At 49.8% G+C, this 134,330-nt stretch overlaps 2 protein-coding genes across 4 annotated transcripts; both read left to right on the top strand.

The window, feature by feature from the left end:
* The first annotated feature begins 21,551 nt into the window (after window positions 1-21,551).
* Window positions 21,552-102,546, top strand: SPSB4 (splA/ryanodine receptor domain and SOCS box containing 4). 3 transcript variants are annotated; one of them, XM_055320862.1, is made up of 4 exons: window positions 22,296-22,649; window positions 29,870-29,970; window positions 37,690-38,509; window positions 101,156-102,546. In XM_055320862.1, exons 3-4 carry the CDS (start codon window positions 37,816-37,818, stop codon window positions 101,281-101,283), a joined length of 822 nt encoding a protein of 273 aa, XP_055176837.1. In that variant the 5' UTR covers window positions 22,296-22,649; window positions 29,870-29,970; window positions 37,690-37,815; the 3' UTR covers window positions 101,284-102,546. The 3 variants fall into 3 exon arrangements, with proteins under 3 accessions (XP_055176838.1, XP_055176837.1, XP_055176836.1); XM_055320863.1 differs by lacking the exons at window positions 22,296-22,649; window positions 29,870-29,970 and adding an exon at window positions 21,552-21,571; XM_055320861.1 differs by lacking the exon at window positions 29,870-29,970.
* Window positions 102,547-117,518: 14,972 nt separating this feature from the next.
* On the top strand, window positions 117,519-118,579 carry LOC129507039 (glyceraldehyde-3-phosphate dehydrogenase-like). Its single transcript, XM_055321188.1, has one exon. The coding sequence runs from the start codon at window positions 117,563-117,565 to the stop codon at window positions 118,562-118,564; it is 1,002 nt and encodes a 333-aa protein (XP_055177163.1). The 5' UTR covers window positions 117,519-117,562; the 3' UTR covers window positions 118,565-118,579.
* Window positions 118,580-134,330: the final 15,751 nt, after the last annotated feature.

The following is a 134,330-nucleotide window of genomic DNA, read 5'->3' on the forward strand; positions in this document are numbered from 1 at the left end:
CCAGCAGAGCATCCTTACATTATAATCTCGTATCATCCAAGGACTAATTAATCAACCCAAGTTTAAGTGGCAAGTGCCTTAGAAGAAAAATGTGCAGTATTGGCTAAGTGTTTGTTCATAAAACAGGAAGAGTTGTCTCTGTGGGGACGCCTGGGTGGCTCAGTGGTTGAGAGTCTGCCTTTGGCTCAGGTCGTGATCCCAGGGTTCTGGGATCGAGTCCCACATGAGGTTCCCTGCAGGGAGCCTGCTTCCCCTCTGCCTATGTCTCTGTGTGTCTCTCATGAATAAATAAATTTTAAAAATCTTTTTTAAAAAAAGAAAGAGCTGTATCAATAATTGTATTTCCTTATTCTTAGATCTCTTAGCAATTTGGAATTTAGGTCATTGGGGGGCTCAAGGCGCAACACTTTTAGTGCCAGTAATTTCTTCACGTCTTCTGCTTACTCATCTGACGAATGGGGACAATGATACATGCTCCAGAGTCGCCCCTGGGATCCAAAAGGAGCATGAAGTAGAAGGCACCACTGTCATTGTGGTGACTTTGCCCTCCTTCTGGAGCTGCAGAGTAGATGCCTGCCTTTCAGGGAGCTGCATCCCGCCAGCAGTTTCCAGCCAGGACAGTCCGGCTCACTAGGGGTGCGGAGGAAGCCTGAGCCATGCTCAGCGCTCGGGTTGACTGGAGAGGAGTGATGGGGGGATGTGGCTCCAGGTGCATCGTCCCCTTGGGTGGGACAGCCCCACCTACAACAGAGCTGTCTACACCCCACACAAATTCTCAGTGTCCTACCAGAAATTGATGTAGAGGAAAACACTGTTTGTAATTAGCTCACCCAAGAACTCCTGTTTTATTTATAAAGTACTTTTGTGTGGTTTTAATATTGTGTTTTCTGGAAATGCATCTAACTATGTAAATCAGGGTAAGATTAGGCTTTGTTTCATTATTATTGAAACCTTACCTAGAAATGTTTGCCATTTTAGAAAGTCTCAACAGCAATGACAACTCCATTCCTGTATTTGAGTCACAAAGAAAACACTCAGGTTAACCCACATTGGAAGCCACCGCACCCGTGATTTTACATCAGGTACTGGCACCTGACTACCTCATTGTGTCTGCTGGTGTAAGTGCGCCCACACGTTTATATATGGAAATACATGTTTTTACAAATTCCTTTTTATTTCTCCTTTATATTAGAATTGGAACATTATATTGTTTGGATATATTGCATGTAATTTTTATTTCAAAATGATAAAGGGGACTTTGCAAAATATTTGTCATGGAAAGGGGAAGTTTTATCCAGAGGCTTGGAGCCTCCAATCTGAAAATCCAGATGGTGCACTGCTTCTGCTTTCAATGTTGTTGTTTGCGCTAGGTGGATGAGGCTTATCTGCCTTGAACAAAATGCCCAAATAAATGGCTTCAACAAGACAGAACTCTATGTCTCTGTCCCCTAAATGAATTCCAAAGATAAGTGTCAAAGAAAAAAATTACAGTTTTTTTTAAAGATTTTATTTATGTATTCATGAGAGACACAGAGAGAGGCAGAGACACAGAAGAGAAGCAGGCTCCATGCAGGGAGCCCGACGTGGGACTTGATCCCGGGACTCCAGGGTCACACCCTGGGCTGAAGGCAGGCGCTAAACCACTGAGCCACTCAGGGATCCCCCAAAATTACTTTTGATGCCCTAGTTAAAGATGGTAAGGAGGACTTTATTGAAGGAGGGGTGGCAGGGAGAGGGGGATTACTGCAATGGGATCTTGTTGTGGGGGAGAGAGACCAGGCCCAGCTCTGAATGCAATGAGGACAAGTGGGCCTTTCCAGCCAAGGAGCAAGGTGGCGGTCAGTGGATGGGAAACTGCTACGAGCACACATCGGGGGTGAGGAGGACTCTGCTTACACTGGCCTAACAGGATTCTGGCTGAAGGCAGGCCAGGGTGACCACATGGGGCCCGGGGGCGGGGGGGGGGGGGGGATGAGGAAGCTGATCAGATATTGAGGATGGGGGGATGGGGGTTGGGTTTGGCCAAACTGACTTAGCAGGATCCTTGCTAAAATTGGAGGATGCTGAGATGAACACGGGAGCTTGAAAGTCAGGGCCTGGTTGGAAAGAGCACAGGGCTTAGCGATTAGTGTCAGAGCCAGGAGAGAATTGTGGTTGCAGGCAGGCAGGCTGGCAATTTCGCAGCCCTGAGGGACCCAGTCTCCTGTCCTTCTGTTCCTTTATCGTTGGTGCCAGCCTTCCATTTTCAGACCTGTTCTATGATCCGAGATGACACCGGAGCTCCAGTCATCTTGGCCACAGCGTAGGCAGGGAGGTAGGAATGAGACCAGGGCAGTGGGGTACCCCGAAGAAGCCTGTTCCCTGACAAGGAGCACCCAGAAGGACCATCAGACAACTTCTGCTTCCATCTCATGGGCTGCCCCCAGCTGTGGGGCCCTGGGGAGCTGGGAAATGGAGTCTTCCAGCTGTGTGTGCATCATTCTCCTGAATAAAACTGAGAATTCTGATAGAAAAGGAGAATGGACCTCGGCGTGGCATTTAGCAACTTCCTTTGCTGCTGCTGCTGCTGCTGCTAGTAATTTTGACTGTAGGAGGTACCTCCCTCCCCAGGCTTAGAGAGCTTCACTACTGTAAAGTCCAAGACACTTGGTTTTGGGCCGTGTGTCCACTTACTGTGCGGTGACCTTAGCCGAGTGACTTAACCTCTACAGGCCTCATTTTCCTCATCTGTACAATGGGGACACAAATGGTACTTAGCTCCTTGGGTAGTCATGAGGCTTAAATTGTTTGTGAAAACCTTACCAAAAGCCCATAGGACCAACCAACTCTCTTCCTCCTCCTCCCCACACGTGCCCAGCCACACACCAAGCAGTAGCAGCAGGGGAGGAAGCCGGCACCCACTTCGCTCCAGACACTCGCTTGGTCAGCAGAGGACCCAGGTCTCAGGAAAACAGTCGCCTCCCACCTGCCAGCTCTTGGCCAGTTGCTCTGCGGGAAGGATGCAAAGACAGCTGGGCTGGGTTTTTCTGGGCTTTTCTCCATGGTCCTTTCCGGCAGGGCCAGCCAGAGGCCAAAGTCTTGAATGCAGTGAGGTTGCTGTGCAGCATCTGTCTCCCCTGGCTGCTTCAGAAAAGATCTGACCAGTGATTATGGGAACTGCTTGTCTGCTTCACTTCCACAGGGAAGGGCTTTTTAAATGATTGTGTTCTTTTAAGCACCATTTACCACCAAAGGATCCAAGGATCCTTGGAGAAATGACTGACTCCAGGGCTGTGGCTCTGGATCTAGGCAAGATAAGCTTGGGACATCTTGTAACTAAAAAGCAAGGAAGCTGTCAGGGCTACCAGGTCTCGTGGAAAGGAAATGGAGTCCAATTTGAAGGGACTCGCTGTGACCAAAGAGGAGACTGTTTAAGCAACGAACAGAAGAATGGTTACAATTCTTTGACATACCACATATATTTTAAATCCCCTTTAAACGAAACTCATCAAAAATTTATTGTGGGTTTTTGTTTGTTTGGTAGGGAATAAATCATTATTCTGAAAACTGGTAAATAAGAGGAGAGAAAGAGAAACACCCATCTGTCTGTCTTTACTGGACAGACTATGGTTCAGAGTGATCAAATCGTCGATGGAGAAAAGTTTATCTTTCTAGAAGAATCTTGGCTAATAAAAGCAAGAAACGTGATTGAAATAAAAAACTGCCATTTCCCAACCCAGACTGGGATTGCGGATCTAAGCCATAGTCATCAATGCTGCTAAAACTATAAAGTGGATAAGTCAGGTTGATACCTGAGCCCCCAGATCGACTTTAACATCGCCCAAAGTGCAGCACCCACAGGTGATGTGCCTCCAGGTGTGGTGCCGTAGAAAATACACGTGCCTCTCTGAAGTATGCTTGTCCCCCCAAATTCACCCTGAATCAAACCACGCCTGGAGATCTTCCAGCTACCTGACAGAAAACCAACGGATGGAAGAACGTATTAAGAAACACGGTGAGAGACATCTGGGTGGCTCAGTGGTTGGGCATCTGCCTTCGGCTCAGGGTGTGATGATCCTGGGGTCTTGGGATCGAGTCCCACATTGGGTTCCCTGCAGGGAGCCAGCTTCTCTCTCTGTTTCTGCCTCTCTCTGTGTGTCTTTCATGAATAAATAAATAAAACTTTAAATAAAAGAAAAGAAACAGTGTGAGGGGCCCTGGGTGGCTCAGCCAGTGAGGGGTCTGACTTTGGCTCAGGTCATGATCTCAGGGTCCTGGGATCTACCTCATGTTGGCCGCATCGCATCAGGCTCGGTGCTCAGCAGGGAGTCTCTCCCTCTCCCTCTCTCTCCTTCTACCTCTGCCCCTACCCCTGCTCATTCTGTCTCTCCAATAAATAAAATAAAATCTGAAGAAGAAGAAGAAGAAGAAGAAGAAGAAGAAGAAGAAGAAGAAGAAGAAAGAAAGAAAGAAAGAAAGAAAGAAAGAAAGAAAGAAAGAAAGAAAGAAAGAAAGACTGTGAGGATATAATCCACCAAAACCAGAATGTTGGAAATTCTACTGGATAAGTGACTCGGTTTCTCCAGTAAATGATGTGGGATAAAGAATGAAAGAATAAAATAAAATTAAAAGACATTAAGAGACATGAGCCATATGCAAAAGGAACATAACTGGATTCTGATTTGGACAAAGCAACTATAAAAAGACATCTGAACGTAACTGAGAAAACATGAGCATGGACTGGGTATTACATGAGTCTAAGGAATGACTCTCATTTTTGTGCGTGTGATAATGGTATTGTGGTAATGTTTTTAAAACTCCTTACCTGAGGGCAAATGATAAGATGGCTAGAATTTAATTTAGAATGATGGGAGGCGGGGGAGAAAGGTGAGTGGATAAAGATAGGACAGGAGAAAGAAGCATGGCCAGAACTCAGTCACATGCTCTACTCACCGCAAGGAGGCTGGGAAGTACGTCTTCCCAAGTGCCCATCCTCTGCCCCCCAGGGCCGTCCAGTGACTGATGACAATGGGTTATGACTGAGGAGGGTAATTAGCCCCAGCATCTGTACTTGAGGTTAGAAGAAGAGCAAGAGAGCTAAGGAAGTAAAGGGAAATAAGCAGGAAAAGAAAACCAATGGGCTTGGTCAAAATTGGTGTTGCTTTGCTCCCATCCCTGAAAGGCTTCGGGCAACAATTCTGAGGCCCATGTGGCTGGATCTCGCTCACCTGCTGCGACTCTGGATGGTTTAGTCTCTGGAAGGCTCTTATTTCACAGGATGCCCGTGACCTCTTGAGGCCAACTACCCACCCAACTTTTCTGCCATTCCAGCGGACAGAGGACTCTGCTTGTCCCCGAGGCCAACAGAACCCCCTGGACTGAATCTCCTTGGCTGACTCGGGTCCCCTGCACATCTCTGAGCCAGTCACCGCGTCCTAGGGATTGAACACAGTGAGGGGCCTGGCTAAATCAGGTGCGCATCCAGGGAGCCCAGCAGCCTCACCTGAATCCCAGTAGACTGCGAGTGGGCAAGGGGAAACTGGGTTGCTATAGCCAGAAGGGGGACATGACCCTTGGCAGGGAACGCCATACAGATATCCCTTCATCGCGTCACCATCTCCAGCCTCCATTGGTCACCCGTAGAACAGAGCTGATGCTGCCCACCCGGGGAGTCAGTGAGATCGGCACAGTCCCGACACTCAGTGATACAGGACAAATGCCATTGTTCTCCTCTCTACTCTGAGGGGTCCATTTCCACTCCTTTCCATGGAGACAGAGTGACAGGCACCCCTTGAGTCACCATGTGTGTGCCGAATGACAGCCGCCTCGTGTCCTCATCCATCCTTCTCGGTGGTACTAGGGAGCCCTAGAATTTTGCCTAGAATTAGCAAAACCCCTGGGGAGGAGCACCTCATGGCAATGGGTCAGGCCACCTTTACATGTTTGCAAGATATGTTTCATGGGGCCAGTAGTTGTTCAGACTGGTTGTGCTTCAGCACAACTGTGTGTGGTCTGAAACTCTCCTTTTAAAAAACCATTGTTCTAAACATCTGAAAACACACACTTCTTGTGATACGAATGTCTCTAAGTCAAGCAATCTGGCAGCTTGGCTCATTTGCCCCCACTGGGAATTCTGATGTTTCCTGGGTTTTGGGAACACAGGTTAAGGAATTTTCAGTGTTTTGTCTTTGGGATCTTGGAGAGAAGCTGTGTGCAGAAGGCCAAGAGCACAAAATTCACCACACAGAGAGAATCGGTGAAGAAGATCAAAAGTACAGGCTTGGGAAACAGACTGCTTGGTTGGAATCCTGGTGTGTGACCTCAGACAAACCTCCCTTAGACCCAGTTTCCTCATCTGTAAACCGGGAGTTAGAATTTGGCTGTGAAATTGAAATGAGGAAACTGGTTTGTTACCAGCTCCCAGAGGCAAGTGCAAAAGGCACCCCCGGCCCCTCCTCTCCCCTGTGTCAAGCCCGTTTGAGTTCCAGGCCCTGGGTGGAGACCGCCCTGGTGCCTTTGCATCTTTTGTGTGACCACCTCCCCCCCTTTGGCCATCTGTCTGGACAGGGGTGCTGCCTGCCATCTGAGCCCAGCCTGCTCCCCTTCCTCCCAGCCCCTCCCCGGCCCCAGGGCCTCTCTCAGAACAATGCAGGGACACCTTCTGGGCCCCAGGTCAGGCCCCTGCTTTGTGTCTGCCTGGCAGCCTCTCTCCCTCCCAGCCCAGCCCAGATGGGCCTGGGGCCAGGCCCCTGCAGAGGACATTGAAGGGGGGGCTGTAGGGACAGGACTGGGGTGGGGGAGGACAGAGCACAGGATGGCCACAGGGACTTGCAGCCTCCTAAACTCCCTCGCTGTTCACTCGGGCCTTGGCACTGTTTCCTCAACAGGGTGAGTTCTGAGTTTGTGGGAGAGCCGACCAGGCCAAGAGGCACAAGTGCTTCCAGATTTATGAGAACTTTATGCAAAGTTAATTCTGTCTCCTGTGAACTATTCTCCTTCTTTCTCCTTTGTGGACATCAGTCTGTGTAATACACTTTTGTGGCCTTCGTTAATCAAGTTCTCTAAGAATTTTCTTGTGATGACTCCATGGATTTCTTCTTTTTTCCTCAGCTTTATTGAGTTTTGTGGGTTTTTCTAAAAAGATTTTATTTATTTATTCAGGAGAGATACACACAGAGAGAGGTAAAGACATAGGCAGAGGGAGAGGCAGGCTCCCTGCGGGGAGCCCGACGCGGGACTCGATCCCGGGACCCTGAGATCAGGAGATCACGACCTGAGCTGCAGGCAGATGCTCAAGCGCTGAGCCACCCAGGTGACCCAGTTTTACTGAGATATTGACAAGAAAGCGATACCAAGTTTCAGGTGTACGATGTGATGATTTGACACACGTGTATATTCAAAATGATTTCACAATAAGCTTAGTTAACACCTTTATCCTTTCACGATTGCCATATTTTGTGGGTGGTGATAACATTTAAAATCTACTCTCTTAACAACTACCCATCATACAACACGTCACTGTTCATTACAGCCGCCCTGCCGTTCATTATATCCCTGGAACTAACTCTCTTATACAGCTGGGTGTTTGTACCCTTGGACCAACATATCCCCATTTCCCCCACCCCCAGCCCCTGGTAACTACCAGCCTATTCCCTATTTTATGTGAGTTCAGCTTTATAAATTTTTTTCTAATTTTAATTTTTACATTGAAGCCTCATAAACATACAGTGTTATCTTAGTTTCAGGTGTACAGTACAGTGACTTAACATTACTCAGTGCTCATCACCATGGTGTACGCTTAATCCCAACCCTCCCCCACCTCCTCCCCATGTGCTTTTTTATATTCCACATAGAAATGAGATCATACACTATTGTCTTTCTCTATCTGACTTGATACTCAGCATAATGATCTCAAGGTTCATCCATGTTGCAAATGACAGGATTTCCTTCTTTGGCTGAATAGTATTCCATTGTGTGCATATACACCACATTTTCTTTATTCACCTGTTGATGGACACTTAGGTTGTTTCTATGTCTTGTAAATCATGCTGCAATGAAGACACCGGGTGCAGGGATCTTTGAGATAGTGTCTTCTCTCCCTTTGGATAAATATCCAGAGGTGGAGTTGGTGGGTTGTATGGTAGTTCTATTGTTAATTTTTTGAGGAACCTCCATGCTGTTGTCCTAGTGGCTGCTCCAATTTGCATCCCCCCACAGGGGTTAGACTCAAGCATGGGGAGAACTCATGGACTGAGGGTGTGTGGTCATACATAGAGGAAGGGAAGCAGGAAAAATGGAGGAGGAGGAGGAGAATAGTTTTAAATAATTGGGAAGAAATAGTTCTATTTGTATTTATTATATACATAACACGAGACTTTGAATATTCAGGTTTTAATGTTTCAAAATAAAATGAGGAAAGACATTCAGAAAGAAAAATCACCAATAGGCAGGTCTGTCTTCACAGCTAAAGAAATCAAATGAGTTCCTTGTAGAAGAATTTTACCTTTGTTGTGCATTTGATCATCATTAATAACCCTGGGAGGCAGGAAATATCATCATAGCAGGGCCCGGGAAATGTAAGCTCAGGGAAGGCAAGTGATTTGCCTACAGTCACACAGCTGGCAAGTGGCAAAGGCCAACTCACCAGTCTCCTGTAAGACATCAAGGGTCCTGTGAGCAAGGTGCTGTCTTTCTTGCTGGCTGAAGGGCAGTGGGGAAGGCCCTCTGGGCCCAAGTGTCCTTCCCTATGAAGGGGGATACCACTCATGCCATTGTACAGGTGGCGCTAGGCCTTCAGTGAGAGACGAGGTAGATAGGAATTGTTCAAAGTGGCGAGAGGAGCTGGTCTCTGCACAGGTAGGTGCTGCTGTTTAGCCTCAGCCTGGGGGCCCGGTTACATGTTTTAATTGGGCATGCCCCACCGTTGCCCTGGGATCTCCCACACAGAGAAGGGGAGAACTGTGACCAAATGTGACCACTCTGGTGGAGAGCTGGTGGCTGACCATGATGGCTCTGCAGAGGAGGAAGAGGAAGAGGTAAGATGCATTGGCTGAGGTAGCCACAGACAAGGGCAGAAGTGTCTCGCACCCTGAGGCAGAGCCAGGGAAGAGACCTGAGAGAGGAAGGGGAAACAGACACATGGGGAAAGCCAGCCACAGCAAAGACGCTTTCTCAGCATCTTGACCTTCCCACAACTCTGGATGCCCCACAACACACACACACACACACACACACACACACACACACACACATACACACGGTGCTCGGTGCTCCCACCTAACCTACGGCCCATTGCTTTTCCCAGCCCACCCCCCAAAACAATTTATAGCAAATGTTCTTCTGGTCTAGGATCCAGTCCAGGCTCTTATATCACACTTAGTTGTCAGGTCTCTGTAGCTCTGTAGTCTCCTTTAATCTAGAACAATTTCTTGTCCTTTCTTTTTCTTTCATAACTTTGACATTTTGAAGAGTACAGTCATGCCAGTTGTTTTATAGAATGTCCCTCAGTTTGGGTTTGATATTTCCTCATTAATCGCTTTAGACTGGATACTTTTGGCCACAATGCCACGAAGTGATGTTGTGTTCTTCTCAGGGCAACATATCAGGAGGCAATGATATTGATTTGTCCCATTACTGGTGAAGTTAACATTGATCATTGTATTAAAATGGTGCCTGCCAAGTTTCTATCTTCCTTTTCTAATTAATAATTATTTTTGTGGAGAGATTTGTTGAGACTGTAAATATCTTGATCCTCAAGAGATTTTCAATCACATGGTTTTATAATCCTTAATGACTCTTGCCGGGCTCCATTATAGGATGGTGATCTGCATTTATGTTGTATGTTGGCATTCTGCAGTAAGGAAGAGCTGTCCTGGGCAGCCTGGGTGGCTCAGCGGGTTAGCGCCGCCTTCAGCCCAGGGTGTGATCCTGGAGACCCAGGATCCAGTCCCACGTCAGGCTCCCTGCATGGGGCCTGCTTCTCCCTCTGCCTGTGTCTCTACCTCTCCCTGTTTCTCATGAATAAATAAAATCTTAAAAAAAAAAAAAAAAGGAAGAGCTGCCTTTGGGTATGGATGTATATGTTTGTATGGACTTATGGATTCTCATTCTACTCAGCTGATTATAACCCATTATTGGCATCTATTTGGAGGCTTCAGGTGTTTCCTGTGTACTTTTGATATATTCCTTTTATTTCTTATTCTGTCACTGTCCAATTTTCCAGACTCACCTTGCACTTGCCCTGCCCTCAAATCAGCTATTTCTTCAAGGATTTCTGGTTCCTTTTAGCAGAGAATGCTTTTTAGGAACCAAAAATATGTACTATGGTGTGCTCATTGCCAACTGCGTTGGTGTTTCTAGGCCTTTTCCATGGACAGAGCTAGAAATGCTGGTGTCTCTAATTCCAGTGTGACTCTGTAGGGTTTGCTTGCTTTGCTCCATTTCATGGTTGTTTCTCCTTTCTTGGAGGGTGAGAACTCTGATTCCCAACATTAGTATATCCATTTATTTGTTTGGACTTAAAACATAGAAAGTAGCTCCAAAAGACTTATACTCACACTACTACAGAAAACCAAATCTGTTAAGTAAAATAAAAGACTTATGTATTTATTGATGCAGTTGCCAGGAGTGGCTGAAACCTGTCAGGATTTGTCCCTGAGGCTGGATATATTGCCACTGAATGAAAATTACTGTAATATAAATCTAAAAAGGACAGGGAAGGCATTTTGGTGAGCAACCAATAATAATTACTAGTAGTCACTCTGGGTGCTGTTTGGTGAACACCGTGGGAAGGGAGTGAGGTGAGGGAGAGGAAACTGGACTGTCAAGATCCAGGGGAGAGATAATAAAGGCCTGAACCAGGGAAGCCTACTAGGGGCATGTTGCCCATGAAATCCGCTGAACCCTTCTAGAATCTTACATACGCTAGTCTGTACCAGCTCCCTGGATAATACATATCAAATGTGCACTCTCCAGTGTCAGGAGAGTACTAGCTGTGTGATCCTGGACAAGTTATTAACCTATCTGAGCCTCACACAGGTCACCTTGGCTCTTGGAGAAAGAGTGTGAGCCTGTCCATGAGGTTGCTCATAAAATGTTTCCAAATTTACTTCTAATCAATGGTTTTGGCCAATAGCATGCTTTTCTTTAATTGGCAATTACATGTTCCTTTTAACACTACAGGAATCCCAAATCCCTTTAATAGATGGCATTGTAATTGCAGTTTTCATCTTAAACCACTTTATTTTCAGAGGGAATGAGAGACTATGTCAAGAACACAATAAGATAATTCAATGAAAAAGATCAAATGCTTGACTACCACCCAGGTAATAGCTGATAAAAACAAAAAACAAAAACTTCAAGCAGCACTATAGATCAGGGAATGTGGAATAGGCATCTTTCAGCTGGGTAGGCGGGATATATTCCAAGTTATTAATTCCGCATGGGCTCAGGGCTAGCCATCCTCGGTGATGGCCTGACCTAGCTTCCACTCAGCAGAAGGGGTGCTCTTCATGTTAGTAGTGGGGGGTAGTGGCACCAACCAGGGTTTTGGAGTCACCCACACCTGTATTCAGGTTTCAGCTCTGTTGTTTATTTCTTTTTTTTTTTTTTAAGATTTTATTTATTTATTTATTCATAAGAGAGAGAGAGAGAGAGGCAGAGACATGGGCAGAGGGAGAAGCAGGCTCCATGCAGGGAGCTCAACGTGGGACTTGATCCCAGGACTCCAGGACCACACCCTGGGCCGAAGGCAGGTGCTAAACCGCTGAGCCACCCAAGGATCCCCTCTGTTGTTTATTTCTGCATAAGGCTGGACTGTAAACATAAGAAATCCTGGGAATAGACGATATTATACACCTTTGATAAGATAACAAGTAATGAAAGCTGTGCACACAGACACACAGTGAGAGTTCCCTTTGCAACTTTCACGGGTTTACTTTTGTGCCCCAGCAAAGCCCTATTTAACCACCATTATCCTCACGGCCACACAGTGGCCTCAGCCTAGTGTACCAACAGCCAGCGTTGAGCATTAGACACCAGAGAAATGAGAGCCCAGAGGACCCATGAAGAGTAAATATTGGCCAAATCCTTCTAGATGTCACCTCCCTTAGCGTGTACAACTCTCTGTGTTAGTTATTGTCCCATTTTATATAAGAAAAAATGAGGATTGTAGAAATCAGTTAAAAAGCTTAAAGTTCTGGGATGTGACCCTGCTGTGATCTGCCTTCTATCCCACCACCTCATCCTAGTATACCAAGATGCTTTATGATGACGGAACTCTCTAGATCTCTGGTGTAGGTGTGCATTTATGTGTGTGTGTGTGTGTGTGTGTGTGTCCTTATTATCTTGTCCTGCACCAAGTTCAGTGTTCATTGGATAAGTTTGGCATGTCTGTCACTAAGTATCATCTTTTCTTACAGTAACTCAGGTGTGTTCCAGAGTGTCTTGGGTGCTGAGACCTCTGGGCCCCACTAGTTCTAATTATCTAAGAAGTAAAGGGCAATAGGATGCGGCATGGAATGGCCTGGGATCTGTAGCTATGTCAGTATGCAAATCATCTATTTCTATGCAAATTAGTCCAAGGAAGTGGTGTTTGGGATCCTGGGATGAATCTTTTTCTCCTGTACATGATATAAAATATTTCTGGTGCATGTGACCCTCTGCGGCTAGATTGAAACAGTTTTTGAAAAATTAGACTTCACTTTTTAGAGCAGTTTTAGGGATACAGCAAAATTGAGCAGATTTTGCCTGTACGCTCTGCTCCAACACATGCATACCTTCCCTCATTGTTGACATCCCCCACTGAGGGGTGCATTTGTTGCAATTGATAAACCTACATTGACACAGCAGTGTCACCCAAAGTCCAATTTCCCCTAGGGTCATTCTTGCTGATGTTCCAAGTAAGATGAACTTAAATAGATCTACATGAAGACGCATTATACTTTAAATGTCAGAAGTTAAAAACAAGGAGAGAATATTGAAAGTAGCAAGAGAAAAACAATTTGTAATGTGCAAAGGAACCTCCATAAAACTATCAGGAGATTATTCAGAAATTTTGCAGGGCAGAAAGAAGTGGTCTGCAATACATTCAAAGCACTGAAAGAAAAACTTCCAACCAAGAATACTCCATCTGATAAAGTTATCAGTAATTGTACTGCTGGGGATTTACCCCAAAGATACAGATGCAGTAAAACGCCGGGACACCTGCACCCCGATGTTTATAGCAGCGATGTCCACAATAGCCAAGCTGTGGAAGGAGCCTCGGTGACCATCAAAAGATGAATGGATAAAGAAGATGTGGTCTATGTATACAATGGAATATTACTCAGCCATTAGAAACGACAAATACCCACCATTTGCTTCAACGTGGATGGAACTGGAGGGTATTATGCTGAGTGAAATAAGCCAATCAGAGAAGGACAATCATTATATGGTTTCATTCATTTGGGGAATATAAAAAATAGTGAAAGGGAATAAAGGGGAAAGGAGAAAAAATGAGTGGGAAATATCAGAAAGGGAGACAGAACATGAGAGACTCCTAACTCTGGGAAATGAACAAGGGGTAGTGGAAAGGGAGGTGGGTGGGGGTTGGGGGTGACTGGGTGACGGGCACTGAGGGGGGCACTTGATGGGACGAGCACTGGGTGTTATTCTATATGTTAGCAAATTGAACACCAATAAAAAAAAGAACCATGGGAAAGAAAAAAAAAGAATTGGAGGAAAGAATGAGTTTCTTCAGACAAACAGAAGATAAAAGAGTTCATAGTCACTAGGCTGGCCTTTTAAGAAATGTTGAAGGGACTTCTTTAAACTGGAAAGAAAGGGCACTAATTAGTCACAAGTAAATATAGGAAAGAATAAATCTCACTGGAAACATAAGTATATAGTAAAGGTAGTGGATTAACCACTTACAATGCTAATATGAAAGTTACATTCAAAAGTATTAAAAATAACTATATAATAATTAGTTAAGTGGTACACAAGATAAAAAGACGTAAAATGTGACATCAAAAACATAAAATGGGGGGAGTCAAAATGTTGAGCTTTAGAAAGGGATCAGACTTAAGTTATTGTGAACTTAAAATAGACTTTTACAGATAGAAGCTGTAAGCTTTTATAACTTACATATAACTGCTTTTACATATAAGCAGTTATATGTAAGCCTCATGGTAACAACAAAGCAAAACCTATACAAAATATACAGAAGGTAAAGAGAAAGAATTATAAGCACACCACTAAAGAAAGTCATCAAACCACAAAGGAAGAGAACAAGAGAAGAAAGAAGCTGAGAGGAACTAGAAAGAAAATTGAGAAACAATTAACAATATGGCAATCAGGGATCCCTGGGTGGCGCAGCGGTTTGGCACCTGCCTTTGGCCCAGGGCGCGATCCTGGAGACCCGGGATCGAATCCCACATCGGGGTCCCGGTGCATGGAGCCTGCTTCTCCCTCTGCCTGTGTCTCTGCCTCTCTCTCTCTCTCTCTCTCTCTGACTATCATAAATAAATAAAAAATTAAAAAAAAACAATATGGCAATCAGTATATACCTGTCAATAATTATTTTAAATATAAGTGGACTAAATTTTCCAAACAAAAGATGTATAGTTGCTGAATGGATAAAAACCAAGACTCATCTATATCCTGCCTACGAGATATACACTATAGATGCAAGGACACACATGGAATGAAAGTGAAGGGATGGGAAAAGGCATCCTATGCAGATGGAAACCAAAAGAAAGTTGGAGTAGCTACACTTAAATCAGACAAAATAGCCTTTAAAACAAAAGTGTAATAAGAGACAAAGATGGGTGTCACATAACGATGAAGGGGTCAAACCTACAATATTTACAACCAACATTTGTAAATATTTATGTACCCAACATAGGCGCACCTAAATATATGAGGTGAATATTATCAGACCTAAAAGGAGAGCTAGACAGCAACCCAATAATAGTAGAGGGTTTTAATATCCTACTTACACCAATGGGTAGATCACTCAGCCAGAAAATCAATTAGGAAACATTAGCTTTAAATGACATGTAGGACCAGATGGACTGGCAGACAATATACAGAACTTTGCATCCAAAAAAACACAAAATACACATTCTTCTTAAGTGCAAATGAAACATTTTCCTAGATAGATTATATGTTAGGGCACAAAACAAGTCTTAATGCATTTAAAAGGACTGAAATCATAGGAAGCAATTTTTACCACAATGGTATGAAATAAAATAATTATGTGACGAAAACTGGAAAATTCATAAATATGCTGAGATTAAACACAAGTTACTGAAAAATCAATGGGTCAAAGAAGAAACCAAAAGAGAAAGAAAAAAATATCTTAAGACAAATAAAAATAGAAATATACCAAAATCTGTGGGATGTAGCAAAAGCAGTTCTAAGAGGGAAGTTCATAGTGATAAATGCCTACCTCAAAAAAAGAAAAGTCTTTTTTTTTTTTAAGATTTAAAAAATTATTTATTTGATAGAAAAAAGAGCATACAACTAGGGGAGGGGCAGAGGGAGAGAGAGAAACAGACTCCCCAGTGAGTGGAGAGCCAGAGGCAGGGCTCAATCCCGGCCCTCAGTTCAGGACCCAAGCTGAAATCAGGAGTTGGACACTCAACCAACTGAGCCACCCAGGCACCCCTAGAAAAAAGAAAAGTTTCAAATAACCTAACTTTGTACCTCAAGGGACTAGAAAAATAAGAATAAATTAAGCCAAAAGTTAGTAGGAGGGAAATAACAAGATTAGAGCAGAAATAAATGAAAGAGAGACTAAGAAGACAATAGAAAAGATCAGTGAACCTAAGCTGGTTATTTGAAAAGATAAACAAAATTGATTAGCATATAGCTGGACTCACCAAGAAAAAAAGAAAGAGGACTCAAATAAGCAAAATCAGATTTGAAAGAGAAGATGCTACAACTGATACCACAGAAATACAAGGTTCGTAATTATATGCTAACAAATTGGGTAATCTAGAAGAAATGGATAAATTCCTAGAAACATACAACCTACCAAGACTGAATCATGATGAAATAAAAAAATTGGGCAGACCAATTACTAACACGGAAATTGAATCAGCAATCAAAAGCCTTCCAACAAATAAAAGCCCAGCCGCAGATGGATTCACTGGCAAATTCTACCAAACAGTCAGAACATTCTCAAACTCTTTCAGAAACAGACCGACTCTTGATTTTGGCTTGGGTCATGATCTCAGGGTCATGAGATCTAGACCTGTGGGGGCTCTGTGCTGGGCATGGAACCTGCTTAAGATTCTGTATCTCCCTCTCCCTTTGCCCTCCCCTCCTCCTCTCGCGTACTCTCTCTCTCTCTCTCTAAAAAATAAAAACACAAAAAGCACAAAAAACAACCAACAACAAAAGAAGAGGCGAGAACTCTTCTAAATTTATTTTATGAGGCCAGCATTATCTTGATAACGAAATCAGACATGACACCACAAGAAAAGAAAATTATAGGCCAATATCCCTGATGAAGATAGATACAAAAATCCTTGACAAAATATTAGCAAACTGAATTCAATAATACATTAAAAGGACCATACATCATCATCAAGTGGGATTTGTTTCCGGGAGATGAGGATATGAGTTGTTGTGATGCACCACATTAACAAAATGAAAGATGAAAACCATATGATCATCTTAATAGATGCAGAAAAATCATTTGACAAAATTCAAGATCCATTTTTTAAAAAGATTTTATCTATTTGTTTGAGAGAGACTGAGAGCATGAGCCAGGAAGGAGGGGCAGAGAAAGAAGGAGAAACTGACTCCCAGGACCCTGAGATCATGACCTGAGCCAAAGACAGACGCTTAACCAGCTGAGCCACCCAGGTGCCCCTCAACATCTATTTATGATAAAAATTCTTAACCAAGAGTAGGTATAGAAGGAACATACTTCAACATAATAAAGGCCATATATGATAAACCCACAGCTTCACACTCAGTGATAAAAAGTTGAAAGCTTTTCCTCTAAGATCAGTAACAAGACAAGGATGCCCACTCTTGACACTTTTATTCAATGTAGTATTGGAAGTCCTAGCTACAGCAAATAGGCAAGAAAAAAAAAAAAGGCACCCAAATTGGAAAAGAAAAAATAAAACTGTCACTATTTGCAATTGCATATTATATAGAGAAAATCCTAAAGACTGCATCAAAAAGCTGTTAGAACTGATAAAGTGAACTCAGTATAGTTGCAGGATACAAAAGCAATATACAAAAATCTATTACATTTCTATACACTAATAAACCATCAGAGAAGTTAAGAAAAAGTCAATTACAATTGCATCAAAAAGAATGATTTTTTTAAAAAGGGAATTTTTTAAAATTTAAAAGGAATAAATTTAACCAAAGAGATGAAAGACCTATATATTGAAAACTTTAAGACATTAATGGAAGAAAATGAAGAAGACACGAATAAATGGAAAGATATTCTGTGCTCCTGGACAGGAGAAATCAATATTGGTAAAAGCAATCTAAAGATTTAATGCAATCTCTACCAAAATTCCAATGGCATTTTTCACAGAAATAGAACAAATGATCCTAAAATGTGTAAAGAACCACAAAAGATCCTGAAAAGCCAAAGCAATCTTGAGAAAGAAAAACAAAGCTAGAGGTACCACACTCCCTGATTTCAAACTATATTACAAAGCTATAGTAATTAAAGCAGTATGGTATTGGCGTAAAAACAGACACCTACATTAAAAGAACAGAATAGAGTGTCAAGAAGTAGAACGATGCATATATGGTCAATTAATTTACAACAAAGGAGCCAAAAATACACAATGGGGAAAGGTGTATTAAATACACCTCTTTAATAAATGGTGCTGGGAAAACTGGACAGCCACATGTAAAGGAATGAAACTTGATCACTATCTTACAGTATACACACAAAAATCACTCAGAATGGATGAATGACTTGAATGTAAGACTTGAAACCATAAAACTCCTAGAAGAAAATATAGGCAGTAAGCTCCTCAACATACATCTTGGTGGTGATTTTCTGAATCTGACATCAAAAAGTAAAAGCAACAAAAGTAAATTAATTATGTGGCAATCACACTAAAAAAATCATGCCTAGCAATGGAAACCACTGACAAAATGAAAAGGCAACCTACAGAGTGGGAGATAATATTGACAAATCCTGTATTTGTTAAAGGGCTAATTTCAAAGTCTATAAAGAATTCATTCAACTCAATAGCAAAAACCAATCCTATTTTAAAATAGGCAGAAGTTAAAAAAATCTTAAAAATTAAAAAAAATAGCTAGAAGATCTGGATAGACATTTCCCTCAAAGAAGACAAACAGATGGCCAACAGGCATGTGAGAAGATGCTCAACATCACTAATAATCAGGGAAATGCAAACCAAAATAACAATGAGTTATCTCCTCACACCTGTTAGAATGCCTAGAATTAAAAAGATAAGAGATAGGTATTCATTGGCGAGAATGTTGATAAAAGGGAACACTTGTGCAATGTTCATGGAATATAAATTGGTGCAGCCACAACAGAAAACAGTACGGAGGTTCTTCAAAAAATTAAAAATAGGAGTACCACATGATCCAGGAATTCCAATTTTGGGTATTTATCTGAAGAAAATGAAAACACTCAAAAAGATAGCTGTACCCCATATTCACAGCAGCATTATCTGCAATAGTCAAGATATGGAAACAACCCAAGTGTCCACTGATGAATGAATTGTGATATATATATATATATATATGTATATATATATATACACAGAATGGGAAATTATTCAGCCATAAAAAAATGAAATCTTGTAATTTATGACAACATGGATGGACGTAAAGGGCATTCTGCTAAGTGAAATAAGTCAAAGACAAATACCCTATGATCTTTCTTATACATGGAACCTAAAAAAATAAGAACAAAAATAAAACGAGCTCTAGAAAGAGAGAGGTGGTTGCCAGAAGTGGTGGTTGCCAGAAGTGATGGATGGGGATGGAAGAAACAGGTGAAAGGGGTAAAAAAGAGAGAAAAATAGATCTCCAGCCAAGGACAGTGCCCATGTTCTATTTTACTACTTTTAATATTAAATCTACCATTGTATCCTCAGTACATGAGCATATATTTTCCAAGTTGTCTAAATTAAACTCCAATATGTAGTAACCAAAATAAATATTTATATTTTTGTGCATAGCATACACACCATAGACTGATAGTCAATATAAAATAGTACTTTAGGTCATTTCTGAGGTCCCCAAAAGGCTCATCATTAAATACACTGGACTGGGCTCTGTAGGAATCATGTTATTGAGTCTGAAAAAAAAAAAATGTTGTAATGGAATGTGGTAGATGTAGTGTAGTCCCTTAAATCAGTTATTAAAAAAATACTTTTTAAAAACAGATGCTTTGAAACTAGTAGAAATTATTGGTGCTGAGAATACATTTGATTTAAAAAATCCTGTTTTCAATGCAAAGCTAAACTTCTAAACAGATACTATTTTCACAGACTCTGAGTTATGATTAAATATATAGTTGGGCTGACACAGTGTTGAAATAGAATCTGGGAAGGTAGGAAGGAAGGCAGGAAAGAAGGGAGGGAAGGAGGGGAAAAAAGAAAGAAAGAAAATGAATGAATTAATTAATTTTGCTAAGTTAGTGAAAAATCTCCCACTCCAGTATCTGACCACCTTCAATATCTGAACTAATTTCCCATCCCTCACCCTGGTCTGCCTTCAGCAAGAGCTCTGAGGAGTCTGTCCAGCAAGAATCCTCCTCACCCCTGATGTGTGCTCTAAGTAATTTTCTACCCACTGCCCCCGACCCAGCTCCTTGGCTATAAATTCCCCCTTGTCCTTGTATTCAGAGTTGAGCCTAACCTCTCTCCCCTACAACAAACTCCCCTTGTAGTAGCCCCCCCAGAACAAAGTCTTCCTTACCGTCTTTAACAGGTGTCAAGAATATTTTTTTAACGTTGTGTTTGTTCACCCAATGAATTATCATAAGCTGTGAAAATGAAGGAACTATAATTGCATGCGTCAATGCAGATCAATCTTGTTGAGTCTAAAGAGCAAGTTGTAGAAAACACGATACTGGGGCAGCCCAGGTGGCTCAGCGGTGGCTTAGCCCTTGCCTTTAACCCAGGGTGTGATCCTGGAGTCTCGGGATCGAGTCCCACATTGGGGTCTCTGCATGGAGCCTGCTTCTCCCTCTGCCTGTGTCTCTGCTTCTTTCTCTCTCTAGCTCTCAAGAATAAATAAATAAAATCTTAAAAAAAAAAAAAAGATAGAGTATAGCATTAATAAAGTTCCAAAAACAAGAACATAAAACTAAACAAAATAATGACAATGTTTAGGTATATATAAAACTTTTTTCAAATGTCTGCATGTGTGTGTTTATACACACACACATATATATTTTATATATTTATATATATAAAATTTCCAAGGAAATGATAAACCTTAGCAATCAGGAAAGTGGTTTTATGTGAAGCAGAGGCAAAAGGATGTGCTAGGAAAGGAGCACCTGGGGGGATGTAGGTGCCTGGGTTTGGATGGCGGGATCATGGGTGTTTATTATATTGTGAATAAATACAGAAATAAATTTAGGTGCTAGGAAGACTCCCTGGAGCGGATGATGGGGAGTACAGGCAGAGAGCTGAACGGTGAATGGTGAATCCGAGTTACCTGGGGTCAGGCTGTACCAAGGACAAAGGTCAGTGTGTGCAAAGGCCTGTGTCTGGGAGAGAGAGCTTGACTTGCTGGAGCTGCCTCGGGGTGGGGTGGGGTGGGGTGGGGTGGGGGGGTGGGTGTCCCAGGGAGGCCGGGTCCACAGCAAAGCTGCAGAAGAGGGAGGCTAAAGGACGGGAGTCCTAGTGAGGTAGGAAGTGGGAAGCGATCCTGCAGGCCAGGCAGTACCCTGAAGGCGTGGAGGAGGGAGCCGTCATGCTGGTTTTATGAAGACACCTCTGGCAGTGCAGGGGAAGTAAGTAGGCCGTCCCCAAGCAGCCTAACCACTGTCTGTGCCGCCAGCTTGGTCACCACCTTGGGCTCACACTGCAGTCAGGCTACATGGGCTCTGTGCCATGTAGGGGTAGCTACCTAGCGAGGCGACCATCCTGCCCCAGGGGCTAATTGGCCTAACCACCTCCACCTGGAATCATTCCCAGAAATGCCCTTCCCCGTCCGGGAAAGGAGCCCCAGAACCTCCATCCAAACATTTCCCTCCCTGGTTTGAACTGTCCTCACCAGTCTGTGTCCTTGGCGACCGGGGCGCTCTGCATTTGGGCTCCCAGGCGCCTGGCCCCGAGAGGCCCGGGGGCAGACCCAGTGATTGTGGAATGGGACTGAGGTCAACCCCGGGAGCGCACGCGGACACCCGGACCCGGAACTTTTAATTTCCCAGAGGAGGCCCAGAAGCTAGCTTCGAAGCAACCTCCCGGGGGGCCCCCCCCCACCCCGCCCCGCCCCACCCCCGCCCCGGCCACGCCCTCTTCCTTCCCCCGGGCTGGGGCGGGCCACCCAGCCGCCCGCCGTCCGCTCCGGGAGCCCGCGGAGCAGAGACCCACCTCCCCGCGCCTCGGGTGGGCGGGAAGGCCCCGTGAAGCAGGTGCAGTATGAAATCGGAATTTGAAAGACGAGTTGGAGCCTGCTCTTTAAAAATAAAGTGTGGACACGTGTCTAAGGAAGAGGCTATTAAGCCATCCTCTCTCCCCGGCGGCTTGCTTCCCACGTGCGCTGGGAAGAAGCCCCAGCGCCGCCGAGTGACCGTGGGTGTCTCCTCCCCGCGGGGGCACCCCCCCCGCTCCCCGCGCGCCTGAATGAAGGGGGGAGCCCCCGTGCGCATGAATGGGTGCGGGGGGAGGGAGCGCGCGGCGAGCGGGCGGGTGAATGGCGACCGGCGCAGGGGCGCGGGCGCGGGCTCCACTTCCCTCTCCCGCCAGCTGGTGGCCTCGGGAAGGTGGCGGCGCCGGCGGCCCGGGCTGGGACGGGCCGGGGCGCGGGATGGCGGGGGAAGGGGCGTTCCCGGCGGCCGCGCCTTCCGCGGCTATTGGATTAGTGGCCTTCGGGGATGAGCTCAGCCGGATCGGCTTTCAGCTGCAGCCTCCGGGCCGGCGGGGCAGGCGGGGAGCGGGCGGCGGAGGGGGAGGCGGCGGCTGCAGCATCCAGGGCTGGCCGCGGCGGCCGGCGCGCCCCGCGCACAAAGGCGCGCAGCCCCGGGGAGGGCGATGAGCGCCCCGCCGCGCGGGCCCGGGCCCCGGCTCCAACTACCGCTGCGCGCGCCCGGGGCGCCGGGGGCGGGGGCCGGGGGCCGGGGGCCGAGGCGCGGCCCGTGAGCCCTGAGCCCGGGACTCGCCGCCCTCCGGGGCCGGCGCGGAGCTTCGGCACGGCGGGAGCGCGGGCCTCGGCGCGCCCCGGGGTCCGCGCGGGGAGGCGCTGCCCCACTCGCTGCCGACCCCTCGCGCCCTCCCGCCGTGCCCGCGCGCCAACTTCCCCAAGAACGCCCAACTCCAGGCCGCCGTGCCGGGCGCCGGCGGGGAGGGCGCGCCCCTGGCCCCGGGGAGCCGGCCGGCATCTCCGCGGAGGCTCGGGCGCCCCTGAGTGGGCGGCGGCGGCCGGCTCTCGGCGCAGCGCAGGACCCGCCAGCCCCGCGACTCCCCCGGCAGCCGCTCGCCGGCTCTTGTATGGTGAGTATCGTCCGGCTCCTGGCGAGGGGCGCCCTTGGGCGCGCGGGAGCCCGGCGCCGAGCCCTCGCGCGGGCCGCCACCCGCCGCCGCGGGAGCTCCTGGCGCGGGTCCTGCCCGGGTTCCCGGGAATTCCTGTCCGCGGGCTGTGGCCGTGCGGACCCGCTGGTTTGCGTCCAGGCTTGGGGCATTTGGGGCTTTGGGGGCTGGCCCCTGATGCCGTAGGTTCGAAGCTTGCTGCTTCTCGGGCTGATGGAGACGGCGCGGAAAACTGCTCCCCGAGCCTCCCAGCCCGGGTTTGGGCGCAAGATCCGTCATTCATTTGCGGGGTGACCTTGGGCCAGGCGCCAAACCTCAGTTTCCTCATCTGTAGGATGGGGCTGATCATGGTACCCGCTTTATAGGGGCATTGGCAGATTTATGAGGTGATGCCCCTAACGTACGTAGAGCTGTGCCTGGCACATAGGAAGTGCTCGGCCAGATGCTAGCCGGCATTATTATCAGCGGTGCGAGCCCAAGCGTGTCACAACTTTCCGGAGCTGTAGCCGCTCCCTCGTCTGTATAATGGGGACCGAGTAAATTCTGGGGGTCTGTTCGTCGGGGTGCGTGTGGGGGGAGGGGATTCGGAGCTCTGGAAGTCAAGGGCCTGGCACGCAGGAGGCTGTGATGAAGGGGTGGCTGTGGCTACCGGTTACTCTAGACGCCGGGGTGGGGAGGCTGGTCGCCCGGCCTGAGCGCCGCCGGGGCCAGTTTCTGGCCTCGCTTGGAGACAAACTTGGTGATGCTCAGGAAGGGAGGGGTCGCGAGCTCCGCGAGCCACGGGCAGGGGTAGGAGGTGGGGTCCGGGAAGGAGGGAGGAGGGCAGAGCCTGGAGCGCGGCAGGGGTGTCCGCCGGGGGTGGGTGGGGGGGCGCAGGACGCGCCACGGGCTCACAGCCAGGAGGGGACACCGAGCCCAGGACCTCACCGGGCTGGGGTAAACTGAGGAAGCGCCCCCCCCCCCCAGCCTCCCTAAGGGCTGAGCGTGGAAGATTGCGGACTGGAAGGGAGGGGAGGGCACCTCGGTGCCGCTGTCACCAGGAGGTGGAGAGCTCCGGGCTCTGGAGTCAGGCTAGAGTTCGAATTCCGCCTGCACCGGCAGCCCTCGCTGTGACCTTGGGCCGGTTCTCTAATCTGTCCCAGCTCGGTTTCCTCCTCTGCCCTATCCTCCACGGGGGGGCGGGGGGGGGCGGGGGCTGCGGGGTGAAGATAGGAGTTCTCTCCTCTCTAGGAATCCGAGCCCCCCATTCCTCCACCCACCTTCTGGCCCTCCCCGCAATCTGATGAGCCTAAATCTGGAAGACGTGAAATGTTATGCTTGAGCCTCAGGGAAACGCTATTAAAAGGAGACTCCGGGATCTGCCCACCCTCTTGCTCGCAGGTCAGGCACCATCAGAAGAGATCAGAGCACTGACTCTCTCCCAGCCTCTCCACCTTCTCCCCTCTAGCCTCCAACCAAATCCTGCAGCTTCTCTCGCTCTGGCTGGTAGGGGACTCCCTCTCCCCCCTCCCCCTCCCCAACCTTCATCTGTTTCTAAAGGTCTGCAGATTAATGAAGTTCGTAGAAAGACGAACTTTGCTATTGACGAAAAGTGTCAATAGCATGCTATAAGCATGCTTTACACGAGGGCCTATCCCTCTGAAGTACATACCCTCCAACTGATTCAATTTTTAAAACTTCCTTAAAAAAGTAGTCCTAAAAAGAATTTAAACTACCTCTGGCAAACAACAACCTTCAACCTGCTGGCCATTTCACTCAAGTATCTCTCAAATGTCTTGTATTTCTGTTTCCTTTCAAAGACTGATACATTCGATTATATAAAAAGAAAATCTGCAGGGAAAAGAAACCACCAGCAATAGTCAAGAGATACAGGACAGACTAGGGGTAGAATTGCCACTCCTATCACAAAGGGCTCGTTTCTTTCATATGTAAAAGGTTCCTCAAGTCAATAAGCAGAAGATCAAAACTGGACAAAGACCATAAACAGTCCACACAAGACGAAATTTAAATGATACTTAAACGTATGACAGGATGCTCTACCTCCCTCAATAAGAAGAGTGCAAGTTAAAACTACAATAAGATACATTTTTTCACGTATCAGATTAGCAGGCAGTAGCAATAAGCATTTAGCAGAAACATCTTTTATTTATTTATTTTTAAAGATTTTATTTATTTATTCATGAGAAGGAGAGACATAGGCAGAGGGAGAAGCAGGCTCCTCACAGGGAGCCCGATGTGGGTCTCTATCCTGGACCCTGGGATCACACCCTGGGCTGAAGGTGGCGCTAAACCGCTGAGCCACTGGGGCTGCCCCCCAGAAACATCTTTTAAAAATATAAGTGCATTGGGGCACCTGAGTGGCTTAGTTGGGTTAAGCATCGGAGACTTGATCTCAGGTCAGGTCTTGATTTCAGGGTTGTGCATTCAAGCCCCACACTGGGCTCCAATCTGGCCTACCTGAAAAAAAATCCATCAGTCAAAGCCCTCTCTATCTTAGAACCTCCTCAAGGCTGCCCTGCACTAGAATCAAAGGACTCCAGGGTCTTCCAGGCCTGGTTACTGTCCCCTTCTCCCTTTGTCATCATTTTCTTCTCTCATTGCCTTCCACCCCCTGGCCTTTCTGGTTTTGCTGTTCCCCCTGCCTTGACTACTTTTTCTCTTTCTCCTCATCTATTTTGCTTGCTTCCTTCCTTCCTTCCTTCCTTTTTTTTTTTTTTTTTTTTGTTTTAGAGAGAAAGTGTGAGTGGGTAGGGGGTGGAGACGGAGAGAGAGACTCTCAAGTAGACTCTGCAGCGGAGCCCAACACAGGGCTTGATCTCACAACCCCGAGATCACAACCTGAGCCAAAATCAATCACCACTTTGGGCTCACACTTCACTTAAGACTCACTTCTTCTGACTTGGGTAGGCCTGTCCTTGGGGGACTTTACTCTTCTCCCAGAGTTTCTCATTTCTTTGTGAAGAGACTCAGTTTAACTTACCATATGGGGGCTACTTAATTCCCCCTGAGTTGCTGGCCTGTTGTCCCATAGCCAGGCTCCTGAAAGGTCTCTTTTCTGTTGGTATAAGAACGAAGGGTCTCCGGCAACTCCCTGGCTAGACTCAGGTCATTTGTGTGGAAAATCAGGGTGGTGGTGGGACCTGGAGTGAAGTGATCCGAAGTTTCTGCTTCACAGTCATTTAAAAAAAAGTAAGTACATAAGGGCTCCTGAGTGACTCAGTTGGTTGAGCTTCCGACTTGGTTTTGGCTCGGGTTGTGATCTTGGGGTTGTGGGATTGAGCCCCATGTGGGGCTCTGTGCTCAGCATGGAGTCTGCTTGAGATTCTCTCTCTCTCTCTCTCCCTCTGCCCCTCCCCCTGCTGGCTCTCTAAATCATGCTCTCTCCCTCAAATAAATAAGTAGAATCTTTAAAAAAAAATAAGTACATAAATGTGTGCACTTATGTAAACATAACCATACATATTTGGTAAAGAAGATCAATAGCAAAAAATACATAAGATATCAACACATATTAAAATAAAACACGGTTCCTAAATAAGTCAGCTAGTTTATCTGCTGCTGCTCAGCTCAGGAAATAAGAATCTGGAGGCTGTGAGAAAAACACTTGTCTGTGCTGAACCCTTGGGAAAGAGGATGGTGAACCCAAATCAGGTATCGTGGGCCCTGTGGGCCTTTCCAGGGCAGTGTTGACCACATGTGATTTTTGCTTCACATTATTGAGTTTAGAACTTAATCCCCATTGAAAATGTGTACTTTAATTATGAGAAAAAAATGTTTGTTGTTAAAAATCCAAACTACACAAGAGATGTGGAGTAGATATTCCTTCTTCAACCCCACTAGTAGTTTCTCACCTAGCCAGAGGTAGCAGGTGCTAGCTAGATGCTGGCAGGAGGTAGAGGAGAGCTGGGTGTTGGGTGCTGGCTCTGCCAACAAGAAATGCAGCATGTGGTGCAGAAGACAACAAGGACGAGGATGCAGGGAGATGGAGGGCTGGCACAGAGGCTGCCCGGCCTGCTTGCAGGGAGAAATCAGCCAGCCAAGGGAAAGTGGGAAGGTGCCAGAGAACGTATGGACGAGATGTAGTGCTCCAGGGAGTCTGACATGGCTGCTCTGAGCTGGGCCATGCTGGGAGGCAGTGTGGGAGAAACAAATGTGAGCAGGCCTTGGGGACTGTTGTGCCAAGCTCTGGGGTGCAGCTTCCCCCTGAGAAGGCACCTGGAGAGATGAATGTCAAGATGGATGATGGCTTGGTCAGACTGACCCCTTGGCAGCATGGGAGGGGGGTTAGGAGACACAGACTGGAGTCAAGGAGCCCCGTTAAGGAGACCATTGCCGTAACTGGAGCAACAGCAGAGCTAAGGGAGAGCTGAAGTTGCTGAGTGAGAGCTGGAGAGATGGAGGGACCCCCAGCAGAAACTAGGGTGTACAGAGAGGAACTTGGTATACTGGAGAGGGATGAAACTGTGGCTCAGCCCTGGACATGTAGGTTATGAGGTGCCAGTGGGTCCCCAGATGTCTGACATCTGGAGAGGGTGAGCATGCCCCCAACCCCCGGCGGGGAGGCTTGTGGTAGAAAGAGGCCAGCTGGCTTTACAAGGTTGTTGGAAGGAGCACCCAATCTGGTGATGGTCAGAGGCTTCCAGAAAGAGGGATCTGGTGCTGAGGGGAGAAGGCAGGGCTGGAGACCCAGTTTGGAAGAATCGGCAAGAAGCCAGAAATGAGAGAGGAGGAGCAGAACCTGAAGATGTGACCTAGGGGGCACTCCATTTGTTTATGGGGTGGGGAAGGTGCATCCTAGAGCCCGGAGGTGACCGGAAGCTGCCCTGAGCTCTGTACCTCCATGCGTGTGCAGAGAGAGAAGCCTAGAGCAGCTCCAGAGTCACCCACCTGGCTTAGGGCTGTGAAGGGTCATTGCTGGTGAACCCGGAGCCCTGCCTTCTCCAGGAAGGAGCTGAGATTGTTCCAGTCAGTCTGGCCACAGAGATGGCTCCCCTGTCAGTCATATACTATGAGACAAGTCAGTCACACAGATTCCTGGGGCCAAGGGCTCCCTCCCACCTGGCCCTCTTCTCCTCTCTCTCTCTCTCCCAGGTCTCCGTGTTTTTCTGCTTCCTCAAAAGCCCCCTTTCCTCTCTCATCCTCTCCCTGGTCTCTCAGAAATGCTCCTAGAGACACCTCAGGCTTCACAGAGGGACCTTCAGAAATCCCAGCAGGTGCCTATCGTGATCCCCTGGATCAAGCCCGAAGCATGAATAAATTTGCTTTTCTTTCAGGCATCCTGAGTTTTCCCACAACCAGTCACGCCAAATAAATGGGAGATAAATGAGGGGCTGGACATGAAGATTATCGTGTTTCCCTCACAGAATGTTGCCCAGGAGGGTCCCAATGTGTAGCACCCTCCCCCACCACCTGTGTTCCAGCTTTGCTCTAGCCTGAGCCACGCCGGGCCTCACAGAGGCCAGCTGCCCCCCGGAACAACCCGCATGTGCCTGCGGCCGCCCTCTGCACACAGGGGCAGCTGCAGGGTGACCAGGCCTGCCTGCCAGAGCTGCATGGGCCTTGCCGTAGGGCCTCTGGCCTCACTGCCTCAGAAGTGTGTCTCTTTCAAATGACCTTGTAGATAGAGCATGCTGGCCTGGTCTCTGACCGGCAACCTCCTTCATCCCATCCTCTGCTCCCCTTGCTGGCTGACAGCCTGAGCTTCTGCCTTGGGGGCTCCTGGCTCAGTCACGCGTGGGAGGATTCCCATGGAAACCCCACAAGAAGGAGAGGCTGGGGGAAGCCTCATTGATTTGCACTCTAGGAAGACAGGCGTGAGACGGTTCCACCTGGAACTGGACAGATGGCTCTCTTTGTGAGCGCTGGGGAAGAAAGGACTTGCCCAGCCAGTTGTAGTGTGAATTCCATGCATGTATATAGACGGGAAAAAGATAATGGGTGTCTGTGGATAAAACCCTGGAGGTTCTTTAGTTCATTCGTCATTGGTGGTTTCATCCTGAATGAGCATCTTTTAATAAAACAGCCCCTCTACTTAAATATTTGTGCTAAGAAAATCTTTGAAACATCCCTGTCACACCAGGTTCAGCTAGGTATTATTGGCACCATTTGTTGTAAAAATGCAGGAATGGAGATGACAGATGAGCTCATGGAGCTCTGTACTTCCAGCTCATGCCTCTGCGGAGGTTCTTTTGCCCATTTGCTCAGGCCTGTGCGTTGTGTAGATAGATGTTCACCTAGCACTTGCTCTGAGGCAGAGCCACTCGGAGTCCTGGGGCCTGCAATGAGGAGGCCCAGACCTGCTCTCAAATGGTTCCCTAGCTGGTGGGAGGGAGGCAGCTAAGGAGACTCGAGGCCTCCGGTGATAAGTGTGGTGGACAAGTCCAGGGGCTCTGCGGGTAGGGGAGGGGGCTCCCCAGAGGTGTTGATACCCAGCCGAACTACCCGGATGCATGCATGGTTGGGGGGTGGGTGTGCAGGGAGAGGGAAGGAAGGGAGGCAGCGGCAGGTTGGGACAGGGATGTGTGGGCTGCCGTGTGCCTGTTGGGAAGTTCGGCAGGGGGATGGGGGTGCAGTGGAGGAGTTTAGTGGAGGGGCACTTGGGGAGGTTAGGGTTAGGAGTCTGCACTTCATCCTGCTGCGAAGGACTGTAGGCAGGGGCATGATTAGATTAGCTTGGCTTTTTTTTTTTTTTTTTTTTTTTTTTTTTTTACAAATGCCATAGCAGATACTTGAAAGCAGTACGAGTCTGTTAAAGGAACTCGAATGGTATCAGACCTCAGTGTTTTTCATAGTCCTTGTCATAATTCAGACCTGTCACTGGGTATGACCCCTTTGGGGCCAGCTCTCCCTAGAGGGAAGCCATCCGGTGTTAGACTTTCCTGTAGCCTCCCAGATCCCCAGGGAGGCAGCATTATTGCTGGTTAAAAGCAGGAATGAAATCCATACTCACCCCTAAGTCTGAAGCCAAAGGCCGCCCTGGGGGGAGGGCGGCTCACCCAGCCATTGCCAAGTCCTGCAGCGTGGGGCTCGTGGGAGCGCCGTGCCCGGGAGAGCCGGCGGACGGGCCTCTGACAGTGGCAGTTCTGGTCCTGTGCCTCTGGGGACTGCGTGTCACATCTGCAGACCGCTGCGGCTCCTTGAGCGTCGCGGCCTCCACGCTTCATGTTTCCTCATTTCTCCGTCAGGTCGCGACACCCACCAGGGTCCCGGGAGGGGCGACTGGCAGTGTGGGGTTTTGTCTCCTCGCTCAGCTATCATTGAAGGCCCGGGGCGTCCGGGGACGTCGGTAAGCATCCCATCCAAGCAGAGACTAAGAGATGAAGTCTGGTTTGCGGGGAGTGCGGCAGAGGCGTCGCTAGGCCCCGTGCAGTGTGCCCTCTGCCTCCTGGGTTCAGAGGTGACCCGATTCCTAGCAGGAAGTTGGACTTTGTTGTAGCGCCTGTGTGCCTGGCCCAGGGCCAAGTTCTGTGGTGGAGACGAGAAGAGAAATGTGACAGGCGCCCACTCCTTCTGGCTGAAGGGAGAAGGCAGGGACGGAGTCTGACTGGGCTACTGCTCTATCCCCGGCTCCCAGCACCACGGGCCCGGCACATGGCAGCTATCCTCCAAGTGTTTGTTGAGTGAATAAATGAGGACCGGGGCAGGAAGCGTGCCCGGCTGTATCTAACAAAGGGCAGACTGGAGACGGCCAAGCGTCAGCTGCTCAGAGGAGATGACAGTGTTAGTGGCAGAATGAGGCCCCAAGTCCCCATTTCCTGACTACATCCTCTAAAAAGAGCAGAAAGCGACACCCCCCTGAAGCTCAGTGTCACCTCCCCACACTCCTACATGTACTCTACCCTGTGTTTGTTTTTTTTTTTTTTTTTTTTTTTTAAACTTTTTTATTTATTTATGATAGGCACACACACAGAGAGAGAGAGAGAGAGAGGCAGAGACACAGGCAGAGGGAGAAGCAGGCTCCATGCACCGGGAGCCCGACGTGGGATTCGATCCCGGGTCCCCAGGATCGCGCCCTGGGCCAAAGGCAGGCGCCAAACCGCTGCGCCACCCAGGGATCCCTCTACCCTGTGTTTGAAGCACGGTGCCTGTGTCTGTGCCCTGGGGAGCAGAGAAGCCCAGGTGAAAGCTTCCTGTGCTCAGAGGAACACTCCTGGAGTTAGAAAAAAAAAAAGAAAAGAAAAAGCAGATCAACAGGATCAGAGAGCCCAGGCTGGCTCTGGATGGACAGAGTTGCAGGGCAGGTGCCTGGAGGCCTGGTGGATCAGGGCAGGCTTCCTGGAGAAGGTGGAGCTGTCAGGCAGGACTGGGGAGATGAAGCCAGAAGGACTAGAAGCCCCACCCACCACTGACCTATAGCGGGGGGGGGGGGGGGGGGGGGGAGGTTTAGGATCTGGGACTCTGTTCGGAGCTTCCTTTCTCCCAGCTCTGACCTTGAGTCAGCCGGTCACCCTGTCCCTGGATTCTGGTCCTGACCATTGCCCTTGACAGTTTCCACAGGGCCAAAACCAAATGATTTAGCCCCTCTTTCCTGCATTCGTTATTCAGTTACCAGTTGCAGGAGGCCATAGGAGCTGGGACCTCCCTGGGGTGAGGACTGCTGAGGCAGGGAGTCCCGCTGGGGTGCAGGGTTGCTGAGAGCAGGATAGAGCCCCCACTGCAGCTGGGCATCTGGGCTGGAAGCTAAGACGTAATCCCCTGTTGCTGAGCGTGTGCACTGACGTCCGTTGTTTGCTCCTATGAACCATCCTGCCCTCTTTAGCTGAATCCTAGCGCACTCCCGTGGTCCTTCTCTTAGGATGCGTTCGTTCAGGCACCGAAATGGCAAGGTCGGAGAACGTACACACTTTGGAGGAGCTCTTCCCATTTCCTGGGCAGCTCCTGGGTGCCCTGTGCCGTTCCAGACTCTACAGACATCCTTGCAGAGGCAGGCAAGGTTAGCACTGAGTTAGCGGCACTTTGCAGGTGAGTGTCAGAGAGGTTACGTCCCGGCCTGGGGCCCGGGGGGGCAGCCGGGCATTCAAACCTGCCCTTTGTTACGTTGCGAGGTCGCTAGTTTTCCAGTAGCAGATGGACCTGAGCACTCTGGTCAGGCCCTGCCCTGGGGGGCGCAGCAGAGGTGCTGACTGTCATACGTCTGCCTTGCCTCCCGCCCGCCTTTAAAGTTGGCCTGGTGTGTACAGGGATAAAGTAGTTTCCTTAGACACGTCCTGTGCAGGCCACACAGCACTGATTACAGCTGGCATCGCGCACAGGCCCCGTTCCTCACACTGTAGAAGAAGATGGAAGAGCACGGGCTTGTCCTACCGTGGCCCGTGGGTCCATCTCATTCCTGCCACTTGCTGGGAGCCTCTCTCAGCCTGTTTCCCCTTTTGAATAAAGGGGCACATGCCTTCCTGTGAAGCAGCTGTCATGCCACCTGTGAGTGCAGATGCTCACGGTCAGTGATGGAGACAGCGCCGAGGAGCACATGTAGTGGGGACTTTGGGTTCAGCGTGGGATCAGCTCTGCTGTGGTTTAGCCATTTCACTTTGCTCAGGCTGCTACCTCTTGGCGCCTCAGTTTTCCGATCTGTTAGAATGGGACTATAAGGTGCCTTTAAGTGAATTATAAAAGGGGCAGATTCCAGCCCCCTCGCAGTCAGATGCGCTAGGGCAGAGAGTATAGACTTACGGAGGTGACCCTGGAGGAGTGTTGGTTCTATTAATTGAATCTCCCCTGAACCTTTCACACGCAATTTTGCTTATTCCTCATAATCTGGTTGAGGCTCAAGGGCTGGGTGAAGGTTGCTATGAAGCTCCAAGATGACTAGAGAAAAGATAGAGAAAAAAGCAAGTTGTCTTGTTAACTGAACTACAGTGTCCAGTTTTCTTGTAGATACAACTGCTCTTCATTTCCATTTGGGCCCTTTGGGTTAAACACCCGCCTCACTCCCCTCATCTGCCCTCTTCCTCCTCTGCCTTCCCTCCACAGTAAATGGCAGTGTACTGCACAGAATACTCTGCACTTTTGTTTCTGGAGCTTCATCTCTGTCGAATCTTCCATGTCAGTATGTTCTTTTCTCCAGCTGCATAGTATTCCATCATATGAATTATCATAATTTATTTGGCCTGTCTTTAGTTTTTTTCCCCCAATATTTTGCTATTACAAACAATGCTGCCTATGTGTATATGTAATATATATAATATTTGATTTATAAGTGTACTATACATAATACGTATGTGTACATGATACGTGTACATAATATGTGTACATAATACGTATGTAGTTCTGCGTATTTAATACTAAATAAATAACTAGAAGTAGAACTGCTAGGTCAAGAGGAACACACATTTGCAATTCTGAGAGATGGTGCTAATTCGTCATCCACTGAGGTTACGTACAGCATTTTACCTTCGGTTTAGCAATGTCTGAGCCTGTCTGCTTCTCCAAGAAGCTGTTATCTGTTTTTTTGAGCTTTGCTAATCTGATAAACAAAACTGGCATTTCATTGTAGTTCTAGCTTGTTTCTCTTTTATTATGCATTTGGTAGAGCATCTTTTCAAAAGAGCCATTTGTTTTTCTTTTTGTGTGAACTATTTGTTGTATCTTTCACATTCCGTGTGTGGGTTGGTCTTCTCTTACCAATTTACAGTAGTTTGTCATATATTTGTAATTTGTGTCATAAATGTTTCCCCACATTGAAACAATAAGCTAGTTTAACCTTTTTTATGAGTGCTTTTGGTTTTTTCTCATTTTCATTTCTTATTTCTTATGTTTGTGTCTTCTCCCTCCCTTAAATGATCAGATTAAGTGGTTGGTATATTTTATTGTTTATTTGAGTCATCAAAGCCCCACATTTAAAATATATTTAGTTATATGTGAAAATGTTAATTATTTAATTTTAAGTGAAATAACGTGAATAAAAGTCCATGATGCCAATATTAAAAAGAAAATTCACTAATATTTTGTAGATTAAAAAAAAGATTAAATGATATAATCCATATGCTAATAGTGTTTACATCTGGTTACCAAGACAGGTGGTGATTTTTACGTTTTGTGCATGTTTTTGAATTTTCTAGAATTTAAAAATTGATTTAATGTTTTCTAATTAATAGTCTTTAATTTTTAGAATAGTTTTAGAGTTATAGAAGAACTATGTAGAAAGTAGGTAGAGGGCAGCCCCAGTGGCTCAGCGGTTTAGCGCCGCCTTCAGCTCAGGGTGTGATCCTGGAGAACCAGGATCGAGTCCCACTTCGGGCTCCCTACGTGGAGCCTGCTTCTCCCTCTGCCTGTGTCTCTGCCTCTTTCTCTTTCTCTCTCTCTCTGTGTGTGTTTCATGAATAAATAAATAAAATTAAAAAAAAAAGGTAGGTAGAGTTCCCATATACTCACACCCAGTTCTCTCTATTATTAACATCTTACATTAGTATGGTACATTTATCACAGCTAATGAACCAGTATTGGTACATTGTTACCTGAAGGCCAGGCTTTACTCAGATTTCCTTAGTTTTCACTTGGTATTGTTTCTCTGTTCCAGGCCACCATATTAAATTTGGTTATCATTGGGCTTCTCTTGGCTGTGACAGTTTCTCAGATGTTCCTTCTCTTCAATGGCCTTAACTGTGTTGAGGAGTATTGGTCAGGTATTTTGTAGGATGCCCCCTACTGGAATCTGTCCTATGTTTTTGGCATGATAAGACTGGGGTTATGGGTTTGTGGAAGACCATAGAGATAAAGTACTATTATGCATTATGTTACATCATTTCATTACATACTATCAACATGATAATGATATAATACATTTTAATAGATAATATAATATGGTTTTATTGCTTTGGTTTTGTTTTTGTGGTATTTTTTCCCCGAAGAACTAGTTCTCAGTTTTTTATTAGTTCTATTATTTTTCTATTTTATGATGCTTAATTCATGTATTTTAATTTTTTAATACTTATTAGTATAAGTACACCAGCTATGATTTCTATTTAGTAGGATCCTACGGGCTTTAAGATATGGAATGTGTTTTGTTATTCTTACTCTCTCCATAGTCTGCAAATTCTATATAGATTTCTTTTTTTGAGTTGTTTAGAAGAGAGTTTTTTAAAATATCTAAGTGGTAGGGTTCTGTATCATAGTTTTGTGATGAGTTTTTAGTTTTTATTTTGTGTTGTTAGATTCTGTATTATCTCTGCTTTTTTTGTGTGGTTTATTTGCAGCCTAATAAATGGGAAATGACCTGTCTTATTAATTATGCAATTTTGTTTTTTTTTTATTTCTTTGCTTAATTTGGTTCATTGACCTGTCATAAGCTAAAAAAGGTAAAGTTAGCTGCCCCTACTGTGTATCTGTCTGTTCTTATGTTTACTGTAGCTTTTGTGGTGGATTTTGGGGCCATTATTTGGTATGTTAGATCTTTAATACTGTTGAGTCTCTTTGCTTTGGAGATGTCTCTTGTAAGTAGCATACAGTGAGAGTCTTGATTTCCAATCTTAGATTTTTTTTTTTTTTTTGTAGTTTACCATGGCCATTCATTGACATAGCTAGTGTTTCAGGCTTAGTTTTACTATCCTATTTTATGTCTTTGTGTTATTGTTTCTATTGCTTCTTACAGCAAAATCTTTCACTGTGTGGTCTGTTTTATTTTGTGTTCTTTCTGACAATTTGGAAAGTTTGTATTTTATTTTCAGTTCTTCCGATGGTTGCCTTTATAACTATGTAAGATGCATTTTGTCTTTTTTTTTTTTTTAGATGGTGCTAATTGTCTCCCTTCTGAAATGAGTGATCACAAAATTAGTTTACACGTTTAATCACAATTTTCATATGCTTCACAGCAGCCTTTTTCTGGTGAATTTTCTTGGTTTGCCTTTTTTTTTTTTTTCCCCTTTTCCTCCTTTATTTCTCCTGGAAGCATCTTTGACTCTATTGTGTGCTTGTTCCTGTCTGAAAGAGGCGAGGCTTCTCTAGGTCAACATTTTGCAATGGATTTATGTAGAGGAGAGGCCAGGAAGTATCCTAGGAGAGCAGGAGCGCTCCCTGGTCTGTTGTAATTTTGTTCCCAGGACCGTGGCCATGATTTCTTTTGGCCTTGCTTCTACCCAGGCAGCAGAGATCTGGAAGCCCTGGGCTCCCCGCCCTGCCCAGGCCCTCCTTTCACTCTGCCTCACTGACACACTGCTTCCTGTGATGATGGCGCCCTGAGTTTCCTTTGCCAGCCCTGCCCTCCTCTATCCTCAGGGTGTCCTAGGCAGCTCCTGCTGTTCTGTTTAGCAACCCTTGGTTTTTTCCATCAGGGAGTGCCAGCTACTGGTCGGCTCTGCCAGCTTTTTCCGAGATCTGCGGCCACAGGTGCTCTCTCGCCCCCGTCGGATCTTCACTGTTTCTGGCAGCCCTTTACTGTTCTTGGCAGTCTTTCCTTCGAAGTTGTGGTTCGGGTTACAAATGTGTTCTAGTTTCGCTGAAGATAACATTTACATTTCTCTTTCTCTTTCTCCTTTATTTTAGGTGATTCGGGATAGGAAAAGGAGTAACTGTATTCTGCTATCTTAGAACTGTCTAGTGTTGCACATTTTTACGCGCTCTGGTTTCCACCAGATTAAACATTAGCCAGAGCTCTTGGGATAGGATTGGCATGTGCTGAAGCGGGGGTCTGCAAATAGAAAGGAAAGAAAATGGGAGTTGAGAGTAAAATAGAGTTAAAAAGGAATCCATAGTCTACCTGCTATGCTGTGTGGCTGCAGAGTTCTCTTCTTTTCCACTTGGACTGTGGCTGGCCGTGTGCCACTGTTTGGGTGGGAGGTTGTGGCCAGGCAGGGCAGGGCATGAAAAATGCCTACCTCTTGGTCTGTCTCAGGGGAAGTTGTTTCAGCCCAGCAGCTCTTAGGCTGGAGGGGAGGGTAGATGCCTCTGCTCTGAGCTAGTTGCAGGGCTCACTTCTCCATCTTTCCCCACATCCAAGCAGTCCAAGCATCCGGGATTCTGGCTGGCCTCCTCGAGATGGTAGCCAAGTCCTCCTCCCTGAAAACCAGGATCCTGCCTCAGAGGAGGTTGTCCGGGGTCAGTGTTGTTGACCTTGTCTATGTGCCCAAAGAAAGAACATGTCCATCCAAAGGGAAGGGGTACTTGTGGGATGTCCAGAGGATAGAGCCGGAGAGGAAAATCTTGCCCATAGAGTCTCAGGTTTGGCCCTTTATATTATTGTCTCTCAGGTTACCATACTACCCAGAGGGTGCTATTTGTCCCCATTTTACAGATGAGGAAACTAGAATCTGAGAGAGGCTCAGAGACCTTTCTTTGGACACACGGCTTAGAGAGGAAGACAGGGATTTGGATGCAGTTCTGTCTGGCTCCAGAGCCTGGACACTAGCCCCCTTATTCCCCTGCCTCCCACTCACCTTCCCATGGAGACACTACCCATCCTCAGATAGTTGTCCTGTATCCATGTCCCTGGGTGATTTTGTTGGATCCTCACTCTGTGTCTTTCTTCTCGAGCCTGGCTACATTTTAGATACAGGGAAGCCAGGCTTGAGAACCAATGTGCCACACCCTATATTTCTGCATCCCCTGTGTCTTGGCTCAGGCCTAGTCCACTGGGACCAAATACACCTGGGCTCTTCTCTAGGCTCTGTGTGGTCTTGGGTCAATCACTTTACTCCTCTAGGCTCCGTCCTTACTTCTAAAATTGTCTGTGATCACTAGAAGAGCAGAACATGGACTCTGGAGCCAGATGATCTCAATGTGAATCTGAGCTCAGCACCTGTTCAGCCATGGGACGCCAGTTAATTAGTTACCCTTTCTGTAATCTAGTTTTCTCAACTATAAAAGGGGAATAATACCGTACACGTCTTACAAGGAGGGCTTAAGGATTAAATGGACTCATAGATGTAAACTGTTCGGAACAGTGTCTGGCACATGGCAAGTACTAGATAAGTGCCAGGTGATATTATGTTAATTGTTATGATTAATGCATGCAAAGGGGCCCGGCCCCTGGGCACAGTGGCTGTCGTAACCCATGCCCTCTGCTTTCTTCCAGGAGCTTGGGCCCCTGCCCCAGCCCGGTAGAGGCTGCGGAGGTGTGCGGTCCAGAAGTCTGGTACCCAGCCCGGAGGCCCCCGCGAGGTAGCGGTGGCCCGCGGCGGCCCCCTCCCGGCAGCGCACCATGGGCCAGAAGCTGTCGGGGGGCCTCAAGTCGGTGGAGGTGCGCGAGCCGGCGCTGCGACCGGCCAAGCGGGAGCTGCAGGGCCCGGAGCCGGGGCGGCCGGCGCGGCTGGACCAGCTGTTGGACATGCCCGCCGCGGGGCTGGCGGTGCAGCTGCGGCACGCCTGGAACCCCGAGGACCGCTCGCTCAACGTCTTCGTCAAGGACGACGACCGGCTCACCTTCCACCGGCACCCGGTGGCCCAGAGCACGGATGGCATCCGGGGCAAGGTGGGCCACGCGCGCGGCCTGCACGCCTGGCAGATCAACTGGCCGGCCCGGCAGCGTGGCACCCACGCCGTAGTCGGCGTGGCCACGGCTCGGGCACCTCTGCACTCGGTGGGCTACACGGCCCTGGTGGGCAGTGACGCCGAGTCGTGGGGCTGGGACCTGGGCCGCAGCCGCCTCTACCACGATGGGAAGAACAGGCCCGGAGTGGCCTACCCCGCCTTCCTGGGGCCCGAGGAGGCCTTCGCGCTGCCGGACTCGCTGCTCGTGGTGCTGGACATGGACGAGGGCACGCTCAGCTTCGTCGTGGATGGCCAGTACCTGGGCGTGGCCTTCCGCGGCCTCAAGGGCAAGAAGCTGTACCCGGTGGTCAGTGCCGTGTGGGGCCACTGCGAAGTCACCATGCGCTACATCAACGGCCTTGACCGTAAGTGCCCAGGGGGGCGGCGGTGGGGAGCAGAGGCTGCCTGGTGCTGGCGGCGTCCGGGAGGGTGGCAGGGAGCAGGTGAGGCCCTGCCCTCCGTGGTCGCTTGGGATGACCCTGCCCGTGCAGAGGACACGGACTCTGGGATGCTCTCATTTACTGGCTTGGTGATCTTGGGCTGTGCCTCAGTTTCCCCACGTGCAAAAGTGGCCCAGGGATAGGAATCTGGGTCAGGGCTGTTGCCAGGGCTCGACTAAGATAATAATGTAGGCAGAGTGCTTAGAACAGTGAGTGGCACCTAATAAGGATTTCCTGTGCTGCTGCTAATCATGAATCTTGCTGCCTGCATAAGGGTCATGCAAAATGATGTCTCCTGTGTGCCAGGCCTCAAGCCCGCAGCAGGGGGAGAGTGACAGTAGAAGATACAGTTCCTGTACTTGAATGCCATGCACTCTGAGTTACTGATAAGTAATAAGCAGTGATAATAACAACTATCATTTATTGACCGCTTGCTGAAGGCAGGGACCAAACACCCAATTTCCAGCTCTTGCTGGTGAATTGCCTGTTAAAAGGGGTCACCTGCCCCTCTATAGCTGATCATTGCCTCCTAGGACCGAGCGCCAGAAGTTGTAGAGTCTTTTGATTTTTCCAAGAGGACCCAGGAATCTAGACTTGTGTGAAAGAGCCCAATTTTTGAAGTTGGCAGCTGTTGAAAACACCATGTTGGCAAACAAAACACCCTTGCAGGCTGCAGACAAGCCCCCAGGCTACTGGGGGGTGATCCTTGGCAGCTCTTCGGCCTCCTCTCATTTAACATGCACCATCATGCTGTGAAGCAGCTTAAAAATCATTGCAACAAAATTGGTTATGATGTTAGGAGGGAGTCACTCAGGGAGGCAGGGTGGCCTCTGCACAGAGGCATGTGTGGCTGCCAGCTGAGTGGAGCCTTGCGGGCTTCTACACTCCTCATCCACACATGACACTTCCTGCCGCAGCCCGGATGAAGCTCACGGAGGCAGGTGCTTGCAGCCAGAATTCCCGTTTATTCACATCAGATGAGAGCTGTAATTGCCCCCTTTTCAGAGATGAGAAAACTAAAGAGTAGAGCTATAGAGAACCAGGCCTTATGTAGGTCTATCGGCCTTCAAAGCCTATTCTTTTCCCCTGCTCCCCCCTCCCTTTCAGTTGAGGGACTGAGAATAAGATCCCAGAAAAGAAGTCAAGAAGAAGATTTTACTCAAGTAAAATTTATATTTCCTTGAGTGTAGGGTAGGTTTACTGATTTCAAGGGGGGAGGGCCAACAGAAAGTGGCCAGCTGGTACGCTCAGCTCTCTGGTGTAATAGGCGACATTCTTGCTCAGATTTCATTTTCACGGATGTTAGACAAAGATTACCATCGATGGCAAGGTGTTGTTCTGTATTCTCTGATTAACTGGTTAGATCTAGGACCAGATGAATGTGTCCTGAGAAAGGCTAGTTTAGTCATCCCAGTGCCTTGTGGAGAATGTGATAGACATGAGGACCGGCCAAACCCAGTACTGAGAAAACCAACAGCAACAACAAACACTCCTTTCAAGCAGAATTGGAAGACTTACTTGCCAGGATTTATCATGGGAGGAGAAGAGTGGACTTGGCATACAAGGCTTTGGAGTCTGACACGCCATAGTTCCAACTGCATCCCCAGTGCTCAATGGTTTTGTGTCCCTGGTGAGCCATTCTAATGCCTTACAATTCATTCTGCTTATCAGTAGAATGGGAGGTTGGTATGGTGGTGCCAATAATATGGTAGGTGAGATTAGGGACTGACATGGATACCCAGTAGGAGCTCCCTGAGCCAACGGTTGGGCCCCCAAGGTGGGCTTCCTCTTGGGTATTGGTTCATGCTCAGCTATTTGTTGCTTTGTTTTCAGGTTCAAAGCTAAGGTGCTAATGAGGTTGTAGCCAGTGGCCGCGCCCATGCATGTTAGGCTCAGGAGCAGTCAAGCCATGATATCCTCCTTGGTGTAATGTTGGTGGGGAGCTGGATGAGAGAGGACAGCTGTTTGGGGGGCACTTTGAGCTCTTGGATCCTTCAGGTGGCTAGAGAAGCTTGGTGAGGCTGAAACTTGGTCTGTTCCATCCTCCTCCTCACTGGCAGGGACTTTTGAGGTTGGCTGGAGCTGGAATGCTCATCAAAAGGCTAGGGAAGGCCAAGATGTCAGGTGATGCAAACCTGTAGCATCTGTTGTCCCATGTCAGGATTGGCTTGTCTGCTATGGCACTGGCCTGTTCTCCAGACAGGAGTAATATTCTCTCTTATGGGCAGGGTATGATTGCAGAAAGGGGGAGCCTGAGCTGTTCTGGGCTTTGAAAGACCATGGTCAGCCTAGGATAAGCCCTGACTATAGAACGGGCCATAGGACATGCTGCAGTGGAGTCTGATAGGGGCTGGTTGGGAGGGGACTGTGTGATGCCTGTAGCTGGTGACCTGAGCTGATGTCCACCAGGGGTAGCCCTGGATACCGGGAAGGGTTTGGTTCTAGGGAGTCCCTGGACAGGGACGGTGACCCAAGGTGGGGTTTTGTACGTGAGAATTCTGAGCCAACATTGGTTGTGGACATGATGTCAAGTCCCCACACTCAGACCCGACGGGGAAAAGGGAGAGCACAGTCAGAGGCAGGCTCTGGAGCAGAAAGGCAGGGCTGCTCTCTGGGGTGGCTTCCCTAGAAGATCATCGGGGAGAGAACTGTGCCCAGGGCCCCTCACAGAGCATGATCGGCTCTGGCCTCATCACTCACCAGAAGGCTGGCCACAAGGATTACTTCCTCTCTCTGAACCTCAGTGTTCTCCATTGTAAAATGGACATGATAAAGCTTGTGGGCACAGAGCACACACATAGCAATTGGTGCTCACTGCTTTCATTAACCAGGCGAGCTGAGCCAAGCCCTGGGATTCCCCCCAGGGGTTACAACAAAAGTGGCCTTAATGGAAGCTTCTCTCTAATGTGATGGAAGTAAGTTGATGGATATCCTTTTCTCAGTTTTTGAATTTTTATGCCTATGAAAGCAAGACTTAAAAAGGACTAACCACGTTTAACTCTGAAGCACTGGGGGCCAGAGCTCCTAGAAGCATGTTGTCCTATCTTAAATGCATTCTTCAGCCACGGCATGGAGCGAAGCAGCTCTGCATCTCAGGGTTTACTGTAAAGAGCTGCAGGACGCCCAGGGCCCTGCCATATGAGCGAAGCATGGATCCGAGGCCGGGCAACTGGGCAAGCTGTCTCCGGATGATGGGGTCCACAGCCCAAATGATAACAGCAGTAATAACACACCACCAATAACTACCTCTTATGTAGTGCTTAGTCTGGGCTGGCCTCCTATTCACAAATTATAACTCATTTAATCCTTGTAGCTAGTCTTTCAGCTGATGCCTTTATTATCTCATTTTACAATGAAGAGATGGAATCACAGAGAACCTGAGTAAGCTGCTCGAGGTCACACAGCCAGTAACTAGGAGAACCAGAACATTCAAACCGAGGCACACTGGCCCCATGGGCCCCTTGTGGAGATGTTTGCAAAGGGGGCAGGATGAGAAGGAAAAGGAGAGGCTGCTCCACCGGGCGGGGTGGCCACGCAGCCAACTGGTCCTTTCCTCCCGCGGTGGATCCGGGTGAGATCGTGAGACGCTGTCCCGGCTGTTCTCCTCCCTCTTGCCTTCATCTCCAGCCCTCAAAGCTCTTGGCTCAGCACAGAGCTCCACGGGGTGTTCTGAAAAGTTAGCTGCATCAAGACAGCCCCAGCGGTGTCTGGGAATCAGGCCTGCTTTGGTCGCTAACGGGAGAATGTCACTGAAAATGTCCCACCTGCTGTGAGGTTTGGCCCAACTGCTGTGAGGTGGGCCAGGCCTTTGGAATCGGCTCCAGGCTGGTTTCCAGAACTGCTCCTCTGCTCCCTGGCTCCTCCTGCCACATGTTGGAGGCCAGAAAGGTTGACAGAACAGCTTTGTCTCCTGCCCTGGAGGTCTTGGGTGGTGAGTGGTGTGTGAGCGCCACAGGAAGTGGAGAGGGGCCCCAGACAGGGACAGGTGGGCTTGGAGCCCCGTGCCACTTTGACAGGGGGCTCACAATGGTCAGACTTTTTTAAATACCACCCCTGTTTTGTGCTCTGGGCCAAGTGTCCTCTATCTTTCTTAACCCATACAGTAAACGTTGGGGCAATGTTGCCATTATTTCCATCTCGTAGATGGGAAAATGGAATCTTGGAAAGGTAAAGAATTTGTGCACTTGCTCAAGGCCAAGCAGGTAGCCAGCAGCAGAGCTGTGCTTAAACCCAGGCCCGAAGAGTCACGTGCCCTGCCCCCTGCCGCCTGGGCCAGCCCCGACCCCATTCTGCCCACCGCGTAGGGCCCGGTTCCGCAGAGCAGGTGTTGGTGCCAGGGCGCCTTTCCTGGGGGGGTGGAGAGGAGGAAACGGAGGATCTCAGGCCTAACTGGCAGGGAGGTCTTGTCCACCTGCATCGAACCGGGGAAACTGTATTTCCAGACGCTGTTCCTAGATGGTTTAATTGACCTGCCAACAAGTATTTATTGGCGCAGCAGCTCAGGAGAAGAGGCTGGCAGCCGGCCAAGGCTTCTGGTATTGATGAAGGCCAGAGAGACTTTTCTACTGGGCTGAGTACAAGGGCACCATCCCCTTGCCAGAGCCAGTCTGCACTGAACTCCCCACCTTCCTGCTCGACTCCCATGTGTCTACAGGGTGCCACAGTCCTCCCAGCCTCCTCTGCCCTCTCCACCCAGGCCTGGTCTCCCCTCGCTCCTCTGCCCTCTCCACCCAGGCCTGGTCTCCCCTCACTCCTCTACCCTCTCCACCCAGGCCTGGTCTCCCCTCACTCCTCTTCCCTCTGCACCCAGACCTGGTCTCCCCTCGCTCCTCTGCCCTCTGCACCCAGGCCTGGTCTCCCCTCGCTCCTCTGCTCTCTCCACCCAGACCTGGTCTCCCCTCGCTCCTCTGCTCTCTCCACCCAGGCCTGGTCTCCCCTCGCTCCTCTGCTCTCTCCACCCAGACCTGGTCTCCCCTCGCTCCTCTGCTCTCTCCACCCAGGCCTGGTCTCCCCTCGCTCCTCTGCTCTCTCCACCCAGACCTGGTCTCCCCTCGCTCCTCTGCTCTTACCCAGGCCTGGTCTCCCCTCGCTCCTCTGCTCTCTCCACCCAGACCTGGTCTCCCCTCGCTCCTCTGCCCTCTCCACCCAGACCTTGTCTCCCCTCGCTCCTCTGCCCTCTCCACCCAGGCCTGGTCTCCCCTCGCTCCTCTGCCCTCTCCACCCAGGCCTGGTCTCCCCTTCACTTCTCTGCCCTATTCTTCTGCCCTGATCCCAACTCATCATCAGCCCAGGGCTCTGCCCCCTGCACCCTCATTTAGCACCGAGTGCACCCCATCTGCCCCATTCACTTCCTTTTCCACATGTGTACCTTCTTTCCCCAAGTGGATATGGAGTAAGTTTCCATAGGACGAGCGGTGTTGACCCAGGAGGCGCGTGTGCGGAAGTCAATACAGAAGGGACTTAAAAATATCTATGCATATACTTTTGAGAGGCAAGCTGTGCACATAGCAACAAATTTTTTTTTGAGATTTTATTTGTTTATTTAGCAGAAAGAGAGAGAGAGAGAGGGAGAGAGACAGACAGCACCAGTCGGCAGAGCAGCAGGCAGCAGGAGAAGCAGGCTCCCCACGAAGCAGGGAGCGCTACATGGGGCTGGATCCCAGGTCCCTGAGATCATGACCTGAGCCGAAGGCAGATGCTTAACCCCCTGAGTCACCCAGGCACCCCCATAGCAACAAATTTAAATATTACAATGAAATACCCCCCTGGCCATTAGCTCCCCAGCCTCCCTCCCTGCTGGCAACCACCATTAATAGTTTCTCATGTGTCCTTCCAGAATTTTATGACAGAGAAATTTTACATGAATGTGATCATGCTGTAAACATTGGTCTGCATCTTCCTTTCCCTTTAACAGAGCTTGGCGATTATTTAATATGATTGCCAGAGAGTTGCCTCATTCTTTATTAATAGCTGCATGGGTTTGCTTGGTATGGTTGTATCATCCTTTAATTTATTCAGACCCCCATTTTTTTTTTTTTGACATCTAGGCAGTTTCCAATCTTTGCGAGTAAACATTTGATTCCAATTTAAATTTCATTTCTGCCCCCTTCTGGCTAACGAACATCCTCGAACCTTCGTTTTTCTCCCATCTGTGCAGTGGGAATAATTATGTGGGCCTTGCATAGCTGCTGTATGAGAAATGAGGCAGAAATGAAGCATGGTCCAGCACGTGGCTCATGGAGGGGGGGGCGCTGGAGGGCTCTGTGGGTCTTACTGTGCTTACCCGGCATTAATGACTGTACCATGTCCAGGGCTGAGCTCATCCTGGCCACTTGATGAATCTTGTGAATGATTTGCTTTGTAGTTTACAATACATTAGAACCACATTAATTTGCTGTTCAGGAGGCTTCAAACACAGTGCTAGACTCGGACTATTGGAGTTGTATAATCTGGTCAGTCCTTATGTAGGTGAATGTCAGTGCGCTAAGTCACCTGGCCCCTCACCTGTACAGGACAGAGCCAGAATGGGTGTGGGTTGCTGTGCTGTTGCTGCTGTTGCCACTGCTGACGGCGGCAGCCGTTGGAGGCAGGGACTCCCTCGGTGACATGCTCGGAACTGGGCACCTAGTAGGTGCTGAGTAAGTACATGTGACTATACTGGCCTCCCGCCACCTGTAGAGCTTTTCTATTCTGGAGCAGGACCTGAGTCACAGATGGCTGGAACAGAGGGAGGCTGGCCCTGAGAGGCCGCCCCCTTGAAGCATGACCCCAGAGTGACCCATTCCCACCTCTCATTGTGTGTGGAGCACAGCACATCTGTCCCACACCCAGGCCAGGCGGAGGCGGCACGATGGGCTGGGCAATTCAATTCAGAATCTGGACACTCAGAAACTGGCCTCTACCCTTTGTTTTCTGCAAAAAGGCACAGGCTTGCAGCTGAAAACCGTTCATGCTCAGACACAGTGGCCCTGCTCTGAGGGGTGGGGAGGGGTCACATTTGAACAGTCGTGAGTAGGTTCACTCTTGGAAGTCCCGCCTGCAGGAAGGGGGCTTTGAAACACGGGCTCAGTCAAGAGAGCGTCGCTCGCTCGTGGGCCGCCGTGGAGGCCGTGGAGTCATACGCAGGGCCACTGGAAACAGTCTGCGCCTGCCCTCCCCCTCTCAGAGAGCCTCAGTGGGGCTTCGTGGGAAGAGCTGGGGTTCCCTTCTGACTGGGCTGCTCATGGGCCATGACACTGAGCAAGGCAGTTCACCCTGGAGCCTCAGTTTCCTCATCTGTAATGATAATAGAAATATACTGTGCCACAGGCATTGGGATTGTGGGTGATCTACAGAAAGTGACGGGGCACGTGCCTGGCACATAGTAGGTCCTGGGGAAATGTAGGTTTAAAAATCGCCGGTTATGACAATCACAGCTCCCACAGATGGATAAAATTACTGTCAATGTTATTCAGTGTGGAAATAATTGTCGTTCGTATATTTTGGTCCACGTTGTGAAATCTGAGGGGTTTCATGTAAGGGAATATGTTGGTTTGGGGAGGTTTTGGTCTCTTTTCTCTTTAAGATACTTGATGAAGGGATCCCTGGGTGGCGCAGCGGTTTGGCGCCTGCCTTTGGCCCAGGGCGCGATCCTGGAGACCCGGGATCGAATCCCACATCGAGCTCCCGGTGCATGGAGCCTGCTTCTCACTCTGCCTGTGTCTCTGCCTCTCTCTCTCTCTCTCTCTCTCTCTCTCTCTGTGACTATCATAAATAAAAAAAAAAAAAAAAAAAAAAAAAGATACTTGATGAAGGGGCACCTGGGTGGCTCTGTGGTTGAGCCTCTGCCTTTGGCTCAGGTCGTGATCCTGGGGGGTCCTGGGATCTAGTCCCCATAGGGAGCCTGCTTCTCCTTCTGCCTGTATCTCTGCTTCTCTCTCTGTATCTCTCATGAATAAATAAATAAAATCTTAAAAAAAAAAAAAGATACTTAATGGAAATACCACCTGAGGTTCAAAGACCACTGTGAGTCTATCACAAATGAGCTGAGAGTGTTGAGCCTTCCCCATGAGCAGTTTCAAAGGTTTCCAGCTAAGTGTCTGGTTTAAGTGTTCTGTGGTTCCTGGGGGCGACTTGCTTGGTGAACGTGTGTTCAGCAAGGAGATCCAAATAAGCGGCCTACTGACCAGCTGTGGCCCGCATATGTATTCAGTGGGGACGAGCTGCCGAAGTGCTGGGCCTGAGGGGCAGCCTCTGCCTCTGAACAGATGGTCACTAGGCCCGGCTGTGGGGGAGCCCCATGTCGGGCTTTTGGAGGGAAGGGGAGACGAGGTGGCCGGGAGGAGCTGGCAGGAGGGTGAAGCAGGCCCTAGGCACTGGAATGGGACAAGTGCCATCTGGTAGCCAATGCCAGACCCCCATTTTACAGGTAGGAGCTGACTGGACCAGAGAACTGGGAAGACTTGTCCAAGGTCACTGGCTAATTAGCAGCAGATCCAGACCTAAAACCCAGGCCTCCAGTCCCCCTTGAAAATGCAGAAACAAAAGAGTGAGAATCCAATGTGGTTCATGAGCCTGTATTGAGAAACCCTGACATAGATGAGAGAGGACATGTCAGAGTTCAGGAGGAGAATGACGCCTTCCTAGGAAGTGGCCTTGGCAGCCTGGGCAGCACTGAGACCCTCTGTGGCTCCCCCGAGCCTCCCGCATGTCTGAGACCCTGTCCCGACCCTGCTCAGACCATAGAGCAGGGAGTTCAGCACAGTCAGAGACCAGGGATCACCAGTCCCTCCATGTCCTACCCGGATGGGCTAGGCGTAGGTTTCCTCAGCATTCTTATCTGTAAAGTGGGTTTGATGATTGGACTCACCCCATAGACTTGGTGTTAGCAGTGCTTCTCACACCCTGATGGGCATTCAGGTCAGCTGGGATGTTGTTAAATGAGGTTCTGACCTAGGAGGTATGGGTAGGGCCCAAGAGTCTGCATTTCCGACAAGCCCCTGGGTGAGTCTCATGCTGCTGCAATGTTGAGGGAAGGGCACTGGGCGAGGCTTCCACATGCATGGCTTGTCCCCTACTCCCACCGTCCACCTCTCTAACCCCCACTCTGGTCCTGCAGCCAAACCAGTCTGCTTATTCCTCCCTGCCTTGGTCTGTGCCGACCTCTTTGTTGGATATGGCCTGTTTCCTCCCCACCCCCCGACAAGGCCTAGTGTTACCAAGCCTGAATCTACCCACCACCCCTCCTGCTTGGCGGACAGGAGGGTAGTTCCTGCACCCTGCCCTCCCCCCACTCCCCACCCTTCCACTGTCCAGCTGTGTCTTCTACACTTCCTCCCTTTCCTACCCAGCCCCATTTCCCTCTTGTTCTCATCCTCCCTCAACCACTGTGTGACTCAGTTTACCTGTCCTGGAACCCAAATTTGCACAATTACCAGCAAGGTATATATAAGGAAATCCGTGACTTTTCCATGAGGCCAACTTTGTTTGGGAAAGGATTACTGCAAATAGAAATGGCTCTTTGTTCAACAATCATTGATTGAGCACCTACAAAAGGCCAAACACTGCTTGGTGCTGCTCATGCATCCCATCGTCTTATTTAAACCCCCATAGCCCTATACGAATGCTAGTAAGGGCCCCATGCATGTTAGCTCATTTAGTGCCCACAGAAGAGGAGAAGGTACTGGTACCCCACTGCCCACACGAAGAGCCTGAGGCCAAGGGGATGAAGAGCCCACTCACAGCACAAACTCGGAGGCAGCCATCTGCACTGGGATCCGGATGGCTGGCTCAGCACCCCCCTCTAACCTCCAGGCCACACAGGGTCACCGTGAGCCTTGCTTTGGCTTTCCTGGTGGTCTCGGGCCTTAGCAGAAGGGTTTACTGGAGCTGGCGTCAGCAATCTCACTGGCACAGCATTTAAACCCCCTAAGTACAGGACAGCCACGCTGTGTTCATTCTCACCTGGGTGCACGGGAGCGGCGCGGAGGCGGAGTGGGTTGCTGCAGGGGTAGCAATGAACGGGGTAAGCACATCTGCAGGATGGTGTAGAAATGACTGGGGAGAGCCAACAGCCTCCCAGGCTGGCAGCAGCATTTGTTTGCTGCGGTCAGGAAGCCAGCTGATCCTCCCAGTCGTGTCCCTTGGTTAAGGCAAGGGGGCAGTTAGCATGAGTTACAGCCCAGCCCAGACACTAATAAGGCTGCTTGTCTGAGGCCTTCCATAATTCAAGTTAAGGCTGTACCGTTTAATGGCCCTTCTTCATCAGATCTTCCAAGACTCGGTGCCTCCTTAATGATTTATTTGCTTGGGATGAAATTAAGCCGAGACAGCGTGAGCTTGGAAAATACTGCCGTGCTGGTTCTTCCTAGTTCTTCATCCGTAGTGGCGGCGTTTCTATAAATAGAGCTGTGAGCCCTGCTTCGGGACCCTCCTGCTGGGAGCCCCGGTGGGCACAGGCCGCCCGTCATGATGCTCTTGGACCACACCTGACGAGGCACCTGGTGCTCCTCACCTTTCCTGCCTCCGAGGCCGGTGACCCTGCTGGGGAACAGCAAGGGGCCAGAGCCACCCGCAAAGATATTGTCGCCTTGGCTTTGGAGCCATTTAAGTGCAAGTGTTTGGGGTGATCCATTTGGGGCTACAGCCACGTTCCAGATCTTGTCCCTGTTGATGTTCCTCCTTCAAAATGCATTTCACGAGGGTATCCCAGGGTGAAGGCAGGTTTGCTTCTGGTGTTCAGTGAGGTGGATGACAGCTGTCTGTCTGGTGCCGAGGCCTGGCTAGGAAGGGCGTGTGGGATCCTGTTCATCTTCCTAAGCGTGGCCGCCTCTGGGGTGAGGGGCCAGAGTCACGGCTGAGGGCCACTCGGAGGGCTCACCTGGAGGCCAGGTGCCGAGTGGGGGTGGGATGGTTTGTCCAGCACCTCTGGGGTTCAGGAGACTCAAGAAGTCTCAGGAAAGGAATGAGTGTCATGGTGTGTGAGGACTGAGAGGTCCAGGAATGTGTGCTGCTTCTGCACCTTTTGGGATGGCGGAGGTGCAGTATTGAGACCTCCGGAGTTACTGTTTTTCTCCCTGCTGGCAGAGGCGATGTCATCCCATCTGTCCTGGTGTCCCCAGCATCTGGCACATGGTGAGTTCTCGGTGAACATCTATCGAATGAATGACTGGATAGCTCAGAGTCCACGTGGCAGGGTGAAAAACCACCACCGGTTCAGGTGGAGGACGAGGCTCAGAGACAAGAGCACTTTCTTCCTACAGCATCTGCACTAAAGAGTTTACAAGCTTCCCATTGAAACGGCGGCAAAGGGAATCCTCAGAAGTTTCCAATTAGCCAGGAATAGTAAATGGAAATTAGTTGCACTCTGCCCATAGCCACTAATTTGATCTTGGTATAAATAAACCATTGCTCTTCCCTCAGCCACAAACGGTCCTGCGTGGGCCAGTCTATTCTGCGGTTATAAGGTGATTTATCCCCTCACTTGGTGTTTATGAAAAGCCTGACCTGTGCTGACCGGGGCCAGGAGCTGGGCTGCAGCGGGGAGCGAAGCAGGCCCCCTTTCCACTCTCCATGGAGCCACAGTCAGCTGGAGAGCCATGGTCACAGTGAGAGAGGCTTTCTATCACTCAGCCGATCGGTCAATGGCTATTTTTTTTTTTAAACATCTCCGATGTACCAGGCACTGGGGATATTGTGATGACAATTTAGGAGGAGAGACAGAAGCAGAAAAAAACAAATCTATGATAAATCTAGATAGAAATGTGGCTAAATGAGCAACACAGGAGACCATGATGGGGGCGGGGGGAGTCGTTAGGCTGCTGCCAGGGAGAGGAATTGGAGACCTAGATGGTAAGTGGAGGCAGCCCTGGGAGGATCTGGGGAAGACGGGGTTGGTGAGCACAAGGCGACGAGTCTGTGGCCGAGGGGAGCCAGCCAGGGCTGTGGGAATTAGGGAATAGCAGAGGCTGGACTTGGGGGCCTGCAGGCTGTGGCATTTTCTTTCATCCTACAGACTCAGATGATTCACTGTTTTTTAAAAAGTTGTCAATGACGGACGCCTGGGTGGCTCAGTGGTTGAACGTCTGCCTTCGACTCAGGGTGTGATCCCGGGGTCCTGGGATCGAGTCCCACATCAGGCTTCCCGCAGGGAGCCTGCTTCTCCTTCTGCCTAGGTCTCTGCCTCTCTCTGTGTGTCTCTCACGAATAAATAAATAAAATCTTTAAGAAAAAAAAAAAAGGCAATGACCTTGTTTTAAAGAAGCAGCATTTAAAGTTCCTTCTCTATTGGGGCATGCCTCCAGGTTCTACCGAATGAACTTTGGTGAAGGAGGCCTTTGACTGAGGTGGATATCGCCATTTCCATTTTATAGATATGTTGATTGAGGCCCAAAAAGTTTGGCAGCCTTGCCCTGGTTGCGCAGTGAGTGGGAGAGCTGATTTGAACCCCATCTGTTATTTCTCCACCTTGTCACTGTTCCAGAAGCTGATTCTAGGGGTGTGTGTGAACACAATAGGGCTCCATGGGTCTACTAAGAGCCATCTGGCAGTCCAGCCAAGAGAAGGGGCCTCTACAGAGCAAGGAAGGTCTGGGCAGGTCTCCGCCCATGTGGGCCTGGGCAGGTCTCCGCCCCACACTGATCTTTTGTTCCTTCGGGTTGTCCAGTGAGCCTGAGTGAGCCGTGGCTGGGGATTTGTGGCTCAGTCTTCCCTATCTGGGTGGTGGGTAGGTGACCCAGGGCCTGGAGCCTACCCCACCACCATGGCCAAGGTCTGGGCCAGCCACTGTCTACCGTGCTTTGGCTTCTTCATATTCTTGGCTGCACCTCGGGCAGTGGGACAGCTGGGTGGGTTCTGGATGGTGGATTTTGCCCTGTGTTCTGTCCCCTGGTGTTGGGGAGCTCCAGGGCTCTGATAGGCATGTCTGTTGGCTCGGGCGCTTGTCACTTCAGGCTGGGTGAGCCACTCAGGAGGTACACAGCAGGTGCAGGGCTGTTTCCTTTTTGGTTGGCACCGTCAGCTTCCCTCAGTTATTCAAAGTGTTGTGGCAAAATGGAGTATTCAGATGTTTGAGAGTTGAAAAAGCATTCTCAGGCTGAACTAAACTTGATTTACCCAGAGTCTGGTGTTGGGTGGAAAAGAGGGAAGAAGGGGTTAGGTCTTGGAAAAAATGCTAGATTTGGAGCCAGGTAAGCTGGCTCAGCCCCATTTCAGCTTAGCCGCCGGCTATGTGTGACCTTGGGCAAGTCACCTCCCCTCTCTATGCCTTTGTGCCTCCACTGCAGGAAGGAGGGGATCCGACAAGATGACCTCAGAGGATCTCCATTATTCTGTGCTATCTAATATTCGGAGACTATCTGCACGGCTGATATTTTGGATGACAAACATTTTACACGGCTGTGCTATCCAGTACAGCAGCCACTAGCCACAGCCGGCTTCTTGCATTTGAGTTTAAATTTATTCAAGTTAGGGACGCCTGGGTGGCTCAGCAGTTGAGCGTCTGCCTTCGGCTCAGGACGTTATCCTGGGGTCCCAGGATCGAGTCCCACATCAGGCTCCTTGTGCGGAGCCTGCTTCTCCCTCTGCCTATGTCTCTGCGCACCCCCCTCCCTCATGAATAAGTAAATCTTTTAAAAAAATAATAAATTCATTAAAATGAGATAAAACTTCAGCTTCAGTTGCACCGGCCACATTCATGTGCAGCATAGCAACTTGCGGCTGGTGGCTACCATGTTGGACGGGAAGATGCAGAGTGTCTCCATCGTTGCACAAAGCTCTAGAGGCCAGCGCTGCTTCAGAGCCCCTGGGGAGGACCAGGGAGCATAACGGAGGGGTGTGGGCCCCTGTTCCCATCACCCTGGAGTCCGTGCCGGGAGAGGAGGGTCGGGTCTCCTGGGGGCCTGGCTTGAGCAGGGTGGGTGTGGGAAGAAGATTTGGCACAGATGCCCTTCCAGGGAGTGTTGGGCACAACCAGGAAACCTTGGAGAATGTCAAAGGTCCTGGGCGGGAGAGCCAGTGGGGCGGTGACAGGAGGTATGCCTGGAATGCCGAAGAGGAGGGCCTGGGGACCACAGGAGCCAGGAGCCCCATCTGGGGAGGGGCAGCTGCTGCAAGGAAGCCAAAGCCCAGGCCACCCGGGGTTCAGGCTGGGATAGGGTGGGGAGCAGCCGTGCCCCTTGCTAGATCTGTGTTCTTGGGCCAGTTCCTGAGCCCACAGGGCCTCCACCTCCTCGTGGGTAAAAGGGGAGACCAAAGAAAAGGTTTTTACTGAATGCACTAAGATCAGGCTCTTGAAGGCCCACCGTAAATGGTACAGCCAAGTCACGCCTGAGACAGTTTCCCAGAGCACTGTTGACTCTTCACGTTGACCTGTAACCATAGCCTGGGCTGAGGGGTGAGTTTAAGGTTCTGGCGCGTCCGCCCTGCCTTTCCAAATGGGCTCTTTGGAGAAGGGGACCAGCACATTCTCCCTGCGTCCCCTCGGCTCCAAACACGCAGGCGCTTGCCCCACGCGGGTGAACAGAAGGGTGCTGGTGGCCACCGTGCATGGGCCGTGCAGGCTTGGCCGCTCTGCTCCTGACCCAGCAGCCTTCCAGACGCTTCCAGAGTTGTCGGACGCTCTCCTTGTCCCTGACACATAGGCACATCTGGCCAGGCCTGCTGGTCTTTTTCTGACCCCACAGCACCACTCAGGCTCTGACCCCAGCCCCACGGTGAGTAAACAAATCCAGGGCAGAGGGCAGAGGCCAGAGCTGGGCTTCCCGGCACCTCACAGAGTGCCCTGGGCAGGAAGTAGCCTGGTGTCTAGTTTCCCCATGCGGCCCCCTCCCCACGCAGAAATCAGCTTCTCATCTGCGAGTCTAGCAGCGAGGTGACGGTCTGGCTCGCTGGTGGAGGGCGGATGGCCCACTACACGCCAGCCTTGGGTGGGTTCGTCGCTCAGGCTGCCTCTGGCTTTTCATGAGGTCTGCACCCAGAGCCCGAGCCCAGCCCTGGCGGCCTTTCCTGCCACAGACCTGGTGTGCTTCCCGAAGAATGGCAGTGAAGACAAGTCAGAGATAAACCATTTGATAAACATCTCCCTGCCCCAGTGTTCTTAACATATACGTACATATATCAACACACACACACACACACACACACACACACACACATGCATCCAGTCCTTTCGGCCCCATGTGGGTCATATTAACGTCCCCATTTCACGGATGAGGAAACTAAGGCTGTGAGAAGCTGAAAGATCTCAAGGCCAGAACAGGAGTTGGAGCCTTACCCGTCTAACTCCAAGTTTGAAGGCTCCCTTTCAGGATGTCCCAAAGGCCTCCTTTCTTGCTCCTGGTATCTTTCCTCTGATCACAACGAGCTGTAGCAGGATTTTTAAACCAGCTACTAGGCCCTATTGCGTCCCTGTTTTCCTTGCTTAGCCTCAGCTTAACGATCAGAACTTCTCTAGATGTGTGTTTAAGGCCAGGTTTTGCAGAGCTGTGTGACCTGGGCCAGCCACAGGGCACTCTCAACCCCCTCCGCCCAAGCCTCAGGTGTCTTCACTGGACAGTGGGGACACTTGTGTATCCAAGGAGCTAGAGGGGTGGCTTCCTCCAGCTGGTTTGGAGGGCCCATGGAAACCGTGCTCTCTGGTTTCTCCGTTGTCCCTGTGCTACCCACCCCTCACACCCCAAATAGAACCCTGGGTGGAACCCCTCTTAGTTCAGGACATGTCCTGCAGAGGACATGGACCAAGCATGGGCCCCATGTTCTCAGCTTCCTGCTGGGAGGGAGGCTCCAGCTGGCTCTGCCCTGGGGAGAGGGGGTCTTAGGAGTGTCCCTTTCTCTAGGCCAAGCCAAGGAGATGTGTCCTGCCGGTGGCTTCCCTCAGCAGGGCTCAGAACCTCCAGCACAGGAGTGTGGCCTCCAGTCCTCAGACCAGCATTTATATCTCACCAGGCATATTTCAGCCCTGCACTTTTTTTTAAAAGAGATCTTATTTATTTATTCATGATAGACAGAGAGAGAGGGGGGTGGGGGCAGAGACAGGCAGAGGGAGAAGCAGGCTCCATACTGGGAGCCCGACGTGGGACTCAATCCCGGGACTCCAGGATCATGCCCTGGGCTGAAGGTGGTGCTAAACCGCTGAGCCACCCAGGGATCCCCCAGCCCTGCACTTTTGTTTACGCTGTGCCCCCTACCTGGATGCCAGCCCCACTTCTCCATCTGCCTTTCTCAAGGCTCAGAGAGATGCCAACTTCGTTTTTAAAGTCCTCTTTGTGGGAGCACCTGGGTGGCTCAGCGGTGGAGCGTCTGCCTTTGGCTCAGGGCGTGATCCCAAGGTCCCGGGATTGAGTCCAGCATTGGGCTCCTTGCAGGGAGCCTGCTTCTGTCTTTGCCTCTCTCTCTGTCTCGAATGAATGAATGAATGAATGAATGAATAAAATCTCTTTTAAAAAATACATAAAGTCCTCTTCAGGGGTCTCGGTCCATAGTCACAACTCCATTCTGTGCTCCTGGAGCACGTTTGGGTGGATAGAGGGAGTCCACAGGGCTCTGTAACCCAGAAAAGATGAAGGCACCACCACCTTCTTAGAGACTAATCCTCAGATGTCTTTCTCTGTGGCTCCTCGTTGCTGGACTCTGGCCCCTGTGTCCTCTCCCTCCACTAGCTCCAGAACCTTCTGAAGGCTCTTCAGGGCAGAGGGGAAAGGCTCTGAATTGGACAGAAAGCCCGAGTTTGAATCCTACCTATGCCATTCCAGGCTGTGGGACTCTGCACTTTTGCTTTGTTGTCACTCTGTAAGATGGCTAACAATGGCTCTGCTGCAGGGTGGCACAGAGAGGCCAGTGAGCCTGCCAACGTGAAACGCCAAGCACAGCTCCCAAGGCCTGGCGTCGGGGACAGAGCTCGTGTGGATTTGTTTCTTCTCCCCGACAGCAGCAGCATGTCATAGAGTCCCAGGTAGATAGTGGGCACACAGTAAAGACTTCTTGGTTTTTTTCAGTACTTTCTTTTGTAATGTTTCTCCATTAAATGCAACCTGAAGCGCCCCATGGCCCAGAGCAGAAGCACCATGCTTGCTCAGCCTTTGAGGGGGCCTCTGCCTGGCCCTTGCCGCCTCCTCCCCCCACACACCCCTTCCCTGGCCTCTCTGTGCCCTCCCTTCCACGCCGCCCGGGCCACCGCACTGGCCTATAAATCAAACCTGTCCCTGGAGACCTCTGACCCGAACCAGATGGCCATACAGCCAGCGCAGAGTAAGCTCAGCTTCTAACAATGCTTGACCCCTCCCCTGCCTGACCCAGGGCCCTGGAGCTCCTTTACACAGCTGCCCTGTCAATCACTCCCAATCGGTGATCCAGGCTCTAGCTGGGGGCCGTGACCTCTCAGAGACACTTAGGGACTGTCTTGGAGACATTCCATTAAGCCATATAAAGATCTCTGGAGAGTTCGTGGTGCCTACTTTCTGTACCACAGGCAGTAGCTTGGCCAGAGCTGGTGTGCTCTGTGCCATTGTCTCCCCCTCTTCCAGGAAGCCTTCCCTGGCTACAGCAGCTACTATAGCTTTTTTGCATGGAATGTCTGACCCCTCCAGGCAATCATTCATACATTGTTCATTCGTTTGACATTTACCATGCTTCCTCTGCCTGGGCCCGCTGGGGAGCTGGGACATTGCCCTTACACCACCAGGAGCACCCAGAGACAGCTATGGATATAATTACAGGACAGGGCGTTAGGGGCTACAGTTGAGCGTGAGACCCAGAGCACTGTGAGAACTCAGAAGGTGGATGTGCTGTAACTTTGGAACTCAAGCTGAGTTTTCAATATTTTTTAAAAGATTTTATTTATTTATTCATGAGAGACATGCAGAGAGAGGCAGAGACACACGCAGAGGGAGAAGCAGGCTCCCTGCGAGGAGCCCGATGCAGACTCTATCCCGGGACCCCGGGATCACACCCTGAGCTGAAGGCAGACGCTCAACCACTGAGCCACCCAGGCATTCCTCAAGCTGAGTTTTGAAGGATGAGTTGGTATTTGCCAAATGAAGGGGTGTGTGCTTCAGAGGAACAGCACATGGCAGGGACAGGCATGAGGTGTGAAGCAGCTTCATAGATTCAGGGGCCGACAATTTGGAGAGCATGCTGGAAGTACACCTGGGGGAGGACCTGGGGGCTGGATGTGTATTAATATGAATCAGGCCTGGTTGTCTGGGACCAAAAAATCCCAATACTGTAGGCTTAAACAAGAATAGGGGTTCACTTCTCTCGTTTAAGAGAAGCCAAGAAACAGACAGTCCAATGATGTTGTGAGGCTCCACGAGGTGATCACGCTCCAGGTTCCTTCTGCCTGCTACCCTACCTTCCCAGCTTGTGACTTCCATTCCCAAAGGTACCTCATGGTTCAGAATGGCTGCCAGAGCTCCCGCTTTTGTACCCACACTTCAGGCAGTAGGACAGAAGAAGAGATGAAGGAGGGTGCACTGTTTCCTTTAAAAAGATGTTTCAAAATCACCACACCATGCTTCCCCTTATAGCTCAGTGGTCAAAATGTGATCACATACCGTTCTTCGCCTCAAGAAAGATGAGAACTGCAGTTCTTATCAGTAGGTACTGCTTTCTGTAAGGATCCTGAGGCCCTACCCTGCCTCCGTGGGAATGAACACTGCTCAGTTAGCAGGGCCTCCCTTTGCTTGGGCATGGAGCCAACAGCATGCATCCCCATGCTTGTCTTGCTGGGCAAGGCCAGAAGCTCCTCTCCCCCAAGGGGTCCCCAAGGTGTTTGGTGTGGTTCCTGTAAACAGAGCCGGGCACATGATCAGTCCTTCTCCAAAGCCCCAAAGCTCAGCAGAATTCTAGGCGTGGGGTTCCTTGGTGCTCTGGAGTCTGATTTTGCTTCTGATCTACCGCCTCCTTAAGGTACCCGTTGCCCTCCCGCAAGCCTAGAGTCTGCACAGAATGGTCTGTGCAGTTAGTGCACGGACCAGGAGGACAAGAAAGAAACGCGCCGTCCCTAACTCGCTGCAGCCTCATGCCTCCGGGAGAGGTCTTCCAGAATGCAACGATGCCTCCTGCATCCGAGGAAAGTTTTGAGCCATTTAGTTTTCACAGCCGGAAATGCCTTGTCTCCTGGTTGAATTTCACACCTGCTGTGTGTCAGAGTCCCGCCCCCTACCTTGAGGGGTGGTTGGGAGAGTCACACGGGAGACGGGAGGGCAAAGTAGAGAAGAGACGCAAAGGATAGCGGTTAGGAGCACAGGCTCTGGCCTCCGCCTGCCTGGGTTCCAATCTGGCTCCACGGTGGTCACCGTGTGACCTTGCATATGTGACTTGACTTCTCTGTGCCTTGGTTTCCTTAGGTGAAATGGGGACGAGAACAGTAGTTCCTACCCTGTAGAGCCGTTGTGAGGCTCACACATGTGATAAATGTACGTGAAGGGCTTGGAGCCCAGCACGTGGTGTGCGCGTGTAAGAGGTTATCGCTCGGAAGAGCACCAACTTTGGTATTGGGCAGGCCGGGGCTTTGATTCTGGGTAAATTACTCCTCTTTGCTCTTTCCTCATTTGTAAAGAAACAAGGATAACCTGACCTACCCTGTGGCCCGAGGATTAGTGACAGGATAGCTGTACAGCAACACATAGAAGAGCGGACAAGTCAGAACTACAGAGATGATTAGAGGAACCATACAGTGTCCCAGGCTCCATCAACAGCTCCTTTAACCTAAAAACACTTGAGAAGTGGGCTGCTATTAACATTACTCCTGAGACAACTGGGGCCTAAGGACTTGCCCACGGTCATACACCCGGTGGGAAATGAAGTCAAGGTGTGACTTCTTGGGTGAACTGATCCAGAGTCTATACTGTCCTGTTTGGGAACGTAAAGAGGAGCAGGCACTGATTTTAAGAGGGGAAGAGAGCCTGGGACTGGGGGTGGAGAGGGCCCGGAGCTTCAGGGACAGCTGCCCCTGAGGTGACACACAGCAGAGGAACAGGGCTCCTGAGCCGTGGTAGTTGGATTGGCACGGAGGACCTTGACCCCAGCTCAGAGGACGAGCTCTCTGGGCCCACCTCAGAAGAGGGCTATCCTTGCAGGCCTCATGTGGTCGGCAGTGCGACAGCAGTGTGGCTGCGGCAGGGTGACAGGCAGGGAAGGTGATGGATGGGGCTAGGCTGAGGCAGGCCTGGACCTCTCAGCTGCATTTAGACTTTAGCTAAACAGGAGGAGCTAGAGAAGCGTGAAGAAAGCCACATTTTTGGAAGCTTCGCGGTACGCGGAGAGGTGGCAGGCGCTGCGGACTCTGTGCAGACAAGATTGCAGAGGACACAGCGGAGGATGGGGAAGGCCACATGGGGAGGTAACCCAGGAGGACAGACCCGGCAGGAGAGAAGTCTAGGGTGGCCACAGTCTCTGGGTCCCAACAGTGTCAGGGCCTATGACAGCAGCTTTGTAGGATGGTCTTGTCTGATCCTCAGATGGTCCTGGGAAGTCAATGGGACATACCCATTTCCCAGATGAGGAAGCAGAGGCTCAGGTGGTGAACTGGGGTGCCTGAGGTTGCATGGCCGGGGAGCAGCAGAGCCTGGTACCACCGGCTGGGCCTTGCGCACCACCTCGCAGAGCAAGGCTGCCGTGGGGACAGGAGAGAGGTGGAATGGGACAAGTGAGGAGTTGTTACCCTGTCTGTGGGGGGCGTGGGGGTGGGGGGACGCTTCTGTGTTTACCACCTTAAGGAATAGGCTTTTCTTTAGGAAGCAAAAGTTTGGTTGTGCTCAGTGAGCAGGAAAATGGAAGTGACCCTGGAGCAGAGATTTAGAGCCCTGTTGGCTGTTTAGGCGACATCGTGTTTAATAGCTTGGGACCCAGCAGCAGGGTGGTAAATCCACTCTGCGCCGTGGGGTGGGGAGCCGGGCCTCTGGGGTCTCCCTGCTTTCTGAGTTCCGTCAGGACCCACAACAACTTGCAGCCTGTCTCGGAAGTGGACCCGCAGCTGGCCACCCCGCTCCCCTGGACTGCAGAGGCTGTTAGCTCCTCAAAGGAAGGCCCTGCCAGCATTACGCGGGGGACACACACAGGGCGCAGAGTTATGCTCCTGTCAGTCCGCAAGCACCAAATACATATGTGTGAATCCACACCAAGAAATAATGCTGGAGGGCTGTCCTCCAAGCAGGTCATCAAAGCTTTCTCGTAGGTGGCAGGCAGAGAGGCGAGTTTCCTGCTTCTTTATGCTGAATATACGTTACAAATAAGCATATACACATGGATATAAAAAGTGTTCCCCATCCATCCCCATTTTCTGGCAGGTTCTTGGGGTGCCCGTGCCTCATTCCCCTAAGCCCCCTGGGTTTCAGAGCCGCTGTGGTGGGCGTCCCCAGGCCGGTTGTTTTAGCCCTGTGGTGGCATGTGCCTAGGCTCTGTCCTGAGCAGCAGGCAGCCACTCAGCTGGATGCAGCTACAACTTGGGGGTACCCCTCAACTGTTGCAGGGAGAGGGGTCTGTGGATAAAGGCCCCCATCTGTGTCAGTTCGTCAACATACCCACACTTGTCTTCCTCCCATCCCTGTTGTGCTCTGCACTCCCTCTCATATTTTCAGAGATCATCTCCCCCCTAAAAGCTATCTGCTCCCAAAGCATCATCTCAGGGGAGCCCCCATTAAGCCAAGCCCACTCTGACCAGTGTCTTATAGGGCTCCTCAGACACATTCTAGGGTATATACAAGCACATCTGCATCCGTATCTAAATACGAATGTGTGCTTTTCACTAAGTGCAAATGGGACCAGACTGTACCTACCATTCCGCTGCTTGCTTCCTTGGTGACTCAGTGCCACACTGCAGTGGGGAATTCAGGCGCGGGTTCGTGCACCTGGCAGCCTTGATCCTGCTCGCTGTGGGCGCCCACGGCCCCCAAGGATGGGACTGATCCCAGCTGGAGGAGACTGATCCTCAAGGAAGGGGAGTGTGTCACAAATCCCTGTCCTCATCCAGCAGGTCAGTATTCACTGTCCAAACACTGGCTGAGCCTTCTCCACCTCCCACAGGCCAGCTCTGGGCTGGGCTTTGCAGCTGCAAAGATGGGCTGACATGACCCAGCTCATTTGTCCAGCAGAAGTAGAACAGTCCAGTAAGGGCTGCAGGTGCCCATAGACCACAGAAAACAGAGAAAGGGGACCACATGGCACAGATGGCAGATAAAGGAGAGCTCTGCAGAGGAAGGGACCTCTGCGGCCTGAAACCTGGGCGTTTGCCAAGTGGGACAGAGCCCGAAGGGGTGAGGCAGGCCAAGGTGTGGAGGCAAGGGGGCGGGGGGAGGGAGGACCGGGAGCAGATGTGGTGTTCCTCCTGACTCAGCCTATCATTTTCCTCGGCTGCGATGGATTCTTTTATCGCGACTTTCACAAGCAGGCCTGTGTCTGCCAGCAGCCTTAGGGTCAGGAACAGAGGAGATGATGGACGCGTTTGGACAGAGGCCCTTACTTCGTTCTTTGGGGAATTTGTCAAAAGCCGGTTATCTTTGAAAAACCAATTTTCAGGGATTTCACAGAAATCATTCCAGAATTTGTGAGCGTTGACAGCTTTGTCCCTAATCGACTGGGTAACCTTGGGAAAGTCACTTTAGAGCCTGCTTTGGGATTGTTCTTTTTTGCTTGTTTGAAAGCAGCTGACCAAATCTGAGTGGATCCATTTGGGGGTGGGGAGATGGGGACATTCATGAATACTTCCACCCCTTGTTTCAGCTCCTGCCTCCTTCTAGACTGCTTATAAATTAAGGGATAAGCGGAAGGATTCTCTCTCTCTCTCTCTCTCTCTCTCTCTCTCTCTCTCTGACCTCTTGCCCCTCAGATTGGAAATACACAGTACGGTCAGCCCAAAACATAAACCCTAACTCTACCACCATGTGACCCTGCGCAAGCCATTTTTTAAAAAATTCACTCATTCTGCACATTAATTGAGCACCTACTAAGTAATAATCACTGGTAGGCACTTGAGATACGAATGGCAGAGGCAAAACAGACAAAAACCTCTGTCCTCATGAAGCTTATATTTTAGTAGATGGAAATAGACAATCAGGCAATAAGTGACTAAAATGTTAGCTAGTGATGAGTACTATGGAGAAAAGTAGAGAAAGGGCTAGAGTGTGCTGGCGGAGGCCTTGTTGAGAAAGAGACATTTGAGGGACGCCTGGGTGGGTCAGCGGTTGAGCGTCTGCCTTCGGCTCAGAGCGTGATCCCAGGGTCCAGGATCGAGTCCCGCATTGAGCTCCTTGCAGGGAGCCTGCTTCTCCCTCTGCTTGTGCCTCTGCCTCTCTCTGTATCTCTCCTGAATAAATAAATAAAATATTAAAAAAAAAAGAGAGAGACATTTGAGCCAAGAACTTGAAACAGGAGTAGCAGTGAGCCATGTGGGTACATCTGGGAAGGGCCATCCACGCAGCAGTAACAGCAGGTGCAAAGGCCCTGAGACACATGTGCTGTGCAGGGTATGAAGCCAGAGAGGAGGTAGGCACAGGGATAGACAGATCAGGCATGGCATGTAGCTTTTTCTCTGAGTGAGGTGGGGAGTCACTTCAGGCTCTTGGGAAGAGGAATGACATGCTCTACCTTAGGTATTAGTGGGATCTCTCTAACTGTGGTCTTCAACAGATTGCAGCGTGGCCAGGGTAGATGCATGGAGGCCCCTTAGGAGGCCACTTCAATACAAGGGCTGGTGGCCCGGATCAAGAAGGTAAATCATATATTTTAAAAATTCCAACAGCATTTGCTGGAGTGGGTGAGAGAAAGAGAAGGGGGTCAAGGAGTCAGGGATGACCCCCCACACACACACCCACCCACCCCAGATTTTGGGGCCGAGCAACTGGAAGGGTGGAGATGCCTTTAAGTGAGATGAGGAAGACCGCAGGTTGGGGTGGCCATCAGGAGCCTGACCTTGGGCACGGGGGTGGGGGTGGGGTGGGGTAAGATGCCCATAGGGCATTCGGGAGGAGGTGCTCCGGAGGCAGGCACGTAGAGGGTGCAGGGGACAGGCCCAGCATCTATAAAAGATAGATGGCTTTTATAGCCACGACACAGTGTGAAGTCCCCTGGGGAATGAGCGTAGCAACTGAAGGGAAGAGGTGCCAGGACCAAGCCCTTAGGCAGTGTAATGCTTAGAAACCAAGCCTCAGTTTCTCCTCCTGCAAAATGGGAATTGAAACCAGAATCACCTCCTAACAGCTGTGGTCAAGATCATATGAGACGCTGTGTGTATTATGCATTTATTAACCATCTAATGACAAAGGGCATGGGTGAGGGTGCCATAAACACGAACCGTTATTAGGGATAGAAAGAGTTGTTCTCACTGAGAGAGTATGGCCTCCCCGAGCGCGTGGCCTCTCATCAGTGCCGTTTAACTCTTGAATCCAGTCTCTGTTATCTTTGACCATCAGAGGTGTCCTGAGCAATAAGACGGGACATAATTGCCCCCACGTGGTAAGAGAAATCGGGGGCCCAGGGGTTACGGGAGATGTGCAGCTTTTCACCACATCAGCGACAGAGCCGGGGCTTGAGGGGACACCCCGACCCACGCCGCCCCGACTCCTGCTTCTCTCACATTCCTGCCCTGGCCCGTTCAGGCCGCAGAGGGCTCGGTTGGGTGGCACCGGGGCTGCTGGCCCGTGAGCATGGGGATGGCAGCTTTCCTCGGGACCCGCCAGGATGGCTGTGCTCACCACCGACGGTCCCGGGGCCCAGGTTCACGCTGCGTGGCCGGCCGGGGACACGGGCTGCAGCCCCAGGGAGGTGGTGACAGCGCAGGGGGACTTCCCTTTGTCAGGCAACTTCCTTTCCCGAGCAGCGAGGCAGGGGAGCTCGTTCACATACTAGCTCTGCTCAGCAACACGTGCGTGAGCCCTGGTGCTGCCGGTGCTGGGTGCTGCCGTTCTCCGCAGCCAGCGCCTCGCCCCCCGCACAGCCGCCGAGCTCTGGAAGGAGCCACCAACCCGAGTGGGACGTTGGCGCAGAGGCCTGGGGCAGCCTGGAGTCAAGCTGAGCTGGGTTCCGATCTCTGCTTCCTTTGTCCCCAGCTGGGGACCTGGTGCAAGCTGTTTTACCTCTTTGAGCTTCTGCATTCTCTCTCTTCTGTACGGGGGGGTGGGGGGCACCCTTGGTTCCCGGCGTGATTATGGACTAGAAATAACACGCAGGGTGTGTGGCACGAAACAGGGCCTCGTAAGTCGCAGGTGAGGGGATGGGTGTGACGACGATCAGCATTAACATTACCAGCAAACAAAATGAAAACTCTCAGGGTGAAATCACCCAAAGCCTTTCTCCCTCACTAGCCACATCTGCTGCTCTCCACCATCGAAGCCGCTGGCTTTGCCCGTGTCCTGCCCATGAGCTGGCCCTCTGGGGGAATGACCAGCTGCGGGAGCTCAGTCTCCTGCGCCCAGGGCCCCCCCAAGCTTGCTGATGGCAAGGGAGTGGGCCTCCAGGCCTCGGCACCCTGATGCAGGGAGAGCGGGGAGGGAAGCTAAGGAGGGGTACGCAGCCTGGGCACCGTCTCAAGACAAGGAGGGAGAAGAGGCATTGCCTCCGGCCTCTGGAAGGGACCCCGTCCCGCGTCCAGTGGGTGCTAGATATCCCACAGACTCCTTCACCCCTGCTCCACTGTACAGAGGGTCTGCTCTCCCCATTGTAAGAGGCTCAGAGAGAGGAAGCAACTTGCCCATGGTCACATAGTCTGATGCTTGGACTCCTGCTCCTTCTCCTCTGCCTCCCTCCCTCTGTCCTCAGAGGAGGGCTGTGGGCCACACCGTGGCTGCAGGGCAGGTGTCAGCACTGGGCCTGGGCAGGGGGCAGTGGTCGGGCTGAGTCTGACCTGCCTGGAGATGAAAGGTGCCAGGATCCCTACTCAGAGAGGAAGAGAAAGCAGAAGGCGGGGCAGCCCTGGTGACGTGGGAGCATTGGCAGAGGTCATGCAGGGAGCAGCAGTGTTGTTTTTCTCATGATAGAGTCAGCAGGGAGAAATCAAGGCTTCTTGGAACTTAAACCTAACAATGCCAGCTGGCCATAATGACAACCGTAATAAAATACGTAGTAATGCCGTATGTTGCGGTGGGCACTTTTCATACTGTCAGTCTTCCCAGCAGATCTGCCTCATAGACGTTACTTCCTCTTCTGTTTTGTAGATGAGGTCACTGGGGCTCAGAGAGGTCACTAAATTTGCCCAAGGTCACTCAGCTAACAAGTGGCAGAGCCAGCATCCAAACCCGGTCTGTCTCATTTCAAAACCATGCTCGTTCTGTTGTACTAACTGAGTATAATTTAATTCATCAGAATGTTTGATCTTAAGTGACAAAGAGGAGGCCCAGAGAGGTTAAGCTGGGCGTGAGGCCCACAGTGGATTAGTCACAGCTGGGGAAGCTTCCGGACCTCCAGAGCCACCTTACCACCATGCACTGTTGGAGAAGGGCTGTGTGCCAGGGCCTGGCTGGTCTCCCCTCTTCCCTCCTTCCACATGCATATTTATCACACACACTTATATATATTTTTATGAGCAGCTCAACCTCTGCAAGAGATGCAAACTGGAAGCCGATTGTCTTCCTTACCAACTGGGTATGGAGAGCCATCTGCCCATTCCCTGAACTCCCACCAAACGGCCTCCCCCTCTGGCACCACATAAACATTCTATACGACCTTGGGCAAGTCATTGCCACGTTCTGGGCCTCAGTTTCCTTTTCTGGGAAATAGGTGCCAGCAGCATCTCCCTCTGGGATGGCAGGGTGCTTTATAGTGGGGTGGTGTCTATAAAAAAGTCAGCCAGGTGCCTGGCACCCAGTCAACATTTAACAAATGCCACCCAGGCCTGGCCTGGTTCTCTTTGGTGCCCGGTAGCTGGCTTTGCTTATTCTATGTCTAGAACAATATTTGCAGCAGTCTTGCTGCCTGGGGCCAGTTGGGGGACAGTGGTCCCGCTCTGCAGCCAAGGAAGCTCGTGTCCATCCTCCTCTTCCTCCAGTGGCTCCTCTAGCAGCCCCTGTTCCTCTGCCTCGGGTCCCTCTGCCCGACCGGGCATTGTCCACCCCCACTCCCTCCTCCACAGCATGGCCTGCACGGTAGGTGCTTGGGAACTTGGTGAGTGCTCGACTTCATGCTCGGGCTCTATGCAGATCTGTGCTGACTACCACAGGGCATCCCAAGGAGCCACTGAGCTAGCCTCACCCTTGGGGTGGCTCCTCGCCTGCACACCCACCTCGTGAGGGCAGCTGAGCTGAGCAAAATTCTGTGCCCTGAAAAGAGAAGGCCTCTCAGAGGAGGCAATTTTTTAAAGATTTTTTTTTATTTATTAATGAGAGTTACAGAGAGAGAGGCAGGCTCCATGCAGGGAGCCCGACGTAGGACTTGATCCCGGGTCTCCAGGATCACGCCCTGGGCTGAAGGTGGTGCTAAACCACTGAGCCACCCAGGCGTCCCAAGAGGAGGCATTTTTTGAGTTGACCTGAAGAGAACACAGGTTAGATCTTTTGCTTCCTCTTGGCCTTTTTCTTTTTCCTCTCCTCTCCTCTCTTCCCTTTTCCTTTTTTCCTTTTCTTTCTTTTTCTCTTTTCTTTTCTCTTTTCTCTTTTCTTTCTTTTCTTTCTTTCTTTCTTTCTTTCTTTCTTTCTTTCTTTCTTTCTCTCTTTCTCTCTTTCTCTCTTTCTCTCTTTCTCTCTTTCTTTCTTTTCTTTTTTAGCTGATCCCAAAAGTCCTGTAACAAAAGGCTTTCAAGTGGAAACCCCTTTACTGTGCCCTGAGGAGGAAGCTGTCACGGGCTAGGACTGAGACTCTAGTGGAGGACCTGTCATCCCTCCCGGGGCCTGAGCTGACTGACCGGTGCCCTCCGCGCCCCCTGGCCTGACCTCAGTGTCCCCACGGGCGCTGAGGGCGTCCTCCCGCTGTGGGAGCTGGCTGTGCCACCCCACTGCTCCGGGGAGCAGCCCTCCGTCACCGTGTGGAGTTGCTGTACCGCCTCCTGTCCTCAGGATCGCTCTGAGTGCGCCTCCTGGCCGCCTGCGTCGTGCCCCGTCCCGCTGCAGTCCCGCTGCAAGCCGGCTGAAGAACACATCCTGCCTCAGTGGCCCTGCCCTCCTGCCCGGGCCTCCCTTGTCCCCCACGCTACCCGTTTTCTCTGTGGCTGCGCTTTCCACCTCAGAGAACAAGAGGGGTGCAAGGTGGGCACTCAGAAGTGCCTCAGGGGCACCAAGGAAGCACTTGATGAGGAAAGGTGTTGAGGAAAGGCCTAGCAATCCAGCCGTGGACGCTGCTCCCGGCGGCCTAAGTGGTGTGCGTCCGTGTGAGGGTGAGGGGGCGAGGCCTGCGGAGTCCCGGGGACCATTGCTGCGGGCCAGGCTGCGGAGGGCATGTTCAGGAAGGGATTTCCGGGCTACTCGGAGGCGGAAAATTTGAGACTGTGAGCGCCTGAACAGCTGTGTGCTCTGTACTGTCTGGGCCGCTGCCTGGAGGCCTTGGCCACGGGATGAATACAAATGCATAATGGAAGAGGCTGTCCTGGGGCTCGGAACAGGCTTATTCATCCCTCGCTCCCCCACCTGCTCCCTGCCCGGCTCCCCTGAGACTTCTCTGGGACTTGATGTTGTCAAAACTCATATACATCCCAGTGTCATCTGGCCCTGTTGTCGGCAAGGCCCCAGACATCAGGGAGAAAGAGGGAATTCTCGCTTTTCTCCCTAAGTGAGGGAATCGACGGGGGAGGGAGGGCCCAGATCCGCCCAAACCTTCCTGGGAAGCGGCTGGGGCCTGGACCGCACGGAGGGCTAAGGGATCCCTGGTGTCCCATCCCCCGGGGCATTTGAGGTCATCCCCTTCAGTGCCTTCTGCTTTGGAGGCTGGGCCCGGGGCTAACCAGGGGGAGCTGGGCTGTGGGTGGAGGGACTCTCCCAAGATGATGGAGATCTTGGGTCCAAACTGCTGGACACCCGCGAGACCCCTGTGACAGAGCCTGGGCTCGGAGTCTGGGCCTGGATTTGGAAAAACCATAAGAAGAGCATAGAAGGAGTAGGAAATTACACCTGACACAGAAGTGACAGCACCACGTATGCTTCCCTCTGGAAGAGGAGCCAAATCTGGGAGGTGATGACGACCTAGGGCTATAGGTAAATGAGCCAAATAGGTTCATAAGACAGCAAGTGAGGTAGATGCAAAGAGCAAAGGAGGTAGATGGTCTGGTAGATAGTCAGGGCTTCTCCAACACGGGTTATAGTGGAACCTCACCTCCTTTCATCTGGACCACATACTTCTTTTGATGTAGCCTCTGTTAGTCTCAGCTAACTAAGCAGCCAGCTCACATTGTCTAGTCTCAAGGAGTGTATGACTCTTATTTCACAGAATATACTGTCAGGCCGGTTCTCCTTGCCCTGCCAGCTGGATTTATCTCCAAGGCTTAAAAACAGGACTTTATAGGAAACCCTGACGGGACCCATCTTACTGCACTATGCCAAATTTCCTAGAGTGTGCAGATCATTTGGCTCTCTTTTCTTTTGTTTTTTAAGATATTATTTATTTATTCATGATAGACATAGAGAGTGAGACAGAGGGAGAAGCAGGCTCCATGCTGGGAACCTGACTCGGGACTCGATCCCGGGACTCCAGGACCACGCCCTGGGCCAAAGGCAGGCACTAAACCACTGAGCCACCCAGGGATCCCCTCATTTGGGTTTCTAATTCCAAACTGGGTGTCATCTATCATTTCTCGCTTATGCTTCTTACGTATTTGGAAACATCATAGCAGACACGTTAAAACATACAACCTCCTTCGTTTGACGTAACGAAGGTGTGATGGTGAGTTGAGTTGTGCTGTACCACACTTGGCTTCCTGACATAATGCCCTTTTTCTAGGGCAGATATTTAAAATGTAAATGTATTAACTTTAATTTTGCTGCCTTCTTTCAAGTAAGTTTACCAACAAACCAGCCAATAAATTTACCCCAACCTCCAGCGCATTTTAAGGATCCAGGAAGATTTATAATGCAGAGCCATGTGCCTGGAGCGCTGTGTGGCTGCAACAGGCCTGTCATTTGCGCCCCCTCTTTCCAGGTCAGCCGCATCAGCATCCTGCCTGAACTTCCTGTCTCTGGGTTCCCTGTCCTCAACCGGGTGCCTTTTATACATGCCTTCCAGACTCATCATCCTGAAATACCATTCCTTTTTGTTCCATTCTTTCTTGACAGTCTGGGTTGGAGCTGGAAGCAGGCCAGGCCCGCCTGGGCCTTTTCATCACTAGCTCCCAGCCCCGGAGTGACCTAAGGTCCCTGTGCCCTAATGCAGGCCATCCCTGACATCAGGCCAGGGCCTCCGTCGGCCGTTGGGCCCACCACACTGCCTGCTCCAGGCCCCTGGCCTCTCCCAGCATGGGAATGGGAAGGCCTCTGCTTTGACTTTCTGCTGGTCTCCCAAAGGAGAGAGAGACTGGTCTCCTCGCTGTTAAAGGCAGAGGGACGGGTTCAGGGACGTGCAGGTAGCCATCCCCGGGACGGAGGACTGGATGGTGCTAGGACGTGGCTGGTGCAGCAGGTCGGAGGGCTGGTGAGCCTCAGACTGGGTGGCAATGTGGTCATATCCGGAAGATAAATTCAATAACTTCAAATAATTAATATAATCCAATCTTTAATTGTATTTTTTTTTAACATTTATTTATTTGAGAGAGAGAGAGACAAAGTGCCTACAAGCAGGTGGGGGGGAGAGGGAGAGAATCTCAGACAGACTCTCCTCCGCTGAGTGCAGAGCCTGACATGGAGCCAGGACCCTGAGAGCATGACCTGAGCGGAAATCAAGAGCCAGATGCTTAACTGACTGAGACACCCAGGTACCCCTAACTATTAAAATTATTTTAAAATAAAAAAGAATAAATTACTAGTCATAATAGTGGCCCATCAGTGTGTCCCCATGGCATTTGAGCCCCTCTACTCTGAGTTCCCATTACTGTGAGTTCTCCCCATACTCGCATGAACCGGTAGGCTTGGAGGAGGTACTGCAGGCGTCCGGGCCACACAGGCTGGGACGACAGCCCGGTCCATCTGTGTGTCAGATCCCTGTCCTCGTTTCCCCAGGCAACCACCTTCTCACCCCGCAGCAGGGATTCACCGATTGCTGGAGAAGTGCAGCATTTCACTGTCACGCTGCCTAGGCCTTTCGCAGTGCCGAATGGTTTTCGTTACTGCGGTGCAAGGATTAAAAATCTGTTTTAGGGACACCTGGGCAGCTCAGTGGTTGAGCATCAGCCTTCAGCGCAGGTCGTGATCCCAGGGTCCTGGAATCTAGTCCTGCATCGAGATCCCCACTGGGAGCCTGCTTCTCCCTCTGCCTATGTCTCTGCCTCTCTCCCAGTGTCTCTTATGAACAAATAAAATATTTTTTTAAATCTGTTTTAATAGCCCCAAGGACAGCTCCCGCCACATTATTTTTTATTTTAGTATTTTTCTGTTTCTTCTTTTCTGTTTACTTTTCCAGATAAACTTTAGTTAATTATTCTGGCAAGTTCCCCCCAATTCCCATTGGTGCTTTAATTGAGATCATACAACACTTTCGGGTTATTTTAGGGGACAGTTGACATCTTTGAGTTATCGAGGACTGCGGCCCAAACATAAAATAGGTCTGGTCTCTCCATTTATTTCCGGTTTCTGTTATGTCCTTTCTTGTGATTCACGTTTTTTCTCTTACAATCCTCACACATTTCCTGATGTGTTTATCCTCAAGTATTTTATCTTTTTTGTTGTTATCATGAAAGGAATCCTGCCTTCCATTGTATTTCCCAACTTGTTATATGTCTACAGGGAAGCTGTTGATTTGTTGATGACCAGTAATTTTCTGCCTCACTGAATTCTTATTTCTCTCCAAGGTTCTCTTTTGGTTCTCCTGGGTGTTATAGGTATACAAGCAAACCATCTGCAGAAGATGACAACTTTGCCTTCTTCCTTTTATCTAATTGTTTGGCTAGTACTCCAGAACAGTGATAAGTAGTGGTGGTGGTGGTGGTGGGATGGTATAATTTTTAATAACTAAATGGTTCATGACCAAGTAATTATATCATAATTTAATTAACTGCCCACTATTATATACATTTAGGTTATTTCCAACTTTTCCCTCTTATAAGTAACAATGCAGCTGAATGCTTTTGCACCCGCTGGTCTTTTTATTTATATCAGCATGATAGATCGGTAGGAGTAAAAATAATAGGTCAAGGAGTATGAACTGTTTCTGAGATTGCTGATACTCAGTGCCAAACTGATTTTCCAGAAAGGGTTTCTCTAATTAATTAAACATGTATATGTGAAAGCTTCAAATAGTGGCTGGTGCCTTGCAGAATCTCGGGATTGGGGCACCATTTCCTCAGAGAGGATGTATTATTAAGTGAGCTTGGTGGTCAGTCTTGTCGGGAGAGTGTTTTCTAGTCAACTCAGACCTGGTTCAGAACAAGAGATTGTGGCATCATAAGGGACTAGTGCTGAGGCCAAGTCTTGGGGTCCCCTGAGCTGTAGTCCAGCAGAGCCTGTGTTTACCTTCTTCTGAGAATCCCCTCTGCTGGGGACTGTGGTAAACTGCGCTACCATTGGGCATGTGTCCAGGATTGTCCTGACTGGTCTTGCCCAGGCCCGAGAAGCCACTCGTCTGTGGCAGGGGTCATTGGGTGGCTCTCTCCCTCTGCTGTCTCACTCTTCCTCTCCTGGCTCTGCAGAGGGGCCAGCTGCTGGGCTGGTCTTGTTCTTCCCTCGTAGCCCTCGTCTTTCCTTGCATAAAGGAAACAGGGTGGTATGGGCTTAATTGTGTTCCCCTAATATTCTCATGTTGAAGTCCTAACCCCCAGAATCTCAGAACATGACCTTATTTGGAAATGAGATACAGTAAGATGTGGTAAGATGACATCACTAGTGTGGGTTCTAATCCAATATGACGGGGATCCTTATAAAAAGGGAAATAGAGACAGACACTGGGAGAAGGTCACGTAAACAGGAAGGCAGAGATTGGGGCGCATATCTCCAACCCAGAGAACCACCAAAGACTGCCAGCAAACCACCAGAAGCTAGGGGAGAGGCCTAGAACAGATTCTCCCTCACAGCCCCTGAAGGAACCCACCTGGTGATACTCTGATCTTGGACTCGTGGCCTCCAGAACTGTGAGACCGTAAATTTCTGTTGCTTAAGCCCCTCTAGTCTGTGGCACTGTATTAGGGCAGACAGAGCAGATGAACTCGTAGAGCAAAGGCTCCTCTGCTCAACCAACGTGAAGCAAAGGCCTCTGTGCTCAGAAAGATGGGTCAGGATGGCTTCCACAGGTGAGGCCAAGGGTGAAGAGGGGCATGGGAGGAGCACAGCCTGTAGAGTGAGCATTCTGGATCCCAAGACTTAGCAGCCCTGGTGTGGGCCTACAGCCTATATAGAGAGAGAGAGACGAGGGTGGCCTGGGTGCCCAGGGAGCCAACCACATGGCGGCTCCCTGGGGAATGTTTGTTGCACAAACCCAACAGAGTCCTTGTGAAGTGGTCAGAGGCCTCCGCTCTCCAGGTCCAAGCCCTGTAGCTACCCCGCTAGTGTTGGATGACCACACAGGGGATGTCACTTCAAGGAGGCTTCTCGTGAAGCCTACAACTCTGCAGGTGTAGACAGACAGGTGGAGGTTGTCACGGGTGAATGATACGGGCCTTAAAACCTGCTATCCAGACCTTCCAAGGCTGGCAATAGAGGGGGGCCCTGTGGAGAAGGGTGGGGGACCTCAGAGCATAGCTTCTATCCCCTTGGGGACTGCCACAGCCCCCAGCAGGCTGGCCCAAGCTCTGTAGCAGCCCGCCCTTCCTTTCCTCCCTCACCACTGCAGACACCCAGGCTGGGTCACTGGGGGAAGCCCAACTAAAGACTTGGTGAAACAGACCTTGCCAGACCAGAGGCCGGGGACCTTGTTTCCATGGCAACACCGCATCTTCAGCTTGGGGGAGGCCACCCCGAGACCCCTGCCCAGAATCTCATTCTGCAGTTGGGCAGAGACTTTGGAGTCCAGCCCAGCCAGCTCTGCCACAACTGATTCCATAATCGTGGCTGAGCTCCTCGACCTCTCTGAACCTCTGTCTTCTCATCTGTAAAATGGAGATGGATCCCACCTGTCACAATTCTCCTGAGGACTAAGTAATATAACAGATACATACTGCCCAGCACGGCACTGGCACACAGAAGTGACCACTGCTGGGGTGCTCTTATCATTACCTGCATATTACTCCCCAAATGATGGACACCTAGGTTCTGTCCACCTTACAAATATTTTTCCTTTCCCTTAAGCTGAGCAGCAGACAGCTCACAACACGAGAGGCATCAGTGATGCACACTCATCTTAAATTAATCATAATAGGTTCTGCACTATTCATTTCCACTCACTAGCCCTTGCTCACCAGAGACATTTTAGGATTTCCCGAAAGCATTTTCAGGGATGCTTGTAAATTCATTCGGCTTTGTTACAGGCAATACCCCCACCCCAGGCTCTTTCCTACGTGAATGCTTCTCCAGCCACACGTTCAGAGCCTCCCCAGGGCAGTGGAGGCCTTCATGATCCCCATATAAATGAACTGAAATCCTCATAGTTTGTTCGTTTGTTCATGCTTTCATTGATTCACTCCTTCCTTCATCAAAGAGCAGGAATTACTTAGGTGAGAAAGGTGTATCCAGGAAGAAAAAGCAAGAAGTCACAGTTATAAAAGGGCTCTGGGTCTGGGGGCTGCTCAGCTTGTCTGGGGTTAGAGGGGAGGATGGTAGTGATTGATTAAATATTTACTGACCACATCCTAGGTGCCAGGTCCTGTGCAAAATGCTGATAAGACAGTGAACAGGGGAGCCAGGGAGCCTGCCTTGGAACTTGGAACTCAGCAGGAGACATGTCACAGCCAATTACAGAAGTTATCCTGTGGTTGCTGTGGTGTTGGGGTGGCACACAGGGGAAGCAGAGGGTGCTGGGAGAGTGCTTGAGGGGGCTCTGGTCTGCCTTTGGGGGGGTGTCAGAAAAGGCCAATCTCGGGGACCTCTAAGTTTAGAGGAGGAATTAACTAGCCAAGTGTCTGTTCCATGGTGGGAGTGAAGAAAAAGGTATTCCAGGCAGAAGGAGGAGCATATGCAAAGGCCCTGAGGAGAGAAGGAGCCTGGTATAATTTAGGAGCTGCATTCACAAGTTGCATGCATGGAGCACGGCAAAAAACAAGGCTGAAGGGGCACGTGGGGTCCCACAAAGTTTAAGGGAGCAAGCAGGAAGTAAAGCTTTGTGTAGATAAGACTTTCAGGTTAGGATAATTTGGGGAGTGAGGAGATTTACAAAGTCACAAACAGGGGTCAAGGGCAGGTGGCCAAGTGGCACCCTTGAGATGCCTCATGTTCCATGCGACTGCCGGAGGAAAGCAGCGCCAGGGAGGAGAACGCTGCCTGGCAGGACTCCCCAAGCCTCAGGACCGCCAGGCATCCTGCCTGTGGGTGAGAGGCCGCGCCTCTGCCTCCACCTCCCACCTGGGCTCCAAGGGCCTCCTAGGCCCTTTCTTCCTACCGTCCCTGAATCCTAGAGGTGCAGTCACCGCCATGCGCAGCCTGCCCTTTGTCCAGCATCTCTATTCGCAGGCCTTAAAAAAGGATTTCCTGCAGCCTAAGCTAGCTGTGGTAACTTAGAGGACACGAAATGGCTCCGAAGTGGCCATGCCTGGCCTGTGTGCTGCAGAGAGGTGTCTGTGCATCTCGGTTTTCCAAGAACCGGAGATCAGACCCAACAACCAGCTCCAGCAGGATTTAGACATCGTCACCTGTCCCAAATGTGCATCCTCGGGAGCCAGCAGCCGCCAGCGACCCGGAGCCACGGCCCCTCTGAGGCATCGACGAGGCTGAGCCGGTCTGCCCTTCCAGGACGCACTTAGTTCTACAGGGAGAGCTGAGAACGGTGCCGTGGGGTGGCCACAGGCCGGTCACACGAGGCCCAGAGCAAGTCTGCTGGGTCTTATCACCGAGCCACTTGGGGTCAAGCAGAGTGTGGGCACAGCAGAGCCCACTTGTCACCCGAGGGGACACAGCCACAGGGGAACAGCACGTTTGATTGGCATCCTCAGCTCCATGCCACCTCGGCCCTGAGGATGAATGGAAAGACTCAGGGCCTCGAAGGGAACCCAGCTTCTGTTTTGAAGTTTAGCAAAAGATCTTAGACGCTATTTTCGATTCCTCTACATCTTCCTAGCATGTCCAGTGGCCTGCCCCTCTGCCTCCCCCTCCCTTCACCGGTAGAAGCAGCAGCGAGAGTGGGCAGCGAGGCCAGAGCAGGCATGCGGGTGTGGACCCGCAGTGTGGACCGCCGTCCCCACCCCGGCGGCCAAGCCCAACAAAGTCACAGGCAGGGGACCAACAGTGGCTGTTTTCTTTTCAAACTGAATCCTTGAAATGGATTCCATGATGTTTAGGGTGGCTGGCTTTAGGTGGGGGCCTAACATCCTTCCACAGGGTGTGCGTAGATTAGATCGTTGGGTTCACCATAAGCCTGTACAGGGTTAGATGTTAATTACGTGTCAGTAAAACTGGAAAACAATTTTAAAAAGGAAGGCATAATGCATTTTAGAAAAATTCCCACCCAAACTAAAAGTAGGGTGGTACTTAAAAGGATATTTGAGGGCAGCCCGGGTGGCTCAGCGGTTTAGCACCGCCTTCAGCCCAGGGCGTGATCCTGAAGGCCCGGGATCGAGTCCCACATCGGGCTCCCTGCATGGAGCCTGCTTCTCCCTCTGCCTGTCTCTGCCCCCCTCTCTCTCTCTCTCTCTCTCTCTCTCTCTCTCTCTCTCTCATGAATAAATAAAATCTTAAAAAAAAAGGATAATTGATCAGAAAAATTCACTGATGTTGAAAAAGCTCTTTCCCTGTTTCAGATCAATGAGGTGTCAGTGAAATAATGCCAGCATTAAATAATAAAGGCACCCCCAGAAGGGTGTGATTAATTATCTAATGAGGGTGCAAGCAATGAGTGCTGTCAGCTTGTGGAAAGGCATGGCCCCTGTGGGTGCAGAGCTACAGAGGGATGGACCCCTGGGAGGAGGACCTTGTGCAGGGCTGGCACATAGTAGGAATGGGCTCAAGGGAGAGGGCCGGAGAGGCGTTTCAGGCAGGCGGGATGGCAGGAGCAGAGGTAGGGAGGCTGGAAAGCACTGGAGTCTGCAGGCGGGAAGTTTGTGGGTGGGTTCCTTGAGGGGAGCCTGCTGGGGCCAGACTGTGACCCGGACACACCGCAGACATCTCCCGGTGGCTGCTGCTGACCGGTCCACAGAAGCTTCTTTGAGGGCCTCCCAGGCATGCCCCTGAGGATGCCCGGTGCACGGCTAATGGCTGGCGTTGTTTTTGGCAGCTTGGGGTCGGGAAGTGCGTGGGAGGAGATGGCCTGGTGGGGCTGAGAGCCTGCCAGGCCTCATGGTCTGCACACAGGTGGCCAGTGTCAGGCGGGCAGTGGTGTCTGCGGACCTCACTGCCCAGATGGGCAGGGCCTCCCATCACAAGTGAGCCTTTGTGGCCCGGGTTTACGAAACCAGCCAAATATTTTCCCTTGTCACTTTATGAGGTGCTAGCTCTGCCCATTCAAGCTGGGAAAAATAAAGCATCACATAATTTGCTCCATTAGAGTTGAGGAGGTTTGAAGTTAAGGGAATTCTGCACCCCTGGGAAGGCCTGTCAGCCTGAGGGGGAGGGGTGTTCCCAGGACCCCACCTCTGGAGGGGATGTGGGCACCATCCAAGTCAGCTGCAGGTTTTGCAGATGGAGAGAATGAGGCCATGAGCCTGGAAAATCAGCCCCAGAGGTGGCGTTAGATGAAGAGAGCCAGTTCCCTGAGAATCTTCTTTTAGCTCCGTACTTTTAGGGACTGTTTATCCTCTTATTCGCAGGCGAGGCCAGAGAGGGCACAGAGACATTCTCCTGCAGAATTTGCCCACAAGGCACAGAGGTTTCCAGAAGGGTTTCAGAGACGAGGTACCTGGTGGGAGGGAACGTTGTGCAGTGAGGTTAAAAAGCATCAGCCTTAAGTAGTTAGCGAGTGGGGAGGCACTGCCACACCGTGATTTCTAGCTTCCCGGTGAGTTCTTATATTCCCTACAAGGCCTCCTTTCTTACTGACCATGGCCTATAATTTTATTGGTAGACCTACTTCCCTTTTTGCCTCTAGTAATGAGTGTCATTGGGCACTTGCTATTCTCCGCCAAGCACTTCATTAGGTTCCAGGTCCTTTCCTTTAAGGAGGTTCACTGAAACCCTACTCTATACAGGCCCCTGAGAATGCAGCGATGAAACTCTCCTTTACAAGTGGCTTATTTAGGGCAGCCCCGGTGGCGCAGGGGTTTAGCGCCGCCTGCGGCCCGTGGTTTGATCCTGGGGACCCTGGATCGAGTCCCACGTCAGGCTCCCTGCATGGAGCCTGCTTCTCCCTCTGCCTGTGCCTCTGCCTCTCTCTCTCTCTCTCTCTCTCTCTCTCTCTCTCTGTGTCTCTATGAATAAATAAAATCTTAAAAAAAAGTGGCTTATTTATAGTAGCAACGAACCCATTGCTACAGATGAATAAGTTGAGCTCATAGAGAAATGACCTGCCAAAGACATGAAGCTACTCTATCTATGGCAGAGCTGCATTTTTAAAAAAAAAGATTTATTTATTTATTTATTCATGAGAGACACAGAGAGAGACAGAGACGCAGGCAGAGGGAGGAGCAGGCTCCATGCAAGGAGCCCGATGTGGGACTCGATCCTGGGTCTCTAGGATCGCGCCCCAGACTGAAGGTGGCGCTAAACCACTGAGCCACCAGGGCTGCCTGCAGAGCTGCATTTTAAAGCCAGGCCGGGGACAGCCCAGGTGGCTCCGGGGTTTAGCACCTGCCTTCATCCAAGGGCATGATCCTGGAGTCCTGGGATTGAGTCCCACGTGGGGCTCCTGCATGGAGCCTGCTTCTCCCTCTGCCTGTGTGTGTGTGTCTCTGTCTCTCATGAATAAATAAATAAAATCTCTAAAAAAAAAAAAAAAAAAAAAAGCCAGACCTGTCTGACCTCAATGCCTGGCTTCCCTCTTCTCACTGGCCAGGTTAGAAAGAGGCAAATAATTAGTAGAGAAGAGACAATGTAGGTAGCCCCAGTTATAATTCTTTGGTTTGCCTCGGAGTTATACTCAAATTAATCATAGTTTTGTATGCTAATTACCTTTAAAGATGAATAAAGATCTATTTTCTTGAAAGCAAACTCATGATGGCCACTGACCTCAATTCCACTGGATATGCGGTGACTCCGCATCGCCACCTGGTGGCCGAGCTCTCACATAGCAGAGGAGGGAGAGTGAGAAGAGCAAAGACTTAGCTAGACAACAGCTGTGGGTCAGTGGAAGGGACACCATGGCTCAGGGGTCCTGGCCTGTGACCTGCCCTGGCCTGGCTACGTGGGCACTGAGTCAGCCACTTCAGCTCTCTGGGACCAGCAGATCCTTGATTGTGCAGTGCCTGGTGGACCGGTATCCCTGGAGATCCTTCTAACTTGTACATCCCCTGACTCCCTTGTCTTTCTAACGTTGCATTGAACTTGAGGGAAGAAGGCTCGAGTGGATCTTGAGGCACCGGTGGAAAAACTAGTGTCAGGCAAGGAGAGCTTTCCAGCGCTCTCCTCTAAGTGTGTGTTGTGCCCCACCATGAGTTTCTTACCTCTCTAGAATCTTCTCTGACTCCAGGACTCTTAAGGTCCTTTCTCACCCCCTGCCTTTCTTCACTGGACTGGGGATCCTTTTCCACCCATGATGGTGTCTCCATCAGGAATTCCCTCCAATCATAATCCAAGAACTCAAGTCCAGGGGGTTAGAGAAGGCCTGACCCAGGAAGGGTGGTTTATTAGTTGTATTCTCTTATAAGAACAGCAAATCTGATCCAAAGCACCTTATGTTAATAAACGGAATGTGTATGGTTTTATCACTGACTAGTACTTGGATAAATCTGGCTTCAGCCTCACCTACATCCAGGGTTCAAACACCAGTGCCAGGATCAGGTTTCTTTCTCTTCACTTCTCAGCTCTTCTTCCTTTGTGCCTAGTGGTGCCTTCGGGGTACTTCGTGGGGCTTTAGGTTCTCATACGACACGAAATGACACCATCTAAATAAGGACAGTGATTCCCCACTGATCCCTAGATCTCCCATCCCACAGATCACCACTCTCAAGCCCCTACTACACACGCATTCTGGAGGCCCCGTGATTAGGGTCTCCTTCTCGAGTCCCAGGATGACTGCAAGGAGCCACTGGGGCCACCTTTTGGCTCCTTCTCTTGCAGGAGCCAGCATGTTTGTATCCACCTTGCCTGGTGCAAGTCCTGGAATGCATACTAATTGGCCTTGCTTACATCATACGCCCACTCACGAACCAATCACTGTGATCACTGTGATCACTGGGTTGGAATGTGCTGACTGGCTGAGCCCCAGTCAGTCTCCCCTGGGGGAGCCGGGATGGGGCAAAGTCTTGGGAAACACACGGCCTTCAAGGGAATCTGAAGAGGAGAGAAAAGATGCTGGAGGCAAGCCTACCAAAAATCCATTAGTAACAAACATAAGGATTAATTGAATGAAAGTTTATAAATGATTGATCATTCGAATGAATCAGAGTGAAAATCAAGCGTATCCTTCTGATAACTTCGCTTGGTTGCCTCTGGCGTTTCATTCAATAGCAGCTGGATGCTTTGCTCCCCACGCTGCCTTCCACAGGGGGCAGTCTGGGTGAAGACACATTTTTTTTCCCCGATTTTATCTATTTATTCATGAGAGAACAGAGAGAGAGAGAAAGAGAGAGAGAGACACAGGCAGAGGGACAAGCAGGCTCCATGTAGGGAGCCTGGCGTGGGACCCGATCCCGGGTCTCCAGGATCAGGCCCTGGGCTGAAGGCGACGCTAAACTGCTGAGCCACCCGGGCTGCCCCTGAAGACACATTTCAAGGATGGCTTCAATCAGAGACCTGGAGAAATGAAGGTATTTCTTTAGGTTTCTGGGTTTACCCACAGGAGTGTGTCTTGCATGTGATATCCTCCTATAACTATCGGGACAGCCTTACATCCCCTCCTCTGGTCTCTGGTGTTTGCTCAGAGATCTTATTTGTGGAGAGTGGGTTTCACTCACGGTGCTGCCCTTCCTGGACTGATGTTTAAAATTCCAGACAGAGACTTCAAATGGACAGAGCCTCAGGGACCCTGATCCAAGCCCCCGTGCTGTGGATGGGGACCAGTGAGAGTCAGGGGTTTGCCAAGGCAGTTAAGTTGCAGAGCCAAGACCCTCTACCTGGCAGCCCCTTTCTGTGGCTCATTACCATGGGATTCCTCAGTAGGCAGGCAGGAAGGCAGCCGAGGTGAAGGCCCAGATGACACCTTTGCCTTGAATAGTCCACAAAATCATTTTTCTTTAGTCAGGCGAAAGAGTGGGGCAGGCCCCTCGCTGTGTGTGTTGCAGGGTTCTTCTATTGTGATTATTTCTGGCTGCGGGGCATCCCTTCCTAATTGTGTTTTGCTCAGACTAATGTTAAAAATTAACTTTCCCAGCACATTCAAATGAGGCCAAGGGTGGGGGTGGAGTGAAAGCAGAGACTTGATTTTCAGCGAATAAACCCCAGGGAATCATCTGGAATGGATGCCCTGTGTGCATTTGATCCCTCAGAGATGCAAAGCCTTGTACTGAGCAGCATTCTGTGCTAGGGCCTGGGATAACACTCTGAAACCAGACACAGACCCAGCCTCAAAAAGCTCCTGGTTTATTGGAGCAGCCACACAGATCCTGATAATTCGGTGAGATAAGATTAATCAAGTGCTCTAGGAAGTGCAGTGATGAGAGTGACAGATGCTTGGGGAAGCGGTGGCATCTAGGAAGTGCTCACAAAGGAGGGATATCAGAGTTGAGATTTAAAGATGTTACTATGGCACCGTTGGTTGGAATGCAAGCGTGTGCAGCCACTCTAGAAAACCATGTGGAGGTTCCTCAAGAAGTTAAAAATAGAGCTACCCTCGGCCCAGCAATTGCACTACTGGATTTTTACCCCAAAGATACAGATGTAGTGAAAAGCCGGGACACCTGCACCCCAATGTTCATAGCAGCAATGTCCACAATAGCTAAACTGTGGAAGGAGCCACGACGCCCTTTGACAGATGAATGGATAAAGAAGATGTGGTCTGTATATACAACGGACTATTAGCCATATACCAGAGGGTATTATGCTGAGTGAAATAAGTCAGTCGAAGAAAGACGATTATCATATGGTTTCACTCCTATGTGGAATATAAGAAATAGTGAAAGGGACCATAAGGGAAGGGGGAGGAAACTGAATGGAGAAAAATTAGAGAGGAAGACAAACCATGAGAGACTCCTAACTCTGGGAAATAAACAAAGGGTTGCAGAAGGGAAAGTGGGTGGGCGGATGGGGTAACTGGGTGATGGGCATTAAGGAGGGCATGTGATGAGATGAGCACTGGGTGTTATACTATATGTTCGCAAATTGAATTTAAATAAAATATTTTTTAAAGTATATTTTAGTCTGTGTGCTGCCGAAGCGAGCACAAATATTTTTTAAAAGTTACCAGAGGGGGGTAGTTGGGGGATGGGTGAAATAGGTGATGGGGGTTAAGGAGAGCACTTGCTGTGATAAGCACCGGGTGATGTATGGAACTGTTGAATCACTGTATCGTACACCTGAAAACTAACATAACACTGTATAGTGGCTGGAATTAAAAATAAAAATTAAAAAATTAAAAAAAAATTAAGATGTTACTAGATGGAAAGGCTGAGAAAGGCATTTCAGGGGTGGGTACAGCACGTGCAAAGGCCCAGATGCCCCTTCACTTCATATGTCTTGGAGGTGACTCAGCACATTGGGGGCTTCTTCATTCTTTCTGACACGTGGGAGTTCAGCTGTAGAGCTTAGAGACCTTCTCATCTGGTCCCTTGTTGCGGGTGGCAAAGACTGGAGACCCAGAGAAGTAGGAAGCCCGCCCAAGGTCTCCCAGCTGTTTGGTGACCGAACCAGAACTCAAACTCAAGTCTTCTGCTTCTCATATCTACCCAAGGCTAGCCAGGCCCACTTCCTTGCCTCAGTGGTCCTCACTGTCAGGCCATCATTGGAAAAGGCGATGGCTGAGCTTGCCAGTTTTTATAGTCACTGGGACAGTAGGCTGCTAGAGCCACTGGCTTCTTGATGTGTGTTCCAGACTACCATAGTAACCTTTGTCAGTGGTCCTCCCCTCTCCCTCCCCTCCCCTCTCCTCCCCTCCCTCCTCCTCCTTAGTCTTCTCCACCTTTGCCTCAGCAGCCCTGTATCAAGCCTCTGGCCCATCCCTAGCCCAGCAACTGGTCGCTATGACAACAGGGGCTTTCCATCAAAAAGTGGCCTTCCAGGTATTTTATTTTGAGCTCCAATTAAGCAGGGCAGGCTGCAGGCTGGGAGCAGTGCAGGGAAGTGTGTTTTATGGCCTGTGAGAGAGCCCAGGTGCTATTTATAGCTCCTTAATCGGTGTTGCTAAATGGGGTCTTAATGCAAGTCCCGTGGCAACTGCACATTTTCATCACAGAGAATCTCCTCCCCGCAGCCTCACTCCCTCCATCTGTCGGCCTGAGTGGGCTCCCGGCAGCCCCTCCTGGGGGAGATGGTGCCTTCTCTGTGCTCGGCAGCTGTCAGCAGGCTGCCTGGCCTTCCCGACCTCCTCCTGACACACACAGGCCCTTTGCAGCCCCGTCTCTGGGGATGTTTGATCCCCAGCTGTCACTTCCATCAGGAACCCGGAGTCCTCAGTGGCCATTTGTGTCAGGGCTGGGATTGTGCCCCCAACCTCCCCCCACAACCCCATCAAAGCCAGAGTGGGGTGAGGGACATGGATGGCTGGATAGGTAAGTAAGCGCCCACAAAATCCTTCCCATTAATCCCTCATGGTATTAACAAGCAGTTTTCCTCACGGAAACAGCAGGGGAACTCTTACACCCGCTCCCTACAGCTGGGGAAGTCAGCCCGAGGAGGGGAGAGGACCCAGCTGATGTTCACTGCCCCAGCGCTGGCCCTGGGGCTCCCCGTGTGCCACCTCCTTCAGGCCTCCCGTCACTTGGTTTATAGAGAGAAGGAGCCTATTTCAGCCCGGGGAGGCCAGATCTGGCTGCACTAATAGACAACCCCAAATCGTTGACTTCAAACAACCGGGGTTCGACTTTTGCCCTTGCTGAGTGCCCATCACTGGTCAGCCAGAGGCTCTATTCTGCAAAGTTTGCGTCCTTCGGGTCCAGGGCAAAAGGGCTAACCCCTAAGTCACCGATGCAAAGGAGAAGGCAGCAGTGAACATGTTGGCTCCTGAAGCTTCCCCTGGGAAGTGATACACAGCACGTCCGCTGACCACTCATTGGCCAAAGTAGGTGCACGGCCACACCTAACTTCAGATGAGTAGGGAAGGGGAAAGCTGGTCCTGTGCCTGGAAGGGGACAGCTGGGATATTTGAAAACAGCCCAGGGGCTCCTGGGTGGCTCAGTGGTTGGGTGTCTGCCTTTGGCTCAGGTTGTGATCCTGGGATCCCCCATCGGGCTCCCCACAGGGAGCCTGCTTCTTCTTCTGCCTATGTCTCTGCCTCTCTTTCATGCTCTCTCTGTCTCTCATGAATAAATAAAAATCTTGGGGATCCTTGGGTGGCTCAGCGGTTTAGCGCATGCCTTCGGTCCAGGGCGTGGTCCTGGCGTCCCAGGATCGAGTCCCACATCGGGCTCCCTGTGTGGGGCCTGCTTCTCCCTCTGCCTGTGTCTCTGCTTCTCTCTCTCCATCTCTCATGAATAAATAAATGAAATATTTTAAAAAATAAAATAAAATAAAAATCTTTAAAAAACCAGCCCTTGACCTCACAGAAGCTCAAGGTCAATGGTGAATGATTTCCCCAGATCCCACAGTTCCTAAAGTCAGAGCAGGGATTTAAACATTCAGCTGTTGCCCCCAGAGATCTGTGCTCTTTCCCCATGTCACAAAGTGGCTCTAGACATGGGTGCTAAAGACTGACTTCTGGCTCATATTCTATCTCCGGTATTCACAGGCCATGTTACCCCAGGTAGCAAGTCATGTAGCCTCTCAGAGCCTCATTTCTCTGTAAAATAAAGATCCTCATGCAGGACTATGGCCTAAATACCAAAAATTTATTCCTAAGTTGGGGGCAAGCTCATTTGGCAGCCAGACTCCATCTGAACGGGTGTGAGCCTATTTATAGTCATCCCTTATTTCACTCAGTGTGAATATTCAGAGGGTTCACTATAGAAATATTAATGTATTTGATTGCAGGCACTGCCCCAGACCACAGGGATGTTATGCAATGCATGGCACATGCAACTTAATTACTAAACTCTGGAACTCTCTCAATTTTGAACCACCTGGGCCCAGGGTTTGGATAAGGGACCGTGATTCTGTAGCACTTCCCCCAAGGGGTCGTAGCAAGGATTAAGGGAGATGCTGTGTCACAGATTCTGAGCACTAGGCCCAGCGTGTAGTAAGTGCCCAATAATTGGTGATTATTCTAGGTCTCAAGATCGAACTGACAAGACAGGAAAGGGGCTCTGGTTTGCACTTCCCTGAAATCGGATCTCCCCGGTTCCTGAAAATTCTATCCTGGGAAACAGACGTTCTTTAGGGCCTCATAAATTGTTGAGTGTGATTTTGGGATGATTCACCCTGATAGCAAATAGGGTGTTTATGAAGGTCCTCAGAGAAGAGACAACATACTTTGTAAGACATATCAACTAATACACGACTGGGCAGGAATCTGAGGTTTTGTTTTATTGTTCACGTCTCAGAATCGTGGATCCTGGAAGAGAGTTCCAAAACCCTGTTCCTCTGAAGTCCTCAAGACCCTGTCTCAAGGGCGGAACCTGAGAGCCCACTCTTCACTGTCAACTTCCCTTCTGTCCTCCGCTAAATAGACTGGGGTTCTACAGAACTAAACATGCGTTTGGCAGAAAGCTTCCGCTGCTGGGCCCAGAGCCCTGCCCTCTGCCCTCACACAGGCTGAGCACTGCAGCCCAGAGAGACACGGTGTGCGGTGCTTAGAACCTTGGTTAACACTGCCAGGGTTGCAATCCCTCCTCAACCACTCACTAGCTGCGTGTCTTGGGCAGGTTGTGACCTCCATGTGACGTACTGTCCTCATCTGTAAAGGGGGATATTGGTGGTGGTTGTGAGGATTAAATGAGCTAAATTTTGGAAAGTCCTTAAAAGAGTGCCTGGTGCAGCACACACACTAGAAATGCGGGCTGCTCCTAATAGGGTGAATTTGGGGCAGAGCTGACACCTGGGTCTTCTGTCTCTCACTCCAGGAATCTTGTCCAACTAAATTCACATTTTTAAAAATAAGCATTGACAAGGATATGGGGGAAATTGCCAATGGGAATGTAAATTGATGCAGCCACTGTGGAAAACAGTTTGGTGGCGCCTCAAAAAGTTAAACGTAAAATCAACATATGACCCAGCAATTCTACTCCTTGTTACATACTCAAGAGAAATGAAAATAGGGGGACACCTTGGTGGCTCAGTGGTTGAGCGTCTGCCTTTGGCTCAGGTTGTGATCCTGGGGTTCTGGGATCGAGCCCCACAGCAGGCTCCTCATGGGGAGCCTGCCTCTCCCTCTGCCTGTGTCTCTTCCTCTCGTGTCTCTCATGAATAAATAAAATATTCAAAAAAAAAAAAAGAAAATAAGTCTTCAAACAAAAACTTGTCCCCAAATATACATAGACACACTATTCACAACAGTCAAAAGGTAGAAACCACCCAAAATGTCCATTAGTGGATGAATAAACAAAATGTGGTGCATGAAGACATTGAAATATTATTTAGCCATAAAAGGGAATGGAGTTCTGACACCTGCTAGAACATGAGGAGCCCCCCAAGGACACTGTGCTAAGTGAAAGAAGGCAGATACAAGAGGCCATATGTTGTATGATTCCATTTATATGGAATATCCAAAATAGATAAATTCATGGAGATTGAAAGCCAATTAGTGGTTGGCAGAGGCTGGAGGAAGGAGGAATTCAGAAGCAGTAACTGTATAATGGGTGCAGGATCTCCTTTGGGGGGGCGGTGATACAAAAGGTTAGGAACTTGATAGAGGTGATAGTTGTACAACACTGTGGATGTTTGAATGCTATTGAATTATAGATTTTAAAACAGTTAATTTTATGTTATGTAAAGCTCACTTCAAATAAAAAAATAAATTGATCGCAAGGAAGCTGTCACCAGACTTCAGTCAACAGGTCAGTTGTGCTCATGCAGAATGTATTCCCCGGGTGAACTCACTCACCCCGAGCACGACCCGTGGGGAGCTCCCTTCATCCTCCACAACCCCCAGGAAACTATGTGCTCCCCAAACTGAGGGTGCCTGATTCATTTCCGATCCCCTGGCACCTGGCTTTGCACACAGCGGGTCCTCAAGAACCATGTTTCCTGGGAAGTAACTGATAAAAGCACAGTGAATACACAGCGGAGCTGTCCCCCACTTGCTGGCTCTGCACTACTGTGCCAGCAGCTTAGCCTCGGTGCTTGTTCTCCTCACTGGGAAACATTTGTCTCCAGATGCAGGACCCAGCAGAGGGCGGTTGCTCGCCTTAGGTAGTGGTAGTGGTGTGCATTATTATTTAATTGGGAAACAAGCCCCCCCCCCCAGCTTTATTGAGATATAATTGCCATATAACTGTGTAAGTTTAAGGCGCACCCCACGTTGATTGAGACCCCAACATATCCGAAAGTGATTACCTCTGCAGGGTAAGCCACCGCCTCCATCACTAGTTACCTTTCCTTTTCGCTGGTGGGACCATTTAAGATCTAGTCTCTTGGCAACTTGCAAGATCGGTCAAGAGGATTCTCAACCTAAGTTCCTTTAGGGAACTGGTTTTGCCACAATCCGAACTGAGATATTTTCCTGCCTTTTTCCAGCTCACGCTAACAAAAAAGTTACTTTTGTCTGTCATTTTTCTCTACTAATCTGTTTGTCATAAACCTCCACCATCTGCTACCCCTTGTCTGGAGTAAAATAAGAAATAGGAAGGTGTCTGATTTTATAGCAAAATAGATATGGGCATTTTACACCAAATATATCAGTCTTCTGGGGATTGAATAGTGTCTTGTGGGGAACACACTCTGGAGCAGACAGCTCTGCCCTTTACTTCTGGGTGACCTTGGGCATCATGTGACCTCTCTATGCCTGAGATTCTCGGCTCTAAAATGAGGATAAGCTTGGTACATGCCTCATAGGATGCTATCAGGACTGAAGGAGTTACCAAAGGGCAAGTGACTGGCAGTTGGGGCGAGCTCGGTATCCACATTGTTATCAGTGGCGGGGTAGTGGTGGTGGTGCTATTACTGTTACTCTGTGGTGGTCCCTGCAGTGGCCCCTGACTCCCAGGTGTCCTGACCCCTCACGGTGGATTGTACATTTCACCAACCTGGTATCTACACAAGGAAAACTGGGTGAGAAGAAGGAGTGGATGCCTTTTGGCGTCCAAGTGAATGAGATCTTTTCAATCTGGATACTCAGAATCCATGCTAAGAGACCATGAAGAGTGGGATTGGGTTTTCATGCCGTTCAGATTTCTTACATGTGATTATGGATAGTATAGTCAGAGACATCCTCACCACGGAAGAGCAGTGAGCAAGGCACTGGATCCCATTGAGTTCGTGCCTCCGCGGTTGGATCAGACCTTCTGGTGGTTTATGAGGATGGGCTGCCCCTCAGGTGGTAAATTCTGACAAGGTGGTCGGGGAGCTTCACTGCTAGCCTGGGTCTGCGTCTGGGCCAAGAAATATTTTGTTTGGCCATGCTAAGATAACACAGAACTGTCACATAAAAATCTGGGTTTCAGGGTTAGTTTTTGTTTTTAAGAGCAGGAAATCTGGAATACCAGGCCCGCCTTCCCGCCTGGAGCCAAAGCTAGAGCTTATGTGTGTCCTCTGGTGTCCACAGGCCCCCATGTTCCATACCCACTGCTTACACCTCCTGCCAGGCATTTAGATACCCCCTGTCCCCTAGGCATTGGAGTTTGCAGCCTCTGCTCTAAAATCCTAACATATCTGTGATAATGCAAGTGGTTTTCACCCAGGCACTGATCATTAACTTTTTAAAAAGTTACCTAAAGCAAGAAGCCATTTGCCTTGAAATGAGAAACAGCAATAGGGCAGTCATTTCTAAATTTGTTAGCTCTTAGGTCATATCATGGCTCTTTCCACACAGAAAATATTTACAGATCTCATCACTTACCACTTTTCATTGGACACTTCTTCTCTTCCCAGGCTCTCCCCTAAATACGGGGCTCCTCTTGAGCTCCTTGGACCCTCTCACTAAAGGAGCAGGGAGCCAGGCTGAGAAAACTAGGCAGGCTCCATCCAAGAATTCAGTTTATTCATCAGTTTTGCTTAACTTTAGAAAAACAAGCTTCCACCACCCTCCTCTGGGCCTGTTTCTGAGCTCACACTTGGAAAGGTCAAATAAACACAGTATGTCCATTAGAAGGCCTTCATATGAAACCCCGGGGGCTCATGCTGTTTAGCAAGATGCTGGAGTGATGACATTTCCCAAGTGGAAGGAAGTTGGCCTGACCTTGGCTATTTGCTAGAAAACAGGAGCCCACTCTGCCAGTGAGCTCCAATGGTTGCAGGGTGCACAGCCCAGGGCCGCCTCAAGAGGGGATGCTGGTGCTGCTGCTCCTTGCTCCCAGAGAGGAGAGGCCCCCTCATGCAGTTGGCTTCAGCTTCCTTCTTTTCAAATTCCTGAGGCCAAATCCCAGGTGGGATCCGGTGATTGGATGACCCATTAGTAGCTGTCCCCTGCTGGGTGGAGTCCTTTGTGCCACATGTCCCTGCTTGCCTGCCAGCCATGGCTGGGCTTTGTTGGGCCAGGGGCTCACCTCCAGTCCATTCAGGGGTCTCCACACATGGAGACAGACAGCAAAACTTAGAGCATCTCCTGACAGGAGAAGTGCTGCATACGTCCTCGCCACGACTGTTTGCATTTTTACTATTACTATTGCCAGAAATCCAGCCAAAGAGCCCAGCAGAACACCGAGGCAGGCTTTGAAAATAAATAGATCAGCACTCATGGCTTTCCTCATGCTTCTGCTTCTGATGAAAAAAATTGGAAGGAACATCCCCAAAATAGAAGGGGCTGATGGACAGGGCAGAGTGTGGGATTCTGGGGAGCGAGCGTCGCACCCAGGCTTCCTGGTGCAGGAGCTGCTGTGGCTCCTCCAACCTCTGGTCAGAATTGTCTGTGGTCATTGACGTGGAGGCATCCTTCAGGGGTGTCTGTCCTGCTCTCCACGCCAGCTGCCTGCTTTCCCTTTGTTCCAGAGGAGCAACTGAGGGACGCCTGGGTGGCTCAGTGGTTGAGCGTCTGCCTTCGGCTCAGGGCATGATCCCAGGGTCCTGGGATCGAGTCCTGCATCGGCCTCCCTGCACAGAGCCTGCTTCTCCCTCTGCCCATGTCTCTGCCTCTCTCTGTGTGTCTCTCATGAATAAATAAATAAAACCTTAAAAAAAATAAAAGAGCAAGAGAAACAAGAGGAGCTGTCACGTGTGATCGCCCAGCTACACCAGGGCCTGAGCCTGTGCCCCTGGCCTCACACCCTGTGCCCCCCACCCCCCGAGGCAGGCATCGTCCCCCTTCCACGGAGGAAGCAGCTGGCCACTTAGAGCCAGAATCGGCTCCAGGCCTGGGCCGTCTGTCCTTCCAGCTGTGCCTACCCCAAGCGCTGCTGATTCTCGGCAGGCAAGAGTGACTCCATTATCACTCATCAGCTCGCGTTCAAGTGTAACTCGTCTTCTGGCCAAGCCTCTGGCCAGAGAGAGGCCGATCCGTGACTTCTCTCTCTCACTTTTGCTCTCTCTTTTTTGGCTTTTAATGGAACCTCTGGTACACAGAATTGGATTAAACGTGATCCTTACTTGTAATACACCATCATTGCTCCCATGCAAAGCCCCTTTCATTCTAACATGCTTATTTAGGTATCTACTTCTTTATACCTTAATGCTGCCGTGAATCCATCCCCTGAGCCAAGGGCCAGAGCATTGGCAGTTGGGCACCTCCGTCTCCATCCCTGTTCATCCCTGCCAACCTTCCCTTCTCTGAATTTTATGCATATTGTTCCTTATGGATTTTTCACTTAGAGACATATGTCTAAACAATGACTTATTTATAGTTGTTCTTGAACTTTCTAGTTTGTTCCAATACCACACTGTATTCACTGCTATGGCTTTAGGTAAGTCTTGCTGTCTGGTCGGGAAGTGCTGCTGTACCCACGCTCCTTATTCTTCTTTACAAGGGGATACATCATGAGGAGGGGGACCCATCCCTGAGGACCCCAACGCTGCCCCGGATGGGGCATCCACCAGCTGCCCCGTAAGGACCATTCTGTTCCCTTCTTTGGTCGCCCCCCAGTAGGATGTGTTTTTTCCAGTATCCGTAGGGGAAGCCAGGTTGTTCTCGGGACTGCAGTAGCAGAGAAAACTTCTGGGGACATTGGGACGATCCATGGTGCAGGGTGGATAACAGCCAGAGGCCTCGCCCTCGCCCCCACCACCTCCCCGAGGCTCTCCCCGCGTGACCAGGGGCTGTCCTCAGCCAAAGCCAGGATGTCCAGCCATCGTGCAGCTCCCCAGGGCGAGCTCCAAGTTGAAAACAGTCAGATTTTCTGGGAAATTTTTCAGCTGAGTCAGGAACATCCCTCTACCAGACTGAGGAACTGGCGCAGTGTGTTACTAATTCTGTCTGCCTGTGGGGACCTTGCTGGAGGGTTCTTCAGCTGGCTTAGGGCAAAGTAAAAGGGCTACCTTTTTTTTTTTTTTTTTTAATTCATTCCTTGTACCAGAAGAACTGGGCTGCAGTTTCCTTTGTAAAGATGAGGCTTATTGCAGCTGCATCCTCTCTTCCAGACACCAGCCTGGTCATTCCCACAGACCAAGCGCCCATGGTGTCCAGAGCAGAGCCATAAGGGCTGGGTGGCAAGGACAAGAGCCGGTCCCTACCTGTGGGAGCCCGCAGACTAAGGAGTGAAGATAGCACCAACAACAGAAATGATTCTAGAACAATTCAGGGTGGTCCAGGATTCATCACAGGTTGAGAGGTAGGGAAACCACATTCCCCAAACTGAAAATTAGACAGTGACATCTGGCAGTGGGACAGAGCATTTCCAACAGGGGCTGTCCCATAAACTCCTCAGGTGAGTCACCATAATGACGAGAACCGCTCAGAGGCCTCTGCGGGGGAGGGCTATTTGGGAGACAGGAGGAAGTCTCACCCAGCACAGTGGGGGAGCCGTGCTGGCTGGGGAGAGGGCAGACGCGGGGAGACCCTCAGGAGGCTGCTTTTCATGGTGGAGTCAGAGGGCTGGTCGTGAAGATAGAAAGTCAGGGTGGATCAGAGGTGTTTAGAAGGTAGGCATGGAAGGGCTTGCTGGTAGGGCCAATTTGGAGGGCAGAGGAGAATTTAGGAGCCTAAGACATGGCCCCCAGGACAGGGACCCACCAGAGAAGCACAGTGGTGAGGATGATGGGCCGGGATAAGTATTTGGTTTCTCTGCTGGGTGTTGGGATATATTTGGGGCAAACCCATGGAGGAGGCCTGTTGGAATCCCTGGGGATCTGGTGAAATGGCTGATTTTGATGCAGTTGTTCTGGGCTTGAGATCCCCCATTCCCAACAGGCTCCCAGGTGAACCTGACGCTGCTGGTCTGTGGATGGCTCACTAGGGTCCCAGACTGGACCTGGGGTAAAGGTGGAGTGACACTGTCCCTGACTCAGGTAATAGCAGATGCTAAGTGCCTGTTGAGTTGAGGTACATAGTCATTCTAGTTCTCCTCCAAAATGAAAGTGTCTCAGGCTTCAGGAATACCAATATTGATCATTCTGGTCAGAATTCACGGACATGAAACTGGAAGGGGATATGTGCCTTTTTGGAAATGTTTTCATCAGAAGAGTGAGGCACATACCATTTTACAGTGTGCTTTCATCCCTGGGACATGCCTGGTCACCCACATGGACACTTGGCTAAAATCCAGGATGCAGCCTCTATACCCAGTGAGGTGAGAACACTGACTTTTTATTCTAACAGACTAGATTTTCTTCAACCACTGATTATTGTTCCCTCAAAGTGTCATTTGAGAAAACTGATCTTTTCCCAATGTTACATAAAGGATATTCTTTGAGCACATCTAAGAGGTCCACCTTTGGGAGCCAATAAGCATCCTCACTCAACAATAGAGCTCTTATTCATCTTCTAAAACTTCTCTTACCTGCAGCCTTCTCCAGGAAGCCATCCCAGATACCCCCAGGCTGGGTTCGATGCCCCTCTTCCTGGCTCTCACAACGCCCCATGCAATTCCTGCTATTAAACACAAGCCTGTCTGGGCTGCCACCATTTATTTATTCCAGTCTCTTCTCTGTAGCCCCGTGAGCCCCTGTGTGCCCAGCCACCTACTCAGGTCTTGCAAAGCAAGTTTGTAAGTAGAAGTATGATGAATGCATGCATGTGTGATTCATCATCACACCAGAGGGACAAGACTTTATCCTAAAAGTCCACAAAATGACACTGGGACTCTGGTATCCCTCCAAGCCCTTCTTAAGAAGACTTGGATTAAAACACTGATGCTCTCATGCTTTGGTTTCCCCCATCTGCAGAATGGGCCGATGAAGATATCTTCATCGTTCAGGGATATTTCAACTTTGCTGTCAATAGAGACCAGCCTTAGCCTTGTACTAGGGTAAAAGCTGAGCTAGGATTTCTCTCCAGGCTCTGAGTCTGGGCAAGTGATGGGACCTCTTCCCATCTCCCCAGTCCTCCCCAACCTAAACACAAAGAGCTTTGTTGTGGCTGAGGAGGCCCAACAGGAGCTGAGGCCACAAATCCCCAGGGAGGCCTGAGTCCTCCCCCCCACATCCATCCTCCAGTGTCTGCCTAGAGCCATTCATTCTTCCTACAGCTGGGTGAGGGCAATAGCTAACACCCACCTGCTGGCTTTGGCAGGATCAGGGCAGAGCGGAAAGTAAGCAGACAGGCAGCCCCAGCTCTGCTGAGATTGTGGCCAAGAGGACAGAGAACACCATTGGATCGGAGGCCCTCAGATGAAGGATTCAGATCATCAGATTCTTCATTCCTTCAACAGTGCTCATGTGAGCCTGTGACTAAAACCAGCCTCACTTGGTAAACTTGAGTGTGCCTCTGAGCAGCCCACCCTGCCTTTGATAATACAGCAGGTATGGCCAGCCAGCACTTCTGGGCCTGGCTCACTACCACCTCCTGCAGGAAGCCCACCTGGCTTCTGCTAGCAGCTTGGGAACCACAGCCCTAGGTCTCCAAGCCTCATCTAACATTTATTTCACAGGCTTTGCTGGCCTTACTATTCCCTTTTTCATGTACACTTAAGCCTAATTTGATTGGGTTCAGTTAGGGTCCTTTCACTGCAAGGATTAGATGTGATTTCTCTTCAGCTGTGGAAGGGACCCAGATCCTTCTTGCCAAACCACTTGCCACACTGGTAGGGGCTGAGGCCCCAGGGAGGAAGGCGAAGCCACTCTGCCAGCTGGTGGTCAAGGCCAGCTGGAGCCCAGGGCTGCCAGCTGCTCAGCTGCTTTGCACCCAGCTGCACGGCAGGGTCGGGGTGAGGAGGCCCTGAAGTGGAACTGAACAGAGATGAACGGAGCTTAAGATGCTCCCTCTTCTGGTGCATTCTCTGCCTGCAGCCACTCACCAGCTACCCATCTCGCCGGCCTCCATACCCTTTGTCTCTGGGGATGGTGAATCATTCAGCTGGGTGAGGAGGAAGGTGAAGGAAAGGAATCCTGATGGGTTGGGGCCAAAATGAGAGTGTCCTGTGGCCTAGAGTTTTCTCTGAGAGGAAATGACAGCCACAGTGGAGATGGTTGATCCAGTGGTCAGAGACTGGGGTGCTGGGATGGGCATTTAGAGATGTGGCCAAGCTCCATGGCATGGCCCAGGGGTAGGCAGCGGGGTGGAAGAGCATGTTCTGAGCACGAGGCAGTCCAGAGCCAGGAGCCTGCATGATGAGAGGTTGTGCCCGTGGAAGCTTCCATCAGGGGTTGGGGGGCCGCAGGTGCGGGTGCAGCAGGGACCTGGGAGGCCAGGCCAGAGCCCTGACAAACAAGGGGTCAGAGTCAGTAGATGACAGCAACAAGGATCCGAGCCAAGCGGCGTGAGCCCCAGAGACTTCTTACAAGCAGAAGGCAGGTGCAAAGCGAATGTGGCAAGAAGGAGCAAAAAGTCCTGCCCTACCTCCTGGGCCTAAGGGCACAGACGGCCCCCAGGGAAGGCTGAGGGCAGTGGAGTCTCGGGGAGGAAGCTGGAGGAGCTTTCAGAGAAGTCAAGGGTGCAACTTTCTGTGTGTACAGCTGCGGTTCCAGGAAGCATGGTGGGAGACTCGCTGCGGGCTGGGGTCAGAGGTGAGGGGCACAGAGCATGATGGGGGGATGGTACTTGAGAGGAGCGATGGCCATAGACAGGAGATCTAACGGCTCTTCACGTCCATCACTCTACCCTCCTTCACGTCCATGCTCCATTCCCTCTCCTCTTTTCCTGGAAGCTCGTGGCGTCCTGTTACTTGGGTTCCTTCTTCATTTGCTGGAGTACATCCCCGTGTAATGTTCAGACTGGGTGGGCAGAGGCTCTTCTCTAGAGTCTGAAATGGGGTTGCTCTTTGCCCTGCAGTGCAGTTCCCCTGTGCCCCAGGGGTGCCGTGGGGTCTTCTAGTGAGGCCTCTGTGCTGGGCCCACCTTCCCGCAGGGTACTGGGCGGGGACCGGTGGGTGGGCCATGCCCACAGAGGCTCCATCCGGATGGAAGCACCTTCCCACCGGCCACTGTGCCCTCTGCGGTGGAGAAGGCTTGGCTCATGCTCCTCTGGGCATCTCTCTTCAGCCGCAGCACCGACCAGCAGCTTCCCCAGGGTGTCCACCTCCCGCAGACAGCAAGCCCAGGCTTTAGCTGCCCCCCCAGGCCGAGTTTAGGGTTCTCCAAGGGGTTACCCCAGTGTTTGCTCCAGGCCCGGTCTGCCCTTTGTTGCTGGAGCCTGGGGCTTCTCTCTCTAGGGCTCCCTTGGTGAGAGCCACATCCACCCCTGGCACACAGGACTGCCAGTTCTCTGCTTGATTTTTTCCCCCATCCTGCCCCACCTGCCTGTGTCTTCCCAGAATTTACCCAAACATCTAAGCTGCTGACTGTCTTTCTTGCTTTCCAGGACTGTTGTCAGGTCCTTTAAACACATGCATGCACACACGTGCACATCTCTTCTACCCTTTTGGAGAGACACGGCTGGGACAGGACAGGTATAAACACGTGGCCCAGGCTGCCCCTTAAGCCCAGTCCCACGCAGTTCGGGTGGCATTTTCTAGCACTCTTTGTTCTGGGTCCTCCCCTTTGGAGGTTTCCCACGTCCTCACTCCGCAGTGTTGCCAGGGAAGGCCATGCATTATTTAGGACCATTCTGCTGTGCAGCAGTCCTATGCGCATAAAGGGACTTGCTCACTCACTATCCCAGGGAGAAATGTGGGCCTGCGCTGTGGAGCCCATCTGTGCCAGTGACGCTGTTGGCACAGAGTTCATCAGAAAACACTGCTCATGTCCCAGCTGCAGTCACAACCCTTCTTGCTGGGGAAGCAGAGAAGCATCCAGATTCTATATGCTTTCTAGATGTGAGCTGAGGTCGCTCTTGACCATGACAGAGCCAATTGGGTCCACGGATGCTATATATTTTGGAAGTGAGTGGGTAATGATATATTTGTCTGTTTGTGTAATTAACTAAGTGGAGTGACACCTGACAGATGAAGATGCAGAGGGCAAGGACCCAAGTCACTGGGGAGGAGGTGACACTTGGCTTGGTTCCTATAAGGGAGGCAAGCTTCTGGAAGGTGGTGCAGCTGGTCTTCCAGCTGAAGGAGCAGCATGAGGGAAGGCCCAGAGGCATGGAGGCCATTCTCTGAGTCTTCCAACACCAAAACCACAGTCTGTGGATAAGTGATTAGCACAGTGTATGGCACACAGAACGTGTGTGCGCTTGTCCATATGCATGTCTTCTCCTTTCTTTTCCTGAAAACCTAGGTACCCAGGTCTACTAGAATCCAGATTTCAGGGCTGTCACTCAAACCTTCCCCCATCTGCTGACCATTGTCTAAAACTGTTGCAAAAGAATTTCACCAATGGACCTTAAAATGTTGATCTTTCTTCAAAATATAGAGTATAGAGGTGGAGTAGAGTGTAGTGACTCATGTCTTAATATCTCCCGCCACAGGCAGAGGAGATGTCAAAGGGCCCAGGAAAGCTGCTTCAGCCGCCAGTCCCTGTGTGAAATCTCCACCATTCACATTTCCATCACAGACATAGACCATCTAAGCCAGATGATCTAACTTCCCCCATTTTATTGACGGCAAAACAGAGTCCCTGAGAAGTTCCATGGTGTACATGGGCTTGTACAGGGAGTTCGTGGTGGAGAATTATGGGAAATTCAGGTCACTGTAGAACCTTGCAGATGATTGCCTTGTGATATTTTTAGCATGGAACCAGACATTCAGCCCTGGCTCCAATAAATCTTCATCAGGAGCACAGTGTTGTTGTCAATTAGGACAATGCACTGAGGCATTTTTAGAACCACAGTAAGTAAATCATTACTATTTTTAAAGGTACCTCTTGGGCTGCAGGCCTGACATAAGACATACTGTAGAGAGAATGCCTCTCAGGCAAGGAGCATGTTTGTCATACCATCATCACAACACGTGGTGGAGGTGTTGCTGTCCCCACTTCTCAGGGCAGAAAAATGTGGCCCCAGGAAGCTGAGCCAACTCTCTGGCTCACTGGTGGTGGGAGCAGGAGTAGGGGTTCCAAGCCAGCCTCTTTTCCCCACTTTACCCCATCAGGGTTGGGGGAAGATGCCTGGCTCGTGTTGTATCCACACCCACCCACCAGGGAGTGGAGACCCTCCTAACTCAGCCAGTGACTTTTTATTTTTATTAATGTAAATATGTTTTTGAAGTATAAATAGGCAGAAAGTACTCAAATCTCAGGTGACTAAGCTTGATGGTTTTTACGAACTGAACACACCGGTACGGCCAGAACTCAAAGAGCAGAGTAACACACACACACACACACACACACCACACACCGTCCAGGAGCTTCCTCCTGCCCAGTAGCAACACCGCCCTAACTTTGTCATCCTGTTTTTGGAACTTGATAAGTGAAGTCACACAAACTTTACTTTCCCTTCACTCAAAATTATATTTGTGATTCATCCATGTGTTTGCCTGTAATTGTGGGTCCTTCCTTTTCATGGCTGATCAGTGTTCTACTATGCGAAGATAAGCAATTTATTTTACAGTCCACTGTTGGTGGACAGAAGTGTTGTTTCCAGATTGGGGCTTTTACAAATAATGCTTCTGTGAGCATTCGTGTACATGCATGTGGCCCCCTTGTGTGCACCAGGAGTGAAGCCGCAGGCCGGGTTCAGCGGCAGGTTTCCGGGGGGCCTGTGCCAGTTTGCACGCTCTCTGCATCGGGAGAGTTCCAGTGGCACCACATCCCTGTCTGCACTTGCTATCGTCTTGTTTCCATTTTGGCCGTTCTGGTGGGCATGTAGGACAGTCACATTATGACATTAATTTGCACTTCTCTGATGATTCATAAAGTTGAGCACTTTTTCATATACTTACTGGCCACTTGGATATCCACTTTTGGGAACAAGGATCCCTTTCTCATTTCTGTTTTAGTTGGAAAACATCTCAGAAAATGGCTCCTGTGCTGAAAGATTCTGTGTTTCTCTTCCCACCTGGTCGATCATTTCTAAGCCTCAGCATCTGGCAGTTCTAAGAAGGGTTCCAAAGCCAAGGGGAGTCAGAAAAGAGGAGTCAGGGGGTGGGCCCAGCTGACACTGGGCATCCCCGGAGCTTTGGAAATTCCACAGCTGCAGCGAGGACTTGCTCTGTGCACCTTGGCATTGCTGTGCGGCTGTCAGTTTAAAGGGCCCTCCGAACCGAGGAGAGAGGATTTATATCACGCTTAGAGCTAAAGACGTGCCCTGAACTCCAGCACCCGCACCCCTTTCTCGCTTCCTTTAGAGTTGGGCTCTGGATTGATTTCTGTGACTGCAGAGGAATAATGATAAACAGAGTTCTTCCCTTCTCCCCAGCCCCTAACGGGGCAGGGAACACATGGGGAATTGGGTTTGCTGCCAAGGTTTAGCATTTGGGGACACTGAGGACCTAATGTGTGCCTAGGGCTTTAAAATATTGAAGAAAGCTCTCCCGCTCTGGCAGTGATTATCAGCTCAAAATTTTCCTGACGCCAAGTGCAAGCCCATCTCCTCTCACTCAGAGAAGGAACTGTTGGTCTCCCAGCCAGACCGCACCTCGTTACCAGCCCTCCCCAGGCTCAGCCTCATAAAGGGCAACCAAAAAATGCCCGGATGGGAAGGGGATAGCTAGAAGTCGCGTACAGTGAACACCCACTACGTGCTGGTCACGGTGCTAAGTGTGTCACACTTTCTAGCTCTCGCTGAATCCTCACCACAAGCCTCCTGATGATCAAAACCTGCCCTGTTCTCAGGGGACCTACAGGTGCGTGGGCAGCTAAGATGGAAATGCTGCCAGGTAAGATTAATTTATTCCAGTTGCTTGACACATCTGTAGAAGACATGCCCCGAAGCAGAACATCAGCTCGTTCTTTTAACAGACAATTTCTGGGCCACCTGCCTGTGATGGGTGCAGACTGAGGGCTGTAGTCCTAAGACAGGTAAGTCAGGGTCACGTCCTGTAAGAGGTCTGCAGTCTCCCTGTGACCATTCATTGTTAAGTGAACAGTGTTGAAAACCCCTGCCACGTTTGTGTAAGCGGAAGGAGAGCCCACTTCCGGTCAGTACACCTTGTGTACGGTGCCCGCCTGTGTTCCACCAACATGCCACAAGTGGGGACCAGCACCTTGTGGCACTCACCAGCTGTGTGTCCTTGGGTTCAGTTCCCTCCTCTTCAAAATGGGGATAATAGTAATAGTCATAATAATAATCCTACCCCGGAGGGCTGTTGTGATACGAGTTTGATACATACATGCATGTGAACAGCTGCAAATAAAGAGCTTAGGACAGCATCTGACCACATGCCAAGTCTTCTTCTTCTTCTTTTTTTTTTTTTTTTTTTAGAGATTTTATTTGTTTGAGAGAGACAGAATGAGTACAAGCAGGGGAGGGATAAGCAGATTCCCTGGCTGAGTACAGAACCTGCTGCAGGACTCGATCCCAGGACCCTGGGATCATGGCCTGAGCTGAAGTCAGATGCTTAACTGACTGGGCCACCCAGGAGCCCCCATAAAAAGTCTTCAATAAACATTAACTACAATGAGCCAGAAACGAACGTAACATTGTGTGTCAGCAGTACTCAAATTTAAAAATATATAAATAAGTAAAAAATGAATTACAATTAGGCAGGAGGATTTGGGTTTGGGAGGGGGCTGTTCACAGAGGCATGATTTGGGGAGCAGTGCAAAGCTTGAATCAGAACCAGGTCGGGGACAGGGAGAAAGAGAGCTGGGTACAGGGGTGTAGCTGGGGGAACCTCAAGAGAGGTGTCAAGTGTTGGCCTAGGCAAGGTGTGCGGCCATGTGCCTGGCGGTGAGTGATCTGCTCTCTGGGCCTGAAAAAACAGGATGCCCAGTCCTCCCTAAGCCTCATCCAAACTGTGAGGGTTTGTATGAGGGTCAAAAGAGGATATGGCGAGAGTGTCTAAAGCCACAATACTCCACGCAGCCTCACCTCCAGTGAAGGAGAGCTGGATGTGCTCTGGTACGTGACCTCCAGGCACCAGCCAAGCCCTGCTTTAGTTGTAATGGCTCTCCATATTAACCCTGCAGCTCCAATAAATGAAAATCTCCATAAAACATACTCTTGACCACTTTCCCATTCCTTATGATATTCCTGTGACAACTCTCATGTTAGTATTTACTAGTTTGATTGCATCTTAGTACATTATAGAATGCTTTTATTTAATTATTTTTAAAGATTTTATTTATTCATGAGACACACACACACACAGAGGCAGAGACACAGGCAGAGGCAGAGACACAGGCAGAGGGAGAAGCAGGCTCCATGCAGGGAGCCCGACGTGGGACTTGATCCCGGGTCTCCAGGATCACACCCTGGGCGCTAAATCGCTGAGCCACCCGGGCTGCCCTACAGAATGCTTTTAACCCCTCACTTATTCTGTTACTAAAAAAATAAGTGTGAAGATGCAGCTTCAGGCTTCTAGCACATTCCTGTATTCTTGGGGAACATGTACAAGCTTATATGAGACATGTAACCACCACCATCTTCATTCTTGATCCAGCAGACCAACACCTCTCCTCTCCCTCCGGGCCTCCCAGCCTGTCCTATGCCTCTCTGCCTTCGCCTATTCTCTTGGCCTAGAACGTGCCCTTCCCTAACTTAGCTTATATGAGACATGTAACCACCACCATCTTCATTCTTGATCCAGCAGACCAACACCTCTCCTCTCCCTCCGGGCCTCCCAGCCTGTCCTATGCCTCTCTGCCTTCGCCTATTCTCTTGGCCTAGAACGTGCCCTTCCCTAACATCACATCAAACTCCTATTCACCCTTCAAACCCTCATTCAGTTATCCTCTCTTTGAAGCTTTTAACCGATCCTTCCACAGGAACTGCCCAGTTTCTGTCCCCTGTGCATTAGGAATTATCATGTGTATTATACTTTATTACAATGATTCACCAGTTAGAGAATACTTCAAGGGCTGCCTCTGGTCTTGGCTTAGTTATCTCTGCATCTCATCTCGGGGTCCAATCAGAAGGCCTGGAAGAGGGTAAGGGCTTAATAAACATGTCGACAGCAAAACTAAACCTGGTCCTACATCCAGAGATTCTATGGCTATTCATAAATTTTTTCACAACTGGATAGTAGAAGAAAATGCATCCCTCTGCTGATCATCAAAAGATACTACAGGAGAAGTTTGAGGGTTCACAGGAATTTCAAACAGCCTCCCCAAGCCCAACCAGCTTCTAAGAGAAAGCCCACTGCAGATCCCTTCCCAGGTCAGAGGCTTTCATTTTTATCATGAGAAGTGTTTTTTCCACTGAGACATACTGAACACTTCCTTACATCAGAGACAAAGCTTTCACGGAGTGATACTCACCCGTGCTCTGTTCATTGCTCTCCATTTTCTCTTTCTTTCTTTCTTTCTTTCTTTCTTTCTTTCTTTCTTTCTTTCTTTCTTTCTTTCTTTCTCTTTCTTTATTTCCCTCTCTCTCTTTCTTTCTTTTTTCTTTTTTTTCTTTCCTTCCTTCCTTCCTTCCTTCCTTCCTTCCTTCCTTCCTTCCATTGCTGATCACCATCCAATAAATTGATTTCATGATTCTTTAGCCTAACCAGTCTAAAAAAAACACTGCTCTAAGCCCCCAGCTAATATAACCAGAGGCTTCTTGGAGGAGGAGCCCCCCAGGCCCTGAAGGTCAGCTCAGAGGAGCAGGGGTGCCACCAGTGGGCAGAGGGTAGGCAGGGGCAAGTAGGTGTGGAGGGCACCAGCAAGACTAATCCACTTGCCCCTCTCGTTGCAGCCGAGCCCCTGCCGCTGATGGACCTGTGCCGGAGATCCATCCGCTTGGCCCTGGGCCGCCAGCGCCTACAAGACATCGGCGCCCTGCCCCTGCCTCAGTCTCTCAAAAACTATCTGCAGTACCAGTGAGGCTGCGGAGCAGCAGTGGGTACCCACAGCCAGCAGGGCCTGTCATTCGTGGTCACGCAGTACCTTCAGGAAGGAGCACCAGGACACACAGTTCTTTGAAAGGACCAGGACACCTTTCCCAACCTGGAGAACGAAACATCTCTTGCCAACAGTATTTGCGGCCTTGGTAAGTCAGGCACCTCCTTGGTGGCCGTGATGAGCCCGGAGCCTACGCCCAGCCGAGATCCCACCTGCCCACCGAGACCCAGCGGCCACCGGTATTGCTCAGAGAGCCGGTCTCCTTCTTGGAGAGAATGAATAGAACATCTGGGCAGGAGGCACTTCTATTGCGTGCTCTGGTGCAGACAGGGCCGGGGAAGCTGGCCGGCTCGGGGAGAAAATTGCCTCTGAATAATGAATGATGAAAGCAGCTTGATGCGGGTGCCCCCCCCCCCCGGGCCCCCACCCCTCGACACTTTAGGACGCTGTGCCCCTTTGCAAGGCTGTTCCCCAGGGATGCCCAACTGCAGCATTGGCAAGTGGACAACGCAGTGTTTGGACCCCTTGCAGCTTACCTCTCTGAACATTGTTTACTCTCCCCTTCAGCACCCTCTGTCCCCCCCGCTGACCCGCAGCTCTCGGGCTCCCCCAGGCACCTCTATTCAGGGAAGCTGAGTCTAACTCACCCCAGGGACAGAGAGTATCCTTAGTAGTAGTAGTAGTAGTATCTTCAATCACGCTGCATTGTAAAAGAGGAACGTGGTGAGGGCAGTACTTAGTCCAAAGGTGCTAAAGGGGGGATTTGGGGCACTGTGCCGCCCAAGTGGATGATGTCCTCAGGCTGGGGAGCCTTCCTGGGGTGCTGGGAGGGTCTCTAGGCAGCCGTCCGTTCTGGAGGTGCCTGGCTGCCGCAAAGCTTTATTGGAGCGAATTATTTTTTCACTTTAGGAGACATGTACAAGTTTGTTTCTGTTTCAAGTGTGTGTGTGATGTGCTGTTTATTTATCAGCTGGGGGCCCCAGGGGCAGCCCTGTAACCGGGAGGGTGGACGCGGGCGGCCCCTTCTCTGCCTGCCCCCTCCCGGGGACGCTGCTGCTGCTGCCGCTGCAGCCACCGTTGGGCATCTCTCGTGTGTTCCTGAAGCTCTCTGCCCAGACCCGTTTTCAACTGGAAATTGCCACAGCAGTGGGATTCCAGAGCCCCAGACGGCACTGCCTCCCCCCACCTCAATGTGAATTTGACTGATGAATGAGGAGCGTTTCTAATAAAGTTTGTCGTTCAGTCCTCCGGCTGTTTATTAGATGCTGTGGGGAGGGCGGGCGGGTGTCTTGCATCAGCCTAGCTGGTGACCCCAGGTGCGCAGAAGGCGGGGATGTGGACCCCTCTCCAGGCCCTTCTCGCCTCTTCGGTCTTGTTGCCACGTGAGCCCGAACCCCGGTCATTTTACAAAGGCCTGCCCTGCCCTGGGTGAACGAATGTGCCTGGGTCCTGGCTCCGCACAAAGCTAGTCATGGTGGTGGAAACACAGACTGACCTCCTGGTGCCAGGGTGAGGGTGCCCAAGGGGTGGTTCTGCAGGGGGCGTCCCGCAGGGTGAACCCTATGGGATAACAATCTCAAACCAGACCCCAAGGTGGGGCCGGATGCAACTTTGGAAGCGCATGTCATCATCAAGGAGTAGTGCAAATTGCTGACGGGTGAGTGTGCGGCCTAGGCAGGCTTGGGGCTGCAAGCAAGTCGGGGTCAGGACTGGCACAGCAGGCACTCAGCCATACAGGCCACCAACCTGCCCTGTGCCAACGTCTGAGGACCCAGGGCCAGGCAGATCTATCCCTCCAGGGGAGAGGTTTACTGATGTTACAGACCAATAAAGTGAGAGGGAGGGCATGAAGGGGGTATAGGAAGATAGGGCCCGAAGGGAAGGCTCCCTGGGGAAGGAGGCCCTCTTCCCTCCTCTCTGCTTTGGAAGCAAAGACAACCTTGGTAAGGACAGACCAAAAGCATCAGACTTGCTAAACCTACCACCAAGGACAGTGTTTTTTCCCTTGCTCTCATCTCGGGGCTGGAAGCTGGGCTCAGATTCGGAGTCAGGAGGCCGGGGTTTGGGTCCCAGCCTTGTCCCTTATATGTTGTGACCTTGGGTGCATCACTTCCTTCTCTACACACCGTAGGGGCCGGAGCAGGTGGCCAGTGGATGAGGACCCCTCCGCTCCCAACTCGAGGGTCCGTTTCAGCACCAGCCTTCCTGTGTAAAAGCATCCGTCTTGTCCACACATTGCTCATGCCATTTCCTTCACCCCAGCAATGCTCTCCCCATCCTCACGTTAGAACCTTCTCCGGGATTGGCTTAGATTGACCCTCCTCCAGGGAGCCACCCCTCAACCTTTGCTCTGGGAGTCCACTCCTCACCTCCTGTCTTGAGGAGGCCTCTCCTGACGTCCAGGGCCCTCAACCAAGTGCTTGGGCTAGAGCCCCTCCCGTCCCCATGGGCTGGGAGTCTTGGGATGCTAGAGCCTGGGCCTGTTGTTTCCAAACTGTGGTGGACGAGCCACATGGCCTCACCAAAGACCAGTGAGGTGGAGGTGAGTGTGGAAGTCCCCCCTTATAGCTGGGATGTCCATGGAACCTGCAGGGCAAGTCCTGGAGGGATGGGGAGGGATTCCTGCTGGAGCCAAGAACCTGGCCAGGGGGCCCCTGGGGCCTAGGCCCTTTCACTCCCCTCGCCATTCCGCAGATACTGGCGGGCATTGTTGGGAGTTGGGGTGCACCTGCACTGCTGGAGCAGGAAGGCAGGGATGTGACCCGGCCCTGATGGAGCTCTCACTGTAAGGGGAGACAGGGAACATGAAGCAAAGCCACGGAATGACGTCAGAGGGAAGACAGGAGCTGGGCGGGACTGGAGGGCAGGGAGTGGAAGGCGCCCAGGGCTGACAGGGGTCAAGAAAAACCAGTACAGAGATGCAGAGTTGGGAAGAAATGAGAGGAGCCATACATATGAAGTAGGGGGGTGGGGAGTCCCTGAGTCAGGGAAATTCCTGCTGTCCCATCCTCCTCGAGGTGGGAGCTCCTGTGCCCTGGTGAGTTGGGCTGAGGGGAAGAGCCTCCACTCTGCCTTGAGCTGCAGGTCAGTCCACCCTGGGGTGTGTATGGGGGGGGGGTGTCAGTATTCCTGGCAGGCAGCCTGGGAGCCTTACGACCACTCCCCAGAGCCAGTGCCCAGCATAACCCAGCCCCCAGCCTCCTCTCATCCTTGGCATGTTCTCTGGGGTTTGGCCTTTCTCTCCATGACCTGTTTCTGATGGAGGCACTTGCTGAGACAGGCCCACTAACTGCTTTCTAACTGTCTAAGAATAGAGCATGAGGGGGGCCCAGTCCCCCAGAGAGCCGAGCCCTGCTGAGGTCCCTGGTCCATGCTTTACCCCATCTAACATTGCCACTTTCTGGACAAAAGCCATCCTCTTTCCACTGTTTTCTCTTCAAACCCTCATGACAGCTGCTGGCTTCTTTGGGGGCCACCTTTCACTAAGAAACAAAGATGTCATCACCTCACAATGTGGCAGCCAAAGTGGCAGCAAGTAACAACACAGTGGTGGTTGATTTGTGCCCAGGACAGCTGCACCTGCTCCCCAAAACCTTACTCCCAGCTGCAGCCTCTGAGCAGGAGGCACATCTGCACCTCAACAAATGGACAGGAGATGATGCAGCATCTGTCCCCATGTCCCTGGCAAAGAGCAGAAATCTCCACTTTTAGGCCCAAACACAGAGTTGGTCTTCTTTTCCTTCTAGTTCCGGGGGCTAGGTTGCATTCCAGTCTGCAGATGTTTCATCATCCCACTCAATGTGTGTGTTTAAATAAAATCGAGCCCAACTCAGAAAGATCAAGTAGGGGGGATCCCTGGGTGGTGCAGCGGTTTGGCGCTTGCCTTTGGCCCAGGGCGTGATCCTGAAGACCCGGGATCGAATCCCACGTCAGGCTCCCGGTGCATGGAGCCTGCTTCTCCCTCTGCCTATGTCTCTGCCTCTCTCTCTCTCTCTCTCTCTCTCTCTCTCTCTCTGACTATCATAAATAAATAAAAATTAAAAAAAAAGAAAGAAAAATCAAGTGGTTTAACAGAAAATCCAGATTTCTGACTTCTCTTGAAAAATGGGGAGATCTGGTAAGACCAGGCCCACATTCCTCCATGGTGATGTTGGCCAAAGCTGAATAGTGACAGCTTCTTGACAGGAGGTCTCTGTTCTGTGATCCACCCCTAGGTCCATCCTTCCCATAGCACAACATCAAGACCTCTCACTGCCACCCTCCCTCATGGGTGTCACTGTCTGGATCTGAGTCAACGATTTTAGTTCACTTCTCTGGACTATAACTGTAATGCAATCTCATACACAGGCGCACTCAACCAAGGGCGGCTTCAGGAGGGGAGTCTGCTAGTTCTAGACTTAAGTTTGAAGTGTCTCACGGCCCCAGTCACTGATATCCAAGACGCCCACAGACACCCAGGATCTCTGCCCGGATGCCAGGGATAACAGGTATGTCCCTGGTTAGATGATGAACTCCCAGACAACAAGGACAGAATTCTTGGGTCCTCTTTGCATCATGAGCTGCATGATATGACAAGGCAAGCTTGGATGCCCATTAGAATGCCCTGAGGAACTTTGTAAAAAGTTCCAGGGCCCAGCTCCTTCCCCAGACCAATTAAACCAAGATCTCTGGGGTGGGACCTGGGTCTTGGTGGTTTTTAAAACTCTCCAGGTGATTCTAATGTGCAGCCAGGTCAAACTACCCTCCCCCACCACCACCACCACCAAGAGGTGCTTAATTAAGTGGTCTCAGTGGAAACAGGGTTGACATTAGTGAGAATGTATATCACAGAACTGAGAAAGCTATCCCAGCCCACCCACAATTCTCAGGGAAGGGAAGATTTTGAAGGGCACTTGTCATCTATGTGATAAAGTCCAAAGCCAGGGAGTACTTCCCAACTCTCCTTCTTCCTTTAGTGAAGCTGAGTGGGTTGCTCTCCAGAACCAGGATGGAAGGGCCATTCACTTCTGCCTTGATGGTGCACAGTTCTTGATAAATTCATTCCAACCCCACCTAGCCCCGACCTGTGGGGCCCAAGCGTATGAAGAATTTCCTGGAGAGGATCCTCATGATCAATCAAAATAGCCATAGAATGAAAAATACAGAATGACCGAGAATGGCTTGGTCTTGAACTTACTGTTTCATTAGAAGAAATGAGATGGTGAGATCCCGCTATAAGAATGCTTTGGCTCCTGGAATTTCCAAACCTTGCTACCTTAAGCAAGATGATGCATTTGGCCAAAATAATGATGCCCTCCACCTCTTTGATGGGCTTGGGGAGTAAATAAGCCAGTGACAAGCTTGGTGACAGTGTTCCCACCTGCTTGAGATGACAGACACAAAAGCTTGCCCACTCTCACCACTTCTATACAACGTTATATTGGAAACCCTAGGCAGTTCAATAAGACAAGAACAAAAAATTAAAAGGTATAAAAATTAGAAGGAAGGAAATAATGCCATCATTATTTGCAGATGACATCATTGAATACATAGAAACAAATCTATAGAAAACTGAGAATTTTTTAAAGATTTTATTTATTTATTCATGAGAGACACAGATAGAGAAGCAGAGACACAGGCAGAGGGAGAAGCAGGCTCCATGTAGGGAGCCCGATGTGGGACTCAATCCCAGGACCCTGGGATCATGACCTAAGCCACAAGCAGACATTCACCCATTGAGCCACCCAAGCATCCCGAAAACTGTGAGAATTAATAAGGGAATACAAAGTCAATATTTTTTAAATCGCATGTCTACATATGAACAGCAATTAGAAAATGAAATTTAAACCAGTGCCACTTATCATAACAAAAGTAGGAAAATCTCTGAAAGACATACAGGGCCTCTACACCAAAAACTGTAAAACATTTGCAAGAGACATTGAAGAAGACTTAAATAAATGGAGAGATATGCCACGTCAATCAGAAGATGCAATATTGGGGCTCCTGGGTGGCTTAGTGGTTGAGTGTCTGCCTTTGGCCCAGGTCATGATCCCGGGGTCCTGGGATTGAGTCCCACATCGGGCTCCCCACAGGGTGCCTGCTTCTCTCTCTGCCTGTCTCTGCCTCTCTCTGTGTGACTCTCATGAATAAATAAATAAAAATTTTTAATAATAAATAAATAAATAAATAAATAAATAAATAAATGGAGAGGGGTGTATTCCCTCAAAAGTTACTTCCTTCTCACTGGAAATGCTTTGGATTTAATGCAGTATTACCCTTGACAGTAATAGTATAGTGATTGAATCTGAGAAGGGAGAGGGTTCCGAAGGAGGAGGAGGAGGAGGAGGAAAAAGGAGGAGAGGAAGAAGAGAGAAGGAGGAGGAGGAGGAAAAAGGAGAAGAGATAAAGAAGGCTGGGGGATTTGAAGGTTTTGAAGAATATAAAGTATCCCATTGTCTCAGGAAAACACTTCCAGAGAGCCGAGGTCCTCGAAGCACTCCCAGGAGTGCAACATCTGTTCAAAGATTTCCCATTCCGAGTGGCCTCCTATAAAGCAAGTGCGGGTGCCCTTATGAGCCCAATTGCACACAGGGGAGAGGTTTCACGTTTCCATCTAAAAAAGCACATTTCTTCCCTGGGTAACGGTCATGTTACACAACAGCCCCTGGGACTGTCACATAGAGCCTAATAGGATATCACTGCCCACTAGTTACAGAAAAATCAGCTTTTTTTTTTTCTTTTTGTAAACAGAGAAGAGAAGACAAGCCTTTTTCCTTATCTTGAAAAAAATATCTTGGCTAGTAAATCACTTCTCCTTTATCAGTGTGTGGGCAGTTCTACATTCCTCCCAAACTCCTCCAAGATTTTCAGATGAAGTTGCCAGGACTGGGTCTGAATTCTTAGAAATTTAAAACGGAGACTGGAAATAATCTCTTTTGGTGGAAATACAAACAAATAGTTCCAGATGGACCGGCAGGCATGATGTTGGGGCTGGAGTCACAGGGAATGGATGGGGATTGTATGGATGAAACAAAATAGGCAACAAGTTGAAAATTGTTGGAGCTGAGTAATGGGAACATGAGAGTTTATTATACTGTCCATTCTATTCTTAGTGTTTGAACTTATCCATATTAATGATATAAAAGAACCAGATTCTCTGCAGATGAATTGATTTGGAAGGATGAGCATTTACAACTGGTCACACGGATTAATAATCAGGAAGATTCTGACCATTGGAATCCACTTGCCACTTCTCATCCACATTTGAAAATGAATAAAACATTTCCTGATTTGCCCTCCAGGTCACTAATAATTTCCTATTGTCAATGTGTCCTTCGTTAACTGGAGCCGAAGTTTGGAGTTGAATAGCTTGATCACTCAGATATATTTGGTTTGTATGTGCTTTTTTTAATCTGGATTCTTTCACTCGGCATAATTACTTTAAATGCATCCTAGTTTTATGGGTAGCAATAGTTCACTCCTTTTTCTGGCTGAGTAGCATTCCATTGGATAAATACATCACAACTATCCATTCACCATTGATGGACATTTGCATGGCCTCTGGACTGGGACAAATACAAATAAAGCTTCTGCTTCAGATCATTGCTACCTGGTGTACAGAAATACAACTGATTTTTGTATATAGATCTTATGTCCTGTAACATTGCTACACTCACTCATTAGTTCCAGTGTCTTCTGTAAATTTCATTGAACTTTCTACATAATGGACCTTGCTGTCTGCAAATAAAGACCCCATTCTCTACTTCTTAATTACTAATCTGGATGCCTTTTATTTATATCCCTTGCCTTATTGCATAGGCTAGGCCCTCCAGTATAAGGTTGAATAGAAGCAGTGAGAATAGATATTTTTTTTGATGCTTAAGGGCATAAGTATTCAGTTTTTCACTTTTAACTAAGATGTTAGCTAAAGGTTTTTCATAAATGTTCTTTAACACATTGAAAACGTTCCCTCAAAAAGAATTGCTATATGCTGTGAGTTTTTATGTGGAGTGGATGTTAGATTTTGTCAAACATTTTTGCACAAGTAGTGAGATAATTATATGGTTTTTCTTTTTTAGTTTATTAATATGGTTAATTGCTTTGATCAGTTGACACATGTTAAACCAGCCTTGCATTCCTGGGATAAACTCACCAGTAATATATTCTTCCTTTTAAATTATTTTTGAGGGATGCCTGGGTGGCTCAGTGGTTGAGCATCTGCCTTCGACTCAGGGCAGGATCCTGGGGTCCTGGGATTGTGTCCTGCATTAGGCTCCTTGCATGGAGCCTGCTTCTCTTCCCTCTGCCTATGTCTCTGCGTCTCTTTCTCTCTGGGTCCCTCATGAATAAATAAATAAAATCTTTTAAAAAATAAATTATTTTTTATTTTGATTTATTAACATTAAAATTTTTGCTTTCATTTTGTGAGGGGTATAGTCTGTATCTTTCTTTTTCCCCTTGTAATGTCTTTTCTCTAGTTTTGGTGTCAGGATAATAATGACCCCATAGAATGAGTTGGAAAGGATTCTTTCCTTTTCATTTTTCTAGAAAAATTTATGTAGAATTGATTTTATTTCTTCCTTAAATGTCTCATAAAATTTATCAGTGAATTTGTCTATGCCCGGATTCTTTTTTGTGAGTAAAAAAGCAAGTCCAACTTTAAACATTATACTGCCTACAAGAAATATGTGTTGCCTTTTTTTTTTAAAAGGAAGTTCATGTTCCATCTGTTCTTTATTCCCTTTTTCTTCTTTTTTCTGCCTTCTTTTGGGTGACTTGAGTATTGTTTATGCTTCATCTTATCTCCCCCCCCCTTTTTTTTTGGCTTATAAACTATAGCTTTTTGTTTTGTTATGTTAGTGGTTGCTCTAAGGTTTACACATTTTTAACTTATGCTCTACCTCCAAGTGATATTTTACCAATGCTTATATTGCATGAGAACCTTGCAAACATATTCTTTCATTTCACCCAACCTAGCCTTTGTGTTTTTGTTATCATAAATTTTATTTATACACATATTATAAACCCCACAAACCATTGTGCTTTGTGGTTATTGTTGTTGTTGTTGTTTAGATCATTATCTTTTCAATGAGATTTAAATAAGAAGAAAAATCGTATATATTTACCATTTTAGTTGCCATTTACAGTTTTCTTCATAAAGATACATATCTGCATATCTGAATTAGGATTGCATATTTTCATACTGACCATCTGTTAGCAAATCCCATTTCTATCTTTCATTCTTTCTATTGTTTGTTACTTTGCAAGCATTGAACATCTTGAGGCTCCTTCCATCTGTGATCTGTAATGTCCCTCTCTGATTTCTATAAGAACACCATTTAATTCAAGTATGCTTTAGAATGTTTTAGAAAGATAGCTCATTCTCCCCTTTGTATGACAGAAAATGTGCCAGGAGCCTACTGCTGATAAAATTAATAAAGGGGGTGTAACAATTTGGTGCAAATGAATTGACATCTGAACAGAAATTCAAAGGGATCATGGATGCCTGGGAAACTTCTGTTTCCTAAAGAGAGACCATTTCCATGATTTCTGCAGGAAAGAGAAAAATCCTAAGCCTGGGGAAAATTATAGAGAGATGTTTGGAACCTAGATCCTGACCAGATGGTAAGACAGGATACTACTCCCTCAGGGATTCGCTCATAGTAGACACTCAGTAAATATCCACATGCTTCTTTAATAGAGAAATCAAAAATTACTATTAGCCCTCACACATTTGAGTTCATGTGTTCCTCTTCCCAGAAGTTTCAGAGTTTTAAATCTTATTGGTTGTTAGGAGATAGTCCACTTTGTCCCTAAGAGGGAATTGTCATTCTTTCTGGCCATCTAGCCCCTTTGAGCTGAGTTTTGGAGATCCTCCATTGTATGGGCCAGGGCCTCTTGACTAGAAGAGCTAGGGGGCCCTCTTTTCCAGCTTCCCTTGAAACAAGGAACCAGCCTGACCCCCACTCTTGTCAGTCAGCCGCCCCATAAAGACTGAAACTGAGTTCATGAAGCGAAGAAACAGGCCCCATGCAATCCACTCAGCAAGGGTAGCAGCAACAGGAGACTCAGCGACAGAGTGCAGGGCTCAGTGCCAGTGTTCCCATGGTGGGGGGGGGGGGGAGGCAGTTGCTGTCCATAGTGCCTATGCCTGTTCCCCAGTGTGATTCCTCTGACCATGAAGCTGACTTGTCTGGTTTTCCAGTTCACCTGGAAATTCTGTGAGCTATTTAATGTTTTCTAAGTTTTGGTCCCCTCTGTATGACCCATGGACCAGCAGCACAGGCATCACCTGGGAACTTATAAAAAATGCAGACTCTTGGGCCCTACCTCAGACCTACTGAGACAGTGTGTATTTTAACAAGATCCCCAGTGGCCTGATTTTGGATTAAAGTTATGAAGCACTAACAGATTTCTCAACTATCCATAGAAATTTTCCATCATTTGCAATAAAGAATCTGCTGATGAGAGGCATCTATGTGGCTCAGTCAGTTAAGCGTCTGCCTTCAGCTCAGGTCATGATCTCAGGGTCTGGGATCAAGCCCCACATTGGGTTCCCTGCTCAGTGGGGAGTCTGCTTCTCCCTTTCTGTCTGCCCCGTCCGCCATTCATGTACGCACTCTCTTTCTCTCTCTCTTTCTCTCTCTCTCTCTCTCTCATAAGTAAATAATCTTTTTTTTTTTTAAGAATCTGCTAAAAAAAAAAAAAAAGAATCTGCTGATGGGGCACATTTCTGTGCCCCAGTATATTCATCCATATATCAGGGAAGTTGGACTCAATGCTTTCTGAGGCCTCTTTCCCTCTGACATCCTGTGGTCCTTGAGTTTTAGAAGTCCCCCACCATCCACTTAAGGGACTCACTCCTCTGGATTCGACCCTGCCAATCCATTCACCTAAATCTCATTTTGTTACTTCCCCCTACCTACAGGATTAAGTACAAGCTATTTTAAATGACTTGTAGATAGTGTCACCATATGTTCTGGTTTTCCCTGTCTAGTTGTGGTTTATTCCCATTATTCCTATTTGCTCTCAATGTGTTTTGTTTGGATCTAAGACTAGGTGAAGAGTTTTTAGACTTGACACCAAAATCATGATCCATAAAAGGAAAAAAATAACAAACTGGATTTAAGCAAAATTTAAAACTTTGGCTCCATGAGAAACTCCGAAAAGAGGATAAAAAGACAAGCTACAGAGTGAGAAAACTATTTGCAAGTGGCATAGCAGCAAAGGACTGATATTTAGAATACATAAAGAACCCTTAAAACTCAACAGTTAAAAAAAAACAACAATCTAGCTAGAAAATGGCAAAACATATACACAGACATTTTACTGAAGCAGGTATATAATTGGCAAGTAAGCACATGAGAAGATGTTCAACATTTTTGGCCATTAGGGAAGTACAAATTGAAACCTACCAGAGTGACTAAAATAAATATTAGGGACAACACCATTGTCGAGGATATGGAGCAAAGGGGACTCTTGTGCACTGTTAATGGAATCATAAAATGGCCCAATTGCTATGGAGAAGAGTAGGAGGTTCCTCAAAAAATTAAAAATAGAAGTACCATAGAATCCAGTAACCTCACTTCTTGACATATATTCAAAGCATTTGAAAACAAGTCATCAAAAAGATATCTGTACTCTCATGTTAATTGTAGCATAATTCACAATAGCCACAATATGGAAACAACCTAAATGTCCATTAATGGATGAATAGATAAAGAGGATGTGATATATATGTGTGTGTGTGTGTGTGTGTGTGTGTGTGTGTATTTGGAATACATATATATATATTATATATTATTATATATATATAAATACTATTCAACCATAAGAAAAAGAGAAATCTTGCCATTTGCAACAAGATGGATGTACCTTGAAGACATATGCTAAGTGAGAGAAGTCAGATAGAAAAGACAAATACTGCATGATATTCATTATATGTGGAATCTTAAAAAAAAAATGCAAAAATTTGAAAGAGCAGAGAGTGAAATTGTGGTTACCAGGGGCTGGGATTGGAGGAATTCACGAGGTGTCATTTAAGGGTACTTACTTGCAGCTAGTAGATAAATAAGTCCTGGAGATCTAATTCACAGTATAGTGATTATAGACGATAACTCTATTATAAACCTTAAATTTGCTAAGGGACAAGATCTTAATTGTTCCCACCATTAGAAGAAATGATAATTATGTGACCTCATGGAGGTGTTAGCTAACACTACGATGCAATCATGTTACAATGTAAATGGATCTGGTCGCCTGGGTGGCTCAGCGGTTGAGCATATGCCTTTGGCTCAGGGTGTGATCCTGGGATCAAGTCCCATATCTGACTCCCTGCATGTAGCCTGCCTCTCCTCCTGCCTGTGTCTCTGCTCTCTCTCTCTCTCTCTCTCTCTCTCTCTCTCTCCCCCTGTCTCTCATGAGTAAATAAATAAAATCTTTTTTAAAAAAACAATATAAATGGATCATATCAATGTATTTTACACACTAGACTTCTACAATGTTATATGTCAATAAAACCTTTCTCATTTAAAAAAAAAAGGCAACACCGAATACTGGTGAAGATGCAGAAGGACTAGATCACTCACATGCTATTGGGAATGGAAAATAGTCCAGAGTTCCTTGAACTCTGGAAAACAGTTTAGGCAGTTTCTCAATACTAGGCATGCAATTTCCATAAGATTTGATACTTAGGCTCCTAGGTATATGTAATCCAGAGAAATAAAGACTCATGTTCACCTAAAAACCTGTACACAATTATTTATGGCAGTTATGGTCATAATAGTCAGTGCATCCCTGTGCAACTCCACTGGACAAGAACACCTGGAAGTTTGTGTCTGGTTTCTCCTGGGCACTGCCCCATGAACCTTTCTCCTTTGCTGACTTTAATCTGTATCCTTTTCCTTTCATAAGAAAAAAGACCTGGAAACAATCAAGATGTTCTTTTTTTTAAGATTTTATTTATTTATTCATAAGAGACACAGAGATTAAGGCAGAGACACAGGCAGAGGGAGAAGCAGGCTCCGTGCAGGGAGCCTGACATGGGACTCGATCCTGGGTCTCCAGGATCACGCCCTGGGCTGAAGACAGTGCTAAACTGCTGAGCCACCCGGGCTGCCCCAATCCAGATGTTCTTCAACAGGTGAATGGGTAAACAACCTGGCACACCTATACCATTGAATACTACTCAGCAGTAAATAAGAATGAACAGCTGATACCTGTGACAACCTGGATGAATCACCAGAGAATGATGCTGAGTGCAAAAAGCCAATTCTAAAAGTCACACACTGTACGACTCTTGAAATGACAAAATTACAGAAATAGAGAACAAATTGATAGTTGTCAGAGGTGAAAGAGACTGTCGGTGGAAGGGAACCAGATGTAGCCATAAAGGACAGTATTGCGGATCCTTGTGGTGATGGGAACACTCTGAGCTTCACTGCCTCAGTCTATATCTTGTCTGTAATGTTGCACTACAGTTTTGCAAAACATTATCATTGGGAGAAACTGAGTAAAGGGTACACAGGACCTCCCTGGATTATCTCTTACAACTGCGTATAAATCTATAATTACCTCAAAATTAAAAATGTAATTTTTAAGCATGTATTTTATTTTTTTATTTTTATTTTTTATTTTTTTAAAAAATAATAAATTTATTTTTTATTGGTGTTCAATTTGCCAACATACAGAATAACACCCAGTGCTCATCCCGTCAAGTGCCCCCCTCAGTGTAAAACTGTAATTTTTAAAAAGCATCCCAATTGAAAGAATAGTATGGTCATCATACTATAGGGCCCGTCGTGATCTGACCTTTGTTTCATGTCCCCAGCGTCATCTCCGGAACATTCAACTTGCACCTCCAGCCACACAGAGCTGCTTGTGTTTCCCGGGCTCCCCCAGCACGCCCCCACCTGCTCCTAGAGATCTCCTCTGCTCCCCCTGTGCCTCTGCTGGAAGCATGGATGCCTTCCAGACCCTGCTTCCATACAGACACCTCTGTCGTCCAGAGGTTAGAACTATTATCTCAGGGCTGGCCTGAGACATGGTCTCAGAGAGGCTGACAAATAGAGGCTGCTTTGACAGTTTAACAGTATTTGTTGTACATGTAGTAGGTGGATGTGCTCTATGGGTATTTTTAATTTCCCCTCCAATGTTCTGTGGGCCTCAACCAAACAAGGACTGTGGTCCATTTTGTCAAGTGGGGACATCTGAGTTGACTGGTATCATATTTTCAATTTATTCCACTGACATCTTAGCATGGAGATGGAGTGGGCACTCTATAGATTGGTACCTGGGGCCCATGGGCCTGCCCTTCCCCGTGGCTCTGCCGGCTGCAGTGGTTTTGTGAAGGTCAGGAAAGTCCTCAATCAGGCACGGTTAGGTTAAACTTTCAGTCCCTCAAGGCACATGCCTGCCTTTGACAATTTTGTGTATTCCTCTAGCACTTCTTAAACCTGTCTCCATTTCCAGCCTGGGCTTTCTCTCAAAGTGACGGGCTGCCTTTGGGGAAACAGGATGTCCTGCTTTGGGTTTTAAAGTCCCCCTGAGTGCCTAGACTTAGTCATAAGATCCAAGTCCTATTCTTCATCTCCTCCATGACTTCACACATTTCGTGAGTCTTTAAGGATGAAGGGGCACTTTCTTTTTTGCCTCTGTCACGGAAAAATCACTTTGCCGTGTGCCCTGGCCTCGGGATGCTCTTTCACTTGCTGCAGAGGGGACCCTTCTTTCTGCGTGCCGCTGCTGGACGCACAGCATTTAACTACAATTGCTCAGCCTTGAGGTTACCGCCCCACAACTCAGGCTCCTCTCCCATCTGATTTCTAAACTTTATTCACTGCAACCACTGAAAAGGGTTTGCATGTGCTCCACGACCCTCGAGAGAAAGACACAAGACTTCTCTTTTCCTAATTCAAGTTCAGTCTGAATCTCAGCCCCCACTTACCAGGGCAGTGAGATGTCCAATATAACCTAGTATTAGGGGTACTCTCTCTTCTCCAGGGTCACCCAAGAAGCCGGTGGAGCTTGCAGAGTCCTGAAAGCTTGAGAAGCCGTCTCTGGTCTTCATGCCATCGCAGTCTCCAATGAGATTCTCATTGCCCATGTTATTTATCACCTACTTATTTGTTTATTTATTTGAGAGAGAGAGAGAGAGCAGGGGAAGGCGCAGAGGGAGAGAATATCCAAACAGACTCCTGCTCAGTGCAGAGCCCAACGCAAGGCTCAATCTCGTGAACCATGAGATCAGGACCTGAGTGGAAACCAAAAGTCAGATGTTGAACTGACTTAGCCACCTGGGTGCCCCCCATGTTGCCCATTTTAAACGGGCGGGTGTTACCTCTTCTCCAGCTTGGACACAGGGTTTGTTCACTGCTGTTCCCTGGAGCCATATCCCTTAGCGCCCAGTACCAGACATCTGTATGGCATCCCTCAGAGGCCCTGCTATGAAAGTGAGGTGTCATTCTCACCTTGCATGGACTCAACGTTTTCCCCCTCCATCCCCAGAAGTCACCCAAAGCCCCAGGCTCTAACCTTTATTTCCTCCCCTCAGGGAGAACCAACCTTAACCCCTTCCGAGTGGAGGAGCCGTCTTCTAGGTGTCAGATGTAGCTGTCACTGTAGGTACACTGTCCCTAATCCCGAACTCACCTTTCTGGGGAAGCCAACAGCGTCTCCTTGCAGGCCCCAATGCTCTGCTTCAGGACTTCTCCAGCTGCAGGAATATACCTGGCCCAAAATGAAGTCCAGAAGCACCCAGAAGCTCATGCCCTTGGAGCAACTTCAACCAGTGATGAAGGCACTTGGTGGATAAATACACTAGCTCTGGGCCGCAATGGTGGGACAGTACATGTCTGTTTCCCACAATCTCCCAGATGTCCAGGTAGGATGGAGCCCAGGGGCCCCTAGTGGTAACCTGCTCTTTAACACCTACCAAAGTAAATAACACCTACTTTGGCGGCTCCCTTTCCCTCCACTCCCTTACTTGTGACTCATGGGATCACCTCCCAGATTGCTTGCAAATCCTTTTCTTGGAGTCTACTTCTGGGGACCACAGCTTAAGGCTCCTGGCAGCTTCTATTCTGGGCTCTAAAACTCAAAAACTATCAACACCTCCAGAGGCAAAGGAGTCCAGACCCAGTTTGCCCTTATCTGTTAAGAGAAGCAAGAGAAGAGAGAAAAATGACTTCTTCCTTGAGAGAGTCTCCTATTGGCTCTCTGCTCCTCCCTGTTCAACAGACAGCCGCATCTTCTGGTGCAGGGCCAGCCGTGTCCCCGAGACACGATGGTGAAGGTCGGAGTGAACGGATTTGGCCGTATTGGGCGCCTGGTCACCAGGGCTGCTTTTAACTCTGGCAAAGTGGATATTGTCGCCATCAATGACCCCTTCATTGATCTCAACTACATGGTGTACATGCTCCAGTATGATTCTACCCATGGCAATTTCCATGGCACAGTCAAGGCTGAGAACGGGAAACTTGTCATCAACGGGAAGTCCATCTCCATCTTCCAGGAGCGAGATCCCGCCAACATCAAATGGGGTGATGCTGGTGCTGAGTATGTTGTGGAGTCCACTGGGGTCTTCACCACCATGGAAAAGGCTGGGCCTCACTTGAAGGGCGGGGTCAAGAGGGTCATCATCTCTGCTCCTTCTGCTGATGCCCCCATGTTTGTGATGGGCGTGAACCACGAGAAGTATGACAACTCCCTTAAGATTGTCAGCAATGCCTCCTGCACCACCAACTGCTTGGCTCCTCTAGCCAAAGTCATCCATGACCACTTCGGCATCGTGGAGGGCCTCATGACCACCGTCCATGCCATCACTGCCACCCAGAAGACCGTGGACGGCCCCTCTGGGAAGCTGTGGCGTGTCGGCCGAGGGGCTGCCCAGAACATCATCCCTGCTTCTACTGGCGCCCCCAAGGCTGTGGGCAAGGTCATCCCTGAGCTGAACGGGAAGCTCACTGGCATGGCCTTCCGTGTCCCCACCCCCAATGTGTCAGTTGTGGATCTGACCTGCCGCCTGGAGAAAGCTGCCAAATATGACGACATCAAGAAGGTAGTGAAGCAGGCATCGGAGGGCCCCCTCAAGGGCATCCTGGGCTACACTGAGGACCAGGTTGTTTCCTGTGACTTCAACAGTGACACCCACTCTTCCACCTTCGACGCCGGGGCTGGCATTGCCCTCAATGACCACTTTGTCAAGCTCATTTCCTGGTATGACAATGAATTAGGCTACAGCAACTGGGTAGTGGACCTCATGGTCCACATGGCCTCCAAGGAGTAAGAGCCTCCTGGACCACCAGTCCCAGCAAGAACAAGAGGAAGAGAGAGGCCCTCAGCTGCTGGGGAGTCCTAGCCCCAACTTAATCCCCCAACACACTGAGAATCTCCTGACCACCAATTTACATCCTAGACCCCGAGGAAGGGGAGGGGCTTGGGGAGCCCTACCTTGTCATGTACCATCAATAAAGTATACTGTACCCAGCCAAAAAAAAAAAAAAAGAGAGAGAGAGAGAGAGAGTCTCCTATCGCAAGGAGAATATGAGAAATGAACACTGCAATATGTTTTCCTGCCATAGCACAACCACATAGTGAACACCGCCTGCATGTCCAGCCTGAGCCATGGAGTTGGCGTGGATAAAGAAGAAAAATAAGAAGGTACCGATGACCCAGATCTCAGGAGAAGAAAAACAGTATTCAAGGAGTGGGAACGAGCAACTGGGGAGGACACCTGGGTGGCTCAGTGGTGGAGCATCTGCCTTTGGCTCAGGTCGTGATCCCGGGGTCTTGGCATCGAGTCCTGTGTTAGGTTTCCCGCAGGGAGCCTGCTTCTCCCTCTGCCTATGTCTCTGCTTTCTTCTCTGTGTTTCTCATGAATACATAAATACAATCTTTAAAAAAAAAAAAAAAAGAACAACTAGGGAGTACCTAGTTTGAGTCATGAGTCATATGCTCACAGACACAAGTATTTATTGGGGAAATTAGAGCCCAGAGGAATGCAGTAACTTCCTCCAGCTGAAGGTCATGTGATCCAACCTTGGTGTGACTAGACCTTGGCCAGCAGAGCCTACTGCCCTGTTATGCGGGGATCTAGGCCACTAGGAGGGGACGTTGGCAAGAGTACGCTCCACGTTCGACAAGGCTTCTCTGCCTTGACTGAGCTTTCTAAAACCATGTACTCTAGCCCACCTACTCCCTCCTGGAGGGAAGGTGTGGTGTGGGGAAGATAAAATGAACGCTTATGAAATTAGTGAACAGCATTGTGGGGAACATCCGGTTCACCGCTTACCTGAGTGACCCAGGGGTTCCTAGGGGTCACACGGAGCAGAGAAAATTGGTGACTCTATATTTAAGTCAACAGGGTGAAAGTCACTGCAATTAGGGTCCCAAAGGCCTCCCAGAGCCCTGATTGGTGGCTGTCACCTATCCTGGCCTCCTCGCCTGTAACTTGTGCTAGAGAGCCTGGCGTGGTTGGGAAGTCATTGCTGAGACAAAGCACAAGCTGTGTTTGTTTGCACAGTGGGCACCCTTCTCAAAGACACAGTCTGTTTGGAGCTCAGTTTCCCTGGCTTTCCTCTTCTAAAGGCCAAGATCTTGCAAACACTGCAATGTGAACGATGCATTAAAATTTTATACACTAATATATATTTTACTGAACTTTTTAATAACCCAGAGAGAAATGGCCTTAAATAATTCAATATGGTGTTGGCCCCAAGCTGAACTATGCTACAAGTAACCATGTATAAAATATGACACTAATATTGCATACCTTAATATAATAAATGTTTATCTTGATAATAAGCCATTTGAATTCTAGTAATGTGGGAGTTACGGTTGCCATGGCATGGTCTTGTTAAGTTTTTAAATGAGACGTCAACAGCAACGGCCACGTAAATGCACGCGTTCACCTACTTGCTGTTTATAAATGAACCAACTGGACAGTGAATAGCTTATTCATCAATAAAAGTTTTAAATGCTCTTTACGAAGCAATTGAATGACTGGAGGAAGTGTGTTGTCAGTAATGTATGTTCCTTCTCAGAGCCAGCTTTGAGATTTTACAGAAAGTCCGGCACGAGGACAGAGGTCACGCTCCCTGCCCAACAAGGAGGCCATTGTCAGGAGAAGGTGCCACTGGCACTTAGTAGGTGCTTGACAAATCCTTGTTGGACAAACTTTTAAATGGCTGCCTCAGGAAAAAGAATTCGAGAATCTGAGTGGTTTCCAAACCTGGCTGTGTATCTTTTTTTTTTTTTTTTTGAATTTTTATTTATTTATGATAGTCACAGAGAGAGAGAGAGGCAGAGACACAGGCAGAGGGAGAAGCAAAGCAGGCTCCATGCACCGGAAGCCCGATGTGGGATTCGATCCCGGGTCTCCAGGATCGTGCCCTGGGCCAAAGGCAGGCGCCAAACTGCTGCGCCACCCAGGGATCCCAACCTGGCTGTGTATCAAAACCACCTGGACATTGCATTAAAAATACAGACTTAAAAGCCCCACCCAGACACAGAGTCAGAATCTCCAGATATACAGCCCATGACTCCCAACCCCAGTCTATGGTAAATTTGCCTTTCATTAAATCTCTACAAGATTTTTAGGCAGAGGATCTTAGATTTGGAAGAACCCCTGGAGATGACCTAATTCAGCCCTCAGAATCACATAGCAAGTTTGTGGGAAAGCGAAGACCCAAATCCAGTCTTCTGGCTCCCATGCCAAAGCTCTGAAATTCTTTCCAATAGGCCTGGCCTCTAAACTGGAGCATGTTCCCACTAGTTGAATTAGTCAGAACTCTTTTAGCTACAACTGAAAGAAACCTAATGCAAACCAGTTTAACCAAAAAATTACATGGCTTCAGGTATAGCTAGATCCAGGGACTTCACGGCACATTGGGACTTGGCCTCTTTCCATTGTCTCAGCTCTGTTTTCCTTTGGTTTGGTTCATTCCCAGGCAGCTTTTCTCCCCTAGGTGGCCTCAGACCTTCTAGGCTGTCTCCCAGCAATTTAGCCATCCGGGCTGAAAGAGGCCTTCCCTGTCCCAGCAACGGCAGCCGAAGTGCCCAGGGAGATGCTCACTGGTTCACCATGTGCCACAGGCTCACTCCCAGAGCAATCACCGCGCTCAGAGGAATGTAACCTAAAGGATGAGTCCACCCTGCGAGAGAGAGCAGAGTCTGTAGAGGGTGAATGAGGGGGACGGTTCCCCCAAAGGGAAACCGAGACACTGGCACCAGAAGGGAATGGAGGCGGGGAGGAAAAACAACAGGACAGCTGTCTCCCCACCAAACTGTGCCGACAGGAAGCGAAGCCACGGGGAAACTCCGGCATCTCTCTGCGGCTCCTATTTTACTCACGAAGAGTGATTTCACACACCATGTTACATTAAAACAAGCCCAGAAGTAGAGTGCAAAATTCTCATGAATTTTTAAGATGAAACAGGTAATTTCAAAGAGCCTTCGAGCTTGTAGCAGGCGGCTCAGGCTCACCCCAGACTCCCAGGGGCCCCAGGCAGGAGCTCAGTGGACACGCTCACTGGTAGAGTCTGGGCAGCTTAAACACAGGGTCTGGCCCTGAAATGATCTGCAGGTTTGAATTATTCATTATTTGCTCTCGTGATGGATCTAATATCTCCGCACCCCGGCTGTAACTCCTCGATGGCCATGCCTGTCCCTTTCCCCTCCTTGGCTGTGGAGAGCAGATCTTCCTTTGGGTACAAGGACCTGAAAAGGCCCACTCCCACCTCTGGCCTCAGGTACTTTGCCAAAACTGGGTCCCACTGGAGGGCAGAGATGCCATAGTCCAGTTGCTTTGAGCCCAAGTGGGAGAGAGCTAGAGGCTGAAACAAGTTTAGCCTCGCCCCACCAGGCAGGCTATGCAGTGTGGCTCCTGAATCCTTTTCCCTAACTCTGGCAGTAGAGCTGGAGGCCACAAGTGTGAGGCCATCTGCTCATCCCACTGAGTGGCAGGCCCTGTTCCTGGACACTGGGTGTCAGAGATGAATATGATAGTGTCTTTGCTCTCAAGGCACCCCCACCCCCGCCATCTGAGCAGAGAACAGGGCAGGTTCTTAACCACCAGGATGATCATGTATGGTTGTGCAGGTTGAGCACTGCGCAAAGGCACCTGAGGGGTGAGAGAGGCTGAAACCCAGTCAGCACTCTGCTTGCTTATCTGTGACCCCTGGGACAGGGCTGTGTCTTCCCAGAGGAGGAAGCACAAAACCAATATGTGCACTCGTGGCAACCAGGAGGGGTACCATGTTCCCAAGACCTGAGTCAGACCTGCAAAGGAGGCTGGGAAACAGGATTGGGGGGATGAGGGGGGTCTGAAGTGCTAGCCCCAAAACAGGATCTCCAAATCCAGCTGCAGAGAGAGGAGAGAGCAACTGTGTGTCAGAGAAGAAACTAAAAGCCTTGGTCAGAAAGAACCTGGAAGGCAAGAGAGACAAGGGGACGTCGGAGGGAGCCGGTGGTGGAGCAAGGCCTGGAGCACTGTGTCTGGGGGGGCGGGTAAGCTCACAATCTCTCTCTGACCTATGCCCTGGCCTTCACCTGCCCTGCTCCCCTGCTCTGTGTTGTGGGACCCCCAGGCCCCTTGCCCTCTGGCTGCTGGATGGTGTGGTCCCGGCAGCAGGCCACAGGCCACTCGGTCACCTAGATTACTCTTCTCCACCGGCTGAACTTCTTCAGAACTCAGCCCAGGGGTGGCCTCCTCTAGGGAAGCACTTCCTTTTGCACAGAGGGGATTGTACACCTCTCCGCTGCCTCCCACGGGCCCCGTGCTACCCTGGACTCACAGACGTGCTGTACTGTGGTAACTCAGCCCAGAAAGTCCAGTTTCCTCCCTTGGGCTCTGAACTCTCAGAGCGCAGTGTGGGCTCCCTGGTTCCACATCCCCACATCTGGGTACTGGCCTCACAGGGAGGCTCGTCGTTTGTAAAAGGATTTGCATACCTTCTCCTTGACTGATCAACGCTCCCCATGTGGCAGAAAGTGTCATTATCATTCTCATTCCACAGATGGGGCTAAGTGACTTGCCCAAAGTCGCCCTCTTAATCAGTGGTTCTCAATCCACATCGCCTCTCACCCTGTCCTCAGCTCTTCCCAGCTCCTGGACAGCTTCTCCTGCTGGAATGTTTTTCTAAGACCTTCTAGGATAAGCACAAGATATCCGAGATGAACAACATCACTGTTAACTCAGTCTTGGGACCGAAGAGTTTTCTGGAGTCAGATTGCCTGGCTTCAAATCCCAGGTCAGCCCCAGTAACCTTAGGCAAGTTGCTCGATCTCTCTGAACTTAGCTTCTTCATCTGTAAAATGGGTTTGATAGAGTCTCTGCCTTGTCAAGTTGTGTGAAAGTTAATAAGATCAGACGTGCAAAGTCAGCACACAGCCTGGATCACAGGAAGGAATTTTTTTTAATACCAGCTGGTAGTAATAGGGTCAGTTAATTTATCTGATGGTGTATTCTAACTTGATGCTTCTTAATGCTCATATGCATGTGAATCACTTGGGCGTTTTTTTATTCTTTCTTTCTTTTTTTTTTTTTACAATGTATTTATTTTAGAGAGAGAGGGAGCTGAGGGGGGCAGAGAGGGAGAGTCTCCTCAAGCAGACTCCTTGCTGATCGCTGATCGCAGAGCCGTACGTGGGGCTTGATCTTGCAAATCATGAGATCATGACCTGAGCTGAAATCAAGAGTTGGACCCTCAACCAACTGAGCCACCCAGGTGTCCTTACTTGGGGGTTTTCTTAAAAATGCAGATTCTGATGGAGGGAGTCTGGAGTGGAGCTCAAGATGCTGCATTTCCTTTGTTTTCTTAAAGAGTTCATTTATTTATTCATTAGAGACAGAGAGAGAGGCAGAGACATAGGCAGAGGGAGGAGCAGGGTCCCAGTGGGGAACCCCATGAAGGACTCAATCCCAGGACCCCAGGATCATGACTGGAGCAAAGGCAGATGCTCAACCACTGAGCCACCCAGGTGCCCCAGATACTGCATTTCCAATGAACTCCCTGAAGAGGCCTGTGCTGCTGGAGCAGGACCTTGAGAGCTGGGTTTTGACTGAGGAGTAGTGGTGTATTATGTTGGAATCCATGGCTCTGCCCGAGGTGGAAGGAATCTGGGGATCTGTGTGGGATCTGTACTGGGCAGAAAGGAGAGTAGTGGAAGGGGCAGGAGGGTGCCCTGTGGACTGGTATCCTCAGCTCTTCAGATTGGGGCAGAGAGGAGGAGAAAAGGAGCGGGCTTCTCTTCCTGGGGCCTGCCCTCCCCTCAACAGATGGACAGTCACTGTCCTCCTGCCCCCGCCCCCCCATACATGTGTCCGCCTGCCAACTGCTACCTCCATCTGTCCTCAGGGAGGAATGCTGGGACTGCAGAACAGCCCAGGGGCTGCGGGCAGCTGGTCCAGCACTCAAGTAGCCCTGGGTTCCTGTTCACTGAGCAAGAATGACCCTGCCACTGGGTTCCCCAGCCCTACAGCCCAGCTGGGGCTGTGCAGGAGCTGTGGGATGCCCGAATGTGGTCTGGTGCCTGCCCTGCCGCCCACAGACAGCACATGCACCCCATCCAGACAAAGGCCTTCAATCCCCTTCTGACCTCAGCAGTAGCCTTCCACCTTTGGGACCCACCACACCTGGTCACCTCTCCTACACCTCACTTGAGGAAACCCAACAGGGGGAAGAGGGCAGGTTTTTTAGAGAGTCTGAATCACAACAGATTTTTTTTTCTTTTTCTTAAGATTTTATTTATTCATTCATGACACACACACACACACACAGAGGCAGAGACATAGGCAGAGGGAGAAGCAGGCTCCCCACGGAGAGCCCGATGCGGGATTCGATCCCAGGACCCCTGGATCACCCCCTGAGCCAAAGGCAAATGTTCAACAACCATAGACGCTCAACTACTAAGCCACCCAGGTGCCCTGACAACAGATTTCTAAGCAAAGCAGGTCCGTCAATACATTTTAAATTTCAAGAACCACCACCTAAGGGGACTGCCTGATCATGACAAAGCTCCTTTTGCTGGTTTTAAGTTTTTAGCTGATGCACATGGTTGATAGAATGTCAAGGAGCGCAGAAGAGCTTGGAAGGGAAGGCCCAGCCACCCTTTCCACCGGTTCCCAGTGAGGCCATTCTGAACTCTTCCGGATACTTTTGCTGGCGGCTCATTCCACATCTTCAGACGGTATGATGCTCTTCTCTATATTTAGTCGTGGAGTGTGTCCTGCCAATCTTCGGATTGCTCTACGGTTCACTTACTTGGGTGTGAGTGATCACTAGGTGTAAACATGGGACAAGGTGAGCTCACTCTGCCATCTTCCCAAGCCTCCTCCAAGAAAACATGACTTTAACTTGCTTTCTAGGCTTACCAATCTTAGGCATTATCTGTTACCTTCCTAATTAACCTGAATCCAAATAATCACATGCATTGCTCATTTGGATGTCTTTGTAAGTATTACCTTTATTCGTTGACTCTTAGGCTCACCAGCCCTCCGCAGTGTATTTTGACTCTCCGTTTGTCAGATGAAGATATTAATTTCTCCCCCTCCTATTCCTTCCTCCTAACCCTGGTCAGGTTTACTTTATGTTTTCAGGACTGATGTTCTACTGCACAACTACAAATAAGGTTTCTGTTCTTTGTTTACAGGCTGAATCTAAAAATTGAAAATCAGGAAACAGTGTTTACATGATTATGACTAGGCAAATATTGAGGGTGGCTCAGCCAATTATGAGAACCTACTATAAGCGGAAGTTGTTTGGGAATTTCTATTTGTTTTTCCTTTCTTTGTCTTATTTGCCTAACTCATGTTCCAGTTTACCTTCAAACTTCCCGTCATATCAGATATTCTAACAAGCAGAGAAATATACCAAAAATATTTAATCACCCACCAACCTAATTGAATTCAGTGTGTGGGGATGATTCATACAGAGAGCAATCAAAATGGACCAAGCACTAGCCATCAAAGCACAGGGCAGTCCTGGAAGCCCCCTGCTGTGCCAAGCATTAACTCTTCAGGCTCTGGACTGTGGTGAGGTCCAGAGGACCCAACTGGGCAGTGAAAGAAGGGTGGCTCACGTTAACATTTCAGAAGTACTTCAACTGGCACATCCTGGCTAAACATCAGGCCTGCTAACAAGTCATCTGCCTCCGAGTCATTCATCCATCAGTTTCATCTAACTGAGCTGCTTTCCGGACCTGCTGCCCATCAGCCATTCTGGACCTTGTCCACCCTGCTGTGCTGTGCGGTCCCCTCTGGCCTGGATCCCACGTGTCCTTACTTGCTTCACCCTCTTGTTTTACTAAATATAATACCCAGTTTTGCCATTGGATCTTAAATTCAGGGGATGGTATTAACCATATTTAACCACCAATTAATTTAAAGTGCCTAGTCGCTCGACATCTTGTTACAAAGTCACACAAAGACCCTGATATTTGAAAATCTCACTTTTGTAAAATTAGCATCGGTGGACATACTGTAGTTGAAGTAACACACCTGCAATTGCTTGAAAGCCAGCAAATGAGAGTGGGGGCTTCCGAGGTCCATTCCCAGTGTAGGACTCCCATTGTCCTCCCAGGATGCCTCATGGGCCGGGAGCAAGGCAGGATTTGTCCGATCCATCAGCTGCCTCATGATCAATCTAGAGATAATTAATTAATTATTATTTAATTAAAAATTAAATGCAAATGGAAGCTCTAAAATTGTCCTCCTGCATTCCAGCGGATCGTCTGGCACACACCCTGAGGCGCCCAGCTCCCGCTTTGGGCACCACTGCTCTGTGCAACAAGCATTGGGGGGCCTCAGTCTTTCCATGGAAGTCAAATAGGAAAATACCCACCACCAGAATCTATAATGCTGCTGGTGCTGCCAAGGGAGACTGCACTCAGGGACCCGTTTTGGATTTAGCATCCTGTACTTCGCCCACCTGAGTGCTCACACCTGTGCCACTCCATGCGCATGATCCCTTTCAACAACCGGCATAGGTATTGTCATAATCACGCCCCTTTAGCAGATGAGGCTACTGAGGCTCAGAGAGGCTAAGGCACTTTGAAGGCGGGGGTGGGGAACAAACAAACAAACAAAAAGAAACTTTGAAGGCGTTTGATTGGGATTGCGATCTTGTAAACTTGGGCAAGGCATCTCCCTTCTCAGAACCTCTCAAAGACGTAAAGATAAGATGAAATTAAGCCTGGAAAGCATCTGCAGAGGTAATGGGGGGTGGGGTGGGGGTGATTCTCTTTGCTGCTCCAGCCAGGAGTTGCAGAGGGGATAGTGTTGTTATCCATCAAGTTCTGCTTGGTAGGCGACGGTGCTGTGACATATGGAAGGAAGAGTTCAATAGCACATTTTGGAGCTTGTAATGTTTAGCGTGACCAACATTATCAGTGAAGGGCTGCGGCCTGCCCCGGCTCAGAGGCCCCTTAGAGCTCCCCTCCTCTGTGCGGCCCTACAGGCCTTTGCCTTCCCCCGCCTGCCCCCTGGTGGTGAAGGTGGGCACCGCAGGCTCGGCCTCCCCCAGCTCCATCCAGGGGAGCCCGGCTCGCAGCTGCCTGGCGACACCATCTGGTGACAATTGCTAACACTGCAGAGCAAGAAAGGGGTACCAGGAGCTGAGGAAAGGATTGAAAAGGCCGTGCCCTGGACCTCACTCCCCTGCCCTATCACCCCCCCAACCCCCGTGCCATCTTGAGCGCATGGCTCCTTAATTTCCACATTGGCAAAAAGAGTAATGCACCTGCCTCAAAGAGGTTTTGCCATAAATAAGGTAACTGGGGTAAGACCCCTAGCCCAGAGACAAGGCTGCCTGAAATTTGGCTCCTCTCCTAATAAAACGAAAAATTACACCACATGTTTAGATTACTACAAACCGGATCCTTGGTTTCATAGCAGAGTAAAGGGTCATGAGGCAGGCAGGTCAGTTCTGGAGGCAGGGAGGAAAGGGCAAAAAGGGAACTGGTAGGACAATGCAGGGCTTGGGCCACGGCTCAGGAGCGCAAACGTGGAGTCCAGGAGACACTGAAGGCCCAGCCGATGACCTTGAGAAGCAACCTGTGCTGTGTCCTCAGGACGCAGAGGTGTGGAGGTCACAGGACAGAGCAGAGCAGGAGACTTGAACAACAGCAAATGTTCCAGTGGGGCGAGGAAGGATATGGACCAGGCCAGTCAAGGAGGGCTTCCTGGAGGAAAGAATATTTAGCTAGGGTAGGAGTGAGGAAAGGGTAGGGGATGGGGTGCTGGCTCTAGATCAGGGAAGGGGAGAAAGAAAAAGCAGGAGCAAAGGGCCAGGGGCTTTGTGAAGGAGACCAGCCAGAGAGAAGCAGGAACGAGAAGTCAGGCTAGGCCACCCTGGGACCAGGAGCTTCACCTGGACCCTGTGGGAATGGGAGGAGCCGTGAAAATATTTGAACACAGACTGACATAGGCAGATGCTGGGCACGAACTTGGCCTCTCTGTGCAAGGTGAATGGCAAGAACAATTAGATGGGTCAATGCACAGCGTTCAAAGTGACAGTCCCTGAAACTGGCATTGTTCGGTGGGAACAGCTGTCTCCTGGCACCAGCACTTCTCGGCAGGCTCTGCTGGGCCTACTGCTGGGTGCGGTTCTTTCATACTCGGCCAGACCCCCATGCAGGGCTGCAGCTGCCTCATCAGGCTCCCCCTCCCTGTCGGGGGGGGGTTAACGCGGGTGGGGGGGACAGGGCAGAGGCGAGTGGCAGCTCCTATCTCTGAGAGCCAGCAGGGCTTGATGCAGCGCCAATCCTGGACCCGCTGAGCCGCAGAATTATCCAGGGCATCTGTGAAAAAACAAACTCCCCGACTCCAGCCCAGAGCAGCTGAGGGAGAATCTTTGGGGTTTGACTCTAGAATCAGAATTTTAATTTTTCAAGAGATTTTACTTATTTGTTTGAGAGAGAGCACGAGTGGGGGGAGGAGCCGAGGGAGAGGGAGAAGCAGACTCCGTGCTGAGTGCGGAGCCCAACGCCAGGCTCGATCCTGTGACCCTGACACCAGACCCGAGTGGAAAGCAAGGGTCAGACCCTTAGCTGACTGAACCACAAAGGAACCCTTAGAATCAGATTTTTTTTTAAGATTTTATTTATTCATTCATGACAGACACAGAGAGAGGCAGAGACACAGGCAGAGGGAGAAGCAGGCTCCATGCAGGGAGCCCGACATGGGACTCGATCCCGGGACTCCAGGATCATGCCCTGGGCTAAAAGCAGGCGCTAAACCTCTGAGCCACCCAGGAGTCCCCAGAATCAGAGTTTTTAATAGCTCTGCAGGTGATGGAGATACTTACCAGGCTTAAGAGTGCTGGTGAGCAGGGAAAGAGCAGGGATTTGGAGTCAGACAGGCCTGGGGCACATCCCAGGCCTATTCCTTTTCGGCTGCGCTGCCCTGGGCCAGTCACTTTACCTCTGTGATTCCCAGTGTCTGGCCTATAAAATAGGCATGAAAAACTCTCCCCAAAGGTTGGTGGAGGCTCCGAGCACAGTGCCAGGCACACAGCAAAAGGGGAAAGGGGGAGGTAAGGGTACCTGGGGGCTGGATGGAGGGAGGAAGAGCCCTGAAGGGGCGTGAGGCCCCAGGGACAAGACCTGTCTGCCCCGCTGTTTCTTCCAGGGCCAGCCAGCTGGGATGGTGTCATGGGCAAGGGAAGACTCAGGTCAAATCTCAACATTTGCTTTTTGGAACTGCTGCAGCAGTGCCTTCCTGGGGACTTCCCTTTTCCCCCAAAGCCACTTCTAGCCCCTTCTTGGGGAAACTGAGTTATCAACTCATAGTCTGTGTGTGGGGCTCAGGTAAGGACAATCAGGGCCCTCAGGCGTCCCTGGGCTTAGTCTTCCAGCTACTAAGCACCTGCTGTGTGCCTGGCACTGTGCTCGGAGCCCCCCCCATCCTGCCCTGAGGCACACAGGACAGTGGCCTAGACACACAGCCGCGCTCTGTTTTTTCTTCCCTTAAAGAAGTCCAGGTGGGCATCCAGGGCACATGTTGAGGCTCTCCCAAGCTATCCAAGATCCAGACTGCTCCCACCTTTTTGCTCCACTACATGTGACTGTCGTCCTTAAAATGACCTCATGATCCAGGATGGCAGCGGAGTCAGGCATTACAGCTCCTTCCAGTCAGTGGAGAGGAGGAAGGGGGAAAAGCAACATGGGATGTGACTCTGAGTCAAGTGACCTTCTTTTTAAGTCGTCCTCTCAGAAGTTCTCCATGACATGTTCACATCTCCTCGCCAGAACCAAGTCGCGTGGCCACAGCCACTTGCAAGGGAGGTTGGGCGGTACCTTCTTTATTGTGAGCAGCCATGTACCCAGTTAAACATCGGGGATCTGCTACTATGGAAGGAGGGAGAATGGATTCCAGGAGGCACATTGGCAGTCCCTGTTATAATCACCACCCCAAATGCCCAGAACTTTCCAGGGAGAGGTGAGCCTTAAGAAACAATGGTTACTGGGGTCCCTGGGTGGTGCAGTGGTTTGGCGCCTGCCTTTGGCCCAGGGCGCGATCCTGGAGACCCGGGATCGAATCCCACGTCGGGCTCCCGGTGCATGGAGCCTGCTTCTCCCTCTGCCTATGTCTCTGCCTCTCTCTCTCTCTGTGTGTGTGACTATCATAAATAAATTTAAAAAGAAAAAGTACCTTACAGAAAATCTTTAAAAAAAAGAAAAAGAAACAATGGTTACTGACTGCAACCTTGCTCAGAGAAAGTACAGAGAGTGAGAAGGTGCCTGAAGACAGAGCCTTGCAGAGGGACCATTTCAGGGACAGGTGCAGAGGAGCATGAGGAAGAGCTTGAGGAGGAGCAGCTGGGGAGGCAGGAGGGCCCTCAGCGGAGCTGGCCCAGCGGAGGAGGAGGCGGGCTGGAGAGGAAGAGGGGCACGTTCACAGCATGAAACCCAAGAAGCAGTTGGGTTCAGAGCAGAAGCTGGCTGTCACTACAAAGCAGTCACTCGAGATGGCAGAGATGGCAACGGAGCAGGTCTCACTAGGGTGGCACCAGAGGAAGCCAGCTGGAAGAGTTGGAACTGAGAATGCCTACACCGGCAGCAGGGACGACTTTCCCACATCTTGGTGGCGAATGAGAGGAAAAGGTAGGGCAGTAGTTGGAGATGGAGGAAGAGTTCTGAAGAGGATTTTGAGGGGTTTTCTTTTCCTTCCCCCAAGGATGGAAAGGGAATTGAGAGTATTTAAATGCAGATGGGAAGAAGCCAGTGGAGAAAGCAGTTAAAACCTAGAGAAAGAGGAGAAAAGTAGAAGAGTGAGGCCCCAAGAAGGCAGGAGGGGAAAATTCTAGACTCTGTGGTTTGCTTCTCAGAAAGAGGGATCTCTCCCCTGGAAACTGGGTGCAGGGGCAGACCTAGGGCAGGGGGATATGGACACGGATGTTACAGAGAAAAGAATGGTTTTGTGTTGTGGTTGTTTGTTCTTTTAAAGATTTTTAAAATTTATTTATTCATGAGAGACACAGAGAGAGAAGCAGAGACACAGGCAGAGGAAGAAGTAGGCTCCATGCAGGGAGCCCAATGTGGGACTCGATCCCGGGGGCCCCAGGACCACCCCCTGGGCTGAAGGTGGTGCTCAGCCCCTGAGCCACTCAGGCATCCCCCCAAAACCCTCTTTTGTTAAGTTAAAATATATAAACCTTCACTTCAGGCTATTCTGTGTTTTTCCCATTACTGGGAGCTCCCCTTGCATGGGTGAAAATGAGCCTTGCCTTTTCTTCTGTAAACTCACAGGCCCCCAAGCACTGGCCAGAAGGCTGGAAGAGGGAGGGTTTTCCTCCCCATGCTGTGCACAGGCCTGGAGGCAGCGGCAGGGCCGGGGGTGGGGGGGTGGGGGGGTGGGGGGGTGGGGGGGGTGGGGGTAAGGCCGGGAGGCCCCCTGAGGCAGGCACTGGGGACCAGAGCCATCCAGGTGGGGGGAGGAGCCCCAGGAACGTGCACACACTCTTGGGGAGAATGTGGGGAGGGGGCAGGCTGCATGTGGTCCCCCTCGGACACTTGAGGAGGTGCTGGCAGGATGCTGAAAGAGCCCCTCTGGGAACTGGGGGCAAGCCACCCGCGGAGTGAGGGGCTCAGGACTGGAGTCCGCAGAGAGGCTTGCAAAGGACTGCTGTGGGCGCTGGGGAAAGAATTCCTGCTGGCATTGAGGCCCTCGCTGAGGTGGAGCCCAGAGACCTAAGGTGTCCGCCCTCCGGAGACCTCAGATGTTCTCCGGCAGCTCTAGGTCCCGTGGAGGTGGCACACAGGAGCAGACAACCGGATTCCTCAGGAACTGGGGAGTTGGGGGTTGGATAAGGTAGCTTGACAGAGGGGCAAGGAGGTTGAAGTCACCGCAAGAGGGTGGAAAGCTTGGCAGGAAGAGCAGTGGAGCCTGGAGGGGTTGCCGGGGAGAAGCCCAAGTCACATCAAATGCTTCCAGGTCTCATGAGGAGGTGCAGTGAGAGTGTAGGAGGGAGAGCCAGACAGACAAGGACTGTGCCTAGAGTGGGCAACGTGGGGATTTCACATGCTGATGGGCAGGGCCCTGTGGCTCTGTGAGGGAGAGGTCCGGATTGTGGCTGTAGGAACCAGCAGCTCAGGGACAAGACGGGGGAAGATTCCCATCCTAGAGGCCAGGACACCAGATGGGTCAGGCCTGGAGGCACTGGAGTGGGCAGGGGGTGAGGAGGAGGGCAGTGAGAGAGGGAGGTGCTTGGGAGGGTAACACAGGTCAGCTCTGAGCTGGGGAAGAGGGTGACGTGGTTATAGAGCAGAACCCCCAAGGGAGAGGAGGATTTCACGCCAGGTGGTTTGGGAGTGGCGTGGGGATTAGGGAGACCTGGGGTATAAGGCATGAAAAGGGAGGCGTCCCTGGGATTGAGTGGCGTCCTGGGGACCAGTGAAGGCAGATGGTGGAGGAGGCCTTTGGTAAGAGGGTTAAGGACAAAGGGGTCTTTTCCAGATGAAACAAGGCCTTGCAAGGGCTCATTTTGAGGGACTGGCTACTCCTCGCGGCCGAGTAACTGCCTGGCTGCTCTGTCCCTCTCTTAAGACACACATAGCTTGGCATCACTACAGTCTTCCCTGGGGAACTCTGAAGGGGCCTCCGGGTCCTCAACACAATTTTTCTGGGAAGTCGCCTCCAATGGATTCAAGCAGGGGTGGACGCACTACAGGCCCAATCCGATCCGCCACCTGCTTTTGTAAATGAGGTTTGATTAGAACACAACTACCCCATTCATTTACTTATTGCCTGCAACTGCTTTCCGGCTACAAAGGCAGAGTGGCGGAGTTGTGACAGAGACGATGCAGCCCAGAAAGCCTAAAGTGTGTACTATCAGGGCCCCCTAGGAAAAAATGTAGCTCAATTAGAGTCTAAGATGTTAAATACTCCAGCTCTCCCCAATTTTGCTCTCCTGCTCAAGACTAGCTACATTCTTTATATTTTTCCCTATCTGTTTTGCTTTTTTGATGTTAAAAAAATTATGACTTGTAATACATTGCAAAAAAAGTGCACTGCTTTCCCATGTACAGCCAAGGAATTTTTACATATTAATATACTCATGTAGCCACCACCCAGATCATGGTAAAGTATAAACTCAGCCCCGAGAAGATTCCTTTGTGCCCCTTTTCATTCAATGTCTCTACTCTGAGGTCATCTCCACTGTTAGTTTGTCTTTTCTTAAACTACATATGAAGGAAATGACACAGCATGTAGCCTTTTGTGCCTGACTTCTTTAATCCAACGTATGTCTGTGAGATTCATCCACTGTTGCTGCATGCACCAGTACTTATTCCTCTTTATTGCTGTGTAGTATTCCGTTGTATGGCTATCCACAGTTTTAGGGGAGGCTTTTTGTTCTTATTTTTTTCATTTTTTTTCAATATTTTATTTATTTATTCATGAGAGAGAGAGAGAGAGAGAGGCAGAGACACAGGCAGAGGGAGAAGCAGGCTCCATGCAGGGAGCCTGACGTGAGACTCGATCCTGGGACTCCAGGATCATGCCCTGGGCTGAAGGCAGGCGCTGAACTGCTGAGCCACCAGGGATCCTCCCCCCC

Source organism: Nyctereutes procyonoides, unplaced genomic scaffold (assembly GCF_905146905.1).
Source record: "Nyctereutes procyonoides isolate TBG_1078 unplaced genomic scaffold, NYPRO_anot_genome, whole genome shotgun sequence".
Classification (NCBI taxonomy): domain Eukaryota; kingdom Metazoa; phylum Chordata; class Mammalia; order Carnivora; family Canidae; genus Nyctereutes; species Nyctereutes procyonoides.

What these genes read in the sequence shown, in the direction of transcription:
- SPSB4 (XM_055320863.1), top strand. Translation starts at nt 37,816, where the DNA reads ATGGGCCAGAAGCTGTCGGGGGGCCTCAAGTCGGTGGAGGTGCGCGAG. An exon ending in CTACATCAACGGCCTTGACC is followed by an intron (nt 38,510 to 101,155) that starts GTAAGTGCCCAG and finishes CTCTCGTTGCAG; the next exon opens with CCGAGCCCCTGCCGCTGATG.
- LOC129507039 (XM_055321188.1), top strand. Translation starts at nt 117,563, where the DNA reads ATGGTGAAGGTCGGAGTGAACGGATTTGGCCGTATTGGGCGCCTGGTC.